Genomic DNA, 144,179 nt, shown 5'->3' with positions numbered 1-144,179 from the left:
TCTATAAATAGAGTCCTTTTCATGATCATCAAACACAAACACACCATAACATAAAACAAAAAACAAGCAACTCAAAAAAAATAATGGAGATGAAGAGGGTTGTGAGTATGGTGGTTATGGTAGCCATTTTAATGGTTGCTACGAAACCACAACTCATCACGGGTGTTCGCCAATTCCCTGATCCTCTCGCAAGCATCTTGCTTCAAGATAATAATGCTCATCGCTTAACTTGTAGAAATAAGGGCCAATTATGCATCCCGTACCACGAACAGTACAGCTGTTGTGATCCCTATGACTGCTTTCCCGTTCAGTTTCGCCCTCTTATACTCAATTGTGTACAACTTCGTCATCTCGACTGAACTGTACTCGATCTTATATACCATATCAGTGATACTACGTATGTCGTCTATGTCCTCAATCGATATATATATATATACATATATATGTATGTATCCATGAAATAAATGAAAGCAGTCATCTCTAATCTTGACATTGTTTGTCGTAGCTAGGGATGGAGACTGCGAGTAGTAAGTACTACGATTATCTATGTGTTGTTGTACCACCTTTATTAATTACTCGTATGTTGTATGAGTCTTGCATGACTTTATCTCAATAGTTTTCCATGTCTTATTAATATAATTATGTTGTATCAGTGTTGTGTTGGGTTTATTTTTACTGCGTATATTATTATTATTTTTTTGAAACTAACTGTAGCTTATCAAATTTTATGTTCAGCGTTAAAAGGTAGCAAAAAAAATCGCCAAAAAGTAGAATAAAGTAAGTACTACATATGTTCGTTACAAATTTTATGAAATAAACAAGCGGAAATTTTTTTAGTAGCATTGTGAAATCGAGGTAGTACTTGCATATTTGGTGATCAATAGAGAAATTTTACCTCTACCTAGGTAATTATTTTAGCTGTAATTCTCTTGACAAGTTCAACAGCAGTTAAGTAAATAAAAGGCCATGCCTTCTTCATTTTTCATCCTTTGGGTACCTACTTTTTTTTTCCAACCTTTTGGGGCTCAATAAAAAAAAAACCGGCCAATTAATTCATGTCTAAGTATCTAACCCACCGTTAACCAAAGGCAAGTAAAAAAAAACTAAGCAAATAATAAATGTAAAATTAATAAATTTTACCAAATTCAATTAATTGATATCCAATATCATCTTATAATAATCCTTATACCCAGTATCATATTATAATGCAAACATATTCCATTAATTAGTACTATTAATTTAACTAACAGAAGAGATAATATAAGGTAATTAACAAATTAGGCTAAAAATTTAAACTCCATACGTCTTTTATTATCTCGTAATTTTTTTTTATTTTTTTTTCTAAATTAAAGAACCTTAAACAAGCTTTTAATTTTTTAGTTTTAAAAAAAAAAGGAAGAAAAAAAGCAATATGACAAGCAATTCCTTTTTTTTTTTTTTTTTTTTTTTTTTGACAAGCAATTCAATAAGCCATAAACAACAACAATTTTTATTTTTATTTTTAATTAAGTTGGAAAATTTCAAAGCCATTTACTAGTAGTATACGTATAGCGTAACCGGCCGATAATAAACAACTCTAATTTCATTGGGCTAAGTCTACAATATCTTATATCTTGGGCTGAAAAAAATTCAATTGGAAATTTGGAAGCATGAATTGAATTGTCTAGATGGACCAATATATTTTATTGGGCTAGTCTACAGACCTACTGGTACAGCCCATCATTATACAATCTAACTTTTAAATAAAACGGATGTTCTAAATTACTGACCATCCGTTATAAAGTGACAATAAAATGCGCAAAAGTTACACAAAAATGCACAAAAGTTATCTGACATATATAAGAGTTATTTATGCTTAATTGATAAATTTGACAAAAGTAACAATAAATTAGACAAAAGTGACTAAATTTGACAAAAGTGAACCCGTTGTTCAGTAAATTACTGAAAACCGGGTGTATACAAAAGTTTTCCTTATAAATTTGATGTCAAAATATATACTACTCCATAATGCAAAAAAATCTAGCTTTTACTCTATGATTACAATTTTATGAGTTAATGCACAAAATAAAAATGAAGTACTGTAATGTTTAATTTCTTACTAACTTTATTATTATGTAATTATTAAGGAGTTACAATCCAAGTTAAATTGTCATGCATATAAAGAGTTTATCAATTAAACTTAACATTAATACATGAAAGTTAATGCATAGAGTTTTTCAATAATTAATGCTGTGGTATGATTTGGCGACGACACATCATATGTCAAATGGCAAAATTGTTGGCACATGGCAAAACATCATGTCTTGCCATGAGTTTTAATATATATATATTGATTGATATTGATATTGATTACTATAATAAGTAAATGAATATACAAGTATAAACTTGTGGCATAGTCCCTAGAAAATCATGAAATAAGAGCTTGTAATTACACCTCTTAGCAAGACTGCAAGAATAATAACTTCAGATCCCCTAAATTTCATCATTATTATTCAAAGATGATGACTTCTAGTTTCCTGCATTTTCTGGAGAAACAACTGAAGTATATCTATTTGCAACCCTTAACACTTCTACCATTCATTCTGTTCCTGTTATTCCTATACAAATGGCTTCATTTAACAACTGTTTCTAGGAAAAACCTGCCACCTTCTCCGCCAAAGCTACCAATTCTAGGCAATATACATCAGCTTGGTACACAACCTCACCGTTCTCTCCGATCTATGTCTGAAAAATATGGAGGCATCATGATGATTCAACTCGGAAGTATGCCAACAATCGTCGTCTCCTCTGCAAGAGCAGCCAGAGAGATCATGGTCACCCATGATATCGCTTTTGCTAACAGACCGATGTCTAAGAAAGGAGAGCGCCTTCTGTACAATTACAAGGATCTTGTGGGAGCACCTTATGGCGATTACTGGAGACATCTGAAGAGTATATGTGTGGTTCACCTATTAAGCAACAAAAGGGTTCGGTCTTTTAGCAGTGTCAGAGAAGAAGAAACAGGACTTCTGATGGAAAAGATCAGACAAGCAGAGTCATTAACTGTGAATTTGAGTGAGATGTTTGTAGAGTTCGCGAATGATTTGATATGCAGAGTTGCATTTGGAAGGAAGTACATTGGGACAGAAGACGGTATCAACTTTAAGAAGGTCATGAAAGAGTTTAACAGGTTGCTAGCTGAATTCAATGTTGGGGATTATATTCCTTGGCTTGCTTGGATTGATAAACTAAATGGATGGGATGCAAAAGTCGATAAGATTGCCAAAGAGTTTGATCAATTCCTCGAAAAGGTGGTTAAAGAGCACCAAGATCATTTAGATGATTGCACAAAAAATGAAGAGGGTAACACTGATGAAAAAGTAAAGGATTTTGTGGATGTTCTGCTTGATGTTCAGAAGGATCAAACAGCTCAATTTTCTATAGACCGAGACAGTATAAAAGCTCTCATTTTGGTAAGTGCTTTTTTAAATTAATTTGCACAATACTAAGTTGCTAATATTCATTTTCATTTCACAAAACTTCATTAGCATTTTTCTGTAACATCTATATTGACTATATAAAACAGAACAGTAGAAATTATACACTAATTGTAAAGAGAGTAGATCTACAAATATAGGTTAATTTAGAGTATAGATTGAAATATGAATACATGATTGTCTTTAGTACCCTTACATTACTACCTTAACAACGATGTGATGTAAATGTGTAACACAGGATATGTTTATTGCTGGAACTGATACAACTTCCACCTTATTAGAATGGGCAATGACAGAACTATTGAGGCATCCTAAAGTTATGAAAAAACTGCAAGAAGAGGTGAAAGAAATTTCCTTAGATCGCGTAGATGTAAAAGAAGATGACTTAGAGCATATGAAGTACCTGGAAGCAGTAGTCAAGGAGACATTAAGGCTACATCTTTCAGCACCTTTGTTAATACCTCGACAATCAACCCAAGACATCGAAATATGTGGCTATAACATTCCTGCAAGAACAGGAGTTATAATAAACGGTTGGGCAATCCACAGAGATCCTGCTTCTTGGGATGAACCCGAAAAGTTCAATCCAGAAAGGTTCTTGAATTCATCAACAGACTTCAGAGGACATGACCTGCAGTTCATTCCATTCGGAGCTGGTAGAAGGATGTGCCCGGGAATATCATTTGCTATGGCAAGTACTCAGCTATTGTTAGCAAATCTAATGCTTACGTTCGACTGGAAGTTGCCTGGTGATGCAGAAGGTGAGAGCTTGGACATGAGTGAGAGCTTTGGGATCACTATGTGCAGGAATACTCCGCTTTTTGCTGTAGCAAAAGCTTGTACACCAGCTGCAGGAAACTGAAGGCTCTGAGTTTTTGACAGCAAATAGAAAAAAAAACATGAATTAATGCAAAATAGACATCAATCAATTACTATGTGTTTAATCCAAAGTTTAAATCCCAAAAGAGTGGAGATGACTGCATGAATGAATTCATATCCTATGTTTGTCAACAAATAATGTTCATTTTCATCATTGTAATATGCTCTTGCCAACTCATATTCGTTAAATTATACGACGAAGTAACTTTCTATCTAATTAAGTTATGTTTAGCCTAATAATAAGCTAAGCTAAGGCATTGTTCTTTTCGAATTTATATCCAACAAAAATCATTTTTTTGAGTAATAATCAGTCTAAATCATCATCAAATAACAATTTTAATATGTAAGTAGTAAGAATTTACAGGGTACTTAATCTTAAGAATAAGTTTTAATCAATAAATTCAATTTCAGTCCATAGATTGAGTCTTAGTTTATAAAAACTAATAAACTAATTATAAGTCAAAATAAATCTAATTCACTAGAAATCAAGCAATTAGGACTTAGCTTGTAAATGTTTGAATGGACCTTTAGGACAACTTATAATGCAGATTTATTTCCTTCTTTACGTGAGGCAGAGTTAGTAGTTTCTTACAAGTTAATCTTAAGTATAACTTTATACTCAATAAGTACTACATATGTAAGCAAGAGATGAAAAAAATGACCAAATGGGTTGTAAGTAGAGTTTTTTCTCATGTATATTACAATTAACATTATTTTGATGATACGGTACATGGACAATTGTTTAGTTGAACCATGAATGCATATGATACGAATTGCACGAGGCAGTCGAATGCATCGATGCATGGTATTAGCTATAAAAGGGGACTCCCGTCTCCTTCTTTTATCATCCATCAACAAACCAAATTAAAATTAAACAAACAAACACATACATTACACAAATTTACCTATACATATGGCAGTAGAGATGAAAATGATTGGTTTTCTAATGCTTATAATGAGCGTTGTACTAATGGGAGGCAGTGTTGCAGTTGCGGCTGAAATCGACGACGAGCAGCCACTTATTTCAAACATCATGTTAGCCCAAGCACCAGCACCAAGTTGCCGACCGATGGGGCGAAATTGTTTCTTTCCTAATCAGTGTTGCCCGGGCAGTGTTTGCGACATGCTCCGAAACCAATGTGTGACATGCCCGGGTGTTGGTGAGCGTTGCAGTGCTACTTTACGTTGTTGCCCTGGATCATTCTGCTTTCCTCCTATCACGGGTAGATGCTGGCAATTTGATTCATAAATGAAACTTAAGGAAGCCGTAATAATACTGCATTGCATAATTTTATCACTCCGTATTTAAAAATAAGTAATGCCCATTGTTAACGTAATTAAGCTAGCCACTATGATGGTGTAAAATAAAGCTCGACATCAAAGATGAGCATATATCGTATTGTGTTGTGTTATGTTGTTATTGGAGTTGCAATGCATAATATTTCGAAATAATAAAACATTGTTACGTTAAAGGAATTATTATGGAGCACCTTTTTTTTTTTTTTTTTTTTTTTTTTTTTGGGTAGTATGCTTTTTGCTACTTCTCTTGTTTTGTTAAAGGCATGCTTATAATACTATAATTCCCCTCGCATATTGACAAAAGCGAATATAACACATAGTTTTAAGAGAATTATATAGGATGCTGAAAATAGTACTTCGTATGATAGTATGGTTAATAAGTTAATAACCGAGAGAATTATAAAGTATGCTTATAATATTTCTTCGCATACATTTTTTTTTTTCTCAAGTATTTCATAGGTTTCACAAGGAGTCCAGGATTAGTGTGACAAGGTTCTGCCCAAATATATTATCAAGATTCAAGATGATGATAAAACGCACTTCATAATTTCATTTAGGTTTGTGCATAAATACAATCACACAAAATATGTTTAAAGATTGGAGCTAACAAGACAAAATAAAATTGTGAAGTTTCCAGTAATCATGTGTTGTTCTTTTGCACCACATACTTACATATTACCTCGTATTACATAAATGTCACTTGATAAACTCCTATGTTTATCTTGGTTATAACTTTTATTTGCTTAGACCCGACGAAACTATGATTAAAACCACCGTACATCACCAACCACTTGTAATACAAATGACAAATTTTTTTTTTTTAAAAAAAAAAAAATCATTCTCGTCTTCCTGCTAAAATTGATTGGTACTTTGGTAGATATATATACATATATTGATTATATTCCATTTTACTCCATAAGTAATGTTGGATGGAACGATTCTGCTATCGAGTTAGATATCAAATAAGTTATATCTCACTTGAAGTGTCTTCTACCATGAAATAATTTAAACTTGAGTAAAATCTTACTCATTTTTCTTGTTTAAAAAGTAAGTGTACATTTTTAGACCTAGCTTCGAGTTAGTGTGCGTTATTTATCAAGTTATTTCTTAGTTCGAGTTAGTTTAGAATGTTAAATTATACTAGTAATCCAATTAATTTCTAGTGGATTAATAATATATTGTGTTTATTTTTAGTATCTAGAACTAGAAAGGTACAAAGACAAGAGTGATGAGAATTGATTCTGAAATCACCTGAAACTAGAAGATGAGCTCTAATCACCTGAGCTATATCTTACTCTCGAGTATTATAATATGTAAACCAATGCATTTTTGATTCAAGTGAATCTTATAACATACAATTCGCGTGTAATATAATATAATTGTAAATTGAACATATGCATAGACTTATAATTATTACAAATTTTGCACTTATTTATCTTGATTTTATATTTTTCGGTTATGAGAATTTATTTACCATAAAATAATTTTATTTGATACAGTAACTTTTTTCAAAAAATATATGGAAGTAATTAGGTGAACAAAACAAAGCAAAAATCTCTCTTTTATTTATTTATTTATTTATTTATTTATTTTTGGTTTTGCACGTGTATATGGGGTTTGTAAGTTTGTTTCATAGGATTCCACAAATCCACAATGTATATCACTGCAAATGAATTTGGAATCTGGATTCTGTTATCACCTCGCAAACAATATTACCAAAAAAATCATCATCATCATTTTCCGTACAATTATGATCAGAATCATGTTGCATTACCGAGAATACAAGTGGCAGTTCCTAAAAAATGATGCATAATATAATACAAAGGCGGTAGAAAGTGGCAATATATGTAACATATTCCATTACGTAGTAATATACAAAGTGGCAATCTATGTAACATAATACATTACGTATTATACACTACAATCTTATAAAGCTAAGGATAAATATATTTGAACACACTAATATTATTAAACGTAAAATACATTATTATACACAAGCATATACGATTATACAGAGTATATATATATATATATATATATATATATATATATATATATATATATATATATATATATATATATAAAAGAGGTATAAGTTGTATAGCTCTTCGAAAAAATGAAAGATCAAACCAGCAGTACTAAGAGTATGACTTCTTCTTATTCCCTCGAAACTTTTAAAGACAGTAATATTATTACAAAAACGTCGTCCCTTGAAAACTTAAGGGGTCATCCTCATGATCATCATCAATCATTATTACTTGATGATATTGACCGATATCTTCCCCCACCACAACCCGAACCCGAACCCAAACCCAAACCCGAAACTGTATTACCAACACCCGAACATACACTCATCCATAAGATAGAATATGACTTTTTTCAAGAGGAGTGTGGTCCCACACTCATTCATACACTTCCTCATGAGGTTAGTCTGCATGCATGCTTAGCTAGGATCGTATGAAGATCGAGTACTAAATATTACGTACGTATAAACAGAAATTATATGTCTAATACCAATAATGATAATAATTGTAGTCTTTATAAATATTGATTAAATAACCTTTTTTTCTTTTTTTTATTGAAACAGAAATAACCCTTTTTTCTAGATTGGTATAAATTCAATACTGCATAATAATATTAATTAGGCGTCGATTAAGAAAGTACTTTCATCTGAAGGACAATTGGTAGTTTTCTAGACTTATTACCTCATTGTCCTCGTAGGCTCATACTATACTACATGAAAATTAACTAATACCTCAGCTCAAATTTTGTTAAAAAAGTTCTTAATACTATATTTTAAAAAGTATACTATGTATCAATATTTTTTTTTTTTTTAATTATCAGTATACTCTTTAATAATTGCAAGAATTGATGTTGTTCACGTCACAAACAAATCCTACAGATTGCCGCCAGCATACCAGTTATGTCTAGTTTCAAGTTTTGTCCTTCCTCAAACAAAAAAGTTTCAAGTTTTGTCCCAATTTTTAAAATATGGCGTAACATGATTTTATTTTTATTGACGAGCTTGATAGCTAATTACATTTTTCAATGTACTAATGACAATCCTAATTCAAAACCTCTATTAAGAGCACGTACAAGGAAATTGATTTTGGCCCACCCCTATGTGAAAAGAGCATATAAAATGTGCTCTCAAATATAAGTGTGCCAAAATCAATTAAGGGTGTGCCAAAATCATTTCTCAGAGCACAAGGGTATTGTCAAGATAATCACATGTTTCGTCCTTTCATGAAATACCGGATTTTTAGCAATGTACAAGGCTGACTGGCTATCACAAAATAATTTCATACCCTGCGGGTGTTGTACACCCAAAGCTCTAAGTAGTTGTTTCAACCACTTTAATTCACATGTTGCAGCCGCCATTGACCTGTATTCCGCATCTGCAGATGATGTAGCAACTGTGGGTTGTTTCTTGGTTCTCCAAGATATTGGGGAAAAACCAAGCAACACAAACCAACCTGTCAAAGACCTCCTAGACAAAGGGCAACTAGCCCAATCAGAGTCACACCAACCCTCAAGTTGCAATTCACTATCCGAGCGAAGAAGTATTCCTTGCCCTGGACGTTTCTTCAAATAACGCACCACTCTAAGTGCGGCCTCCCAATGTGCTTCCTTTGGGTTCTGCATAAACTGAGATAAGATATGAACAGAATATGCTATATCCGTCCTAGTCACACATAAATAAATTAGACGGCCAACAAGTCGTCTATATTTCTCCACATCCTCTAATACTTTGCCTTCCGCAAGAGCTAGTTTGTGATTTTGTTCCATCGGGAAATCTGCAGGCTTAGCTCCCAACAAACCAGTTTCAGAAATAATATCTAATGAATATTTTCGTTGACAAATATAAATTCCCTGTTTACTTCTCGCAACCTCAATTCCTAAGAAGTATTTCAATGCTCCCAAGTCCTTCATCTTAAAACAATCTCCTAAGTATGCCTTAAATTTTGATAAGGCTTCTTTATTGTTCCCTGCAACAATCAAGTCATCAACATATATCAACACATTCAACTGCAATTTTTCTTTGGTGAATGTGAACAAAGAATAATCTGAGTAGGATTGCTTAAATCCATATTTCTTCAATGCTGCAGTTAATTTTGCAAACCAACATCTGGGAGCCTGTTTCAGACCATACAATGATTTTTTCACCCTGCACACATAATCAGAATTATTTTTATTGAAACCTGGAGGAATTTTCATGTAAATTTCCTCCTCCAAGTCTCCATGTAAAAAGGCATTGTGTACATCCATCTGATGTACTTCCCAATTTTTCACTGCTGCTACTGCTAGAAAAGTTCTTACAGTAGTCATCTTTGCAACTGGTGCAAAAGTCTCATTGTAATCAAGCCCTTCAACTTCTTGATTTCCCAATATCACTAGCCGTGCTTTCAATCTCAACAAGTTCCCGTGCTCATCACGTTTCTCCGTATACACCCACTTACTTCCCAAGGCTTTCTTCCCTGGTGGAAGTTTCTGAAGAACCCAAGTCCCTTGCTCTTCTAGAGCTCTAATCTCTGCAGCCATTGCATCTCGCCAACCTGCATGTTTCATTGCCTCTTTGAAAGATCTAGGCTCATTCCCTGTTGTTATAGCTGCAATATACTTTTTATGTTTCTCAGAAAAACGTGAGCAATCAACAAAATGTGTGAGAGGAAAAGGAGTACCTGAGGAAGATGATATAGGTGTCGGTGTACTTGATGATGGATTGTATTTTCGTATTGTGTGAGTAACAAAATCTCGATATTTGCTGTTTGAAAACTTCGTCCGATGACCTTTCCCCAAGACCTCGACATTCCCCTCTTCCTCTCGCTGCTCTTCACGCACACGAGCAACACCATGCTGCTGCTCTTCACGTACACTGCAGCCAGCATCGTGCTGCTGCTCGTCTCCCCCACTGCTCCCCCCAGCGGCCGCTGGTAAACCCTCTGGCTGGGCAGAAGGTTGCTGGGGGTTTGTGGCGTCACCTGCACCCACTGGCTGGGCTGTGGGTGGCTGTTGTTCCTGCATTTGTGGCTCGGCACATGCTGCTAGCCACTCATCATCATCACCATAACACACACTGCCACCTGATCGCTCTTGCTTCTTCATATTTTCCCTCACTAAATCCTCATTAAATGGAAAAATATTCTCAAAGAAACGCACATCACGTGACACAATTATTTCTTCGGTTTCTAAATCAAAGACTCTCCAACCCTTTTTCCCAAAGGGATATCCCAAAAAGACACACCTTCTACTACGACTCGCAAATTTATCCCCCTTACTTCTTTGATTGTGAGCATAACACAGGCAACCAAACACCTTAATATATTCATATGATGGAGGTTTATTAAATAATATGTCGAAAGGTGTTTTGTTTTCAAGTAACGGAGTTGGAGTTCTATTTATTAAATGACATGCCGCTAAAACACACTCTCCCCAAAATTTTAACGGCAAATTCCCTTGAAACCTCAAAGCCCGTGCAACATTTAAAATATGTTGATGTTTTCTTTCTACCCTTCCATTTTGTTGAGGTGTTCCCACACACGATGTTTCAAAAATTATGCCATTAGTATTAAAATAATCTTTCAAGGAATTAAATTCCGTACCATTATCACTTCTAACAATTTTAATATCATGATTAAATTGTCGTTTCACCATAGCCACAAAATTTAAAAACATCAATTCAACATCGGTTTTATTTTGCAATAAATAAACCCAAACACCTCTAGAAAAATCATCAACTATTGTTAAAAAATAACGAGCACCACATGAAGAAGGTATTCGATATGGACCCCACAAATCTATATGCACAAGTTCAAATATACGACTTGCTTTATTCTCACTAATAGGAAAACTAGACCTAGATTGTTTTGCACGAGGACAAACATCACAAACTTTAATATTTCTTCTAGAATTACTACTCACAACTGGAATTAATCTCAAAACTGAGTCTGAGGGATGCCCCAACCGTTGATGCCACAAGTTGAACGAATCACCATCTACTGCTAGAATCTTCACTTGAGGGACTCCTCGGAAAAAATACAATCCATCCTCGCGTTCACCCACACCAATCACCTTCCTCGTCTGCGGATCCTGTATAACACATATTTTGTTAGTAAATTGCAAAATACAATTAGATTCATCACTTAACTGAGTGACAAAAATCAAATTGCAAGTCAACTGAGGTACATAAAGCACATTATCAAGTTGTAACCCTCCTGGCAATATCACTGTGCCTAATTGATCCGCATTAGCCGACTTTCCGTCTGGCAAACCTACGGGACAATTTTGTATTCTCTTCACATGTTTGAGCAATTTAAATTCACATGTAACATGGTTTGACGCTCCCGTATCTACAATCCAAGGAATTGTATTTGTCTTACCATGCAACTGTCTATTTTTGGGATTCAAAATCTCCAAAATCTGTTGAACTTGAGAAGCACTCACGCCTGCTAAGCTTGCTGCCGCATCTTCATTGGAAGTGGTGGCCTTTGATTGTGACTGTGCTGCACTAGCTACCTTATTAGCTCTCACAGCTTGTTGTTGAGATGAGGAGCTTGCCGAGGTACTGCCAGAATTACGAGCTCCTCCACGGCCAGCTCCACGTCCTCCTCCGCGACCTCGTCCTCGTCCACCACGACCACGTTCCCCCCACCACTCGGGGTAACCAATGATCTGAAAACACCCACTTTCGTCATGCCCCACTCGATTACAATGATTGCAAAACTTGTCACTATTGTCTTCATATTTCTGTTTTGCCCGTGAATCCACCTTAAAAGCCACCGCATTCTCCACCTTCATACCACCTTCACGCAAACTTTCTGCCATGACTATATTTTGGTAAGCAACCTCCACACTAGGCAGAGGAATTTGAGCAAGTAATTGAGTCCTTATTGCAGCATAGTGAGCATCTAAGCCAATTAAAAAATAGTGTAAGTAGTCTTCTTCCCTAATGTGCTCCACCTGTGTAACGATGTTGCATTCACACTTCCCACACTTACACTTAGGAACTCTCGTATAATTGAGAAGTTCCTTCCAAATCTTCGATAGCCGACCAAAGTAATCAGCTATGGACTCCGTAGACACTTGATGACACGCACCCAACGCCGTCTTTAATTGGCACACACGCGTACCACTCACAACACAAAACCGATTCTTGAGATTTGTCCACAAAATACTCGCATCATCATAATCTCCAATCGTCGATCGTAATTTCTGATCAAGTGTATTAGATATCCACGAGACCAACATGGATTGGACAGCAATCCAATCTTCTAACTTCTTTTCATCCGTCGGCATCTTAATCGATCCATCTACGAAGCCAAATTTTCGTTTGGCCATTAATGAGCGTCGAATAGCTTGAGCCCATTCATCATAATTCTCACCACGTAATTGTATAGGCGTGATTATGTTTCCTGGAGCATCACTGGAACCGAGATAATACGTCAAGTCTACAGGTGTTTTGTCACCCATCTCCAACCAATTTATGATCTTCGTGTTTCTTGATTTGTGCTTGTTATGTTTATAGCAGGTTAATTTTCATGGCAAAGAAAAATTTGATTCCTGGCTCATGATACCATGTCAAGATAATCACAAAGTGTTGCCTCCTTCATTCATCATCAGTAAAATATTTATACACATATCTTAGAAACCTAATCAACGTAGGAATCTAAATAATCTACCTTAGGAAATAATTAGGAAATCTTATCCTACCTAAAGATAACAAAATATAATCACAAATATATTCCCTAAGATATACTATCTTATCTTAACAGGTATACTTTAATTTGCTCATTATATGATTTTTATACTCACTTAAATCAGTGTAAGATCTTGAAGCGAGCAAGAATATTAAATCGGGTGCATTTTTAAGAATGTATTTTCTGATAAAACAACTCCCATATAGCAGGAAGCTGAAATAAAAAATGTGGATGATAAAGCAATAGAGAATTCTAGAGGAAAGCAGCCTATTCTGGTGGGACCTGAGCGAAGGGACGATCCTCATCATAAGCAAGATTTATTAAAAGTTAGTTTGTCGCAATCTTCAATCTTCACTTGCTTATTCATACATGGCAACATGCTGATACATTGATGTTATTGTGTTCTTATAATACTGACGTAAACTAATCTGTAAATTGATTAGTCCCATAATTCATTAGTTGTACATAACTATGGATCCGAGGTTATATACAGACGTAAAATTTCATTTGGATTTGATTCACACTTAGTTAGGGTGTCGATATAAGTTTGTCAAGGAAAACCTAAGTGCACGTAATTAACCTGATTTTCACTGATCTGAACTTATCTTAATTTATCTGAACTTACCTGAACTTATCTGAACTTATTAGACCTTATTAAAACTTATTTTAGATGTAATTTGTACTTGGTTAACCCTTATTAAAACTTATTAGACCTGATCTGAACTTAACTGAACTTATCTGAACTTATCTGAACTTATTACACCTGAAATAAGTGAAAATAAGGTGAACAGAACAGACCCTAAGCTAATTATGTAACATGCAATGTTTTGTATTTTTTTTTTGGGGTTAATTGGTAAGAAGAGCCCTAACGGACCAGATCCTCTCACAGGCACTCTAGCCCTGTATTAGTGGGCTAGCTTAGGAATTTTGAGAGTGGGGGGAGGGTAAAGGGAATCCCTATCCCCAAAGTACCTTTAGTAGGAGGTTTGATCCCACAACCTCAAGATTGTGAAATGTACACCTTACTACTAGAACAAGCTATGCTTGGTGTGTAACATGCAATGTTCAAACAAGAAAATGAAACATATATAGCCATTCACCATACGAATGAATGTACTTTTTTTTTTTAAATGCATCACTTTGACTTTTACACTATTCACATATTATGGTTGACTTAATTTTTCACCTCTTTAAAATGAATAAATGTTATTATATAATATATCATTAGATTAGTAATAATAATGTCTAGTTTTATAATATGCTTTTATTACAATTATTACTAATAGACAATTAAAGATATTAGTGATCAAAGTTGTATCTCAGCAAATGTACTGGTGAAATTGATATAGTTAAAAAAAAAAATAAAAAAAATGTAGTGCTTTATTTTTTTTAGGAGGAATGATATATATATATATATATATATATATATATATATATATATATATATATATATATATATATATATATATATATATATATATATATATATATATGTGAATTCTTACAATTATGTCAATTGTATGTGCATAGAAACGAAGCGGGGAGAGACGAAGAAGGGAGCGCGTCAATGTAAACATAAAAGCCATTCAGCAGTTAATTCCCCATTGCGGCAAGGTAATCAAGGTTCTTATAGACGTATGCATATCATGATGAATTCTTGACATAGATATTTGCTTTTGCTCGTATCATTGTTAGTGTGGTGGATCCAGGATTTCTAACTAGGGGTAGCGTTGAGTCATTGAATAATAAGAGAAAAAAAGGGTTATAATGAATTATTATATACAACCTTTATACTTTAAACATTTATTTTGGTATATAAATTTTTATCATATATATATATGAAATAATTTATATTCTAGTTATCAATATAATACAATGATCAAATTTTAAAGTACTCTATATGTTAAAAAAATTACCTTTCTATGTAATTCGTATATATCATTCACAAGTTTATAAACTAGTACTTGCATATGGTAATGTTATAAATTTTCTCTATTGCTTTTATGTACTAATATATATATAACTAAATACGAGTAGTACATACTTACATTTATGTATTGAAAATAAAAGTACGTGCAATTAAATGGGAAGAATTTTATTCGATAAAGGAGTTTGTAAAAATAAAAGTTACTTCTTAAAAAAAAAAAATATTTATGATTTATATCATTCAAGTATGAGTATATTTTTATTTTACAATTTAAAAATTATAAGATTTTTCATAAATAGTTAAATGAGAGACTTTTAAAAAAAAAAAAAAAAAAGTTGAATTCATGATTAATATAATTATGCACACATAAAGTAGAAGCAAAAGGGAATATTTATTAAAAAAAAAAGAGAGAGAGAGACCCTAAGAGACCTATTTTATACTATTTATAGACAACAGGTCCTAGTTACAGCATGAAAAAAAACAAGAGACTTGTTGTATACACAACATGCAATCAATTTACTATCATACTATGGATGTATCAAAGAGACAAAGAGACCGCCTATTTATAAAAACCTGCTCTTTGATCACCCATTTTTTTTTTCCCCTTATTATTATGCATATATTTATGAGTTTTGTGGCGTAATGTTGTAGGGGAATCATGCGATCATCCTCGAGCGTGCCATTGAGTACATAAAATCCTTGAAGCTCCACATTCATGTAAATAAATACTTACGTCTTAGTACTGTTTTATTCACTAATTTGTATTGGACTTATATATGGGATTGTCAACTAATTACGTCAACTACCTCGTATACAACTATAACTTATACGAAGTAAGATATAGTACATTATTGCATATAACTATATTAATTACATGTATGATGAGTTTATAACAATAATTGGACTTACAAAATGCAGGCGTTTTCAAGAATAAGAAGTGAACAAGGCCAATTTGAAGCTCCATATGCAACCCAAATGATGACGCGGCCATGGGCTCCTAGGATGTTCCATGGAATTGGATCCGGACCATGGCTTTGGGGGCCGGGGCCTCAAGTAACCAATCAAACCGGATATCCAATACTTGGACACGGCGGTTTTGGTGGTGGTGTTCAAATCCAACCGATGTCTCAAGGTCGCACCAATATTGTACCGTCTACCATTTAACACCACTCCTATCATGTCACCACCTACATCCGTTGTATTGCCCTTTACGCCTCCTCAATCGCAATCCAGCCCATCCTCTTCTTTTAATCAAGCGCCACACTTTTAGCCATCGGCAACTAGATGGCACATTTAGCCTGCTTAAACATACACCACATTGTACATAAGTTGTAGTTTGTAGTAGACTACTGGTAATACCACATGTATTAAAGTGAGTTTACTTCTCTCAAATATCTTATAAGTCATATGTATGTAAGTAAAAAATATTTTGTAGTTGTGCCTAGAAGCCTGTCATCATAGTAAGGTATTTAACTTGGTATCATTTTTGTAATGCAAGGGTTGTAATATATGATGTATTCTCTCAAAGAAAAAAATAATAATAAAATATACAAAGTATGTATAATGTATCTATTTATTTATTTTTATTTTTTTTTGACAAGACGATGTATAATGTATTTATGAAACCATGAGTTTATGTTCTTTTGGGCTTTATCTTGCTTACATAGGTCAACAAGTTACGCCGAATCTGTGGGCCAACCGGCCAATATTGGTTTAATTTTCGTTTAATTAACTTTAATAGATTTGGCTGTTAAATTTGATTATTTTAGAAGAATTTTTTTGAAATTCATATTAGTCCTTTAATAACTATTCCAAAGTTATAACCATTAAGGGAGGTTGTACATTCAAACAATATCTTGCATATGATGTACGAGTATCAATCAGTGCTTGGTTTTATGTCCAAAAAAAATTAAGCAAACAACTTTGCCAAAAAAGTTAGATATTACTCATTTTAGCAGATTTGTGAACTTTGTTTAATTTGCAGCTATATTCCACCTTTTAGAAGTATATTAGAACAATTTTGTTAGAAAACAGCTTTTAGAAAAATATTGATTGTCTTCAAACAATACAAGTGTGATTCTAAATTGCCCATCAATTATAATTGTAATAACTATATTTTTACCTTTGCCTTACTAAAAAAAATGATGAGATTAAGTATTCCATTTGCATTAGGGCTTCTAGTAGTATCTCAACATATTCTACTAATACTATCAATACTCCTTCCACTAATTTAGAAATTGCTTTACCAAACTTAGATGTTGAGCACATTGATGATAATCTTCAACTTATTTCTGATTTTAAGCAAAAAAGTATAATTAATGATGAAGACCATCAATTGTCCGATAATAATTATTTCCAAGGTTACTCAGAGCTTGAAAGTGATACATTGTTACCATCTCATAACGATCATCATCCTAAGCATGGGATGTATTTGCGAAATGAGGTAATTAATAGTTTTCTTATATTCATTTGCGAAAAGAGGTAATTGTTTTCTTATATTTTAAGCATGATGAAATGGATTTATGTCCATTCAAAGAAGAAAAAAAAGAAATAGGTCATTAGTGAAAAGTTAAGAGTTTAAAATTCAATCTTATGCAATAATATTAGATAAAGCAAACTATTTTGTGTAATTTTTATCAAACTATATAGATCAATTGATTAATGTTCAACATGCATTCTATTATAAAAAGTCAAATGTGAAGTACTCGATCGATCATAGTTCGTTGATAATTTTAATATCTTAATTTATTTCTTTAATATCATCAATTTTGGGTTGACACTTTTTGGTGTAGAGTGTAATATTAGAAAGGGTTGATGGTGACAAATCTAAGGGAAAAGAGCTTATGAAGCACAAACGAACATGTTCAACTAACGGAGATCATGGTGCTACAAGGAAGGTGTTTAAGGTGAGAGAACCTTGCAAAGTTAATCATTTTTGTTTTCTTAATTATATAAAAAAAAATCCAATTTAATTATATAGGTAAATTAAAAATTATTACGTGTTAGCCACTGTCCTAGCTCTAGATTTTCCTCAAAAATAAAATAATATAAAAGAAAGACACCGTCTTTAGATTTTGCTTGCATCTCTGATCTTTTTATTTAATTTGCTTGGCATAAATGAGGTACCGTTAAGAAAATTAATTATTTTAATTAAATATTAAAATTATAATCAATTTTGACATAAAAAATAAATAAAAAAATCAACCACTATACATGGCAATCATTTAAGGATGACTACCGTAGAATTTTCTTGTGATGATTCTATGGTAGTCATTTTTATAATGACTATTATTATACTAATTTTTCATTGACTTATTTAAAATTATTTGTAAATATTAAAATTAAATATGAATCATTTATCTAATTTTAAAAATTTATTTATTAATATTGAAATATTTTTGAATTTTTAAAAATAATTTTCTTAATTAATTTACGAAATACAGTTTTTTTTTTTTTGAAGGAACGAAATTCAGTTTTTTATATGAATAAAATAAAAAACAATTCATAAATTAACTACGAAAATATAAAAAGAAAAAAAATAAGAAAAACATTTATAAATAATTTTCACATAAAAATATCAACCAATAAAAAACTAGTATAATGGTAGTAATATTCTTATCAAGTCATGGATAATATGACTTTTGTTAAATATAGAAGAGAATTATAGAGAAATATAGAGAGATAGAGAAATATATTTTACGTTGTGTTTATTCTTCCATACTGTACGGGATATATATACATGAATAATATCTAGAGTTTCATCAACGGATAAGATCAAATACCCAACTCTAGAGTATTCTAGATGGTACATGGGATAATAGTCATCCATATTTTAATATTTTCATAACACTCCCCCTTGGATGACTATATATTACATAAAACAATAACTAACATAGCACATACAAAATAATACCACTATAATGCGCATAAGATGCTGCCTCGTTAAAAACCTTACCAGGAAAACCCAGTGGGAAAAACCATGGTTAAGGAAAAAAGAGTGCAGCGCGCATTAACTCCCCCTTATGACTACATCACTTGAGATCTCTAAGACGACGCAATCCAATGCCGTAAGCTAACCTTTTGAATGTGGCTGTTGGGAGCGCCTTAGTAAACAAATCTGCCAAGTTTTCACTCGAGCGGATCTTAAGGACTTTTATATCGCCATTTTTCTGGAGATCATGAGTGTAGAAGAATTTTGGTAAAATGTGCTTCGTTCTATCACCTTTGATATACCCTTCCTTAAGCTGCGCGATGCATGCTGCATTATCCTCATATAAAATTGTTGGAACTTCTTTCTCGGAGTTTATGCCACAATCTGTCTGAATGTGTTGAATTACAGACCTTAACCATACACATTCACGACTAGCCTCATGGATTGCCAAAATTTCTGCATGGTTAGAAGAAGTAGCTGCAATTGTTTGTTTCATAGAACGCCAAGAAATAGAAGTACCTCCACACATAAACACATATCCAGTTTGTGATCTAGCATTATGAGGATTAGACATGTACCCTGCATCTGCAAAACCAATCAAACTTTCTTTGGATAGATTAGAGAAAAACAAACCCATATCTTTCGTACCTTGAAGGTAACGAAATACATGCTTAACCCCATTCCAATGCCTTCGGGTGGGGCATGAACTAAATCTTGCTAACAAATTTACTGAAAATGATATGTCAGGTCGTGTATGACTAGCAAGATACATTAATGCCCCTACTGCACTTAAATATGGTACTTCAGGACCAAGAATTTTTTCGTCATTCTCCCGAGGTCGGAAGGGATCTTTTTCTACATCAAGTGTTCTAACAACCATAGGGCTACTCAATGGATATGATGTATCCATAGAAAATCTTTTAAGAATCTTTTCTATATATGTTGACTGATGCACAAGGATTCCATTCTTAAGGTGTTCAATTTGTAACCCTAGGCAAAACTTAGTTTTTCCAAGATCTTTCATTTCAAATTCTTTCTTTAAGCACTCTACTGTTATTGAAATCTCTTCAGGGGTTCCAATGATATTCAAATCATCAACATATACTGCAATTATGACATATCCTGATACAAATCTCTTTATAAAAATACATGGGCATATAGGGTCATTCTTATACCCTTCTTTCAACAAGTACTCACTTAGTCGATTATACCACATACGCCCTGATTGTTTCAATCCATATAGAGATCTATTCAATTTTATTGAGTATTGTTCTCGAGAACCTGAATTTGCTGCTTTTGGCAATTTAAATCCTTCTGGGAGTTTCATGTAAATGTCATTATCCAGTGGGCCATATAAATAAGCTGTGACTACATCCATCAAGCGTAAATCAATTCCTTCTCTTATTGCCAGACTGATTAGAAATCTAAAAGTAGTTGCATCCACCATAGGAGAGTATGTCTCCTCATAATCAATACTGGGTCTTTGTGAGAATCCTTGTGCAACTAATCGGGCCTTATATCTTACAATATCACCATTTTCATTTCTTTTTCGTACAAAGACCCATTTATATCCCACTGGTATTACACCTTCAGGTGTACGGACTACAGGTCCGAATACTCCTCTTTTTTCGAGAGATTTCAATTCAGTTTCAATTGCTTCTTTCCATTTTGGCCAATCGCTTCTGTGTCTACATTCATCAATGGATTTTGGCTCATGATCCTCATCATCATTCATGACATCTAATGCTACATTGCATGCAAAAACATCATCGACGTCGATTTGGTTTCGGTTCCATGTAATTCCAGACATGATAAAATTTGTTGAAATTTCTTCATTGTCAGGTACCTGAATATCGTTTTCCATCATGTCTAAGGTCTCTTCTGGAGATCCTTCAAAATTAATAGCTTCCTCGGTATGGCCATTGTCAATTGTTGCTCCTTTTCTTTTCCGAGGATTTTTATCTTTGGAACCGATGGGTCTACCACGCTTCAGGCGTGCTTTAGAATCATTTGCAACTTGGGCTTGTCCTTCTGGGACATCAATTTTAATAGGAGCATTTTCAGCTGGTATATGTGACTTTGTCACTTTCTTTGGGTCAGTAAATGAGTCTGGCAATTTATTTGCTAAGTTCTGTAAATGAATTATCTTTTGGACTTCCAACTCACATTGTTTAGTACGAGGATCTAGATGAGATAATGATAATTCATTCCAACTAATTTCCTTTTCCAGCTGTTTGTTTTCTCCCCCTAATGTTGGAAAAATTGATTCATCAAAATGGCAATCTGCATAGCGAGCCGTAAATAAATCTCCTGTAGTTGGCTCTAAGTACTTAATTATCGATGGAGATTCAAATCCAACATATATCCCTAGTCTTCTTTGAGGGCCCATTTTAGTGCGTTGTGGTGGAGCAATTGGAACATATACTGCACATCCAAATATTCTCAAATGGGATACATTTGGTTCCTGACCAAAAACCAATTGTGATGGGGAGAACTTATGATGACTTGTCGGCCTGATGCGAATTAGTGCTGCTGCATGTAATATAGCATGCCCCCAAGCAGAAATTGGGAGCTTAGATTTCATAAGTAATGGTCTAGCTATTAACTGCAAACGTTTAATTAATGATTCCGCAAGACCATTTTGTGTGTGAACATGTGCTACAGGATGTTCAACACTGATCCCAATTGACATGCAATATTCATCAAAGGCCTGGGATGTGAATTCACCAGCGTTATCAAGACGAATAGCCTTAATAGGAAAATCTGGAAAATGTGCTCGTAATCTGATCAACTGAGCAAGTAGTCTCGCAAACGCCAGGTTGCGAGTTGATAATAATGATACGTGTGACCATCTGGTTGATGCATCTATTAAAACCATGAAATATCTAAATGGCCCACACGGGGGATGAATTGGTCCACATATATCCCCTTGTATACGTTCTAGAAAAGTAATTGATTCGAAATTTATTTTAGCTGGTGATGGTCGAAGTATTAACTTGCCTATTGAGCAAGCAGCACATGAAAAACTATTATGAAGAATCTGCTGGCTCTTCAATGAGTGTCCACATGAATTTTCAAGTATTTTTCGCATCATTATTGAACCGGGATGGCCTAACCGGTCATGCCAAACCTTAAAGTCATCAGTAAACTTCTGGTTTACTATAGCATATGATTCAATTGTATTGATTTTTGTATAGTACAAACCAGTGGAGAATGTAGGTAATTTCTCCATAATAAGTTTATTGCCTTGAGCTATACTCGTGATTTGAAGGAATTCATCATTTCCTTCACTAATTGTCTCAATATGGTATCCATTTTTTCGAATATCTTTAAAACTTAGTAAATTTCTTTGAGACTTAGGGGAGTATAATGCATCAATAATTTCCAATTTTGTTCCCCTTGGCAATAAAACACTTGCTCTTCCGGAGCCTTCTATAATTTTTGTACTACCTGATATAGTACTCACATTAATTTCTTTCATCATCAATTGCGAAAAATATTTCTTATTCTTAAGTATGGTGTGAGTGGTAGCACTATCAACTAGACATAAATCTTCACCACTGGTTGATGATTGAGCTCCAAAAGAATTCATATTCTAATAGAATTAAAGGAACTAAAATAAGATTCACAATATTAAATAACTTAAATTAATAAATGATAATAATGAAATATCCGAAAACATAAAAATGTCCAAAAACATAAAATTGTCCAAAACAAATATCCCATAAAGCATAAAGTCATAGTACTATGATAAAATTATAAAATAAATGCAAGCTAATTAACAGAGTTTATTCGTCAGTGGATCATAATTTATTCAATTGTTTTCTTCAAGATTAGGTAAGAAATCAGCCGCTTCTAGGTGAATTGTATCACCGCAATCAAAATCACCTTCGCCATCTTCATACACCAAATTTGTTTCCACTTTCTTTCCTTTCTGTTTGATTGATTGTTGATAAAGGTCTACTAGATGTTTTGGTGTACGACACACACGAGACCAATGGTCTTTTCCTCCACAACGATAGCATATATTTTCATTTTTATCCTTCTCATTCTTATTTCCATCTTTGTTGTCCCACTTCTGGTGGGAGTATGAGTTCCTAAAACGACCACCTCGACCACGACCATATCCACGTCCGCGGCCGCGACCACGACCTTGACCACGGCCTCGACCACGACTGCTGGCGTGATCTCTAGCCTTTTGCTCTTTCCCACTATGGGATGTCGCATTCGCTTCAGGGAATGGAGTAGAGCCAGTTGGCCGTGATTCATGATTTTTCATTAATAATTCATTATTTTGCTCAGCCACAAGGAGACAAGATATCAATTCAGAATATTTTTTTAAAGCCTTTTTCACGGTATTGTGTCTGCAGGACAACATTGTTTGCATGAAAAGTAGAGTATGTTTTTTCTAACTATATATTCTATCTAGAGGGAATTAATGTTCATGAAACCACAACTAATTTAAGTTAGTTATCATAACAAACATGAAATCTCAACTAATATAATATACGAAGCATTATCTTTCTGATGGTTACCTAACTTATCATTCTAGTTGCCTAACTTATCATAATAGAACATAGCATCGTAAACATTCGACTCTAAAACTCAATACAGTAATATTGCAGGACCTATATTTCATCGTCAAACTTCAATACGAAACGAAAATTCCATGGGTATTTATTCAATAATGTTAGCTCATTAAAGTTTTTGGCTTAAAAAGAATTGACGTGTGATGGTCATTCAAGGTATAATAATTTACTCTGTATTAAACAATATGGAGAAAATGCATACTCTTTAATAATAGAATTATGGATTATAAACTTATAGCCTGAGAAAGAGTTCAATTCAAGAAGGGTCTGACTAATTTGTTAATTCATTAAAACACCAAATCCATAACTAATGGGTAATTGATATCATACAAAACATTGATCAAACATTATTAAGGAAATAAATTATATGTAAATTAAAAGATTTAATTAGTAATATTATCGAGCCATCGGTGTAAATAATTGGTGACGCAAAAATATAATTGATATTGATTAAATAAAATTAAATCACAAAAGATAATTAAGAGGTGATCGATAAAAGGTATGTGATCAAATAAACAAACAGAGAATTGCAAATACAAATATTGATATATGAAAACATATGACACGGGGTATATGATCACCAATATATAATCAAATTTATAGAATTGTAAAAGTATATACTATGATAGTCAAGAATGATCAAAACAAATAATCCTATGACAGCAAAATATAAGGCCAATAATTATGTCATTAATTTGATCAATCACAAAAGTAAGCGACATTATCCAAAACTATTGATTTAATGAGTTCAATTACCCAAATAAATAATAGTATTATGCAAAGAACTTGTAAAGAATAGTGACTCTATTAATGCAAACTATAACACTAAAAAATCAATATAAGTTAGGCACGTTGAATCCTTGTGCATCAAAATTTACCAAACAAATTATCGGTTGTTATGAAGTATAACTTATTCAATCCAACTTGCATACATATTTATATATCTACACCGATCTGGGGAAATCAATTAATAATTATGCATAATTTGGAGTATATGCGTACCTTTGTTTATCCTTGATATATGACTATAATCAAATGCGTGTATTCGTATTGTATGCTCAATAGGCTAGAGTGGTGCTGATAACGTGTTAAATATAGAAGAGAATTATAGAGAAATATAGAGAGATAGAGAAATATATTTTACGTTGTGTTTATTCTTCCATACTGTACGGGATATATATACATGAATAATATCTAGAGTTTCATCAACGGATAAGATCAAATACCCAACTCTAGAGTATTCTAGATGGTACATGGGATAATAGTCATCCATATTTTAATATTTTCATAACAACTTTGTCTTTTTTTTTTTTTTCCTTTTTTTTTTGAAGAATGTCTTTTGTTTATAATTTCCAGAATCGTATTAAAAGACAGAGGCGAATTGGTGACATATTACAAGATCTGCAGAATCTAATTCCTCATTCTCATAAGGTAAATTCTTATAAATTCGATCTTGTTATTGTAACTTGTAAGTTAGTCTCATACTAAAAGCCTCTTAAATCTTGATCAACCGGTTATACTTTTACTACATTATCCAATTTTTATGTTACCTACATTTGACCCTTCGCTCTTGTGAATGTATATTGTTTGTATAATAAATTTTTAATGTACCCCATAAGATAAAATTTAATATTTCTCAACCATCTCAAAAAGTTGCAAATTTTGATTTTTCAAGATTTATTAATTTTAATGTTATTAATAAAAAAAAAAAAACATACTAGGGAAATACTTGTTATATGAGATTTTTTTTTGTGGGTATATATGTAAATGAAGAGAGCACTAGAGTTAAAGGATGTAGACGAGACATATATGATCCCAAATCTTGTGTCATCCCAAAATTGATATTAATCCCCTCGTTTACATCCAGATTTAAATAAATCATCAACTTTGAATAATATCTATCTAATATTTTAATGCAACTAAAATAATTAACCCCCTCATTTCTTAATATAAAATAAAGATAATGATTAAGAATCGAGGGGGTTAATTAATTTAGTTGCATTAAAATATTAGATAGATACGGAGTAGAATCTAATCTCTCACGTTTTTTTTTTTTTTTTTTTTTTTTTTTTTTTGACAAGCTAATCTCTCACGTTGTACTACAATAGTTTAAAAAGAAATTTACTCATGTGTTGTCAATCACACTAATTACAGTGTCAGCTTTTTATACATATATTTATTCTCAAAAAGTTATTATTTTGATGTATAAGTACTACATAACATTACTCCAAGATGTATTAATTTTAATGATGAAAATCAAGGTTAATTAAATAAATAACGTTGCTAATTGCTACATACAATGTTGCAGAAACACCACGTATCCATCCTTGATGATGCAATTGAGTACATCAAATCCTTAAAACTCCAAAATGATCAGGTAATTCATAGTCCGTGGCCTGGTAGATAGCTTGTAAAGATAACATTATTCATGTGTCATGGGCAACGCAACTTTGTTTTCAAGAATAAAGTTTGATAGGTATTAAGGACCAGCTGTTCGCTTCAGCTTATTTTCAGTTCAGTTCAGTTCAGCTCCAATAAGTTCAGTTCAATTCAGCTCAGCTCCAATAAATTCAGTTCATAATTTTCTTCAATTCTTTCATAAAATATTTAGTTTAGTTCTTAAAGATATTATCATATAACCACATTACTCTTTGTTCATACGGGGTAACAACCCTATAATGAGATATCTTCCATATATCTTATTTACTGTACATTGTTTCATTTTTAACCATTGTTTTTAAATTTGCACACACTACTATTAATAGAACCTAATAGGTTTTTTTTTATAGTGCACACACACGCATTGCGTGTGTTTCTTACCTTGTATACAATAAACTCATTACTCCTCGTGCCCCTAAAATTCTCATTAGCCTTTTCTGCATTTTTCTAAGAATGTGTGCTGCTTTTACATAAATTGGTTTTGGTACACCACTAATTGATTTTGGCATACCCTTATGTGAGAAGACTATAGAGAAGAGTATAAAAAATTGTGCTCTCATATAGAGTTATGGTACGTAAAATCAATTTTGATGTGCTAAAATCATTTCCCTACTACTCTTACTTATAATTGTCACGAGGTGATAATGTCGTTCAATTATGTTAAGGCTAGTTAGCTAATAAGTATTATTTTGACACAGATGATGTTGGAATGGAATGAAAAGAGGAGGCTCCATCAGATTCAATATGCTTCAACATATATGCCAGTTATGATGTCGCCTGCAATGTACAAGTATACAGATCGGTGCCATAAATTTTGATACAACAAACTGATGTGGATTTTAATGGAATATAATCGTCAATCGTAATTGAAATGTTTGGAATCGATCTTTTGTCTCGATCAAGAAACACTAAGCTACACGAGCTTTAAACCTTAACATGCTAAGGCTAAGAATACACAAATACTAAGCTAGCTAAGCTATACCTACATACGGATGTAATGTTATACTTATACCGTACCACAACAGTAACATGGGGTGCAATTTGTTGCACATCATTGTCAATATTTTTGCTTTTGTTTTATATGCATGTGTGTAGTAATTAATTGTAAAATAGTACTGTATTATTTTATGCTATGTAAGCTTTACTTCTTTTTTTTTTTTTTTTTTTTTTGGACGGATGTAAGCTTTACTGATTCATAAGTGTTTTGTAATATTAAGAATAGTATTACAGTGGATATATATATTAAGCATTTATATATGTGTATGGTGTATCTGTTTGATTGAATTACTTGTAATATATTAAATATTAATAGACCTGAAAATATAAAGGGAAATTCTTAATGGTAACCCCCAACCTCTATAACACTGAAATGATAAGCCACATTTTTTTTTTTACAAAATAACCTTAATTAAAAATTTATTCCAATAAATAACCTTATTTTATAAATAGCTAGTTAGTTTTAACAAACTATTATTAATAAACACGACCACCGTGTGCCCAAAACCCCCTGAAATTGACAACCGCGCGCCCTGAACCCTACGACCCCGAACCCCAAACCTCGACCTTTTCTTCTCTGACCTTTCCTTCTCCGACCACCACAACTCAGAGGGAACCCTAGCGTGGGTTAAAGGAGAGAGAAATTAAAAGGGAGGGTGGTGGGTCAAAGAAGAGAGAGAGAGGGAAGGTCGTGGGTCTGGTGGGGGTGTCGGATTGAGGTGAGTGGCTAGTGGTGGCGGCTGGGTGAGGGTGAAGGTGAAGGCGGAGGAAATGAACCAAATGTTGTTCATTTTTTTCCTAGTTGGCTGTAGTGATGAGCTAGGAAAGCTTAAAAAAAAAATAAAAAAAAAAAAAAAAAACTAATTTTTGTGGGGAATAGAGAGACAGATACTTTCATTGTCATCCACCGCCAATTACAAATTCATTGATAGCATGACTTCACAAGCGATTCACATGAAAATTGTCATTCTCGTCTTCCCCCGCTAAACTTGATTGGTCCAGATATATATCAAACAAGATGTCTCTCACTTAAAGGTGACAGGTTATTATATACATTCAGGTATACCGTGCACTTATGATATACACTCAGGTATACCGTGCACTTATGAGTATTTTGTCCTCATTTTGATGATTGTTTTTCATTTAATTATCAAATGAAGAGTCAAAACTAACTTTAGGTTAGTTGAGTGTATGGTAACAATTCTACTTGAAAGTGTCTTCTACCATGCAATAATTTAATTAATTAAACTTGAGAAAATCTTATTCTCATCATTCAATTCTTGTCTAAGGTGGTGTACATTTGTTAGACCAAGCTTCCAATCGGTTTGTATGTAGGTTAAGTTATTTATTAGTTTAAGGGCCTGTTAATGAACTGAACTGATTGGAGTTAAATTAAACTGAATTGAATATTTTATAAGAGAAGGAAATTAGGAACTGAACTGAACTGATTACAACTGAGCTGAACTGAACTGATTACAACTGAGCTGAACTGAACTGAATTGAAAGTAAGCTGAAGAGACCAGGCCCTAAGTCAGGATAGGTGTTAAATACGGAGTAATATTAATAACATGTCCACATTAAGATAATTATTACAGAATGAATTAATACTATAATATGTAAGCCATAACGCATTTTTGGTTCAAGTGATCTTTTAACATACAATACTATAATATAGTTTAAGGATGCATTCAATTCACATAATTTTTAATTATATAAACTTACATAAACACATAAATTGATCAAAATTTATTTTAGTAAATCATAATTAAATTGAATATATGGACAAGCTTATCAAACCCTATTTTGCACTTATTTTTGTTAAATTTATATTACTTGGGCAAAAAAATTAATTTACCATATTCTTATATTATATGATAGCTTTTTCTAGAAAATTTATGGAAGTAATTATTAGGGGAACAAATTAAAAAAGAAGTCGAATCATTTTTTTTTCCTCGCGTATGCGGGCGTAGGGGTTTGTTTTTATAGGATTCCACAATGTTTACAAAAAATTTTAATGTGGTTAACCACTTTGTGTGGTCTCGGGATTACTTATTTTGGGGCTAAGTACTTATTTAGCGTTTATTCGATCGGTCAGAGGTTACTTGATCGGTTAGGGGTTACTTATTCAAGGGTTACTTGGTCCATCCGGGGTTACTTAATTGGTTGGTTAGGACTTAGGAGTTACTCGATGAGTTAGGGGTTCCTCTCACACAGAAAACGCGTCAATCGACTAAATAACCCTTGATCGACTGAGTAACCCCTAAATAAGTAACCCCAGCAAAAACGTGCTAACCGACTAAGGCACTGTTCTCTTCACCTTACAAAAATAATATTAAGTAAAATAATTTCAGCTCTGTAAAAATAAGTTCAGTTCAGTAAAATTTAGTTTTCTTAAAGAAGAATTATAATAGAAAATCAGTAAAAATAACTTTTGTTGTTAGAGATATCGGAAAATATATGTGTGATATATTTTCCGTATATATCATTTAAGAGAATAATATATTTAGGATATTTATGTTAAGATATTATTTTGAGAATATATCATTAGGATATATGGTATATCTTTTAGGAATATTGTTTCCTATCTTATGAGGTTAGGTTTTGTATAAATACTCACCCTATTGATGAATAATATACAAGCAATACAAAAACCATTCTATTATCTCTTCTCCCTTATTTGTCATGGTATCAAGAGCAGGTTAAATCTTGGGACCGTTCATAAAAAATTTCCCCCCTACCGGTGGGTTAGAAATTAAACACACCGGTGGGATGATCCTTTAGCAAAAATTACCATTTTTTTTTAAGTTTATTCCGCTGTGCAAGTTAGTGTTAGTGCAGAGTTTGAGTTGTTGACTTGATGTATACATTACATCATGCGTGGTTTTTCTAAGCATTGAGATCAAAATAAAGTTGTTGGTGTGTCTTTGACTCTCAAAGATGAAAAAAAAAAACGGCTCTCTTGTGTCGTGAGACAAGATATATTTGGTTCTCCTTGTGCCGTGAGACGAGGTTTGTGAGTTGATTCGAGCATAATTTTGCTTCTTTGGATTTGAGTGTGGTTTACTCTGAAAGACCAATAAGAAATTTGAGTGTGGTTTACTCTGAAAGGCCAATAAGAAATTTGAGTGTGGTTTACTCTGACAAACCAATATTTGATTGGAGCTCGGTTTTGCTCTGGAAAAACCAAAAATTGTTATATTTGCAGGTTCGGAAAGAATGACGTTCCTGTTTGATTGATGACTAATGAGTTCGAAAAGATGAACGTTCTCATCGTTGAAAAGCAGAGACAAAAATTGAAGGCGACATCACAAGATCGAGTGTGCATCTCGGCTTCAACAAAGTGAAGAATTTTCAATCGCAACGTTCTTGTTACTGCCGTTACGATTGCGGGAGGGTGTTAGAGATATCGGAAAATATATGTGTGATATATTTTTCGTATATATCATTTAAGAGAATAATATATTTAGGATATTTATGTTAAGATATTATTTTGAGAATATATCATTAGGATATATGATATATCTTTTAGGAATATTGTTTCCTATCTTATGAGGTTAGGTTTTGTATAAATACTCAACCTATTGATGAATAATATACAAGCAATACAAAAACCATTCTATTATCTCTTCTCCCTTATTTGTCATTTGTTCAGCAAAAATAATTTCAGTTTAGTAAAATTAATTGAGGTCCAGTAAAAATAATTTAAGTTCAGTAAATATAATTTTGTTTCAGTAAAAATAATTTCAGTTTAGCAAAAATAAGATGAAGAGAACGGAGCCTAAGTAATATCCAAAAATAAATATAATCCTCGACCAACTGAATACCTCTTAAATAAGTAATCTTATTAGTAACTCGGCCACACGGTCACCGCAATGTATATCACTGCAATTGGATTTGGAATCCTAGATTCGGTCATCACCTCGCAAACAATCTTACCAAAAAAATTATCATCATCATTTTCCGAACAATTATTATCATAGTCATGTTGCATTACCGAGAATATAAGTGACAATTCCTCAAAAATGATGCATAATATAATACAAAGGCGGTAGAAAGTGGCAATATATGTAACATATTCCATTACGTAGTAATACACAAAGTGGCAATCTATGTAACATAATACATTACGTATTATACACTACGGTCGGTCTTAAAAGCTAAGGATCAATATATTTGAACATACTAAAATATAGTACTTATATACAAGCAATACTATATAAAATTAACTTAGGATTGTGCATGAACTAGGAATCTGAGCCACTGGATTGTGTATATAAGGCAATGTATAACTCTTCGAAGAAATGAAAGATCAAACCAGCAGTACTAAGTATGACTCCTTCTTATTCCTTCGAAACTTTCAAAGATAATAATATTATTACTACGACGTCCCTTGAAAACTTAGGGGGTCATTTTCATGATCATCATCAATCATTATTATTTGATGATATTGACCAATATCTTTCTGAAATTACCCTGCCACAACCCGAACCCGAGTATCATCACTTGGATGGTCCATATACGATAGAATATGATTTGTTTCAAGAAGGGTGTGATCCCACACCCATTCATTCACTTCCTCATGAGGTTAGTCTGCATGTAGAGTATGTACTAAATATTAATTACTTATAGGTTGTGTTTGGATATACACAATTCATTTCAAATGAAAGATTTCAATTTCAGAATTTGAATTCTTATAATTTAATTCCAAAATATATGTTTGGGAAATAGTAGGATTTCAAATTCTGAATTTCAAAATATCGTCAATTTCTTCAAAAAAAAAATAAAAAATAAAAAAAAATTATGCTATTTAATGTTAATAACAGCGTTCTATTTTTATTATTATGAAATTATAGTTTGACTGTTTTATGTGAATCCATAATCAAAGCTTTTACTTAAGATTGTAAACCCTAATTTTTTCCTTAATTTGATTATTAGAATGAAAATCATGAATTTAACTTCCAAATTAATGAAAACGTAGCTTACTTTAGATGAAACTACAGCTTTATAAAACCTGAATCTTGCTTCAATCGAGCAAAATAATCTTGTAAACAACAAGATTTGTTCAAATAATGATGTGTTTTAGGGGTCGATTGTGGCAACGGCGGCGGCGGCGGCTGATGGATAGTCAGAAATAGAAAAGGAGAGAGAAAAATACAACAACCAAAAGTGAGGAGAGAGAAACCATGGATGTGGAGGAGAGAGAAACCATGGATGTGGAGGTTGTCGAAGAGAGAGATGTGTGGAAGGTTAGATTAGAATTTGAAATGACAAGGTTTGAGGTGTCATTTTGAAATTCTGATTTTGGTCTTATTTTTAAATGGGTTGGAATTTGGCCCAAATGCAGAATTAAAACCCTTGATTTGCCAAACATGTTATTTGGGCCAAATCCAGATTTTCAAATGAAATCTGTGTTCCCAAACAAGCCAATAAAGAAATTATAAATGTCTAATACAAATTAATAATGTTTATAAATGTAACCTAATTTATAAATTAAATATTAATTAAATAACCTATTTTCTAAAATGCTGCATTATAATATAAGGCGTTAATATTAAAAACGAAAGTACTTTTATCTCCATACAAGTAGTCTTAAAGACAAAATACTTTAATTTGTAGATATATCTTTTATAAAGTAAATATTGCACAAAGTGTTAGGTTGTTTATTAGACTTATTACCTCATTTTCCTCATACATTTTTTAAGTATACGCTCAAAATTTAATTTTTTTTAACAATATACTCTTTACAAGAATTGATGTTGATAACGTTACAAACAAATCCTACAGATTGCCGCCAGGATGCCTAATATATCTAGTTTCAAGTTTTGTCCGAATTTCCTGAAGTTTTCATCAGTACATGATATTATTTTTAACCAGCTTACTAGTTAGTGATCACATTGTTCCATGTACTAAAAACGATCCTAATTCAAAACCTCTATTAAGAGCACAAGGCTATACTTTAATTTGCTCATTATATAGTTTTTTCACTCATTTAATTTTAGAAGCGAGCAAAAAAATCAAATGACGGAAAATATGTAAATGGAGTGCATCGGCACCTGGGTGCATTTTTAAGTGTATATTTTCTGATAAAACATCTGACATTAAAATCAGCAGGGAGCAGAAATTAAAAATGTGGATGATCAAGCAATAGAGGATTCTAAAGGAAAGCAGCCTATTCCGGCGAAACCTGGGCGAAGGGACGGTCCTCATCATCTGCAAGATTCATTAAAAGTGAGTTTATGGCAATAATCTTCGCTTGCTTATTCATACATGGCAACATGCTGATGATAGTATGATACATTGGTGTTATTTTGTGTTCGACGTAAAACTTATCTATAGCCCCATGATTCAAGTCATACGTTGTACATTTTTTTTAATTTTTTTTTTGAGAAAATACGTTGTACATAACTAACTATGGATCCAAGTTTATAATACAGACGTATAATCTCAATTGGTTTCGATTCACGCTTAGTTAGGGTGTCAATATAAGTTTGTCAAGAAAAACCTAATAGTGCATGTAAGTGATCACGTAACATGCAATGTTAGAAAGAAGATCAATAAAACGATGACTATATATAGTCACTATACGAATGTACTTCAATTCATTAATATTTATAGTTACAATAATATTCTCATACTTATTAAGCATAATTTTAAGGATATTTTTATTTTTACCATCTCAAAAAAACGACTTATTGACTTTATCAACTGCTAGTACATTAAAAACAAAAGTTCTATTTTACCACCAACAAAATTTTCAAAAATTGGATTTTACTACCAACTAACGGATTCCGTTCACGAATCCGTTAGTAGGGCCCACCTTTTTGACGTTTCTTCTTCATTTACACCGATCTTCCATGTCAAACAACCGGCAACGAAATCAACTTACCTTGGTTGGTAAAAATTTTGTGTGGGGCTAATAAGGAGGGCCCGGAATTTGGTGTGTGGGCTAGGGAGGTGGTCGGAGTTAGGTGGTGGCTAGAGTTTTATGAGTGCGAAATTTGGTGGTGGCGAGGGTTTTAAGAGTGGTCGGAATTAGGAAGGGGCTTTTATGGGTGATCGGGATTCGGTGGCTAGGGTTTTGAGGTCGGAAATTGGTGGAAAGGAGGTCAAATTCCGGTGGTGGTGGCTTGTGCATTGTACAGTGCGAGGGTCGTTGTGTGGCAAATAGGTGGTGGGTTGGTAATGGTTTGGTGGTGGGGCTGGTAGCCGATCCTAGCGGTGGCAACAACAACAGGTTAATGACTGGGGTTTTTTTATTTTTTTATTTTTGTTTTTTTAATTATTCTTTAAAAAATTACCCAATAATATGGTGACACGTGTGCAAAATAGGTCCCACTAACGGATTTATGGATGGAATCTGTTAGTTAGAGTTGATTGGTGGTAAAAGCCAACTTTTATTTTTTTTTATGCAATGGTAAAATAAAACTTTTTTTTTTTTTTTTTATGTATAGTAGGTGGTAAAATCAAATAAGTCGCTTTTTGAAAGTTGTAAAAATCAAAATTTCCAATTAATCATTAATATCTTCAATAGAAAGTATTTATTAAAAAAGATTAAATCATAAAAGTTAATATTTAGCATATATACTCCACATTAAGAAGCAATATCTGATGACAAATTAATAAAAATGTTGCAATCCTAAAAATCTATGTTATCGCAGTAATATTGCATGCCGACTCCTCATGATTATTTACGTCAACTGTAGTCTTGTTTTGTTATCTGATCTCATCAACATTATTAAGGAATTCTCATAATTGTTCATGCCCATTGTATGTACATAGAAACGTACACAGAAACGAAGTAGCGGGAACAAACGAAGAAGGGAGCGCATCAATGCAAACATAAAAGCCATTCAGCAGTTGATTCCCCATTGCGGCAAGGTAATCAAGGTTCTCATAGTCGTATGCATATCATCATGAATTCATGACATAGATATTTGCTTTTGCTCGTATTATAATGCATATATTTATGAGTTTTTGTGGCGTAATGTTGTAGGGGAATCATGCGTTCATCCTCGAGCGTGCCATTGAGTACATAAAATCCTTGAACCTCCACATTCATGTAAATAAATACTTATGTCTTAGTATTTTTTTATTCACTAATTTGTATTGGACTTATATACGTGATTGTCAACTAATTACGTCAACTACCTCGTATGTAAAGCTATAACTTATAAGATCTAGTACATTATTGCATATTACCTTGTATGTAAAGCTATAAGGCCTATAACTTATAAGATATTGGACTTATATATGTGATTGGCAACTAATTACGTCAACTACCTCGTATGTAAAGTAAAGCTATAACTTCTTGTCAAAAAAAAAAAAAAAAAAAAAAAAAAAAAAAAAAAAAAAAAAAAAAAGTAAAGCTATAACTTATAAGATATAGTACATTATTTCAATATTGCATATAACTGTGTCAAAAAATATTGTATGTAACTATATTACATGTATGATGAGTTTATAACAATTGGACTTACAAAATGCAGGCGTTTTCAAGATTAAGAAGTGAACAAGGCCAGTTTGAAGCTCCATATGCAACCCAAATGATGACGCAGCCATGGGCTCCTAGGATGTTCCATGGAATTGGATCCGGACCATGGCTTTGGGGGCCTCAACTAACCAATCAAACTGGATATCCAATACTTGGACAAGGCGGTTTTGGTGGTGGTGCTCAAATCCAACCGACGTCTCATGGTCAGGTTCCATTCGCACCAATATTGTGCCGTCTACCATGTTACACCACTCCTATCATATCACCACCTACACCCGTTGCATTGCCCCTTGTGCCTCCTCAATCGCAATCCGCGCCCACCCTCTTATTTTAATCAAGCGCCTCACTTTTAGTCATCGACAAATTGATGGCACATTTAGCCTGCTTAATTGAACACCACATTGTAGTTTGTAGTGGTAATACCACATGTATTATATTAGTTAAAGTGAGTTTATTTCTGTCAACGATGTATGTAAAAAAGAAAATACCAAGTATGTATAAATGTACTCATAATCATGAGTTTACGTTCTTTTGGGCTTTAACTTGCTTTCTTGGGCCAACAAAATATGCCAATTACTGGACCAATACGGGTTTATTTTCCTTTTCATTAACTTTGATAGATTTGCCAATAACTGCTGTTAAATTAGACTTGATTGTTTTCAAAGAATTTTCTTGAAATTCATACTAGTTCCTTAATAAAAATTCAATTTGATATGAAAATTCATTTTAAGGAATTGAGTTAAATTATTGAACTCTCTTTTGTTAATATCTTGTTTTTTTTTTTTTCTAATCTTTTGTACTCCGTGGTATTTGGGATTTCATTGAAATAATTTCAAATTTTGTCATTAAAATAATGAACAATCGGATTAAATGTTGTACTTGGAATAATGATACAAAATATAGTATGACGATTTAATCTAATGTCTTGAACACTATTCATCCACTTTATTATTTGATCTAATTAAATGAGCGGAGGTCCAATGCATTATTGTTTTCTAGCGTAACACAACATGCCAAAATACGTAGTAAGTTGGAAAGAAGGATACAATTTGGACGTGATGAAGATGAGATAATGGGGATGGGTTGACCACTTGACCGAAGAACACAGATAATGTCCTACTCAACAATCAAATCTTCATTTATACCTCTCTCAATGTGAAGTTATTGACTGATACAGGATATGTTTTCGGGTGGAACTGATACAACATACACAGTCCTAGAATGGGCAATAGCAGAGTTATTAAGGAATTCCTTAGTTTTGAGTAAACTGCAAACAGAAGTCAGAGGAATTACCGGAGATAAATCATATGTTAATGAAGATGATTTGGAGCAGATGAAATAATTAAAAGCAGTGATCAAAGAGACCCTTCGTCTAAATCCTCCAAGAAAAGCAATACACGACACCAAGATTAACAGGTATGATATTCCAGCAGGTATTACAGTTATAACTAATGCTTGGGCAATCCACAGAGATCACACTTCTTGGGATGAACCTGAAATGTTCAATCCAGAGAGATTAATAAATTCTACAGCAGATTTTAAAGGGCAAGACTTTGAATTGATTCTATTTGGATCAGGAAGACGGATTTTCCCAGGAATTACGTTTGCCATTGCTATTAATGAACTTGTATCAGCAAACCTCATGCATAAGTTCAACTGGATGCTGCCTGGAGGAGCATATGGTAGGTGAGACTTTAGATATGAGTGAATGTATTGGCCTAACCGCCCATCGGAAGCTCCCTCCACTTGCTACCGCAATACCAATGATTGAAGGTAACTGAAGGTCTTATTGATGCTTTACTTGCTGAAATAAAAGAACAATAACCAGCAACTAGAAGATGCTTTATGGCTCATGCACTTCTAACATGATCCTACTTACTCACAACAATCAGTGATCAACTATATGTTCCGAGAAGCTGGTCTGTTAAGTGGTGACCACTGACCAGATCATCCAAATAAATTTTATGGAGTAGTTTGTCATAACCGTAATGTCATGTCACACTTCGTATGCTATTTTTACAAAATAGAACAATAAACTAACTTATTTACCCAAGCGATAATCTGGGCCGGTATATACTCTTACTCATAAATTTCATGATTGAATCTCTTTATTATGTTATCTTTTAGTGTTCTATTTTGTAAAAACAACATACGAAATATAATACTCCGAATGACATGACTTATTGCATAGGATGTAATTAGGCTGAGATTATTCAAGTAGTGAATGTGGCATGACATTACTTAGATGCAACTCGTTGGATCAAAATCGTTAAATGGGCTAGTCGCTAGGCCCAATAATACAGCTTATTACTTCGTATACAATTGGTGAAAGGCAACACGCCAACACTTATACCCTTCGCAACTAATTTATCCTCTCGATTCCATTTCTCCGTTCTTATAAAGTTATACAGCTAGGACTTTATATGCTAACTTTATAAGAGGACTTTAGTTTTAACTTTATAAGAGGACTTTATCAGCTCGGACTTTAGTTCTAACTTTATAAGAGGACTTTATCAGCTCGGACTTTAGTTCTAATTTGAGGTTATGAGCCCGATGGCGAAAAGTCTTGAGATTGTAGGGGATATATCTTAGTGTCATATAATGACGTTTGAAACGATATATGACCATTATATGTTGTCAAAATCCGTAGTAGGCTTCCATTAACGAAATCGGTGCACGTTTCGAATAAGTAAATTGACCGTTTTAACGCATATTGGATAGTTCCACCCACCCAATTGGACTTCCAGAGAGAATTAGGTACCATGGGAAACATCTACACAATTTTTATTTTCGAACGAAAAAAGATCGAAAAATTCCAAACTTGAAGGCTATTATCCACGCTTTTTGAGAAGTTTTTTGTGTTACGGGGCCCGGTGGCGAAAAGTCTTGAGATTGTAGAGGATACATCTTAGGTTCATATAATGACGTTTGGAATCATATATGACCATTACATGTTGTCAAAAATGTCCGTGGTAGGCTTCAGTTCACGAAATCGGTGCAAGTTTCGAACAGGTAAATTGACCGTTTTAAGGCATATTGGATGGTAACACACATCCAATTGGTTTCCCGGAAGGTATTAGGCACCATGGGAAACATCTCGGCAATTTTTATTTCCGGGCGAAAAAAGGTCAAAAAATTTCAAAATTAAAGGCTATTATCCACGTTTTTTGAGTAATTTTTTATGTTACGGGGCCCGGTGGCGAAAATTCTTGAGATTGTAGGAGATATATCTTTGGGTCATATAATGACGTTTGGAACCATATATGACTATTATATGTTGTCAAAAATGTCCGTGGTAGGCTTCAGTTCACGAAATCGGTGCAAGTTTCGAACAAGTAAATTGACCGTTTTAAGGCATATTGGATAGTTCCACCCACCCAATTGGACTCCCGGAGGGTATTAGGGACCGTGGGAAACATCTTGCCAATTTTTATTTCCGGACGAAAAAAGGTCAAAAAATTCTAAAACTGAAGGCTATTATCCACGCTTTTTGAGGAATGTTTGATGTTACGGGGCCCGGTGGCAAAAAGTCTTGAGATTGTAGGGGATACATCTTAGGGTCATATAATGACGTTTGGAACCATATATGACCATTATATGTTGTCAAAAATGTCCATGGTAGGCTTCAGTTCACGAAATCGGTGCAAGTTTCGAACAGGTAAATTGAGTGTTTTAACTTATATTGGATGGTTCCATTCACCTTATTGGAATCCCATAGGGTATTAGGGACCATGGGAAACATCTCGATAATTTTTATTTTCAGGCGAAAAAAGGTCAAAAAATTCTATAATTGAAGGCTATTATCCACGATTTTTGAGGAATTTTTGATGTTACGGGGCCCGGTGGCGAAAAGTCTTGATATTGTAGGAGATACATCTTAGGGCCATATAATGACGTTTGGAACTATATATGACCATTATATGTTGTAAAAAATGTCCGTGGTAGGCTTCAGTTCACGAAATTGGTGCAAGTTTCGAAAAGGTAAATTGACCGATTTTAAGCATATTGGATGCTTCCACCCACCCAAATTGACCCCCCGAAGGGTATTAGGGACCATGGGAAACATCTCGGAAATTTTTATTTTCAGGCAAAAAAGGTCAAAAAATTCCAAAATTGAAGACTATTATCAACGCTTTTTGAGAAATTTTGATGTTACGGGGCCCGGTGGCAAAAAGTCTTGAGATTATAGGAGATACATGTTAGGGTCATATAATGACGTTTAGAACCATATATGGCCATTATATGTTGTCAAAAATATCCGTGGTAGGCTTTAGTTCACGAAATCAGTGCAAGTTTCGAACAGGTAAATTGACCGTTTTAAGGCATATAGGATGGTTCCACCCATCCAATTGGTTTCCCGGAGGGTATTAAGCACCATGGGAAACATCTCGGCAATTTTTATTTCCGGGCGAAAAAAGGTCAAAAAATTTCAAAATTAAAGGCTATTATCCACGCTTTTTGAGTAATTTTTAATGTTACGGGGTCCGGTGGCAAAAATTCATGAGATTGTAGGAGATATATCTTTGGGGTCATATAATGAAGTTTGGAACCATATATGACCATTATATGTTGTTAAAAATGTCCGTAGTAGGCTTCAGTTCACGAAATCGGTGCAAGTTTCGAACAAATAAATTGACCGTTTTAAGGCATATTGGATGGTTCCACCCACCCAATTGGACTCCCGGAGGGTATTAGGGACCATGGGAAACATCTTGGCAATTTTTATTTCCGGGCGAAAAAAGGTCAAAAAATTCCAAAATTGAAGGCTATTATCCACGTTTTTTGAGGAATGTTTGATGTTACGGGGTCCAGTGGCAAAAAGTCTTGAGATTGTAGGGGATACATCTTAGGATCATATAATGACGTTTGGAACCATATATGACCATTATATGTTGTCAAAATTGTCCGTGGTAGGCTTCAGTTCACGAAATAGGTGCAAGTTTCGAAAAGGTAAATTGTCCGTTTTAAGGCATATTGGATGGTTCCACCCACCCAATTGGACTCCTAGAGGGTATTAGGGACCACGGGAAACATCTCGGCAATTTTTATTTCCGGTTGAAAAAAGGTCAGAAAAATCGAAAACTGAAGACTATTATCCACGCGTTTTGAGGAATTTTTGAGGTTTCGAGGCCCGGTGGCGAAAAGTCTTGAAATTGTAGGAGATACATCTTAGGGCCATATAATGACGTTTTGAACCATATATGACTATTATATGTTGTAAAAAATGTTCGTGGTAGGCTTCAATTCACGAAATCGGTGCAAGTTTCGAACAGGTAAATTGACCGTTGTAAGGCATATTGGATGATTAATTCCACCCATTTAATTGGATTCCCGGAGGGTATTAAGGACCATGGGAAACATCTCGTCAATTTTTATTTTCGTGCGAAAAAAGGTTAAAAAATTCCACAATTGAAATTGAAGGCTATTTGAGGAATTTTAGGCTTCAGTTCTAACTTTATAAGAGGACTTTATCAGCTAAATTATCCTCTCTATTCTATTTCTCCATTCTTATAAAGTTATACAGATAAGAGGACTTTAGTTCTAACTTATCATACTTGTCCTTTAGAATTTTTGAACATTGGATCCGGAGGAATCAATTTAGGTAACTTGGTTGTGTTCATTTAAGGTGGGAGTTCATCAAATTTGAGTCATGCTAAATTATTATGTCTATAAGAATCAAAATCTAAAGCGGATTATTTGGATTGGGTCAGTTTTTGATACCTATAATTGAATTGGTGAGTGTAGTATACTAGTACCCATCTCAAAAGAAAAAAAAAAAAAAAGTTTTTTAAATTAAAACTGGGAAAGTAAATTGGAATACTCCAAATTAGAAAATTGGGTACCTAAAACAATAAATGGTTGTGTCTAACTAACTAAACAGATAAATAAATTAAATTGTGTCGCACACTCGTAGTCCCTACAATCATATCATGGGGTAATCTCTTGGTTCTTCTATCTTGGGCATCATATCCCCAAAATTCAACAATCATCAAAGACTACAGCAAAATCTTACAGATGAATTCCAGAATTCTGCAGTTGCTGAAAAATCAACTAAAGTACATCTACTTGCAACCTTTAACACTTGTATCATTCATCTTCTTCTTGTTATTTCTCTACAAATGGCTTCAATTAACAACTATTTCCAAGAAAAACCTGCCTCCATCTCCACCAAAGCTACCAATTCTAGGCAATATACATCAGCTAGGTACTCAACCTCACCGTTCTCTCCGATCGATGTCCGAGAAATATGGAGAGCTCATGATGATTCAACTAGGCAGTGTTCCTACCATTGTCATCTCCTCAGCAAGAGCAGCTCGTGAGATCATGGTAACCCATGATATTGTTTTTGCTAACAGACCAATGTCTAAGAAAGGAGAGAGGCTTCTGTATAACTACAAGGATCTTGTGGGAGCACCTTATGGAGAATATTGGAGGCAGATGAAGAGTATATGTGTGCTCCATCTCTTGAGTAACAGAAGGGTTCGGTCATTTCGCAGTATCAGAGAAGAAGAAACAGCTCTTCTGATTGAGAAAATAAGACAAGCAGGATCATCACCTGTGAATTTGAGCGAGATGTTTATTGAGTTTACGAATGATACAATATGCAGAGTTGCCTTTGGAAGGAAGTACATTGGAACGGAAGATGGTATCAACTTTAATAAGGTCATGAAAGAGTTTAACAAGTTGCTAGCTGAATTTAATGTTGGAGATATGATTCCTTGGCTTGCTTGGATTGATAAACTTAATGGATGGGATGCAAAAGTTGATAAAATTGCCAAAGAATTTGATCGATTTCTTGAAAAAGTAGTTCAAGAACACCAGAATCGTTTAGATGATTACAGGAAAAATGAAGAGGGTGACAGTGATGAAAAAGTGAAGGACATTGTCGATGTTTTGCTTGATGTTCAGAAGGATCAAACACCTCACTTTCCCATAGACCGAGACAGTATAAAAGCTCTCATATTGGTAAGTGTTTACTCAATAATTCGGAAACTACTAACTGCTAAAATTCATTTTCATTTCTGATATATATTTATCTGTAACGTCTAAATAAAACAGAACAGGAGAAATTTAAATGTACATTTTTGTAGGTATGTCACTAATTCATCCCACTACTTCACTAGTATAGTCACCCCAACAGCAAAATTTTCCCAGTGTAATGTACTCCGTTCTCACAACATTAAATTCCTTAGCTATTATCAGGGATCCAAGTATTAAATGAGCATAGTGCAGTCGGTTTTACCTTCATATATTCCATTTTTCAATCATCAACTCTTCGATACCTTAATATCTTACGATTTGTGCCTATCACTTACTCTTGGTTAAAGGCTAGTTTCAACTCTTTAGTCTTGACAATGGTGTAGACATAACAACAAAAGACACCAAATAGTCACCTATGACAAAAATTAAAACTACAGGACAAACAGAATCAGATTACAAATTGGACTCTACCAACAGTCAAATGAATATTCTATTTGTATTAATTATTTCTAGTTCAAGATTGTGGCTGTAGAACGTGTGCACTGATTGTGAAGATAGTACATATCCCATTGTTAATGTCGGCCATTATAGAGTATAGAGTGATAAACAAACAAAGATTGTCTTTAGTACCCTTATATACTCTCTTTAGTACTTTACCACCTTACCTAACTATATAAAGTAACTGTCTAACAGGATATGTTTTCTGCTGGAACTGATACAACTTCCACCCTATTAGAATGGACAATGACAGAACTATTGAGGCATCCTAGAATTATGAAAAAACTACAAGAAGAAGTGAAAGCAATTACCAGAGAAGTAGTAGATGTACAAGAAGAGGACTTGGAGCATATGAAGTACCTGAAAGCAGTGGTCAAGGAGACTTTAAGGCTACATCTTCCAGTTCCTTTGTTAATACCCAGACAATCAACCCAAGATACCAAAATATTTGGCTACAACATTCCTGCAAGGACAGGAGTAATTATAAACGGTTGGGCAATCCACAGAGATCCTACTTCTTGGGATGAACCCGAGAAGTTCAATCCAGAAAGGTTCTTGAATTCCTCAACGGATTTCAGAGGGAATGACCTGCAGTTCATTCCATTTGGAGCAGGTAGAAGGATGTGCCCTGGAATATCATTTGCCATGGCAAGCAGTCAGCTTTTATTGGCAAATCTCATGCGCAAGTTTGATTGGATGTTGCCTGATGAAGCAGATATTGAAACCTTGGACATGACTGAGAGCTTTGGGATCAATATGCACAAAAATACTCCACTTCTTGCTGTAGCAAAATCTTGTATTGCATCTGCAGGACACTGAAGGCTCTGCACCCCTGCATATGATTACCCTGAGTTGTAGGCAGAAAATAGATGGGCAACAAACAATACAAACATGTATTTATGCAAGGAACTGAGGAAGAGATCTTACAATTCTTACATGCTTTACGTTGTCAGATTCTCATATTCCTAATCCTTGTTCTTGCTTTTCCTTGTCACTTCGATTTCTCTGTTTTAAAATAATAAGCCATGTTAGACTTCGATAGCTAAACATCATAAACTGACATTATTTCATCAAAGCATGTATATAGTAATAGTATAGAATTGGTGCCTTACAATGAATGTATGCTATGTATCCTTGCTAGATTACCCCTAGAATATACTTCGTATGATTAAATTTGGTAAGGTTTGACCAAAAAAATTAACATCTGTGTATAGTATTATTGGGGGAATATGTTCTTAAATTTTAATTGCTAGGATGATGACAAAATGCAAACCAAATAATTTTTTTAAGCATGGAACAAATTGCTGCCATGGTCCCATGTGCACAAATTTAATCTAATAAATAAACATATTAAGCAGACATTTTAATTGGTCAGTCAAATGAATACAATTAAAATAATATTCTAACAAAGAACATCCCTTCATTTCCTAAGCCACAATTCAGAAAGAAAAGTAATCACAGTCTGCACACAGAAGGATGCTGCCCAGCATAGAACAGTTGAAGGTAATCTGGCTGCAGTCCTTCACAATTCTTCCACTCATCCTATGCTTATTCTTCCTATACAAATGGCTTCTCCCAAAATCTTCTCCTGGAAAAAGCCTACCTCCTTCTCCATCAAAGCTTCCAATTATAGGGAACCTTCATCAGCTAGGAACTTACCCCTATCGCTCTCTCAAATCACTATCTGAAAGATATGGGGAGCTCATGGTGATTAATCTGGGGAAAGCCCCAGTCCTTATTGTCTCCTCTGCCAAAGCAGCTCGCGAAATCATGAAAACCCAAGATTCAACATTTTGCAATAGGCCAATATCAAAGCTTGGTAACAAGCTTCTCTACAATGGCAAGGACGTGGCAGCGGCTCAGTATGGTGAGTATTGGAGGCAGATGAAGAGTATATGTGTGCTACAGCTCTTAAGTAACACAAGGGTGCGATCTTTTCGACGTGTTAGGGAAGAAGAGATGGCTCTTCTAATGGAAAAGATTGAGAACTCATCATCTTCAGTTGTGAATTTGAGTGAAATGTTCATGACTTTAACAAATGATGTGATATGCAGGGTAGCCTTTGGAAGGAAATATAGTGGTATTAAAGGACAAGATATTAACTTCAAGAAGCTCTTAAGGGAGTTTCTAGAGTTGCTAGGTAGTTTTAGAGTAGGAGATTTTATTCCATATTTGGCTTGGACTAATTGGCTTGGTGGGTCGGATGCAAAGGTGGACAAAGTTGTCAAAGAGTTTGATAACTTTCTTGAGCAGGTTGTTAGAGAGCACCAGGATGGTCAAGGACACGGCAAAAAGGGTGAAGAGAACAAAAATGATGAGATGGCTAAGGACTTTGTAGATGTTTTACTTGATGTTCAGAAAGAAAAGACAGCTGGGTTTGCCATTGACAGAGATAGCATCAAAGCTCTCATACTGGTAAGGGTAACAATCTTGTTATAATCTATTCATTTTACTATTTTCATCTTTTAGGCTTTAATTCTTTCATCTTCCTGTTCTGTTTTCCCTGGATCATGTCCCTAGATCAAAATTGTACTCCCATTAATGATCACCAAGTCAACATAAACTACCCTGCTGCAGGTAAGGCAGGATAGCAATGTTCTAGTTCTAGGATCCCTAAAGATCAAGTAGGCACAAAATATGCGTGTTGGTCGTGAATCGATCCGTAATTTCCTTTTCAAGTTTTCTACAAGTATCAAGGTTTTAGAATCTCCTATTTTAGTTTTTCACATATGAGAATGACCATATAACATGCTGCCAATGGAAATAAAGAGCTAAGCTTCTTTTAAAAGGCTTGAGTTTCTGAGGTACACAATCTACAAGGTAGCCAATAACACCCACATATGACTAAAAACAAAACCAATTATTTGACTTTTTGCAGTATGCAGATACAGGCAAAACAAAATTATTTCAACCCCCCCCCCCCCCCCCCCCCCAAAAAAAAAAAAAAAAAAAAAAAGAAAAGAAAACCCTTCTGCCAATATAAAAATATGAAAGGAAACCATACAAACTACCATACACTATGATGCAGCATCCTTGATGGATGACAAGCACTCAAAATACATACATACATACATGGTACATATTTGTACCACCTTTGAAATCAAATTTTGATTATAGAACGAGATGCATTGAGTATTAAAGTGTTGAGATTATTATACAAGAACATACATAAAATTTCATCATTTGGCACAATATACCAATAGTGAGTATTTTGTGAATTCAATTAATGTGAAGTTATTGACTGATGCAGGATATATTTTCTGGTGGTACTGACACAACATACTCGGTCCTAGAATGGGCAATGACAGAGCTATTAAGACATCCCTTAAAAATGAGTAAACTACAAAGAGAAGTCAGAGTAATTACCGGAGAGAAATTATATGTGAATGAAGATGACTTGGAGCAGATGAAGTACTTGAAAGCAGTGATCAAGGAGACCCTTCGGCTACATCCTCCGATTCCCTTGCTGGTTCCAAGACAATCAATACAAGACACCAAGATTAACGGGTATGATATTCCAGCAGGTATCGTAGTTATAACCAATGCTTGGGCAATCCACAGAGATCCCGCTTCTTGGGATGAACCTGAAAGGTTCAATCCTGAGAAGTTCATAAATTCTACTACAGACTTCAAAGGGCAAGACTTCGAGTTAATTCCATTCGGATCAGGAAGAAGGATCTGCCCAGGAATTACATTTGCCATTGCTAATAATGAGCTTGTATTAGCAAACCTCATGCACAAGTTCGACTGGATGCTGCCCGGTGGAGCAGATGGTGAGACGTTAGATATGACTGAATGCATCGGCCAAACCGCCCATCGGGAGATTCCTCTACTTGCAACAGCAACACCCGCAACTGCTGGTAACTGAAGGTCGTATTGGTGCTTTACTTGAAAAAAAAAACAGCAATAACTAGCAACTCGAAAATGCTTCATGGGTTATGCACTACTATCATTATCCTATGCTCAATTTTTGCACCTCTTTCATCATCTTTTCATTGCAATGTTTAATACGAATCAACCCATAAATAAAATAAATTTAACTAAGTTGTCACATATTCACAAACCAAAGTTATAGCACAATGCACATCAAATTTATTCACTCACTGGTTCACAAAAGTCAGTGTGATCAACAATGTTTCGAGAAACCGGTCCGATAAGAGGTAACCAGATCATACAAATGTGAGTATGTACAAATATATATCTGCCTTCATTTATCTAGTTACTCACACAGAATATGTATAATCTAAATTAATTTAGAAGAGTATACCTTCAGAAACCAAACCAACTTCACTGAGGCATTTTATCAAACAGTTGGTATACACAAAAACTGAAAAACAAACCTCGTAATACCATGAATCTTCCAGGGTGCGCGCAATTGAGCACAAAGAAGAGAGAGAATGCATAGAATTGTAGATGAGCAACCTTCATCCCACTAACCTCCATGGCAGCAAATTGTCACCATGTAAGTATTATGCATAATTCAGTTCAATTTTGCTAATTGAATCTTTCTAGACCAATTACTTTTTTTGTTGAACAAAACCTGCGCTTTCTTTTTCGGCATTGACTAACACTTTCAGGCGTTGACTCACTTCTTTTCCTACTTGCAGCCCACAGCTATGTTTTTTCCCTCCTTTTATTGTTTGGCTCCCTTATTTCCTCCCTTTAAATATTCTAGGGCAAGCCTCCCCAAGTCACTCCATAAAAAATTAGACCAAATTTTCACCTAAAGCAGATCAAAGAAAAGGTAAATTAGGGTTGTTTTCAAAAAAAAAAAAAAAAAAGGTAAATTAGGGTTCTTCTTCCATTTCTTCAATAAATGAAGTGATGAATTCACCATTGCAAGGGTTCATTGTTCATCTCTCTTCTGTAATCCATATGTGGTTATTATGTTTATTTTATGTATAATTCAAGTGTTAATGTGTAATTATATTTTAAATAACAAAATTAGTACGACGGTACGTGTACAAGTTTAACTTTATATGTCGAAATGTAAAATGTATAGACCAAAGTAATAACCATTTGTTTAATTATGTGATAGTCTATGAATAATATGGACAATTTAAGAAGTTACGAGCGCTTATGCATTATCCTTTTTTATGTATATGTGTTGTGTACAATATTTTGTGCATTCCACCTTATTAGTTTTGTACTTTTGTGATAAAACTATCAATATACACTTCGGACAATTGAACTTGTCAAGTTTTGGACCTTTTTTTTTTTACACGGGCGAATATACTAAGGAGTTTAATAAAAGTGGGTATTAGGTAGTGGTAATGTTAGTTCATGGATATTGACACAATTATTTGACTTAGGCCCTTCAACTGCTACTGTAATGATTTTTTTTTTTTTTTTATGCAAATGAGGAATACACCAAAAAAAACAAAAATAAACTAAACAACCAAATAACCTATCAAGGAGGAACAAGGCGAGGGAAAGCCACTCCTTGTACGTCCTCACTAATAATCCTACGAAGCTCCAAAGGAGCACTACCTAGAATAAGAAGATTATCCGATTGAGCCACTCCACGATTAGCTAGCCAATCAGCGGCACGATTTCCCTCGCGGAAAACATGGACCACCGTGACCTCCCAATCGTCCTTATTAATCAAATTGTGGCAGTGATTAATCAAGTGAGCACACTCACCGCTTCCTTGTGTATCCTTTGTTAATGCTTGAACACAGGCTAGATTGTCCAATTGAACTTGAAGTTTGCAAATTTGTAGATTCCTTGCTAGCTCCAGGCCACGTACTAAGGCCATAACTTCAGCTCTAAATGCCATACATCTGCCATAATTTGCAGAAAAACCAGAGATGAACCTGCCTTCGTGATTTCGAATGATAGCACCACCACCTGCTGCTCCAGGAGCTCCTTTGGCAGCCCCGTCTGTATTGAGTGCGTACCAGCCATAGTTGGGTCTAAGCCAAGTGACAAAATGCTCCCTTCTTACACTCGAATTGGTCTGGTTTCTGCTTGAGGGGTCATCATAGAGGCTTCGCCATGTTTCTTCAAATCTGATCTTGAGGAAAGCACCAAAATCTACAGGAATATCTTTACCATTAGCAAAAATTCGACTATTCCTCCATCTCCATAACCACCAAATAGTTACACCAAAATAACTTGACCATTCTTCATGATCATCAGCATCACTCTGCTCCAGGTTAGAAGTTAACCAATCCTTTAAAGCACCTTGAAAGAAAGAAGATGAATTGCTTCGTCCACCAACTTTGCGCCATACACTTCTTGCAGCAGGACAGTCTCTCAATACGTGTAGAGTATCCTCATTAGCTCCACCACAGGTAAAGCATAAAGGAGAGGGACTGAGATTACGCTTGAATCGATTGACATTACCCATTAGTCTGTCATGGCAAGCAAGCCACATAAAAGCTCGAATACGTTGCTGCACTGGAGCTCGCCAAATCAGATCCCAAATTTCATCATCGAGGCTAGAATTCTGTTTTCGGATAATATGAAGAGCAGACTTGATGGTAAATCTTCCTTTTGGTGAATTGTTCCAGTACAGCAGATCTTCCACCTCAGGATTCTCATTGACCTCGTGTGCTTGAATTAATTTAAGGACACCTTCTTCCAATAGATGACCAAAGACATCCCATTTCCATCCAATCCCACTCTCCCACATTTCCTCGACTGTTGCCCCTAAAATTTCAGGTGGAACAGGTTGTATAGCCAAGTCAATTAAAGGTGTGGATGATACCCAACGATGGTCCCAAAATAGAGTCTTAGTACCATTGCCTACTGCGACACGAATACCCTCACATAGATGCTTTGTATTTTCAGAAATCCCTTTCCATACATTTGACATTCCTTGACGTGGTTCAAACATGTCTGAGTCACACCTTCCCTTACAATATTTGGCGCGCAAGACACGAGACCATAAGGCATCTGGATTGGTAAGAAGCCTCCAACCCAATTTTGCTAAGAACGCAGCATTGGCATGATGAGTAGAATTAATGCCGAGGCCTCCCTGAGCACGAGGATTTTGAAGGGTTTCCCAGGCCACAAGGTGAATCTTTTTGCCTTCATCACTTCCACCCCAAATAAATCGTCGAGTCTTTTTGTCAATCTCTTCACAAACCGACTTCGGAATTTTTGCAGTCTGCATTGAATAATAAGCTAAGGATGAGATGGTGGACTTAGCTAAGGTGATTCTTCCTGCCAAAGACAAATATTTTGTCTTCCACCTCGACAACCTTCTATCAATTTTCTCACACAAGAAAAAAATGTTTCCCTTGTTACTCTGCTTGAAATAGTTGGCATGCCTAAGTACATGCCAAGATCAGATGTGACTTCCATGCCCAAAGCCGAGAATATTTCATGCTGACTGTCCATGCTCATATTTTGGGAGAAATAAACTCGAGATTTAGCAAGACTTATTTTTTGACCTGAAGCTTTGAAAAACCTTGCAAGACAATCATTGATGACCGAGGCTTGATCAACAGTAGCTTCAGCAAAGAGTATTATATCATCTGCAAAAAAACAGATTTGATAGAAGGGGACCATTCCGACTAGCCCGAATTGGTTTCCATCTATTGGCAATGATAGCTTCTTCAATGGTTTGGTACAATCTCTCCATGCACATGACAAAAAGGTAAGGCGATAAAGGGTCACCTTGCCTAATACCACGACTAGGGATGAAGCTAGAAGAGGGTTCTCCATTCCACAAAACTTTCATTGAAGCAGAAGAAACACACTCCATTATAACCTCCACCAATAAATAGGGAAGGTTCATTTGAAGAAGGGTGTCATGAATAAAGCTCCAACGTAGTCTATCGTAAGCCTTCTCGAAGTCAATTTTAATTGCCATAAGACCTTTCCCACTTTGTTTCTTCCTCATGGTGTGAACCACCTCTTGAACAATGACGATATTGTCCGTTATCTGCCTTCCCGGGACAAAACTACCTTGAGTGTTCGAAATCAGTTTAGGTAAAATAGGCTTGATACGGTTCACAAGAACTTTGGTCACCATCTTATAAGTCACATTGCAAAGCCCGATTGGTCTAAATTGTGAGGGATTCTCCGGAGTGTCTACTTTTGGGAGAAGAACAATATGGGTGTCATTTAAGTGGTCTGGCAAGCCACGACCCTCAAGGACATCTAGCACTGTCTTATACACTTTGTTCTTTACAGTATCCCAGTTTTTCTGAAAAAACAGGACCTGAAACCCATCTGGCCCAGGTGCTTTAAGAGACCACATGTGTTTTATGACCTCATCAATTTCCAAAGGTGAGAACACTCGAGATAGGGAAGCCCAATCTTTGTCAGGGAGAGGAGGGAAGACATCATTTGGAATATCGAATGGCCCCTGCTCACCATCATCAGTAAAAAGATTGGAGAAGTAATTGACAATACTTCCCTTAATAACATTCGAATCATGTGTCCAATTACCCTCATCATCCTTTAGAGCAACAATTTTATTTTTCCATCGACGAATTACAGTGCTCAGGTGGAAGAACGTTGTGTTACGATCTCCATTTTTAATCCACTCCACACGAGCCTTTTGATACCAATAAAGCTCTTCTTCATCCAACACTTCATCAAGCTCGCATCTTAAAGAAGCTTCCAATTTAATCAATCCACGGTGAGGATTTAAGGACATGGACCTTTGAATTCCAGCAATACGGCCTAGAAGGGATCTCTTCTTCCTAAAGATGTTATGATAAACATCTTTGTTCCATTTCTGCAACTCATCCGCCAGTTTAGCCAAGGCTGGAACTAAAGGTTCAGGATTTTCCCACTGTTCCTGTAAGAAATCTTGGAATAATTCATGTGACAGCCAAGTAGCCTGGAAACGAAAAGGTTTATTTATATGTTGCAAGGGGGCAAAACCATTGGGGCTAATGAAAAGAGGGCAATGGTCCGAAGCAATTGCGGGGAGATGTTTAACACTAGCAGCATCAAATGTTAAACCCCACTCAGCGTTACAAAGTGCTCTGTCTAATCTGGCAGATTGCCAAGTTTCAGGGGTTAAGCCTCTAGCCCATGTATGTGAGGCACCAGCAAACTCAATCTCAAGAAGTTCCATCTCATTAATCCAATCATTAAATCTGGCTGAGCGTCTATTAGTTTCAGAACATGAACGATTTCTTTCACTTGGGAACCGAGTGTCATTGAAATCTCCAGCAATCATCCAAGGTTTATTATGAGTCGAAGCAAAAAATTTTAACTCATTCCACTAATCTTGCCTTTTAACAGGGTCGGGGCTAGCATATACAGCAGAAAAATACCATGGCTGACCTCCTATGCGTTTGATATCCATGGTGATATGTTGTTCATGTTTGTAAATAGGTTCCACCGAAACTAGTTCCGGTTTCCAAAAAATCCATATCCCTCCACTAAAGCCTTGAGCATCGACTCGGGTGTGACCACTGTAATTCAAGATTTTTGAAATTTTCAGAGCTTGATCGCCCCCCATGTGCGTTTCCACCAAAGCAATCACATTAGGTTGGTTAACTCTGACTATTTCTTTGAGAGAAGAGATGAATGAACGGCTTCCCGCTCCTTGAACATTCCACACCATACAGCTGATTGGTGAAGAGTTTGTAGCCAAAAAATTGAGATTGTCTTCCATAAAAGAAACAGAATTTGGGTGTTCTGACACGAATGCTTGATGAATAAGTCTTAAAAGACGAGTGATCTCATTGGGGAGTAACAATGTTATCACTAATTCCGGTGGCTCCGGAATCGGCTCGATGTGAGTATCCATTCTGACTTCCAGGATGTGAGTCAGGGGGGTCGCTGTGACCATGTATGGACCGTCCATCGGCCTCCCCATACATAAGGTCTTGTCTGTTGGGACACTCAGAGTTATCACCTCGGGGGTCAAGGTTTGTTGCATCTCTGTCTCGAGGTTGGACAAGTTCATCATTGGTGAAGGGATGCTGCTTAGAGAGTGGCGTTTCTGAGACAAAAGTGTTGGCTTGTGAAGCGTCCTCAATGTTTTCTTTTCCTTGCTTAGGGTTAGCTTGTGGAGAAAACACAGTATCCTTGCTAATATTTGTGTTGACTTCTTTCAAAACGTGTGCTGACTTTTGGGACTTGCCAGAAACTGAGGTATTGGTTTTTTTGCCAAAAGACTTAGTGGTCGAATTTTTTGGATTCTGTTTACCAAGTTGGAAAGATTTGTGCATATCTTCAGTTACACGAGGTAATTGTGAATTATCTCCAAGATTTACCATTTCAGAATTTGGTAAATTAATATCCTCAAGGATATTCTCCACAAAATTATCTTCCTGATTATTTGCCTCACCTTCTTGATCAAGAATAGAAAATCTAGATCCTATCCCCTTAATTGCGCTTGAGGGTTGACCAGATTTCAAATTTTTTCCCGCTTTGAAAGTGGCATTTTAACCATCAGGAATCGCACCACCAGCTATGGTGGTGTTGCTATTGACTGGTGGTGCTTTGTCCTGTCTCACTGGTTTTTTCCTTACTGGCTTTTTCACTAACATCCATGATCCAAAATTTTCTAACTCCTCTGGCTTCTCCTTGATAGCATGATCAGGTACTTGTTGAGCCTGATGTATTTCATCAGATTCCATAACATCCTCACCCCCATTCAATTGTACAGTTGTACATGCATCTGCAGAATGTCCCATTCTCCCACATTTATAACACATCATACGAATTCCTTCGTATTGAATCCTCCAGACTTTACCTTTCAACCAAAATTTTGACAGCAGAGGTTGAGAGAGGTCAATCTCTACACTAAGTCTGGTGAATTGCCCCCTTTCAGCATTAGCAGTAGTTTTATCAATGCGGAGAACTTTTCCAATTTTTGACCCAACTTTCTGTAAAAATTCAGCATCAAAGTATTCCACCGAAAGATTGGGAATACGCACCCAAGCTGTTAGAACTTTGATAGAAGATTCATCAGGAATAAAGTTTGGAATCCATTTCCTTATCGTGAGATAATTATCATCAATCATCCATGGACCCTGAGTGAGAACAAAGTTATAGTCCGAGGCATTTGAAAACCTGGCAATGAAAAATTTGCAGCCAATATCAGTCAAGACTAAATCTCCTTTGAGATTCCATTTCTTCTTCAATTTGCGCATGAGTCCCATGTAACCCACATTCCCACTGAACATCTTAATTATCAGTGAAAGTTTCCAAGGTTTGCGCATCCTGCGCTTTTCTTCCTTAGTGAGGAGTATAGCAGGACATCTCTCATCTTGGAGGATTTCCTCAGGAGCAACATCATCATCAGAGACATCATCTTCATCATCGCTTAACAGGACTGCATCATTTTGCTGGGATGCGTATTGGTTCCTCATCAAATCTCTAAAAGAAATTTGTGGTACTGGCAAAGACTTTCCTGGAGCAGCAATTTCCTCATTTCTCATCAAAGTATCTTGATCATTGTTATTGTCATGGTTGTTATTACCAAAGATTATATGATTAATCTTTCGTTTATATTTCTTGTTGGATCGATTGAGTAAATCCTGTTCCTCAGCAGAGGTAGCAGGGGAGGGAATAGGGTTTTCTTTGTTTGAGAGCATTTCGAGAGATTTTTTGATAGATCTTATATATAGTACATTGGTTGTTGACTAACCATACAAAAAATTATGATTCATTGCTACTGTAATGATTAATTAAACGCTAATATAACAATTACACTTGCAACGGAAGGCAAATCCTTAGGACAACAAAGAGAATAAGTATCTACTAATCAAATTCAATTTTATGCAAGCAAGTGGGAGTATATAATTTGATAGACATTAAACATTTCATGATCGCTACCAACCCGGTTCGAAAGGCGATTTTAGATACATTCATATAGAGATAGAGACCCTGCAGTAGTGGCTCTATGATCCAATGGATCTTGTAAGAAAAATCAAAAGAAACTAGCAACTCAGGAAAAATGGTGACAGATAATAATAATTTAACTAAGACCAAATCTGAGTCTGACCATTATCCTAGGATTATCACTCTATTATATTGTGCAAATACGTATCTTCGAAGCTTATGAATAAAAAATAACAGGTACGGCAAGGAAATGATACACAACTTGGTTTTCATTAAGAGTACAGTAGATAATTTATAGCAATTTGAAGGAAAAAAAATGTCACTACAATATGCTGTACTTTTAATTCAAAAGGCGGTGTGTAATGGCACGATGTCAAAGCTAATCACCTGTGGACTAACTCTATAAAACATGGGATACAAAGAAAGAAGAAGCAAGCAAATAAATCTTACCAAAAGTGGAACAAACAATGTCTACCATTGTTGGAAAGTTTGAGGCACATGTTTCAAACCTGTAGTGAAACTATGCATGCCATGCAGGACAACAGGAAATCAGAGTTTAGCAGAAGTTTCATATACTTCAGCTAACTAAGTTCTGCAATATCCCTACATTTCATTCTTCATCAACCTCAAAATTAAAGTCTTCTCCTCCCTCTACCTTCATATTGCTTTGGCATAATACTGCGAGTCTGCGAGTGATAGATAGCTCCTACTTCAGTCTTCTAGAGGTACATTGAAGACGAGCTCAATCAGTTAACATGTTTTGATTTCCAATGAATGTCAGCATGATAAAGGAACAAATGGGCTTGCTATTTTTTCACCCATTATTAATCCTTCTCTTCTTCACATCTTTATTCTTCCTCTATAAATGGCTTGGTTTCAATGCATCCATGAGAAGAAACTTACCCCCGTCTCCCCCAAAGCTGCCAATACTGGGGAACCTTCACCAACTCGGCATGTACCCTCACTGTACACTTCAATTACTGTCTCGGCAATATGGCGAGCTTATGTTGCTTCACCTTGGAAACAAGCCAACTCTTGTTGTATCATCTGCAAAGGCTGCTCGAGAAATCATAAAAATAAATGACATCAAATTCTCTAACAGACCTCAGTCAATAATCAGCAAAAGGCTAATATATAACAGACAAAATGTGGCAGGAGCTCCTTATGGAGAATACTGGAGACAGATGAAAAGTATATGCGTGCTCCGGCTTTTGAGTAACAAAAGAGTTCGATCCTTCCAGAATGTGAGAGCAGAAGAAGTTGCCCTAACAATAGAAAAGATCAAAAAGTCGACATCAGCTGTGAATTTGAGTGAAATATTTATGACATTTACAAATGACGTGATATGCAGGGTGGCCTTCGGGAGAAAATACAGTGGAGAGGAAGATGGTGCGAAGTTCAAGGAATTGTTGAAAGAGTTTGTGAAGCTTCTAGGTACATTTACGGTGAGTAATTTTATACCCTGGCTGGCTTGGATTGATCAACTGAATGGGTTGCACAGTAAGGTGAACAAACTTGCCATAGAGTTCGATGAGTTTCTTGAGGTAATAGTTGAAGAGCATATGGAACGACAAGACAAGGAAAGAAATGGTGCAGCAAGTGAGAAAGAAAGGGTTAAGGATTTTGTGGACGTCCTACTCCAGGTTCAAATGGACAACACAGCTGGTTTTCCTATCAATAAAGACAGCATCAAAGCCCTCATATTGGTATGTCTTCCTTGTCCCTAACTACTGAATCTGTCTACTGAATACTGATATCCAAATTTGCTTCGGTGAGCTTTCAGATAAATATGAAACATTACCTACTTTTAGATTATAGCAACATATCAAATAGCACAACACAATGCTTGCATTAATTTAGAAAACAACCAGACAATTTTGGCCATGCACAGAATAATCATGTACACAAAATATAAAGAAACAAACAAATCCTCAAAATTTACTAATTTCATCATCTGCAATTCATTAAACTAATTTTAGTTAACCATGGAAACTTAAACATATACACAGCTCCATGGTAATAAAGAATTTCGTCCTTAATCTTATCGTCCAGGCAGTTCATAGTAGACTTCGAATAGAATTTCTAGATGGAAAGAGTCAACATGTTTTCAATCCAAAGGTTACACAGCTTTGATAGCTAAGTCAAACCTCACAATAGACCTAGTTTCTTGCCGTGTCTCATGTTATGGTTCAATGATCAAGATTCAGCACATAAAATCAAGTTTTGCAGTCCACCAACTTCCACTTAAATATTTTTAATAAAATTTGAAAGCATCAACACTTCCTACAGCTGGAAGGTTTTGACAAACTGTCATATCAAATCCAGAAAACGCCAAGTGAATTGGCTGTACATAACCATCAATCATATGAATAGACATCCTTAGACTGGAGTACTGTATATTTATTCTACTTAATGCAGGACATGTTTGCTGGTGGAACTGATACAACATATACTGTCTTAGAATGGGCAATGACAGAGCTTCTGAGGCATCCTATAGTTATGAAAAAACTGCAAGAAGAAGTGAGAGAAAATACCAGGGAACAAGCAGATGTATCTGAAGATGATCTAGAAAAAATGCGGTACTTGAAGGCAGTGATCAAGGAGACACTTCGACTACATCCACCAATTCCATTACTGGTGCCTCGTGAATCAACTCAAGATGTCAAAATTAATGGCTATGACATTGCTGCTGGGACACGAGTCATAACCAATGCTTGGGCAATTCATCGCGATCCAGCAACATGGAAAGATCCTGAGGAGTTCCATCCAGAAAGGTTCTTGAATTCTTCAATAGATTTCAAAGGGCAAGACTATGAACTAATTCCATTTGGGTCCGGCAGGAGAGGCTGTCCAGGGATCTTATATGCCATTGCCAACATTGAGCTCATTCTAGCAAGTCTCTTAAGTAAGTTCAACTGGGCTTTGCCTAGGGAAGAAAACATTGAGACTTTGAATATGAGACAACGTACTGGACTCACAATCCACAGGGAAGTTCCTCTTTTTGCTGTTGCAACTTCTCATACTTGGCAATCTGAGAAATTAGGATAACAAATTGGTGGAAAAGCAAATAGATTCATTTGACGCGGTTTAAATAATAATAGAAGACATCTCACATCAGCACATGTCTTGTTACTCTTGTTAAATGAAATAATAAACTAATAACTATAAAAGAATGAGCTATGCTGCCTATTAGACACCAGTGTGTGATGGGAAGGCTCACAGTAGTCATTTCTGTGTAAAACTAAAGACTAATATTGAACCTTGTGAAGATATTAAATTTTCAAAAACAAATTAGAAAAGAGAGGAAAAAAAAAAAAAAAAAAGGCTGCTAGCACAAGGGAAAAGCAGTCGACTGTTGACTGATAATGACAAGGGACAGACAATCATTTCCCAGCAAACTCTAGGCTGTTAATTAATTGGTGCTGAATACCATTTACCCCCTTAAGTTCACACAGTCTATACATACTCCCTCTTATCATCGAGTCCTTAGCTGATTATGTTACGTTAGTTATTAGTCCGTTAGTCATCTCGCCTAGTCTATTTTAGTTATTAGCATAACCCCCAAATCCAAAGTTTCTCCAAGCTAATTTACTATTGGATTTGTGTCTTTCAACCTTTACTAGCCCCTATACTTGCCATTTGGTTAGGTTAAGTAATTGATAAAGGAGCTTGCTAATGACCATACTTCTTGTCACTAAATGATGTTGAAATGCGTTGTTGAAGACAGAGAAAGTCCCTTGGTTTATAATGCAATATAAAGATTAGACATAAACAAACACATAAGTAGTATTATTCAACAGCAACATTTTGTGAAATTCATGAGATGGAATCAAACATAAAAAAAAAGTTAGACAGAAAATGACCCTTTTGACACAGAAAGACCAAATTTCACAAGTTAGTAATGAGTGAAATGGATGACAACTACAGATGAATTGGTGAGAGAGTGATAGACTAAGCACCTCAACCGAACCACTTCAGGAAATACTTGTCACTCTAAAGTTTTAACAAACAGCATTCAAGTGCTCCGTAATATCTTGCCTTTCTAATAACATCAACGTATAATACTTAATTATTATTTACTTGTCACTTCAGGATACCATCAGTCACTTTAAAATTACAAGTACATATTGTTCCATAGTACTTGCCATTTTTAACGCAATAATACTCTACATGGTTCCTTCATCCATGTACACTAACCTCAAATTACAAGTATCTAAGAATAGATGGAGTTACCCAATCAGATCTTCCATCAATTTCTATCTCTTTTTTTTTTTCTCTATCTCACACCACACCAATAACAAGCCTAGTTAAGGAATAGCCTTTAAATACAGGGCACCACCTTAATGCATAAAGCAAACCCTACTGACTGAAAAAACCAACAACAGATATAAATCCACCAATGAGGGAAGGGTTTAAAATGTACAATCATATCCCTAAATCCCCCATTAGTTGAGGTTGATTGAAAATAGTGCAAAAGGTCCCTAGTAAACAAACTTCCAAAAGGGGTAACTAGGGATGTTGTAACAGTAATACTAATGATGCATGGCAGCCAAACATTTTCAAAACTTCAAAAGGGCGTTTATTGGACAACAATTGAACAGCCATTAGTATGTAGGTCAGAATAAAATAAGGAGCATTCAAACTTCAAAAGGGAGTTTATTTAAAAAATCTTATTTATTTATTTATTCTTTTTTTTTTTTTTTTTTCTGATTAGTATGATCAAGTGTTTCCTGAATATTGTTGCAAAAACCCACAAGTTCCCTACTTCCATGAACAATATACTTATGCTTACGCCTGAAGGAAATTCAAATTGTTAGCCTACATCAGGATGACAACAAAACCAAAACCTTATTCCAAATTGGATGGGGTTGGCTAATTTCAACCCAAAACAAACTATCTCTTGTCAACCCAATTGAACAACCGTATATTCTCTTCCTCCATTTGCTTCTATCTATTGCTACTTGCATTTGCAAACCAAATTTTCCAAATCACTGTTAACTTCCTCCATCTAAACTATCTAGGGTATCTCTCGGCGTCATGTGAAAATTCCATCACCCCAACCCTCCACCACACATACATGATGCATTTTCAAGCCAATGCCTCACATTTTGATACCAACGTAGTCGATTTTCCCTTATCTTATTTCCAGTATCCTCAACACCTACTTTCCTCCGTATCTATACATTCCTAATTCTATCTAGAGGTGTCAAAAGCACACCCGACCCGATCTGAAACCGACCCGAAAAATATCCGATTCAGATTTAGACTCACGTGGACATAATAATTTAGTATAATTCAACTTTAAAAATTTACCCGACCCAACTATATCAGACCAGAGCCGATTATCCAAATTGACACCCCTAATTCTATCCCTCAAGGTGTTCCTAGACATTCATCTCAACATTTTGCTGCACTCATCTTCTTTAAAGAAAAGTGGAAAACAATGATATTAGAGTAAATAGCCAAAGAGTGTTATCAAACACCCAACATCCAAAAGCCAATAATACATCTAAGCGATCCAATTGACGAGACCCAACAATTCCAAATTTAAAAGACGGAGAAACCCCACTTGTAATTAGGCATCAAAGATACCAAATTATGACAAAATGCACCAAAATAAACAGAATATCAATAAAATTCAACAGTATACAAAATACCCAATAATCAAAATACAATAAAATGCACAGCAATTGAAATCCCATACCGAAAAATTCAGATTTTAGTCTGAAAACTAGGATAAGAACAAACCTTGATATTGAGCAAAAATTGGAGCAAGATGAAGAGGTAAGTGAGCGCTCAAGAAAAGAAATGAAAATAACTGCAATTTGATTAACACCCTTGAAATGCAACGTTTTTGGTGAATTGTCTGAATTAGCATCCGTTCAATTTGAAGTTGAAGATTATGAAAAACACCAACCTCCCCTAAAATGCTCTTGATTTCCTTCTCTGCTTATTTGTTTTCCTTTTGTTCTTCACTTTGGGTAGTTTTTCTTGGAATTGTTTTTGTGTTTAACGTTTTACAGGTTCTTTGAGCTTTTGCTTTGTAAAAGCTGTTGAGTGGGGTTTTACGCTTTTGGTGCGGTTTTTTTTTTTGGTATTTCTGCTCTTAATTTGTTTTTGGGGTTGTAGACTTGTAGGGTGGGTTTTGTTCACCTTTTTTTCATTTAATAAATTAATAAGTTCAATTACATTCAAATAAGTAGAGTTTAGGAAAAATAAATTTAGATAAATTCAATTTATGAAAAATAAATTTGGAAAAGGGTGGCCTAAATGTAAATTACAACTAAAAATAAGTTTTAATAAGTATAGATAAGTCAAGATAAATGACAATCAAGTGAATAGAAGTATTGAATACACCTTTATTATGGAACTAGATGGAAGCCTGTGCGATGCACGGTTCTAGTAATCATTTTATTTAATTTAAAATTGTGTATATTGAGAAAGATCATTCATTAAATATAAGGATAAAATTCCTAATATCATAAGATAATTTTTTAATTTTAACACTAAAGTTATCTTTTGTTGTTTTATTTATTTTATGTGACGCTTGAATTTAAAATCCCAAAACTTATTCACTAATTTTTCTTAAGTGACAATTTAAATTTTTAAATTAAAAAAGAAATGACAAATCTCGTTTTTTTTTATTGATCAAAATAAGTCTTTTGCTATGCGTTTATTTAATGTACTCGTTTGGTTTAAAATGTTAGTCTCATTTATAATTGTTTTACTATAAAAAATTATGGGAAATTAGTCATATGAGATTTTGTTTTATTCGTCTCGATGAGTACATTATTAAAATCAAACTTTTACAATATTTTCTAGGGAGAGATTAAAGATATTAGCGATTAAAAATTTGCATCCATATATGTAATAAAGATAATTATTACTTATTTTTTTTTATTTTTTTTTAGAGAAGATAATAATTGGTTTTTAAAAGTAATTTAAATTTTAATTATTCTCTATTCGTTGTTTTTACCTATATGTCAAAATTCTTAAATCTTATTCGTCACTTTTGCTTAGGTGGCGAGTGAATTTTTTAATTCTAAAACAAATTATTAATCTAAAATTTCATTCGTCAAAATAACACCTTTTCTTATGTGGCGCGCCGAATGTTCTTCAAAAATGCCTACTTTATTTATATATATTAGATTATTTTGTCTTTCATTCTTTTCATCTTTGGGATGATTTTAATGATGATAGTATTTTTCGCCTTCATGCTTGTATAAAAACTTAAGCCCAAGCCTTTTTACACAAACTCAATATATTACCTACTATTCAAAGCTAATTTAATGTTATTTATTGCATTAAAGTTGTATTCAACAAATAAAATTGCAATTTTATCTAGATAAAATCATTTTTTTAAAAAAAAAAATCAATTTTTGGTGGGCCGATACCACCCAAGTTCCTTAATAATCCACTCCTATAAGGAAATATGAGGAAATTTGTAAAGGAACGACCCCACCATCAGTTTTTGCCTCATGCACCTTTCTAAACAACGAGTTTTGGGGGTTTATATTATTGCCCACACTTCAATCGTTGCTTTGAAGGTGTGCCGAGCAAAAATAATAATTATACAAAGAGGCGCATTAGCAAGCCTAATTAGGCGCTGACACACGTCCCTATCAGAACTGTGACCAATAATTAAATAGCATTGTTTTTGCAACGGCTAATTGTTTTAAACCCGATTTTTGTGCTTTTATTTTTTTTTTAGGTCATAATTTTTATTTCTTTATAAATAGACATCCCTTTTGATATACTTTGGTATACTCCTTAGCCGACCAGATGAACTTAACTTGCAAATTCTCATAGCATGTCCTGTTAAATGTGTGCTTTGGGTTGCGAGACTTCACTCTGAATGACTTATGTGTAGCTCACTGGCTCATCCAAAAAACCATAAAACTTCCATGAGCAACAAAACTTGCACCGTGCCTCCATTTTATTCGATCTAGTCTAATCCACCTAATACCATATCCAGCATAAATTGCGTATTTATTCGCCATCTCTTTGAACATTTCTGGAGAAGGAAATTTAAGTCATTCCAGCTAGATAACTTCTTGAAGTTGTAATTCACGTCAACTAATGACATTTCTGCCTAAGGGTTGAGTTGTAGATTTTTTTTTTTTTTTTTGGAGCAAATAGTTTGGGAGGAAGAAGGGAGGAAACTTAAAATAAGTTTTTCAAATTCTACAACATTTTTCACTTTTTCATGGATTGTTCTTGTGGGTTTGTCCGGAAAGGATGTCATTTTAAGCTATGGGATCATTTTGGGTGGTGGGGTGACTGGGGTCACAAGTATTATGAACCGAACCTGCAAGTTAATAAATGACTTTATTAGGTTCATCTACACCATGAACTAAATACGACTCAGCCATACAATAATTAATTCCATTATCTGAACCTACTTAACTTCTTTATCCTTAAATACCATTACGTGGTCACTCTTCAAGTCCATCCAGGCAAAAGATAGTAAAAAGACTAAAAACTACATAGACTGAACTGAATTGAATATTTTATAAGAGAAGGAAATTAGAAGCTGAACTGAAATGAACTGAACTGAAAATAATCGTATCGGAACAGAACCAAAGTATTATAGAAGTACTAGTTAATTTTATTTTATTTTTGTTTGAACTAATTAATCTCCCTCCTCTCCTCACAAGTCACAACCCTCTCACTCTCCCCACCATTGCTATCAACTCCTCCATTGTCATCTCACATTCTCACGCATCAACAACAGCAACAATGTCACCACCTAAATAATCGGCCAAATTATCTCATTGAAGAAATTGTGCGGCTATAATTAAACAATTGATCAAATTCTAGAAATAACAACTAAGTACAAAAGTTGCAGCTCAGGGTGAAGTTCGAGTGCTTCATGTGTCTTCTCGACATCAGATAGCATACATTTTTACTAAGGGCCTTCCACAAGTTTTATTTGACGATTTTAGGGACAGTATTAATGTCCGTAAACCTCCCGCTTCGACTGTGGGGGTGTGTTAAATTGCAAATATTCATTAAAGGCGGATTTACACTAATTTAGTGAAAATTGGAAGAAAGAGGTCCAGTTTAGGTGGCCCAATTTTGGCTCACCGTGTCTGTAAAAGAAAAAAACTTCTTATTTTCTCTCTCCTCTCTATTCAACAGCTTCTCTTTCTTCTTCTCATCTTCTTTTGTTTTTTCTCTCTCCTCTTTTGGAGATTTTTATTTTCTCAGTTTGCTAGTTGAATTTCTTTCTTTGCGATCTTTAATTCACGACTTTGAAGTTGATTGTTTACTCAATTTATTTTTTTTCAATTTTGTTAATTTTTGGTGTTTTGATTTTTAGGATTTTTCATCATTTTGAATTTTTTGTAGTTTCTGCAATAGTGAAGAAGAATAGTTTGGCTTCTGGTGATGATGATGTTGATGTTTCTACTCTAGGTTAGTGTTTGTACTATTTTTTTGTAAATTTTTCGTCACTTAGCTCGGTGAGATGGTCGGAAATGGTAAAATAGGCAATGGTTTTAGTGCTATCGGCGTTAGCTAGCGGTGGTTCCGACATCGACTTTTGATTTGTTTGAGTGATTGTACTTTTTTTCATGACTATTGTTAATGTTGTGTTTATTTTTGTCGTATTTTGCAAAATATATTCTAGTTCTTGGCTTACTTCTGCAACATTCACATCTTAAATAAATAAAATCAATACTCAATTGTTCCAAAACAACAAAATTTAATCAAAACAAAAGAATTAGGGTGGACAACAAATCAAGAAACCAAAACACGAAATAAAAAAAAATCACAAAATTCAAATTCAAGAGCCACGGAAAAATGTCGAGGGAGTGTGTGGTGTGCGTTCATGTTGTGAGATGGTGGTTGTGATGGGGTGGAGGATAAGGTGGTTACGTTATGACGGGAGGAGAAACAAGAGGGAACATTTTTGTTCGATTTAGGTTTTTTTAAAAAAAATAAAAATTAAGGAGCCTTAAGACTCTTAACCAATTGGAAAAAAAAAAAAAACACATGTCAAAACGAGTTACTTTTAGATTATGTAAAGGTGGTATTATTTTAAGCGGATAGTTGAAATAAAGTGCGATTATTAGTTTTGAATTTTTCATATCTTTAATTAATAAGCAATGAGTATAGATTAAAAAAAAATTATATTCAGAAATTGATATATATTAAGACGAATCTAACATTTACAAAATCCCATTCAACCATGTTAAATTTGATGTTTCCTTCAAAAAAAAAAAAAAAAAAAAAAAAAAAAAAAAAAAAAAAGTGAAATTTGATGTATTATTGATTAAATTGATATACATGAATATTCCAAAAGTCTATATGTGTACATAAAGGAAAATGAAATGTTATGGAAAAGACTTGGTTTTGTGGTTCTTGTGGATTTGTGAATCCCATTTACATCATATTTACACTATTTTTTTTTTATTAAACACGCATCATTACTAGGCAGGCATCATTGTAATTTTAAAACATACATTATGTTTAAAGATCTTTATATTTGTAAGATTTGTGAATTGTGACCTTGGCCATTATTAAAATCTAATGTTGGCCATTATTAAAATCTAATACTTGCATATAAAGTGAAGAGGGTTTTGTGTAATTAAAAATTAACTCTTCTTAACATTTTTTTTTTATTTTTTATCTTTGTTTTTTATTTTTTCTGCAAAATACAACTACCATCCTATCTTTTTCACTTTCCAATACTAGAGTGCACCCGTGGGGGCAAACAAAAAAACAAAGCCCCTAGTTTAAGTGTGATAGATATTATGTTTAGGATAATATTTGTCACATATTAGGATATATTTATTGTATATTTTGTATTCGTATCGTATTAGGTTTCCTAACGTGATTAGGCCTAGCGTTGTAATATCTATATATTGAATCAATAATACACACTCCCGATTGAGGAGTTTTCCCGAAATCTAACAAAGTGATTTCTGTCCAGCTAACCACCTAATTCCCGGCTAAAAGCTTACGCTATTATTGGTACGGAGAGAATGGACTTGATCCCTGATTAATTAGGCCTTAGAGTAGTCCGACGTGGACGAGATTTCGAACCCTGCGGTTTAAAAGCACGAAATATATTAATCGTATAAATCAATGTAATTATGGAAGTTATTGAATTTTTTTAGTGGAAGTTATAGAATAAGAAGTTATCATAGAAATTCATAGTTAAAAATAAAAAAGATAAAGTTAATAGAAATTGAGGATTAAGAATTTGGAGTGATGTGGTTATGTGTTGCAAAAACGGCTTTTAAATTATGTATAAGATTACCTCTTATTATAATTATAATAATAATAATAATAATAATTATTATTATTATTATTATTACTATTCAATAAATAAATAAATAAAAACTTCATGATTTTTCTTCCAAAACAAAAAAAAAAAAAAAAAAAAAAAAAAATCATGACTTCATCAATTAATTTTTTTTAATGACATTTTTTTTTGTTTCTTATATTGCCCACATACGCATTGTTTGTAATTTTAAGCTTTTAGCTTGTATTATAAAATGTCCAACTGCTAGTAACAACAAATCAACAATTAAGTTTATTGTATCACCATACCGATAGGTTTTTTTTTTTTTTTTAATTATTATTGGTAAGAACCATACCACATGTTCCTTTAAACAAAGATATTTATTGTGAGATTAGTGACTTTTCAATAATTAAAAACGACAATTGAAAAATTCGCCAAGGTGGATTGGTGGGGAAATAAATTCTCTGTCCCAATTTTCATGTCGTATTTATGATCCACCCATCTTGATTGGTTATCCTAAGATTTTCTTTATGTCTTATATACCACCAACAGTTCTTCAAAACATCAAAAACTATCACCTATTTTCCTATACCCTTTAAAGTGACGTCATAGTTGACCCCACTAACAATTTTTCCAAATTGAATGCCAAATGATACATTCATCACTATTCTCTCTCTCCCCAAATCCTTGCAAACAAAAAAAATATAATAAATAAATTGCAACCTTTTTTTTTCTGAGGGAAAATAAATTGCAACCTTACTTAGCAGTATAGCGCGAAAATAAGAACTAATTTTGCCACTAACTAACCCTAGAATAAATTCTTCCCCCAAACACATGTCTGATTCTCGCGTAGATTGAGTTTTTTAGATATTCATTTTAACTCAATAATTCTACTTTTAGTTATCTTATCCAATACCCTTAATCGTTCACTAGTTTTTGAAACATCAAGTTTTAATATATTATTGAAACATCAACTCTTTATCAAATATCACAAAGTATTCTATATTATATATATAAAAAAATGATGGTTGAAGTTGAGAAGAAAAAAAAAAACTTAAGTACTTCCTTCGTGTTTTGTGTTTTTTTAAGTGTTACAGGTTCCGTCACATAATTTTAGGCAATTTAATTGACTTAAATAAAATAAGAGGTAAGTGGGGTAGTTAGAGACTTGGAGTATTAAAAAATTGTAAAAGAAAGATTGTTGGGTTAATAGTTTATTGAAAAGTAATGAAGGTAAGAGGCGAGATATAATAAAAAAAAAAGTAGTAGTGGGTTTAGGTGAGACCACGAGAGAAGAGAGATATAATATTTTAATGTAGCTTTTTGCCAAAAAAAAAAGTGTAACACTCATTAAAACACGGCCGAATTTGATAAGTGTAACACTTAAAAAAAAACACGGAGGGTGTATCCACTTTACTCGTGGGTCGTATTAAGCACCTCATGTCTTCCTCTATAAAAGGGTCCTCCTCCTCATCCCTTAGTTCATCATCAAAAACACATTATATCCAAAAAGTAAAGAAGAATGGTTTCGAAAAAAGTGATAAGTTTGTTAGTTTTAGTAGCCATTACGATGGTTGCTACAATGCCTGAACCCATCTTGGGTGTCCGTCAAAACCCTAACTCATTAGAAATGATAATCAAAGAATTTGTTGACGATAATAATATTAAGAATCCTCTCCATGAATGCAAGAAGCGAGGGCAAGTTTGCGGTGGCTACTTCGGCCAGTGTTGCAGCGACGCTGGTGGCTGCACCCCGTTGTTGGGTCCCACCATTGGAGTGTGCGGTTATGTTGCTCCTGATGATACTATCAACAATCCTCTCCATTGCATTCCAATTGGGGATCTTTGTGACAGCTATTTAGGCACCAACTGTTGCGGCGGCGGTGCCTGCTTGTCCCAGCGTGGAGATTCTGGAATATGCATTGGTTAATGCTCAACCATCTATGATCTATATATCTGTTGTGTGAGACTCGGATAGATGTATATATCTCCAAGTTGTTATATATGCATTATCAATACAATGCATGCTACTATATATGCTTGTAATGCAATATAATATAATGGGAGTTCTGGTTTTATTAGCTTCTTCATTTATCTATGAGAAGCTTTATTATTCCCATATCAATGAATAAAAATCAAGTCTACTCTTTGTTTCTTACGGAGTATTTTAAAAGGCTATTGTCATTTCTATCTTTCTCCCTATCAAATACGTACTTTCCAAGTCTCAATTAATAAAATAATTTATTATTGCGGCTTCAAATAATATTAGGAAAGGGATTAGTAAGAATATAAGTAAATTCAAGGATAGAAGGGTTTTAAGAGAAAAAAAGGGTAAATTAAACTTTGCCTAGAGTGGAGAATATATAAGTTTAATTACGAAAATTATTATAGAGATTGATAGAGTAGTGAATATAGGGTGAAAGCTTATTCATTAATAAATAAGAGAGCGCAAAAACTGTAAATTAAAGAGTAAGATATATCGAGCAAAAGGTATATATATTGTGGAGTAATAAGAGTAAAGTAGTAAAAGAAGGTGGATAAATGAAATAAGTAACAGTGTTAACAAAATTATAGTGTTAGAGCATCACTAATAGTTGTAGTTAATTAGAGATTTGCTAGCAATTTGAAAATTCCCTAAGTACTAGTTTGATCATTGGAGTTAAAAATATAATTCGTTTGGTCATGAAAATTAGCTTGCTTGAGAAAAAACTTGTCAAAAAAATAAAATAAAAAGGATTAATATTAATAAAAAGATCACATCTTTGGAATAAATTCCAAGTAGAAAAGAAAATCAATTACAGATAAGCTGCCCATGAGCATCATGGCATAGAACAAAAATTTTAAAAGCTTTGCAATCACACACCTTTTCCCGGAAAATACCCATTGACTTGGTTTTCAGGGGTTGACTCGACCATGAGACGCCCTAAAACCGCTAACCCTCCCCTTACCCCAGCCACCCACTTCCAGTGGCCGGCGACCACCTCCCTCCTTCGTCGCCGACGACCTCATCCCCTCCCTTTCCCAATTCCCGTCCTTAAACCCAACCCTCAAGCCCTAAACCCAATTCTCGTACCTTCGTGAAGTGGGTGGTTGGGGAAAAGGGAGGATTAGCGGTTTTAGGGCGTCTCATGGTCGAGTCAACCCCGGAATACAAGGTCAATGGGTATTTTTCGGGAAAAGGTGTGTGATTGCAAAAAATTTTACGATTAAGGTGTGTTTTTGCGAAAAAAATTTTATAAGGTGGTTTCCTGCAATTAAAGGGTTATAAAAGGTGGTTTAATGCAAAATTTCCTAAATCTTATGTATAGTATAACAAGCTAATCTGCTTACTATTGAAATTGCTCGAGAATCATTTGGGGATAAACTATCTACAAAAGGGTTTATCACCAATTCAATTGATGATTTGGATTAATTATTTGATTGTTGTTAATTGTTGTTGTTGGATGACGACGTTGGTGGTGACAATTTGAATAGGTAAGTTTAATTTTAGTTCGAAGCGAGAATCAAGAAGGGATTGGATGGTGAGACAACAATGGATGTTGATTGGAAATGTGGGGTGTAAATGCCGCTCTTTTTCTTGATTAATTTCCCATTACTTTTGTAAAACTAAGTAAAGATTGTTAAATAAGTTGACAATTAATTAAAATTTTAGAATTTATGAACATGAATAACTCATTTAAATGCAACTTTATTACAAAGTATCATAAGATGTGTCATTGATGTGCCACATGATTTGTCAAACCATAGTGACACCTGACACGTGGCGAGATTGACAATACAGGGCAAGAGTACAATCCTTGCTATTGAGTTTTAATATTTTGATATTGATATTGATATTGATTTTACTTTCCAAAATTACCTCTACTTATTTTATATTATTTACAAAAACTACCATGCATCCTTTTTTTTAACATAACTAGGTTAGATCCCGTGCCATGCACGGTTTTTCAATTTTCGTTACGGAGTATCAATTAAAACTATATTTAAATATAAAAAAAATTTGGTCCATAGTCTATTTCTTATTTTATCCCAAATCTAGCAACTTAAAATACTACTATTATTTTTTTATTTTTTATGACTACATATTATATTTTTAATTCAAACTTTCTTTTTTACATTTTTTTATTTCACATTTTAAAAAATTTTCATTCACTAATTATGTTAGGTTTAAAGATTATATTCATGATTTTTTTTACTATAAATAATAATTATATACATTAAAAAGCAATTACTTATATAGAAATAGAAAGATATGATTAGATAGCTAATTTGGTAAATATATCATTTTACGATTAAATTTTGGAAGAAAACATTTTACGTATATTCTCTATCATTTTTTTCAAAAGTTTTTTTTAACATATAAAAAAGATATACTAAGGACACACCAGAAGATGACACGTGTCATTGCTGGTGTGTCTTTTAGTATATAGTTATTGATTGATTGATTGATGATACAAGAAGTACTCTATAAACCTTTTTTTTTAATTATTCAATAAATTATAAATCCATGACTTCACCAATTATTTTTTCTAATAACAATTTTTTTGGTTTCTATATATTGCACACCTACACATTGCGTATAATTTTTTTAGCTTTTACTCGTAGCTTATATTTATGAAATATCTTAGGGCATGTTCACATTTACTGTACTGAGCTGAATTGAACTGCTTGGAGCTGAAGTGAACTGAACTGAACTGATTGGAGCTGAATTGAACTGAACCAAATTGAATAGAGATGAACTGAATATTTTTATGAGAGAGGGAAATTAGGAGCTGAACTGAACTGAAATTAAGTAAACGTGAACAGACCCTAACTGTTAGTAATAACAAATCAACAATAAAGTTTTTTGTATCACCATACCGACATGCTTTTTTTTTTTTTTCTTTTTTCTCAAATAAGAACCATACCACTTGTTTACTTTGGACAAAGATCTTTATTGTGAGATTTGTGACCTTGGCCATAATTAAAAAACGACAATTGAAAAATTCGCCAAGGTGGATGGGTGTGATACTTGAATGAGTTAACAACCTCAAACTACCACTAATTTATTGGACAACATATTCCTTTTTTTCAACTCTCCCAACTTGATTGTCATAGTTGTCAATTTTTAACTAAACAAGCGGTAATATCTCTAATTAACTAATAATGAGTATAGATTATACAAAAATTTATATTCAAAAATCAATATTTTAAGACGAATATGCCATTTACGGATTACCCAATCTACTATGTTAAATTTTACATATAGCCATAAACATTGGTCAAATGGATGTATATAAATATTGCAAAAGTCTATATGAGACGCTTAAAAGAAATGAATGAAATATTATTGAAAAGAGACTCTTGTTTTGTGGTCCTTGTGAAGTTGTGGATCACATTTACAACATATGTATTCTACGGAGTAATTTTTTATGAAAGAGGCAGAGGCTCATCCTTGGTTCATCATCAAAAAGACAAAAAACACATTTTACCAATAAAAAAGTAAATAATGATAATAATAATAATAATAATAATAATAATAATAATAATAATAATAATAATAATAATAATAATAATAATAATAATAATAATAATAATTGACTCTGTAGGTTTTGATTGTATCTCGGCTCCCCACCAATTTCTTGTAAATTGATTGACTCTGTAGGTTTTGATTTTTGTTATAATAATAATAATAATAATAATAATAATAATAATAATAATAATAATAATAATAATAATAATAATTTTCTATTGGCTGTATAACTTTGTATGTTTTCTCCTTTGACACAGTCAGGGGTATCTGACTTCATTCCTGGGCGGGTTGTGGCTGATGCAGCACATCAGAAGCGGTTTAAGTATGAAGCTCGATGTCAGGCGATTGGATATGGTTTCATTCCCTTCTCCTTTTCTTCGCTTGGGGAATTAGAGAAAGAGGTTGTTGCGTTACTGAAGCGGATTCAGAGGTTCTCGATGACGCAAGACATTGGGGCTCGTGCTGCAGCTCATATCTTCACTAGGGTAGGATTTGCAATAGCTAGAGGAGTGGGGGCCCATATTGTATCTCGGCTTCCCACTAATTTATTGTAGGTTGTATGACTTTTGTTTTTGAGATATAATAATAATAATAATAATAATAATAATAATAATAATAATAATAATAATAATAATAATAATAATTTTCTTCAAAAAAAAAATAATAATAAATTTTTTTTTTTTGGTGACAAGTTTTTAAAATTTTGGTAGCAATTATGATGGTTGCTACAAAGGCTAAAGCCATGCAAAATCCTCTCCATTGCAGGAACAAAGGGGATGTCTGTGGTAATTCTTCTTTTGGCCCCTGTTGCGCCGGCAGTACCTGCATCTCCCCTGTTGGAAATGCAATAACTTATTTTTACTTAATTAAAATTATTTTTGATGAACTATATATACTTATAAGATATCATTACACAGTTGTAGCGTATGTTTTTGTGACTTACTGAATTTAGCAAAAACTAGTAAATGGGATAGAGTTATAGGATATTTGGCCCTGTTCTTTTCACCTTATAAAAATAATATTAAGTAAAAACAATTTCAGTTCAGTAAAAATAAGTTCATTTCAGTAAAATTAATTTCAGTTCAGTAAAATAATTTCAGTTCAGTAAAAATAAGTTCAGTTCAGTAAAATTCAGTTTTCTTAAAGAAGAATTATAATAGAAAATCAGTAAAAATAATTTCAGTTCAATAAAATTAATTTAATTTCAGTAAAAATAATTTCAATTCAGTAAAAATTAGTTCAGTTCAGTAAAAATAATTTCAATTCAGCAAAATTAAGGTGAATCAAACAGGGCTTTATCAAAAGTTACAGTACTAATTAATAGCCAATTGTTAAATGATGTGAATTCAACAACCATAATACTGTAGCCAATAGTTTGAGATGTCCATATTTGGCATTATTGACAATATTTTCGTTCGAGATTTTAGCGTTCCAAAACATCTTTTCCTCCTCTACTATTAATCTTGTACAAAATGAAAAATGAATAAATAAAAATGAAGATAATTAAAATTTTCAAGTATACCTTCAGGTGGTGGACCTTTTCGAACTGAAATTCAGGCATTTGGGCTCTAAGATCGGACTCAAATATCCAACGATATTCAAACATCTCATTACCCCAAAGGTCAAATATATAAATGTATAGTCATTTTCAATAATGTCTATTCATTGTTTGATGGTCATGTTTTATTTGTTTGTGCATGCCATTTTATTTGAAATTAATGTAGTCATGTAGATGATTTTTGTTATATGTCTTCAACATTTTTGGATTATTTGTACATGAATTTGTTTGACCATTGTATTTAATTTCAGAATTATTTGTACATGAATTTGTTTGACCATTGTATTTCAGAATTATTTGTACATGAATTTGTTTGACCGTTGTACGATATTTTGTGTGCCACCTTTCTAATCTACACTTCGGACAAAACTTGTCAAGTTTTGGAACGTTTTTTTACACGGGCGAATAATTTTACAATGGATGAAATTTAACAAGGGTTTAGTGAAAATTAGCAGAAGTTAAATCACTATATAAACTTCCCTTCAAAAAAAAAATAAATAAATAAAATCCTCTATACAAACTGTCACCTCTTCTCAACATGGCTCATTTGAAAAGAAGACAATATAATAAGGAATACTAATTAAGGGCCTGTTCTCATACGTTAAAATTCAGTTCAGTTCAGCTCAGTTCAATTCAGTTCAGCTCAGTTCAGCTCAGTTCAGCTCCTAATTTCCTTCTCTTATAAAATATTCATTTCAATTCAGTTCAGTTTAGTTTAGTTCAGCTCAGGTCAGTTCATTTTAGCTAAGTTTAGTCAATAAGAATAGGCCCTAACTACTTGTAAAAATATGTGATTGAAATATCAAGTTTTGATTTAATTTACATCAAGCAAGATTAATCTATGCATCTTTCCGACCCTTTAATGTGGCATTTAGGGGTTGGAAATTCTGAGACCCTCAAAGTTTTGTTTTGTTTTACAACTAACTTCCCTAATTTCTTACCTATTATAACTAGAGTGAAAAGAACATATTTTTTTTTTTTTTTTTTTTTTTTTTTGAAACAGAACATATTGTTAATTAAATAATTTTCTATCATGTTCTTTAATTGTCAGTATAATATACTTTTATTTGTGATGTAATGTTCATTCATTGTTTATTTTGAAGTGTTTTTTGAATTTTGTCTTTAGGTTATGGTTGTTGAATAAAAAAAAATGTTCATTACATTATCTTATCATGCTCTTTATTAATATTTTACGGATGTTCTTTAGATTTACAAAACGAAAATAAAGTTGGATGTTATTTTTATAATAGTTACGTTCTTTTCAAAACAGCGAGCTATATATTCATTACAAACAACTATATGTTGATTCTGCCTTTGAAAAAAAATTTAAAAATATGTATGCACCGCCTCCATGAAGAAAATTTCAAAGCACACGAGTGATTCATTTGTATCTTTTTAAATTTTAGTTTGGCTTCATTTGATAAAATACTTCATCCTCTAGCCATAATCTATCAGAACTTAGCAAATGACAATTACTAAATTATTATACGCCTACCTATTCTAACTTTCTAAGCAAAGTATATTTTCATGTACATACTCATCATAACTATCTTTTTAATTTTAAATTAGCTTCATTCCTTAGCCATAATATATTAGAACTTAGCAAATCTTTCATAATAATTAAAAAATTACAACATATGCCCACCTATTCCAAGTAAATTAAAGTACATTAAAAGAAGATTTATATCTTTAGAGAGAAAAGAAAAGATAGTAAGAACTCAAAAAATAAAAAATAAAAAATATTCTATTTTAATGGATCCAAGTTCTTGTCTTAATAAAAGTCAGGACAAGTGAACAGGAGTAGCCGAGTAGGAAGGAGTCATTTAGATTGATTATCCCTAATAGTTGAGGCCATTGGCTCCTGCAAAAGTTGGCTACTTGACCAAATTAGTAAATAGAAAAGACCCTTAGTGACAATTTGGTAAAAAAATTGACTCGGGCGACAATTTGGTAAAAAAAAGTTAATCCTAAGCGACATTATGGTAAATAATATTATCTCATGCGACATTTAACCCAAAAAATACAAAAATTTCTTACAAATTACTCGCAAATACTTAAACTAGTTTGTTTTCGTGGTTTTTTTAACCAAGCCTTTTAATGGAAATAATAATTTTAAGAAAAAAAACTTGTTAAGTACTTCTAATTTTCACTTAAGTTTCATACACTTTATTAATGAAATGTTTTTAAAAAGGGGTTGGAATTAAATTTGGTATCGAAATTTAGCAAAATAAAAAGGAGATGACACATAGTTTAAAATTTATAAAGGAAAAATAAATTTAAAACACAAAAATAAATTAAATTAGGATTTTTAAAGAGTTTGTTGGAAAAAAAAAAAAGGTTTTTTGGTCTAAATGTCGTCGGAGCATATTATTTTTACCAAATTGTCGTATATTGTAAGCTTGTTTAATTTTACCAAATTGTCGCCGGAGTAAGTTTTTTTTACCAAATTATCACTATGGGTCTTTTTTAATTTACCAATTTGGTCAATTGGCCTACAAAAGTTCAGTAAACAAGCCATAGCAAATCTTCATTCTTCTTAGAAACAACTCAATATTTATAACTTGTCAATTTGTCATAACTTTAAACGAATGTGTAAGAAATGTGTGAGTTCTTTTCCCCAAGTATTTATACTTTGACAGAACTTGATTTAATTTAATAAAGCCCTTGCTATCGTTCCCTAAAAAAAAATAATAATAATGTAAGAAATGTTTATATAACTAATTATATTTTTCCTCAAAAAAAAAAAAAATATAACTAATTATATGGGCTGATTTGGATGTGTAATCTTTTTATGTATGGACTTTTGTTCTCCTTTTTAGCCCATTTGATGTCTTCCACATTATGACCTAAAAAGGACCAACAACTGGGCTATTGACTTGTTGAGATCGGTTAAAGTTATGTCAAAAAGGTTCCAAGTGGAACAAGTTTCCAATATTAAATTTAATTTGTAATGATAAATAAGTATGAAAGTTTAGGACTTTAGGGCACCTTAATATTCTCCCTGTTTTTTTTTTTTTTTGGTGTCTCAATTGTCTTTTTGCACATATTTCAATGCAGTTGACGGAAGGACTCGAAGGAGTATGAGAAAAATCAATTTAACAAGATCTCATATGCAATCATCAAGATTCATGGTTTAAATTTGTCTCGCCAAAAAGAAGATTTCAAAAAAGAACAAAATGACTCCAAGAGTTCAAATGGCCAGGAACGATACATCTTGGGTGTTTCCCCAACAATATTCAGGGAAAACAAACATTAATAAAGACTAAGGGTCTATTCACTTCAGCTTAATTTCAGTTCAATTCAATTCAGTTCAGCTCTTAATTTCATTCTCTCATACAATATTCATTTCATCTCTTATAAATTCAGTTCAGTTCAGTAAATGTGACCAGGCCCTAAAGCACCACCAAAACTCAAAAAATGCCAACTTTGTAATCAAAATCCTTATTCGAAAGCCAAACGATACCTTGGGAAAACAGAAATGATACAAAGTGTGTCATCAGAAATAACATTCAGAAGTCTAAATTAGTCTAACAACCAATAAGACCTTACGGAGAAACCCAAGTTCTAATAAGACATTAACATCCCAAGAATATAACAAAATGCACCAAAACCAACATAATACAACAAAAATGAATCACGGTCAATAGCATGCAAAAGCTTACCTAGTAATCAAAATTAACTGAAATCAACAAAATACAACAAAAAGTCATAAGATCAATAGAAATTGCATAAAATCAGTACACCCAGAAATCAAAATGCCAAGAAAAAAACATTACAGAGTAGAATGCAACAAAATGTTGCTTACCTGTGATTCATTGTGTTCTACAATTTGACATTTGGCATGTATTTTACAGTGATTAGTACATATTTCTATGCCTTCATGATTTATGTAACGTTTGATTCAGATTTCAGTCTTGCTAAAATATTAAATTATACTCGTATTAAATTGTGTTTTGTACCTCGATTATATGGATGCTATATGTATATATACTCCATAATACACTTACAATATTAACTTTTATTGATTCGTTTTAAAAAAAAAACATAGGGAGTACAAAACACGACATTAGCCAAAATAGTGGAACACAACACGACATTAGCCAGCATTAATTTCTTGTACCATGCCTTCAAGGGATAATTTTACATGCTCAATCTAAAATTTTGCTTCACGATTAATTGTTACATCTTTGATTCCGTATAGAAGATAGACATTAATCTGACATAGATAGGATACAAGTTCTGATGTTGAAAGAATTGAAGTAAGCATGTTAAGACATTTGCAAAGGCCAACTTCAGACGACAAACTGTCCATCCCCACACTGAATGAGAGTAACAACAACGTTTGATATATAGTCTGTCCAATCTTCATGGACTTTGAAAAAATCAACAAAACGATGTGAGCCATGAAAACCCCGCTGCATAAAGATAAGCATATGTCACGCCCTTTAACAGGATAATACATTCATATGTAGCTGAGGCGATTATTTTGAACAGACTTTAAACAACTAACATGAATGATATCTCCGTAGTAAGATAACAAAATTAAATGAAGTAATTGTCGTATACTACAAAGATATTTTCATAGACAAGGGTTAAAGGATTTTACTACTTTTACAAGAATCACCGTTCATACAATATAGCTAACCAGTCGCATCTTGCCATTACATGTTTTTGCTGTATGCAAGAGTTTCCAGGATATATGTTATCGTTCTGGAATTATATTTTTGTGCAAATTAGTTTCAGGATTGAAGAGTTCAACCAGCCAACCCGAAGCAATAATCACAAGATGGAAGGCATCCTGTTTAGCTTGGTCTGTACTTTTGTTTTCATAATTCTGCCACTCAAATATCTACTTAAAGATTATCAAACAAGAAGAAAATTCAATCTCCCACCATGTCCTACAAAACTGCCTGTAATTGGGAACCTTCATCAGCTAGGCAAAATGCCCCCTTTAACACTCAGAAAACTTGCACAGGATTTAGGACCTATATTCTTCCTGCAGCTTGGTGAGGTTCCAACAGTCGTAGTTTCATCTGCTGCTATGGCCAAGGAAGTGATGAAGACGCATGATTTAGCATTTTGCAGCCGGCCTCAGCTGTATTCTGCCAAATGGCTCTTTTATAACTGCACTAACATTGTTTTTTCTCCTTACGGCGCTTACTGGAGGCATGTAAGAAAGATCTGCATACTAGAGCTACTAAGCAGCAAAAGGGTTCAGTCTTATGACTTTGTAAGACAGGAAGAAGTGTCTCGCCTAATTCATAGAATTACAGATTCTTGTCATCAGGAAATCAGTCTGACAAAGGTACTTGGCTTGTACGCGAATGATGTCCTCTGTAGAGTTGTTCTTGGGCGGAGCTTCTCTGAGGGAGGCGAGTATGATTTACATGGTTTCCAAAGTATGCTTGATGAGTACCAAGAGTTGCTTGGGGGTTTTAGCATAGGAGATTTTTTCCCTTCTAAAGAATTTGTGCACACACTAACAGGCCATAAATCAAGGCTAAAGAAGACATTCAAACGGTTTGATAGCTTTTTCAACAAGGTGATTCAAGAACATCTGAGTCCACAGAGAAAAACTGAGGGAGCGAAGGATCTTCTAGATGTTTTACTCGACATACAAAAAGACCAAACAAGTGAAATGCCTTTAACTATGGACAACATCAAGGCTATTCTACTGGTAAGATGTTCAATTTATAATTTTTGCTAATCAAATCAGCAAATACAGAGTTTTACTTTCAAGTAAAGGTTATGTACTAAAAATATAATTATCGTGTGCAGGACATGTTTGCAGCAGGTACTGATACAAGCTTCATAACACTAGATTGGGGAATGACAGAAATGATTATGAACCCGGAAGTGATGAAGAAAGCACAAGCAGAAGTACGAAGTGTTTTAAGAGAAAGAAAAACCGTCTTAGAAAGCGATTTACCTCAACTGCACTACCTTAAAGCTGTTATAAAAGAGATCTTCCGCCTGCATCCCCCTGTACCTGTACTTGTACCAAGAGAGTCCATCACAGATGTTACTATTGAAGGCTACGATATCCCTGCAAAAACCCGGGTTTTCATCAATGTCTGGGCTATAGGGAGGGACCCTGAATCGTGGAAAGATCCAGAAACATTCAATCCTGACAGATTCCTAAACAGTGCAATTGATTTCAAGGGGCAGGATTTCAAGCTGTTACCGTTTGGTGCAGGAAGAAGAGGATGTCCAGGCATCATGTTTGGAACTGTGACTATAGAGCTCGCTCTTGCTCAACTTCTTCATAGCTTTGACTGGGACCTGCCTCCAGGAGTAGAAGCCAAAGATTTGGATCTTTCAGAAGCTTTCGGTATATCCATGCATAAGACATCTCATCTTATTGTAGTTGCTAAACCACAATTATCCTGAAGACACTACTTGTATAAAGTTCAGGGAAAAAAAAAGGGTGGAAGTTAGCCTGTGCTCTATGTCATGTATTGTAATTTTTGGACAAGTTTGTATAAAACAATATACTCCGTAAAATACAGGCATATCAGCAAAAGAGTCCAACATAATAACAAAGTACATGAAATTACTACATCTAAAATGCTACTCCATATTGCACACAGCATACATTCAGCCTCTATCTTTTATGTACACAAAGTCGAGTTTTGAATTATCACTACAAATCCAAACTAGAGAACATTATTCATCATATTTATGAGTAAAATGCTCTGTTATTTGATTGCATGAAAACTAAGAAAACATGACTATTGGAACTAGGCAAATAGTTGGATTCAGAACTAAACATTAGTTCATCAGGGATTTAATTGTTCTATTTTCTGGCTTTAGACTTTAATAACATGAATTAGTAATTACTTATATCAGTTGTATGTTAATTACGTAGGTTGAAAGAAGTAAATTAATTCATGACTTTGTTTTGGGCCCTTTTAATCATGTGGCAAGGCAATACAGACATGGAAAAAGCAAAAGAGAAAATTAACAAACCACATGGGATAACACGTCAATTATTCTTTTAATTTCCCCTAAAAACTCGGAAAGGTAACAATAAAGAGCAAGAATTAAGACAAATTATAAAGAGCGCAAAAAAGAGAGTAAATGTGCGAAAAACGTAAATAATAGAGTAAGATATATCGAGTCAAAAGGTTTATATGTTGTAGAGTAATAGAAGTAAAGTGATAATATGAGGTGGATAAAAAATGATATAAAGTAAAATTGTTGAGAACATTTTAGTGTTAGAACATCTCTAATGATTGTAATTAGGGACTTGCTTGCAATCTGAAAAATTTTCTAACTACTAGATTGACCATTAGAACTACATAAAATTAGCTTGGTCAAGCAAATATAATTTGCTCGAGAAAAAACTTGCCGAAAAAAGGGGTTGATATTAATAAATTAAATTTAAAAAGCTAATTAAAAAACTAAGACTCATATAAACCACAAGCTAGTAGCTAATCAATGGGGTGCAAACTATCTATAAAAGATATTAGTTTAAAATCTTATGTGGCATAACAAGCTAATTGCTAATTAGCTTCCATTAGAATTACTTAAGAACATTATGAAACAAAGGTAATATTAATAAATTAAATGACAAATTTGGAAGGAGATCAGAAATATATCACTAAATAGAAGAAACATTTGATATAAATCAATTGAGATCAACATAAATGGGAAGAAATCACAAAATACTTAAAGCTATGATAATGTATCTCTTGTGATTTTATGTAATTTTTTATTTTTATTTTTTTTTAAAAAAAAAAGAAAAGAGTTTTGAAGGGTAAAAAACAAATTAATCCTATGGCCATCCCTAAGGTTTGTACTTATCATATATATAGCCCCATTAGCCCTTGATAAAAAATGGATTTTAGTACACAAGCTCTCCCAAATTCTAGAAAATTGAAGGAGAAAATAGCTCTATCACAATTCACAAGTGAAGAAAAAACATAGAGAAAATGTCTAATATCAAGCAATTGCTAGAGAGTCAAATAAACTTGTTCTTTTTGCACCCTTTCACGGCCTTACCATTCTTGTTCTTCTTTTTCTTCTCCCTTTACAAACTCCTCTTTAACCACAAAACTCGAAATCACCTACCGCCTTCTCCATCAAAACTTCCAATCGTTGGAAACCTGCATCAAATTGACAAGAAACTACCACACCGATCATTGCATAGTTTAGCCAAACAACATGGGGATCTCATGTTACTCTACTTTGGCCGAAACCCAGTCCTTGTAGTCTCATCCGCAGAGGCAGCAAGCAAGATTATGAAATCACATGACACCATATTCGCAAACAGGCCAATTCTAAGCATGTTCAAAAGGCTTCTTTACAACTGTAGAGATGTCGCAACAGCACCTTACGGTGACTATTGGAGACGTATGAGAAGCATATGTGTCAACCAACTCCTAAGCTACAACCGAGTCCAGGCATTCCATAATGTCAGAGAAGAGGAAATAGCACAAATCGTCGAAGAGATAAGGTCATCACCGTCAAAAGCAGTAAACTTAAGTAAGATGCTTTCCAATTTTTCGACTGATGTTATATGCAGGGCAGCCTTTGGGATGAAGTTCAATGGACAAAGGGATGGGATCGATTTCAAGGAGTTGCATGAAAAGCACGAAGAACTCGTAGGCAGCATTAATATAGGTGATTTTATCCCTTGGCTAGGGTGGATTAATCATGTGAATGGTGTGGAGAAGGATGTTAAGAGAGTTTCAAGAAATATGGATAGCTTTCTTGAAAGTTTAGTCCAAGAGCATAGATTAAAGGGTATAAATGAAGGGGAAAAATCTGAAAACAAACAAGATTTTGTGGATGTTTTACTTGAATTGCAACAAGATTATTCAGCCGAAATGAGCCTTGACAATGATAGCATGAAAGGCATTATATTGGTATGTTCAATTATTTCATACACCTTTCCTATGTTATTAATCTCCTTAATTAAACCTTTTAATGTTCGATACATAAATTTTAAGCATAATTTTTCATGATTATTAAAGTTGATTTCACTATTGCATGTTAAAGTACAACCAATTAAGCCACATTTTTTTTTTTTTGGAAAAAAAAAATAATCCACACATCTAATCCCAGGAGAACAAAGTAATGGGAAAGTCAGCACTTGTATTTAAAAAAGAAAATTTATTATATACCCGTTTGTTATTAAGTACATAATCGCATACTTTTTTCTTTTTTTTTTTTTTTTAAATTTTTTTTAATGAAAGCCTTTATTTTCCAAGTTATCCAATAATACATACTAGTATACTACTATATCTGAGTAATAATATTTTTTTATATGTATTAGAAAGTTGATATTTTGAGCAATAACATATCAAATTTTTATCTATCAAATTTTTATCTTTTTGATTTGTGAGAATAAAACATAAGTATATAACTAATAACAGGATACCACATGATACTATTATTTACTTTGGACTGTATATATATATTAGTATTACGGTCAAAGTTCATTAAGTTTGACTACAGAAATAAAACTCTCGCATTTATTAAAAGGCAGAGGGAGTACCAAACAAATTATTCTTAACGTAATGTTGTTTACTCCGTAAATGTATTATCGGGACTAGTCACATGGACACCAATGTCATCTTTGACCATTAATATTCAATTTCAGATGAGAAAATATATTGTACGAGTAGAAATTTGATAGTTTGAAAATGTACATCAAAACGAATCTAATAAAATCTCACTTAATAAAGTTTTGAAAATATATGTTAACCAATCTAAGTTTTCAAACTTTTGCCACAATCATATATGGAGTACTTTGTATTAAGTAAAGCACCTTTCAATCTGTTAGGAATTGAATCTCCTTTAAGGACAACTATGAGGAAGGGATCCCCTTACCCTTCTCCCTGCCCAAGTGCCTATCTAGCCCACTAACCAGAGATGGTTCAACACGTGATGGGTTCCAGCCTAATAGGACCCAGGATTCTAAATCCTAGATTTGATCACTAATCCAATGTTTGATGCAGGACATGTTTGTAGCTGGGTCTACAACAACATATGCAACACTAGAATGGGTCATGTCTGAACTTTTAAGAAATCCAACAATCATGGAATCTCTACAGAAAGAAGTGAGGGAAATAACCAGAGATGAAGCAAACATAACAGAGAATGATCTTGAGAAAATGGAGTACCTGAAAGCAGTAATCAAGGAGACATTTAGGCTACATCCTCCAGTTCCCTTGTTATTGCCTCGCATTTCGTCTCGAGAAACACAGCTCAATGGCTATGACATACCTGGTAAAACACAAGTCATCATCAATGCATGGGCAATCCATAGAGACCCGAGTTTTTGGAAAGAACCTGAACAATTCAATCCCGAGAGGTTTCTGAATTCTTCCATAGACTTTAAGGGGCAGCACTTCAACTTGATTCCATTTGGATCAGGAAGGAGGGGGTGCCCGGGGATATATTTTGGCACCGCAAACATAGAGCTTGTTTTAGCGAACTTTATGCAGAAGTTCGATTGGGCATTGCCAGAAGGAGCTCAAGGAAAGAATTTGGACATGGAGGAACACCCTGGACTTACAATTCACAGGGAGACTCCTCTTCGCGCCATTGCAACTCCCCGTTTTACCTGGTGAACAATCAAAGCATCAACAAATACCAACAACTCTTATCTGCATCAATCCTAGTCTCCCCCTGAATAATGCTTTAATTTCTTTGTTTAGATTAAAATTGTAAGCCAACCTGCAGTAACATCATAGCCACCAGTCCACCAGTTTGTTTCTTATTTTTGATCCTTTTTGGCTTATTAATTTTGGTGCATTAACTTTAAAAATACAAGTATTTTTAGCTCAGGGATGACAAATTATTTTATATACACCTAGGTGGAAAAAACATCCAAAAGGGTTAATTCTGCTCATTTTATATTTTTGCTCATTTTAAATTCTAAAAATGAGAAACAAAATATCAATTGAGTAAAAAATCACCCTTGGGTGCACCAACCTTTTATGGCAGCCGAGAAATGTCTTAGGAAGTTATTTGCCTCACCTGCACCCTGCGCCTAAACACTTTTCATGAAATGGATTTTCTGATTACACCCCCTGTACTGTACTCATACTAAGAAAATCCAAAAAAGACATTACTTTTGAAGTTGACATCCCTGTAAAAACACATATTTTCATCAAAAAATCTGATCCATAAGACATTTGATCCTGACATAACTCATAGAAGCACAACTATTTCGAAAGGCATGTAGTCTCTTGCACTCCACCTTATCTCCAAATGTGCAATCCAAACATACACAAGCTTATACTGGAGTAAGCCAATATCTCAGCCCCAACACTTTAAAACTTCTCAAGCAATATTCTGAAGACATGCAAAGTGATCATTGATTGAACTTCAAAAAATCTACATCGTTTTATATTCACAATGACAAGCCACTTTGGACAATCTTATCTCTATACACACAAGCAAGTCCTAACATGAAAGTTTAATTACGATGTCGGCCTGACTTTGTACGCCTCTTCGGATTGGCAGGAGCAGATTGCATTTCAGGCACAGGCAGCAATGTTCCTCCTTTTAAGCCATCTGAATCTGTTATGCTGCCAATTTTCCTTTGTGCTTCCACATAGATTTTAAGATCTCGAATCTGTTATGTGAAAATAATTAAAATTATGTTTACACGCCTTTCATCCATGGATGAAGTTATGAAATGTGGAGGCTTAAATTGGAAGTTTATGCATTCAAGATGAAAGAGAGAGGGGGGAGGGGGAGGTTACTAGAGATCGGAACATTATAAAAAAAAATTCACCTGCTCCTCAAGATCAATGATCTGCTCATCCCTTGATCTTAGAGACTTCATCTCCCTGACCAACAATAGAAATGAAGATTTGAAATTAAGCTAAAACACGCAGAACATTCTCACAATCAATATTAAAAAGAAGAAGAATCAAGTCATCAACCACTCCTTTCTTCCCTATATAATAACTCAAATCATATTTGGTCATTTTAAGAGAATCGAGTTTTAATATCATATCTAATACAATTTAATTATTCACATCTCCTTCGTACAAGTGTAACCTTTTCTTTAAAATTCATAGCTAAAAGTATTATTAAGGGTATTATTGAAATATTTAAAGTTTAGCGCGCTAACCTTTCCTCAAGTTCCTTCATCTTTTTCTTGTACTCTTCCTGCCCCCTCATTAGAATATGATTCTTCTGAAATAAGAAGAAAGAGGTAGGGATGTTAAGGAACGAACACATATTCTGTAAAGAATCAAATAGATAAGCAAAGACAATGTAGAAAAGTCTTTTTATAAGAACAAGTAGATTTCTCAAGATGTTTACTCACATCCATTACTGCCTTTTTTTCTTCTTCGTATTTTTCCAGTCTGCACTGCAGGTCTTGCATCTTTGTTGTTACAGCCTTCTCAACAGCAACGGCAATACTATTATCCTTTTTACTTCTGGCCTCAACAAGCAGAGATTCATAATACTGACCAAAGAAGGGAGAGAAAATTGAAGCTAATCGATCATCTTCACCACTCATTAGATAAGAATATACTTAACAAAAGTTCTTAAATCATTTCACTTAGACCTCAATCAAGCACTTCATCAAAACAACTAACACTATTTCAACAGTTTAAACAAAAACTGAAATCATTATCAAAGCAGAAGTATAGAAAACATAAGGACCTGTCTATGGTTCTCCAGCTGAGTTGCAAGAAGATGATTGTACTCATCTGTAATCTGTGCCCAAAAAGTAAGAATGCAAGCAATTAGTTCATCTTTGAAGATAATTTGCTCTAGCATTGAAACAATCACAAAACAAAACATGGAGTTCATAAATATCTGGGTGCAGCTATTTATAATTACACTTTCCAGCTCAAATTAAAACTTAAAGAAAAGACATGACTCTGGTTCAAAGGTTGAGTAATTTATAATTCTGTTTCAAAAGAGGAGTAGTTTAACTTCAAACATGACTCATATAATAATACAATCACCATATGTATTACTACAAGTAAATCATTAAAGGACATACTGCTTCAACTTTGCTGCCGTAGAGAACACCAGTCATTTCAGAATCCTCATCGTGGCCGCAATTACCACAATCTCCATCATAGGACATGCAATGTGAGTCAACCGCCTCTGACTTTTCACCAGCTTTGGAATGATTTAATCGATGAACATAACCGTCACCTTCATAATCCCAAACCCTCTGTGTCTCTAAATTGAGTGAATAGCAATGCTGTGTATCTTTCCAATGCCTAAAAGTGTGTCCTTCTTTATACCTAAAAGCAACAACCAAAAGCTTGAGACATCTAATGCCAGAAATGTGAATGATTTGAGATACTTACTCAAAGCAAAATGATGGCCATTTTACCTTCCACATCCAACAAAGCCACATATGATGCAAACCCAGAGGTTCTCTGATGTATCACAAACAGAACAGTTAGGTCTATCATCCGTCTGCTGGCATAATCGACAAACCTGATGACATGCATAGCAAAATTAATTTATACTGCATTATTGATCAATGCTTGTATAGCCAAGACCACAAAACTTCATAAGCTTCCAAATTGTAGCCCAGCACATAGTAATGGCTACTTTCACTCTTCAGGATCTAGAATACTGTAAGCAGAGGATAAATTTTTTCATATAAGCCACTCCTTTAGCAGGTGGCAAGGTTCCAGATATAGCCATAGGGGGGGGGGGGTGTATAGGCATGAATATGTACATATTTACAAATTGAATTAAGTTTGTGGGAATTAAACCTTTTCATTTCAACCACCTGAACCCATCGTACTCCTACTCAAACCAACAAACACATGTATATGGGAATATGGTATAACCACCTTCATTTCCACTTATACTGTGTTTTAGCATCACAAGTCAAACCATATTTCTTCCAATTACGCAAAAGAAAGTTTTTCCAGTAAACATAAGTCACAATCAAATACTAAGCGTCTAACATGATCACCATCTTCAAACAAACTAGCATTAAACAATTGATATCAAAAAATTTTATCAAATATTTACATTTCCAGAAAATTGCAAGCTACATAAAGGACTGATTAGTAAATACTGACCTGGCAAGACAAATAGGTCCATTTAGAAATGCAAGAACAATCAAACGAATGATCACAAAGTGTACTCTGAATTCCACTAGTATCTTGGTCCAGTCTCTCTACAAGCGAAAACAACTCGTTAAGAAACTAAATCAACACACATAATCAATCAACAATTACAGATAATACTCCAGAAGTCAATACAGAATCAACCTAGACAAATGGGGCAAGTAGGCAGCTCAACATAATCAGAAGGCGAAGTGCTGGCGATTTCTCCCAATTCAGTAAACTCCATTGAAAGAACAAATAAAATGTGGCATATCTCAACCTAATCACAAAACACAACTTCATCAGTACATGATCATACACATACCAATTCACAACTCTCTCAATCAAAAGAGCAATTGCTAACCTCAGGAGGCGAAAATCGCTTTCCATTGAAACTACGATAGAACGCATCAGCTGTAACCTGATTCCAAGTTCGAATCAACACACTGTACCTATCCTCCATACCATCATTTCTACCACCCAAAAAAAAAAATCAAATATCAAAATCAACCAAATACAAAATTGCTCAAAACCCACAAAAATTAAACTCGAAATGAACAAAACCCAGAAAAAGATTCACCTAATGATGATAAATTCAGATATATCGGCAACATGGGACCCAAAAAATCGAAGCAGATCATCAGAGGAGAAATAATTGGGAACAGCTACAATAAAGAGGAGAGTAGATCGGGCAGTTGATGCAGATGAATCGGAAGTTGAAGGATGGCGGATTAGGCTTCGGAAGAGATGAATTATGCCTCTGCGCTCGACGAATTTAGGGTTAGGGTTAAGATTATGGCTAGGGTTTGAGTTTGAAGGAAGAGAGATAAAAAGGGGGTGTTCTGTGTCTACTGAATGAATTCGAATTGCGAACATTTTTAGGGTTTTTCACCGGAGTTTGATCGGAAAATATGGTGAGAAAGTTAGATGAATTGCTGAGTTTGTTGGGTCTTTGCTCTCGCGGGAAAATGGCGGTTATGAGCTGAATTCTAACACCTTCCAAAATTTAAATAATACTATATACTACGTATATTATTATTTTTTTTGAGGGAAATTAAGTTTTACAAATTCAAGTTTTTATTTTTATTGTACAAAAAACTATCAAACCTCTTGGTAAGTTGTATGTTCGGGTAAGGAAATCCTCACACTCAAAGTAATTTTACATAAAATGTAATCGTACTCCATATTCGTAAAAATTAACACCGGTGACAGTAGGTACAACTTTCACCTCAGAGGTGCAAGATTCCAACTCGGTTAGCAAAAAGTCGAGTCATAAACATCAAACCTCAAAACCTTGACAATTTCATTAATAATGTTTTACATTGGAGAATTTTGTTATTTTTCAATAATTCAATATTCTCCTCGAAGTAGGAAGTATGCCAACACTTTGTATAAAATTATAAATTCTCAATTTTTGCTGATTCTGCATTGTTCTGTATTTCAGTCTTTCAAACATTTCAGTGCCTGTTGGCTGTTGCCCAATAATTCTTAGGACTATGAATAACAGGATCCAAAAGTAAAAAGAAGGCATGTTAACTTTGAAATATAATATACATACATAGAATTTCATACAACATTCACGAGGATCTTCATCAAAATTCATAAAAGTTGCCCTCAAGCTACAAAATTTTGGTGAGCAAATGAAACTTGTTTACACTAAGAGATGATGGATTTGGCAAGTTCATACATATATACAAACCAAAACATGTTCCTACATGCAAATAGTGAATGACTTCAGATTTGCAATGGCAGAAAACATTTACTACGAGCGTATTTCTTGTAGATAACGACCCACTTGCTGAGCAGCAATGTACAATGCATCTGCAGCAAGAAACAGTCCGACCTACAAAATAATTCAGAGTCCATAAGCTATACATCCAAAAGAAACATACACATATTGATCAGCAGTTGCTGCCTGCAATCATACCATACGCGCAGAAAAAACTAATCGATATTGCCATCCTTCTTTAGCTGCAGCAGCTCTTTGCTGATCCGTCCAACTAAAAGGGACATCCAGGAAGATGTTGGAGTAAGAAACGATATTTTAAAGAACCATGAGTTGGGTTAGCCAGATTCACATAACCAGGTGACAATAATTCTATTGAGCAAACTACTAACCCGAGAAACTCAGAAAGGCCTCCAATTCCAGCAAATTTAAAAGGCTGTGAACCTTCCCTCTGAAGATCCTGTACAGGTACAGCACAGCATTAAGCCTTAAGTTCCCTCCATTAAAAGAACACAAAAAAATTGAACATTTGGAAAAAAAAAATATATATATATTGAATTAAATACCTCTTCTTCTGCCGCTTCTAGGCCTCCTTGAACCCAGAAGACATTTTGGTAGCCAGCATTACAAAGAAGCTCACAAGCAGCTAAAGATCTGCCAGCCAAATGTGCTCAGGGTGTTAGCATATACTTCGTACAAAATGAAAAATACACATTTGGACATGATTCTACATCCCCACCAAAGTTTTCAAAGGATTGTCTTTCATTAGCTAATGTGCATTTCAGGATGATAGGACAGCTTATTAAATGCGTTAAGGAGGAACAACACAAACTAGTCATTCCAAAAAATGGCCTCTTACAATTTTCTCACATGTATTTTGCAAATAATCTACTACGTGTCTACGTATAATGCTCTATACAGTTGCTCTTCCACTTCTGTTGCCTATCACATATTATATCATTCTTTTTCCACTTCCAATGGATCACATGGATAAATGTGCAAAAAATATCATTAACCACAGAATTCATGCAGTCCAACTATTTCAGAGGCTCAGAACAATCCTACTTTTCCTAAAATATTGAACCCTCCAAGTGCCCTAAAACATAAAACACAGTTCTTTTGGAGTTAGTCAAGAGGAATCGCAAAAAGTCGTAGATGATGCAGATAACTAACTGTAATGGTGAATATGATGATGAAACTGAGACAACAGTAATGATGATGATATCATACTACTAATAGAGGGGAGGCAATCCATATTTCAACAGTAATTGTGAATTATCTCATCCAGAGGATTGCACATATACTATTAGTATCATAGAACTAGAAACAGTCGTAGCCAAAAAGAAATTTCACACGACAAATTTGTTGGCTTGTTTATTCTTTGATTTAGAAGAATTTGATGCTAAGAAAATCACCTTAGTCCCTTCTGGCACGCAACAATAAGATCTGTATCTTTTGGGAATTTCTCCTGAACTTTGGATAAGAACTGGCTGCAAGAAAAATATGATAAGGGAGATTTTCTCTTCATATAAGAAAGAGTAATTACATTTTAGGTTGAGATTTATGATGGTTAGGCAGGTTAGCAACATTGCCAACATACCTATTAAAGGAAAGTGTAGGCACACCGCTCCACCATCCTCCTACATAAATTCAAAAAAGATTATAAGATATAAAGGAGCTTATCAAGATCCTTAAGATGAGTAATTTCTCTCATTCAATCTAATAGTGCACAGAAAGGTCTTGCTAATCTTATTCTGAGAAACACTTGGATGGATTATGCAATTGCCTATTTCAAGTTTATAGCAGGAAAGGAAAGTATGATAGGCATCAAGAAGTACCCATCATGAAATTTGTTGCCTGTTTTGAGAGTGTCCCGACATCAAACTTGTCATCAACGTCAAATATGGGTATCCAGGCTGAACCCTTGACCCATGCCTGCAACACCGAAAAACAAATTCAATTATTGGATTGAAGGCTAGAAGATGATGTAGGATCATTACTGACGTCAAATAAAAAAAATTAAAAAAAAAAGAAAAATAAAATAAAAAAGAAAAAAATTGCTGCCTTTGTCAGGAGATAAATAAGGCTCATAAACAAGGAATGGACTTGATAGAGAAACAGGCACAACAAAAAGTGATCAAGAAGTGTCAAGCACAAAGTTTGATAACCTGTAACAACAATTATAAAGAGCAGAAAATTTATGTAGCCACATCCCATATGTTTTGTTCTTTGAAACCATAGCTTAATGCACAAGGTCTACACAAACAAGAACAGATAATGCAATTACCATTGAGAACTAAAAACTCAAATTCGGATAATCCAAAAGCATAGTTAATGAAGCCATGTTCTATGATGACGTAACTCCAATAACAGCAAAAAAGTAGGAAAAGCATACATGTATTCTCAAGCAAAGCAGACGGGTGTACAACGCTAGATCAAATATTCACCTTGTTGCGCTCTGATGCTGGGCGAACATCAAGTAGAGTCTTGCCGCTGAGTTGGATTGCATACCCAGCCTCCCTTGGTGTCAAAGGTTTGACTTTTCCCTCCCTCACCTATGCAAAAGAGTTTGAAAGCCTGAGGCACAAAATATGAAATTCTCACTCACAACGAGAATTTTTGCCCACATCCATGACAAGAAATTGTGTGCTTACAGTAACAATTACCACAAGTTAAAACACAATGTGGCCTCCAAATCAACATAACTATGAGGTAGTCTCAATTCAACCATACACAATCTACCAGATTACCACAAAACTACAACTAAAAATCCCTAAAATACAGTTAAAATTGCATTCTGTAGCCATAAAGCCTAGTCACTACTAGAAATTATAAATACACTTCACCACCTTTAACCTATAATATCAAAATCCTATAAAAATGAGTAACCATTTCCTTTGTTCTTCCTTATTTGAAGTTTACAACAGTATGATGGCAACAATTACCCGGTTCGGTCACATCTAGATGTAACAAAAGTCCAAATCAATCATATCATTTACAACATAATTTGATATTGTCCTACCATTTCCAAATCCACAATTTCAATATAAAGAATAGATTTCTACAAGAATTTAGTAATATTCTAATCTTCCATTACAAGACCCTAATTTAATCATGGCTGTCCTATTTAGAACAAGTTGTACCCTAAATTACATACAATTAAGCAAAGAGCTCAAATTCTAAACAGAAAATGGAATAAAATAGCAGTAATTTACAATAATAAAAGAGAATTATACCAAAGCTTCCCATCTTTTTCTTGCAGCAGCCATATCCTTCATCTGCCTCAATTCATACTCTTCCTCCACTACTTGCATTCTGGTTACTTTCCAATTCTATCAAAAATGAAAAAAAATCAAACACCCATTTCAGAAATTTTACACAAATCGAAATAAAAATGAAAACCCATGAATTTAAATAGAATTTGATTGGAAATTTACAAGCTTTATACATACAATAGTTTTGTGAACTGGGATGAGTTGCCCAAAACTAGGGCCACTGAACCTGAAAGTTTGTGCAGTTCTAGAAAACTTTGTGCTGCATTTTTTGTCAAAAATTGAGGGTGAGATTTTGGGAGTGCAAAGAGGAAGAACTCCAAGAGCTTCCATTGTTAATTGAATTATCTTGTAGAGCAATTTGCAATTACCAGAATTAGGAGCTAATTTTAGAAGGGATCATCTAGATGGTTGGGGAGGGTCAAAAGAGGCAGGCTTTTCGAGCTAGTGTTGATTATTGAAGGCTAAAAAGCCCAAGCCTTATCAGGCAGGATCGGCTAGAAAGTTTGTGTCCATAATGGCTTGCGCTCCATTACTAGGGGTGATCGGGTATTCGGGTGAATACTGAATAATACTTTCCCGTTTCACAAATATAAAAATACTTAGTATTTTTCTATCCGTACTGCCGTACATGTTTTACTCCTTTGCTCTCAATACATGGGTCGTTATCTTTATTCCTCACTATCCCTCTCCTTCTCTTAAATTCTGTCTCCCTCACCCATGTTGCAATATTAGGGGAACGGGAGAAGTATGAGATACTAAGTTAAAATTTTAGGAATCGAAATTAGAAGATTTAGAACTTATGGTTAATTAAAATGAGAACTGAAGCTTGTTGTAAGAAGTGTTTGGAGATAAGGAACGGATCAATTTTGATGATAAAGGGATAAAAGTGTAAAGCATTAAAGCCATATAAGATACAACACACGAAGTATTACCCATACTAAAGTTAAAGGGTTGGTTATTGTATATAAAAACTAAACTAGTTATTGGCCCGGGCGATGCCCCGGGTTATTATAAATTTATTACTTTAATCGATCTATATATATTTTGGCTTGTTTGTCATTGAGAGATTAAGTGGTGGTTTTTTTTTTTTTTTTTTTTTTTTTAATATGATAGCTTAAGTAGTTTGTTGCTTGTATGAGTTGGTTTGATTATAAGAATAATTTTTTTTCATTAAAATAATCATAAAAATATGATAAATCAAATCTTTATAAATTTGATGTCAAAATATATACGACTCCATAATGCACAAAAATCTTTTACTCTATGATTACAATTTTATGAGTTAATGCACAAAATAAAAATGGAGTAATGTTTAATTTCTTACAAACTTTATTATTATGTAATTATTAAGAAGTTATAGTCCAATTCAAGGGAAATTGTCATGCCATGCATATGAAGAGTTTATCAATTAAGGGCCTGTTCATATTTACTGAATTGAGCTGACTGAACTGAACTAAACTGATTGGAACTGAACTGAACTGAATTGAACTGATTGGAACTGAACTGAACTGAACTGAACTGAACTGAATTGAGCTGAAATGAATATTTTATGTGAGAGAGAAATTAAGAGCTGAACTGAACTGAACTGAACTGAACTGATTGGAACTGAACTGAACTGAACTGAACTGATTGGAGCTGAACTGAACTGAACTGAACTGAAATTGAGTAAATGTGAACAGACCCTAAATTTAATATTAATACATGAAAGTTAATGCATAGAGTTTTTCAATAATTAATGCTATGGTATGATTTGGCGACGACACATCATATGCCAAATGGCAAAATTGTTGACACATGGCAAAACATCATGTCTTGCCATGAGTTTTAATATATATTGATTGATTGATTGATATTGATGTTAGGCCATATCGACCCATTATTAAAAACTTCAATAATAACAATAAGTTTCAATCAGTTCTTATAAGTTTAATTAGGTGTAATAAGTTTCAATAATAATAAGTTTAATCAGGTTTAATAAGTTCAACTAGTGTGTGGCCCAGACGATGCTCTGGGTTTTTTTTTTTTTTTTTTGAACACTTGTAATTGAATAGATAGGTTCATTGTTTATTATTTATTTATTTATTTATTATTTGTTTAAAATTCATAAAAGTTTTTCATTAAACATTTGAATAAATTATTTATTTATGGAACAACTATTGATAAATTATACAAACGTGTTCCTGTAAAAAAATTATATAAACATGTCCTTTGTTTATAATTTATAATATAATGAAAATAAAGACATAATTATTATCAAAATAATTAAATAACCAAACTTAATTTATAACAATACTTAATTTTTCTTGCTTGTATGTATTACCTCGATTAGCATAATTATCAAATAATAGGATCGTTTTTTTTTTAAAGAATTGCAGTTAATAAATGTTCAAATCTCCATCCAATCCATATAGTTATATATTTATGAGTCGAGTATAAAAGCATGATTAATATATAGATGGGATGGTAAGACACCTAATGCACATTTTTGTGGTTATGAGTTCGAATCTCGTGATAGGCATATAAAAGTATAGATTTGCTCTAATAAGTTCCAATCTAATTAAATAAGTTCGGATAAGTTTAGGTCCAATTAGGTGAAGTGAACACACTCTTTGTTGACTTTCAAATATAAAATTAAGTTTGTCTTCAATTGTTATTTGTTAGTCAAATGTACAAAAATAAAAAAAATATATGGAGAAAATATATATACTCAACTAAATCACATGTTCATTCCACTTGAAATATCCCAAGTAATGTATTTATTTTGGTATTCCGCTATTCCATGTAATACAAATATATATTTTTAAAATTCCTCACGATTTCAATTTATACAAATATACTTATTTATTTTGGTTTGAAACTTTGAATAGATAAACTATCACCTTCAAAAAATAAATTGCCAAAATTGGTGGCATACTTGCATGGTTCATGGTTGCATGTTCAATACTTCCAAAGTTGGTTTACGATTTTCGACACGATAATGATTTTATTTTTTTATGACACGTAGGATGCATGGCTGAAAACGGAGTAAATAAAAATACAAAGTATGGAGTAATGAATACGAGTACAAATACAGAGCTCAAACCAAAATAAAGGCAGCGGAAATTTCCAATAACTTCAAGCTTCAACGTTTTTTTGCGGTTTTTCTTTCCTGCTCACAAGTTATCTTTGACTTTACATTCCATTATTTCCATATGGGCCAACTTCAAGTTGTCAACCTGTCAAGTTGTCTTCGAAAATACATTGTATTAGCCATTAGGTGAAAAGCGATGACACTATTCTGCCAGGCTATCAGCATACCACGCATCTTATTAACCTCACAAGTCAAGACTAGATAGATCATATATTATTTTTTTCAAATGTTAATTTATTTATTTTATTTAATTTTAAAGGTCCCTACATACCGAATAATATGGAGTGTCTATAATTGACATCATGATATGTACGTAAATTTCATGTTAAATAAAAAATAATTTTAGAGTAAATGATAGATTATAAATTGGTTGATTGAATTACCACCACCACAAATTTATAACTATACTCATCACATATTCAATTTCAAGTTTATTTTGCTAGCTACACCATACCATACTAACATGCATGTACAAAATAAAGTAATATACAGACGTACACGTATTCAATTTTGTTAATTCCTCTCGGCCCATTAGATACAATTTTATATACATACATCACTAGAAATTTCCACATGCTTATATATAGATCTACCTTAGCTTTCAAGGGTTATATTTATCCATCTACAATTATTGCTAACATTGATAGAAAACATGGATTTTAGGCTACTGTTTTGGTATGCACTCATATTTAGCATGCCCATAATATTGTTAATATCATTGTTCAAACCCCAAAAAAGAATGCACCAACAAAAAAAGATCCCTCCAAGTCCAAGAAAGCTACCAATTTTAGGGAACCTTCACCAATTATTTGGTGATTTACCTCATTCTTCTCTTCTCAATCTTGCCAAAGAACATGGCCCTCTTATGCTCCTACAATTAGGCTCAATCCCAACTCTAGTAATTTCCTCCGCAAATGTAGCTAGAGAAATCTTCAAGCCACATGATCTAATTTTCTCCGGTAGGCCAGAGCTATACACCGCGAAAAGACTAAGTTACGAATTTAATGACATCTCATTTGCTCCGTATGGTGAGTATTGGAGAGAAGTTCGGAAGATAGCCATCTTAGAGCTACTTAGTGCTAAACGGGTGAACTCGTTTAGTACCATAAGAAATGAGGAGGTTAACATAGTGATTGATACAATTACTCGATCCTATTCGAGTAATATGGTTATTAATCTTAGCGAGTTGATGCTATCGCTTGCGAATAATGTCATATGTCGCGTTGCATATGGTAAGAAATTCGATGGTGAGGCTAAAAATTATGAGATATTGAAGGAAACACAAACATTATTAGGAGAGCTTAATGTAGCGGATTTTTATCCTTGGTTTGGTTGGTTACTAAATAAAGTAAATGGGGTTGATACTAGACTAGATAAGAATTTTAAGGAGTTAGATGAGTTTTATGATGAAGTTATCCAAGAACATATTGGTAGTAAAACGACGCGTAGAGAAGGTGAACATCATGAAGATTTTGTTGATGTACTTCTTCAACTTCAAAAAGATCCAAATCAAACAGTCAAACTCAGTGATATTCAAATCAAGGGTGTTATTACGGTACGTTACTACGTTACTTAGCTAGTTATATATTCTTCTTACACATTTTTATTGGTTTTATATTATGAGCTTTTTTCAAATTTTTAAGTATTATAGAAACTTGGCTTACTACTTTAATTATGGCCTTAATGCATGGTATATATTTTTAGTTCATTTAAAAATTCATCATACTACATACCTCCGTTACAGGACATAAAAATTTTAAAGTTATAACTAATATATAACAGTCTGTTTAACAGAGGTAATAGAAGATTTAATATTTAAACCAATTAGTTAATAGAGTGTGGATAAAGGGTTGTCCAAGCATTGTGCATGATGTAATTGCTTCCGATCTCTGTTTGAGCTTTATTTAATGGTAATTAGACATTGCTTTGCCTTGCCTTAAAATAAATTTGTGACTTTAAGAAAATAATCAATTAGTGAAAACAGAAGTCACATGTGAATTAGTGGTATTTTTTTTTCCCTTTTTATTAAAAAAAAATAATCTAATGTGAAATTCACATGTAGCTATGAATTAATACACTCTAAAATTCAAAAATTGTTTAGTAAAAAATGAACAAATAAAAAAAAATTCAAAAATTGTAATTTGGCTAATCCATTGCTAGTTTGGTCTCGCCGCCTGACATGAAAATAAAAGCTAGCTGCTAGGCCCGCCACACATTTCTAAGATGATGATGTTTGACTGATAATGGAGTGATTGTCAAATAGCTGAATTGCGTTTAGTAAACGTCTTCTCACTAACATTATTTACGTAATTATGCCCAAAATTGTCAAATTATGCAGTTGATTACTTGATTTAACCAAACATGTTTACATTCAGTTTATCACAAAGTCTTCAAATTATGCAGTTGATTACTTGATTTAACCAAACATGTTTACATTCAGTTTATCACAAAGTCTTATATATGGTTAGCCACACCGTGTGACATGGGTTATTTCGTTAGTTTAATAGGGGTTACTTGGTCAGTATTATGATCAGTGACTTTGTTATTTAACTAGTGGCCACACGGTGTGGTTTGCCACACACAAGACGAGCTGTTAATAGGAGTAATTCATCTACCTTATAAAGAAAAATCATCTTTCCTCTTTCTCTAGTACTAACAAATGGGTTTACAATGAGTTTCAACAATATATTATCAGGTAATTCAACAACCATTCATATATAGTACGCTAAGTTTTCTATATGATCACCAAACTTCTAAGAGCTTGCCCAGGTTACTCATCATGAGTAACTTCAAATGTTACTCAAATGGCATAAGCGTAAATAATGGCATTAGTTTGCAATAAAATCTGTTATTTTAATGAGGCTAGGTGAGTTGGCAAGTGGGAGCTTAGAGTTATATGTTTAACGTCGTTAACTTGAGGTTTTGAAGGGTAAAGTCACAAAAACAGGGGGAACAAAAAGGGGGGCTCGACGACAGCCATAGATCTGGTGTCTCTATTAGGTCGACGATCGGCGAATATCCTGTGCTGTAAGTGTCGGCGTTGTTGCTAGCTGCTTGATTGCTTTGCTTTATTGTTGTTATGGTTTTCATTATATTGCTGTAAGGGTCGGTTAGTTATGGTTTTCATTTTATTGTTGTTTGATTGCTTTGCTTTAAGGTGCGTAATTGCTGATATTGTGTTGCTAGCTGCAAAATTGTTAGTGTTTATTGTTATTTAAATTTTGTCAGACATATTTGCGTGTACTTGTTGGATTGAAGTTTGAAATTGCTGATTTTGGGGTTGTTTGGTTGATTAATCGGTGTAATTAATTGTGATTTCGGCTGGTAGTTTGGTTTGGTTTGGGTTGGTTTGTTTTTGGTTGGTGTATGCTTTAGTTTTGTAATAATTTTTGTGTAGCTACAAGATTTTCCAAAACACAGCATTGTCTTGTACTCTTGTGTATAGTGACTTTCAGTCATATGAGTTTCTTGTTTGCAATTAGGAAGTATTATTTTGCTTGAAGATGGATACTCATTTTCAGCAGTTTTGAGATGCTTGTGGACATTGTAAGTGTATGGAAAGAGATAAGCATGAAATTTCAATTGCACTCTCACAACAACTGCAGCTTCTGAAATGTTTAAGTTCAATCTAGCATCAGTTTCTGGCTATCAGGTCAATCCAATTGCCTTATTTCAGGAATGGCTCTTACTGTAGAACATTTAATTGGTGTGTCATGTCTTTGATTGCTTTGCTTGCATTGAAATTTTGTTTCATGATGCCTTCGTTTTTGTCCTGCACTCCTTTGCAATTGCACAATGAATTGGTGTATAAAGGAGTTGAGTTTGCATTGAATTTTTGTTTTATGTCATTTTAGTGTGGTTGTGTTTAAGTTTGAGTGGATGCAATTGTTGTTTGGTCTGTAGTGTGGATTTCATTTTATTTTTCAGGGTTAGTTATGGTTTTCAATCTGTGATTGTAGGATTAAATGGATGCAATTGATGGGGAACTTAGTGATTCTATTGCGTTTATGCAAACTGAGTTGTGTAGCAGTCCTAGTACATCCCCATTGGTTCCGATTGATGAAAATAAATGCATTACTCCCCAGAGTGGAACTTCACTGATTCCAGATTCTGTAGAAACTTGTACTGCTGTCATGTCATCACCCATTGGTACTACTCATACAATTGACACCATACATTCAAGTAATAGGGGTGTCCTTGTGTTAGAGCCTCCAAAGGTAGGTATGATTTTCAAAAACTGGGAAGATGTTGAAAGGTATTACAAAGAGTATGCTGAACAAGTAGGTTTTGGGGTGACTAGGTGTCATTGGTCTTCATCTAAGAAAGATAAGAATGTAAAGCTTCAATGTACATGGAGGTGTGAGTGTTGGGGTCCACCTAACCTCAGGGCCAGAAGGGAAGCAAACAAACGGGCGAAGGCCATGAGTGAGGGTGGTACTGGAGGTGTTGTGAATGGTGTAATTGGTGAGGATGAGCTTGCCCGTGGGAAAAGGAAGTCCAAGAAATGCTTTTGCCTTGCAATGTTATATGCTGGTGTTACTGTAGAAGGTTCTTGGGAGGTTAGAAAGGTAGAATTGAATCATGTGCATGAGGTGAACCCTAATTTGTCTAAATTAGTCAAAGAATACCGTATGAAGAAGTACACCGCTACAGTGAAGAGGAGGTTAGCCAATTATTTTGGGGAAGGGGTTCCTGTTAGAAAGATCCATGGTTGCTTAGCTGTGGATAAAGGGGGTGCTGAAAACATGCCAAGTGTTAAGGACCTCCAACATGAGGTGTACAAGGAGAGGAGGCTTAAAATGCAAGGTGGAGATGCTGCCGCCATGATGAGGTATTTTATACATGCAACGAGACAACCAAAATTTTTATCATGCTAGTCGGTTAGATGAAGAGGGCCGATTGAAAGACGTTATGTGGGTTGATGCTCGTAGTCGTGTTGCATACGAGGATTTTGGCGATGCGGTGTGTTTTGATGCAACTTATTTGACTAACGAGTACGAGTTGCCATTTGCTAATTTTGTGGGGGTCAACCATCATGGCCAATCCATCCTCCTTGGATGTGCTCTTGTCTCTCATGAAACCACAGAGACTTATATATGGGTTTTTGAGCAATGGTTGCTGGCCATGAACAACAAAGCTCCTCAGGCAATACTCACTGATCAAGCACCTGCAATGCGTAGAGCATTAGCTGAAGTTATGCCCGGTTGTAGGCATAGATGGTGCATTTGGCATATTATGAAGAAACTGCCAGAGAAACTTGGGAAGCTAGAGCTGTAAGTTGTTCAGCAATACGTGTTTGTCTATGTTTTAATGTCTATTAGTTTAGTTCTAAATTGCTTATTCCTACAGGTAGTTGCATGTATTGTCTCTTGTCTCTTGTGAGAGTTGTTGTCTTTGTTAACAGAAATGAACCAGAAAGTAGAAGAAATGTTTTTATTTTGTTACAATTGAAATTTGACGGAGTAGACTACATTTCTAACTACATATTTATTTTGCTACAATTGAAATTTGACGGAATTTAGTTAAGTACATTTTTTTTAATTAGATTTATTTAACATGCCTTTGAAATTTAAAAATGGAAAAGAAATAAACATAGAGCATAGATACAACGACTTGATAAATCCCTTGTTGTATTCCAATGATGTTATGGTTTTAGTAATATTTGTAATGTTTGAGCAGATACAACGACTTCAAAAATCCGTTGAAGGCCGTCATTTACGAGAGCTTTACGGCGGAAGAGTTTGAAAGTAGTTGGTGTGCTTTAATGAAAGAGTATGACCTCGAGGGAAATGATTGGTTGGAGGGTTTGTACGATGAGAGACACATGTGGGTGCCAGCCTTCATGAAAGAGTATTTTTGGGCAGGTATGAAGACTACCCAACGGGTGGAAAGCATTAATAGTTTTTTTGATGGTTTTGTTACAAGGAAAACCAAACTATTTGAATTTCCACAACAGTATTGCAAAGCTTTGGAGAAGCGTGTTGAAGATGAAACAACTGCAGATGACAAGGGGATGAAGTATGTGAGGAGGCTAGTAAGTGGTTTTAGGGTTGAAAAGTTATTCCAAAAACTATATACCGATGCAAAATTTCAAGAAGTGCAACAAGAGTGTGCACGAATGTTGTACGTTGTTCATCACTTTCATCGACAATTAGATGAAACTAATTGGGAGTATGTGATGGAAGACAGGGTCTGGATTGTTCCAGAAGGGAGTAGCGAGGAAAAACTGACAGAGATGAGGAGGATGTACTCTGTGAAATTTAATTGTGTCACAAAAGAAGTAAAATGTGACTGTTGCAAGTTTGAAACATTTGGCATTCTTTGCAAGCACTCTATTCGGGTACTTGATCAAAATTATGTGAATGATTTACCAAAGAAGTACATCCTTGATCGGTGGAGGAAATACGTACTAAGGAAACATGTCCGGGTCGTAGTGCCATATCATGACCCCACCAAAAGCATTGAAGTGAAGAGGTTCAACTTGATGTTGTCTGAGTATGAGGCCGTCTTTGATGAAGCAGCTACGGCCGATGATGCAACTGTTGAAATTGTTATGAACAATTTAGCCAAGTTAAAAAACGATGTCAAGGAAAGCATGGAGAAGTTTAGGAACAGACAATTAATTGATTGTTCGGAATTACCTCCACCTTCTGAAATTGGATCTAATAGTCAACAGAGACAACATGGTTGTACTCCTACATCAGCTTTCGTGATAGAGCATGAGGTTGCGGGATCAGATATCCCTTCGGAGATGGAGGTATGTTTTCAGCCCCACAAAACAACCACCGTGAAGGATCCAAAGATTTTGAAGAGGCCACGGGGTCGGCCTAAGGGCAGTAGGAACAAGTCGTTGGCAGAGACAGGTTTCAAATTGCCTAAAAGTAAACAGGGTGTTAACAAGAAAATGTTCCACGTGGACAAGTTCCCAATGTGCTTCCCAAGAATCAAGTAAGTTTTTTTGTTAATTTTTTTTTAATTATGTTTATTTTAGCGGATCTTATTTTTGAGTTTCTGTTATGTTTGTGTATTTTTGAGTTTCTTATTTTGGGTTTTATGGTTTTGTTGTCTTATATTTTGGGGTATATGCTTCAGAACAAAAAAAGTAGGGAGGCTGCAACATTCATTAATGGCAGTAATGGAAAAAAGAAGCGCGCAACAAAGGATGGAGATACCGTCGTGAAAAGAAAACGATATAAACGTGTGGTTGATGTGTCGTCTCCAACCCATTCATTTGAGTTTTAATCTGATGGGCATAATGAATTTTCAACATTTGTTTAAACATGGGCTGTATTTGTGTTTCAATTTACAAGCATTTCTGCAAATATGGCATTTTTTTAAGTTGGCCCAAGTCTTTTAATGGCCCACTGCTTTATGCAGTTGGTATATAAAAAAAAGAAATATCAAATTAGATATTTAGCCCACTAAAATACTTAGCCCATTACTTAACCCACAAAGAAACTCAACCCAGCACAAAACCTAATTTAGGCCGGTCCTATGCCAAGTCTTTAATGGGCCACTGCTTTAAGACGATTAAGGTTTGTGTTATAAAAAAAAAAAATTGATTAAATACACCTCTAATAAAAAAAACTTAATTATATATATACCCCTCTAATTAAAAAATTGATAATAAAAAAAATGATTATATATATATATATAACTTCAATCAAATAGGAAGTACTTAATTCGAAAAGCTTTTTATACTACTAATATAATTTAAGAAAATTGTTTATAATCAAAATGGTAGATTTTTAAAGTGACTCACGCAAACAGAAATTGGAGAAAGGGGGGTACATAGGAAGGAATATAAAGCCTCATAAGAAGAAAAATGAAAGTATGAAACTTAAAGACATAGGATTCTACCTTTTTTTTTTTTTTTTTTTGAGGGAACATAGGATTCCACTTAGATATAATTACATCCACATATATAGCTCTTCATATCCTATAGCCATGTGCACTTTTAAATAAAGCCACAAAAAATGAAAAAAAATATATATTATACAATACTAGTATAAATATAGAACTTATGCTTTTATCACAACTTCCATATATAAATCTTACGCATATCCTGTAAAAAAAAAAAATTCTCTTATGCATAAATCTTATGTATAAAGTCACAAAATGCTTCGAAAAATAATACAAAATCATATTAGCTTTCAACTTCCTCTCATCAACCAAAAAAAAAATTCCAGCTTACCTCAAAATACCATTCCATATAACAAACTACCAAAAGTCAACACCAAAGTTAATGGTAAATAAGGGAATCAACTCCAAAGTTAATGGTAATGTATTCCCTAATAATAATCTTCAATACAACTACGTTATCTTCAGTTGAATTCACTACGTGGGTGACGTAATTGTATTAGAATTCGTTAATAGCTATTTAGGTAATTTGTCAATAAAAAATTTCATATAAATATTGACAATTACATACCTAAATAGCACCCAAGATTTGTGTTGAAGCCAACGAGAATCTCCTACAAATAACTTGGGATAAATGTGCCAATTTGGTATGATTTCAAGACTTAGATGCTCTCGCAAATTAGCCGACATTACTTTCTGTGTATTTTAAAATTTATGTAATTTAAATATTGTTAGAAACAACAATCTATGTATTAATTCCGGTTTTATCTTAAATGATGCAATACTATACTTTTCTAACTGCGTGTCTTTAAAAAAACTATAACTTCATAATGGTTGTGTTTATTACTAATGCAGACTGAAATTTTGAACAAAGGGAGTATTATCAATTCGGAAAATACAAGTTACTCATGCTTATCATGTTTCCATTCATCTTAAGATTTCAGAAGTTTTTAGTCCCACATCCCCACATGCTAATTCTATATCTGTATATTGTTTTTTTAATACCTTGAGGTGATTTGATTAGAAATGGAATCCTCTAGTCAACTTCCTCTTCATTTCCTTTTCATTTTTTTTTGTAAAAAGAAAATAAATGAGTTGGCATACACAAAACTTGTGCATTGCGTTCCTACAATCCTATGATACAAGATAAGACATTCCATTAATCCATTTAGTGGATGAGAAGTGCCTAGCTCATCATCTAAACTAATAGTTTGATATTGTCTCAAAGTATATATTATTGGATTTATTTAGCAATTTGCTAATTAAACATCTTTGGCAACAAACGATTACATTATTTAGCTTAATTATAAGGATAAAAGAACAGGACCTAAATATGATAACTTTTTTATGTATTTTACGTGTATATTAATTCATCATCTTCTAGACGGTGATCGAGTATAATTAAAAACATGGACATATTGTATAACATATATAGATAGGCACCACAAAATAATGTTTCTTGCCAACCTAGTACTACAAATGTACAAAATCCTAATAGAGTACTGCACCAACCTAGTAAACCAAGTTAAAGCAAATTACCCCAAAATACTGCACCACAACATATCAGATCAATACTCCTTACATCAAGAGTTTATATTACATGACCAAAAGTAAGACTTAGGAGATGAAAAGTGGTGCAACCCTACAGTTTGTAACAAGCCTAGAAATAGTTAACATAGTTTTGAAAATCTAATAAAACAAAAGTCAAAGAACACATAGATGATTAACATAAGTTTTTGAAACCCAAAATACTGCGAATGCTACCCACATATGAGAAACATCAAAGATCAACTGAAGAACATGACCATGTAGATGGGATCCATAGCTGCCAACTCAACCACAGCTTTCTCACCTTCTTCAATCTTCACAGCGTCAGCAACTTTACGCATCCCATGCTTGATCTCGCATTTGGTGATGATTTTGTTGTTGTAGCGGTTTCTGGTGCTGCTGCTAGCCCCGCTGTTGTTCTTGCTGCTGTTTTTGCATGTCTTGTACACAATCCTCATTTTCACGTCCCAAGTTTTACCTTCCAATAACAGGACAACTGGACTCTGGTCCTTAACTCCATGAAAATACTCTCGAGCAAAGTCCAAAGGAATGTTCTGCATATAAAACACAATTCCAAACACAATTCTAAATTAATGAAATGAAATCAAAGTAGTGACAAATGAAAACTAATGAATTGAAATCAAAGTAGTCACAAATGAAACTCAATCAAATTGAAATCAAAGTACTCTCAAATGAAAATCAATCAAATTGAAATCAAAGTAGTCTCATATGAAAATCAATCAAATGAAATAATTACATAAAACAATACGTACTGACATATAGCCCAGCCCAATTCATGGGCCTGTTGTGGACCAATTTTATTTTTAAAAAAAAAACAATAAGAAAAATTTGTTGGTGATTAAAGCCTGTTTTTATTAATATAGTTAGTTTACTCAATCATAATGGCCTATAGTAACAATCAAGTTATGTCAAAACACCATTCCACTTGGCCATTATACTAATTCTGTCACAATAATATAGAATAAAATTCTAGTTCTGTTGTGGACCATCCCAATTAACATATATAATGATGATGAGGCCCAATTGGCCCAAATACAATTGATGATGAGGCCCAATTGGCACAACATTTTGCTATACTTTAGAATTTATATGCTTTATTTGGATTTTGCTTTTCACTTCAAAGTCTAAAAAGATTGTAGCCCAACATAGTAAATTGATTACCATGGCTAAATTATATCTCCTTTATTTTCCTTTGTTAATTTCATTTCATTATTGGGCTGACAAATAAAAATGTAATCAAGTTACACTATTGGGCTGACAAATAGACAACAATTCACATAATATGGGTTTTGATGTTACTTATCACACTATTGGGCTAACAAATAGACAACAATTCACATAATATGGGTTTTGATGTTACTTATCACACTATTGGGCTGACAAACTCTCTACTCAATAATTACTGAAGAGACGTCATTTCGGACATTGTTAAATGGATGTCACAAATAATGCCCCTTGATGCACTTTGATGTATGTAACCACATCCTTTAACAAAATTACAATTAATGGAGGTGGTATATTAAAAAAAGAAATATCAAATTAGATATGTAGCCCACTAAAATACTTGGCCCATTACTTAACCCACAAACTCAACCGTGACAACTCCATCTTCTTCAACCCAGCACAAAACCCAATTTAGGCCGGTCCTATGCCACCCTATTCAACCCATAACCAAACTTAATCTCCAAACTTAATCTTATTAGGTGTTACAAGTTTAAAGTGTACTATCTGACTTTATTATGTGTTACTCACTTACTCGTACGGCTCTTCAGTAATTACTTCAGTAAATATATTTTGAAAAATAATGGATGATTTAGGTTACCTAGGTCCAAGAGTTTAACACACATAAGTAGATTAAAGCCACCAAAATGCCTTAGCTCTTAAAATCATAAACAAACTTAACAACCATAAACAAGCTTAACAAACAAACACCCAAAATGGCAAAGTTGGTGACAAATTAAAAACACAAACTACTTTAAATGACATAATTGAGGGTACATTGAAAATAAATATAGAATCGAATCACAATAATAGAGATTAAAAGTGAAAACATACGATTGTGGGTTTGTCAACGTAGCCTTTGGTGAAAATGCAATGGAAGAACGGATCTTGCTGACGCATCTCAACGGGGTTGAGCGTATAATAACTGGAATCGGCGCCAACAGTTGTTATTTCTTCATCATCACGCCAAATGCGAACCCGGTACAAGAGAACATCTACCACCTGTAGCGACAATCGTAGTCGGTCTCCAAGTTGCAAGTTGTTTGAGCTAGCAAACTTGCTCCACCCGTCACAAAGAGCAGTTTCAAGTTCACCGGTGCTCCTCGTCCGTTCCTTCACACTAACAGCGAATTTTCTGTCCTCTATACCCCGTTGGAAGTACAAAACTCCCGGTTGAACCCCCGGTTGAACCCTGCTATGTCTAGTCCATAACTGCTTCACCCCCCTGGCCATACGCTTAGGAAGCGGCTGCCAACAAAAAAACAAATCCATTATTAACTTATCAAGGAATTCTAATCAACCAAAAGAGAGCAAGACAGACTGAACACTCAACAACAACTTACAACTTTTCTTAGGAGACGGTTACTGTCGATGATGAATTCATAGCGCCAACACGACATTGTTCACCTTGTTCACTTCAAAATAATATTTACGAACCATATTATATTTGGGTGGACTAGGTAGTAATAAATCATACAAGAAATAAATAATAGATGCATTAGGACTTTTACTTACATATATATCAAGAAAAGGCAAAAATATATCATGAGACACACTCTAACATATATACAAACTCACTGGGAAAAAACAATAACAAAAATTACTAAGTAATAATAATAATATTAGGTTATAACCACATGAAATGATGTAAATCTTAAAATTTAACTTTAACCCTCACAAAAAATTTCTTTCAAGGACCAATGGACTAAGTATTATATTGACAAACATGGGTGCAGAGTATATTGAACATGATGGATTGATGGCTTTCAAGTTTCAACTTTTCACAAAATGGTGCACTGCTTATATTTGCCAACTTTTCACAACATCATCAACACTCATTTGAGTTCAACCAACTACCAAACTAAAATGGAGCTTAATTCAACCTAAACTCCTTCCTACGGGGTCTGTTTTAATTACTCCAAATTAACCTAAATAAATTAAATTAACCTCTATAATCACAAAGGTAGATTTATTTTTTTAAAAAAAAACAAACCTCATAAAACAGAGACAACAACAATTCATATCAATTAACAAATCTCAAAAGTCAATTATTCTCAAAACTAAATGAGTACACAAATCTCTCCCAACAACCACCATTATCAATTAACAACCAAAACATGCATCCTCAAATTACTATCCATCTTAAAGTATAACAAATGATTCAAACATATACATGATAATTCAAACATAATATCTACATTTTTAAAATGAATTTAGTTAAAATAACCCTTACTTAATTAATTCCTATTTTATTTCTAAATTTTGTTGAAATAATTGAAATTATACATGCATTACGTTTTACAACCAACAAACAAGCAAAAATCGAAATTCAACAGCCAACAATTGAAGCAAAAATATAAATTTTATAAAAACAAAAAAATCTGAAATCATGTAATTAAAAGGATTATAATTAGAGTATTTAAAAAAAAAAGGATAAAAATTAGAGAAGCTTACCTTAGATCGAAAATGGCGTGAGAATAGCTAGAAGATGGAGAGGTTGGAGTGAGAAAAAGTGAACATTGAATTAAATATAGTGTAGGGTAAGTGAGAACATGTGGGGCCTATTTGTTTTACTAGTACATAGTATACCGTAAATTAAATTCTTATGTTAGGGTTTAATTTTGTTCTTATTTCTAATATTTTTTAATAAAGAATCTAATGTAATAATCATCTCACATGCGTTTTTTATCTTGATTTTTATTGAATTTAATTTATTTTTTGGTTGAAGTATCTTATTTATTTAATAAATACATGTTAAAAAAAATTAATTAATTGCAATTAATTATGTCCCCTTAAAAATAATGTTTAAAAAAATTAAAACTATGCACATTCATTCCATTTTTGAATCAACGTACATACGTATGTTAAACCTCTATTATTGTTAATACCCGCTATTATTGTTAATAATTTAAAATTTGTTAAACCTCTATTATTGTTAGTACCCGCTATGGTAACTCGTATTGTGTATTTCGTTGAAAACCGATACATAAAATGCTAAAGTAAGGATTTTTATTTTTTTATTTACCAAAATAATTGTTAATTATAAACAAATTAAAAAGGTTTTTTCAATTAAGTCCTATTGAAATCCTATTTGTCATAGTTTGACTAATGTAATCAAAGAGCGTGTCCCCTCAACTTTGACTCGGTCAAAAATTGAATCGAATGAAGTTGACTCGGTTGAATTGAATTGAATTGAAATGTTACCGAGTCAATACTCGAGTTGGAATATGTCAAAACTCGGTCAATACCTGACTCGAGAAAGCTTGAATCGAACTCAAAATCGAGATCGACTCAAACATTAACGACTCGAGTCGAGTTGATCATTACTCCACCCAAAAGCTACTAACAAGCTTGAAGTCTTTCATATATTATTATATTTTTACCAAAATAATTATTAATTTTTGATGTAATCTTACATAACAAAATTAAGGAGTAGGGGTGCTTATGAAGCGAGTCGAACACGAAAACATATTACTTTAACTCTACTCGAGCAATTTTTTTCCCCAGGGCCAAGTTATTATCCTATTAATTTAATTGAAAAGATTAGTCAATGAATTCATTGACCCAGTTTAATTCGTTACAAAAATGAAAAGAATAAAGATAGTCTCCATTATTTGATTTAATTTCATACTTTTTCATTAATTAAAACAAAGATATATGGAAACAAATGATTTGAGTTAAAAATGGAAAATTATCGTTCGTTTTTATTTTAATTTTTTAGTCATTTGATAACCTTTTTTTTCTTTTGTTTTAATACTTTGAGCTACCCTTTTATACTTTGAGATACCACTACCCTTTTATTTTTAAACCCGTCATTCTTATAAATACCAGTACTACCTTATTATAGTCGCTAACAACAAATTTCATTATTTCACAAAAACGCACACTTTTTAATATTAGCATTTTTAAACTTGGCGTTTCGACAAACCGTTCTTAAGCTGTGTTTGTCTTAAATTATTTCCAATTTAGACTAGGTATGGTTGCAGATTAGACTACGAGGACAAGCTGTAGACTAATACTTAAAGTTTGGACTTGATAGTAGCAAAGGTGTTGATTTGACAACACAATGCCACTTTTGGCATTACCAACACATGACAAGACAATACCAAGACTTATTTTACCACAATTTTTGCATGCTTAGTTTAAAAAAAAAAAAACTTAAAAAAATCTAAATTAATGCTACTAATTTACTACACCGTTACTCAATATCTGTCGAAGAAAAAATTACTACTACTCAAATACTCAATAGTCAAAACTACTAGTTAAATATACCCCTAATTTATGTACAGTTTTTAACTTCTACATAAGTGTATCATCATATTTATGTTAATTTTTATTTTTTGAAGGAAACATTATCTTTTTTAAACCTTTTTGTTGTTACATTTTTATAAATCTTATTTAAAGTTCAAATTGTAGAGCATAAATTTTACTGATTGCTGATTGTTTTAGAGTTATTGTTTTACAGCTATTAGACAATGTCACAGCGATTGGTGAAATATTGAGAAAATTTAATCGAAAATTCAGATGGTAGAACATAACCACTCAAATTGAATAGATTTACATAAATATAAGCATTTTATATTTGATTTAGTCTTTCACAAAAAATTTAATATATTTATAGAAATTTAAGCATTTTTAAAAAGTGCCAAATTTATGTTGTATAATTAAAGTTACTGTTAATACGAAATAATTACTACAAGTTACTTAGTGAATAGATTAAAGTAGACTAGGTTTGATTGCATATTAGATGACGAGGACAGGTTGTGGACTAGATGTTGGACTTGATAGTAGCTTAGCAAAGGTGTTGATTTGACAACACAATGCCACTTTTTGCATTACCAACACATGACAAGGCAAGACAATATTAAGGCAAGCTTCAATACCAAGACACCACAATGCCACGGATTTGTGGGTCCTTTTTTAACAAAAATTTACATACAAAATTAAAAAAAAAATTAAAGAAATTATCAAATAATTATAATAAAAATATATATTTTTAGAAGTGTTAAAATAATTAAAGTATATCCTTTAAAAATCATATTACATTTAAAATTTATTGGTAAATCTAAATTGTAAATTAAAACAACAACTCTATGCAATCCAGTTTACCATGATATAGATAATTATTTTGTTGCCAATTTACCACGGTCAAAGACTGTCCCAATGGCACAATTAACCACAATCAAAACTCTTTCTACCACCCAAACATCAAGGGTTCGAAACCCCACATCTATTTTTTTTTTAATGCTTTTTTGTTTAGTTTACATTATTCTTCAAAGTACACTTTGTAGATTAACTTTTTATCAAGGGATCTATATATGATCCTGATATGTTAAAGCATGCTTAATCAAGGGGTTGTATTGTGGGTTGGGGTTGGGGTTAATCTGCATAAAGGTGAAGTGGAGAAGGTTGTATTGTGGGTGATATAGGGTTTTAAAAGTAAGAATTCAATTGGGGCTAATGACTTACTGTAGGGTGAGTAATGGGATTTAATGATATCATTGTTTTTGTTACAACATGTGATGCGTAACAGTTGATGCATTTAGAACTTGTTACACTCGAAATGCTCAAAGTAATTACTTATTGATTATTGTTTTGGTTTTTTGTTTTTTTTATTTGTTTTTATATATTTTTTTTTTTGTTTGTAAAATAAGTTTTTTAATTACTAGCCTTAAATTGAGAGAAGTGGTGTCAAATGTTAAACCGAGACCGTGTAACTGTCCGAAAACGAATCTACCCAAATGGAAACTGGATCGCTTAAAAACGAATCGGCTACAAACTGCGACTATAATGATAATATGAAAATCAAGGAATGAAAACTAGTTATTGGCTCGGGCGATGACCCGGGTCATTTTAAATATATTACTTTAATCTAACTATATATATTATGTCTTATTTGTATTGATAGATTAAGTGGTGGTCTTGTTTAATATTACTTTAATATTATGGTAGCTTATTAGTTTGTTGATTGGGTTGGTTTGAGTATAAGGAAAAAAATTTATACATTAAAATCATAAAAATATAATAAATCAATTCTTTATAAATTTGATCAAATATATACAACTCCATAATGCACACAAAATCTTTTACTCTATGATTACAATGTTATGAGTTAATGCACAAAATAAAAATGGAGTAATTTTTAATTTCTTACAAACTTTATTATTATGTAATTATTAAGGATTTATAGTCCAATTAATGCTATGGTATGATTTGGCCACGACATCATTAATAATTAATGCTATTAATACTATGATATGCCAAAGGCAAAATTGTTGACACATGGCAAAACATCTTGTCTTCCCATGAGTTTTAATATATGTATTGATTTATGTTGATATTGATATTGATTTAATTATGCACACATGTTTACTACCAATCGAGCACTAAAGCCGATCTAGTTATACATAGAGGTGTCAATTCGGATAACCGGATGGAGTCTGGGTCGAGTCTACTCGGGTCGGATTTATCCGGATCAAAATTATCCTTTTAACTCGGATCGAGTCAAATTTCGATTAGGGTCAAATTCGGGTCCTGGTTTATCGAGTTCGAGTAAGATATGGGTCGGGTCAACAAAGTTGGGTAGAGATACTATTGAATTTTTTCCTTATAATTGGTTATATAGATTATGAAGTATGAAGCACAAAGCTAAGTTAGCATTTTTCAAATTTCGAAAAGTTTTAGTGTTCTCATTTGATCAGGTTATGTATAACAAGGGGTGCTTATGGGACGAGAGCTACTTGATTTAGACTCGGTCAAAACCCGTTAAAGATTCCATTTGAGTGAATTCAACTCGATTTATAGTTGTTTTAGTCGAAATGTTCATGACTCAATTCGAGTTGCTTATAACTCAACTCGAAAGCTCGTAAGAATATTGAAATCCTTCCTATACTATAATTTTTACAAAGGAATAAAATTTTATTGTAAATAAATTTTATTATAGATTATTTATTAATAAATAAATATTATTTATGTACTATAGTCTAAATGTATATATACTTATCAAATGACATAATTAAAGAGAATGAAGAGATATACTTATCAAATGACATAATTAAGGAGAATGAAGAGATGGTTTACAAAATTAAGAATTTTAGTAAACAAAGTTGTAATTGCAAGGTACTCGAGATCGACTCGATTAAAGCTCGGTCAACACACGACACGGTCAAAACCCCGGAAATTCATTCATTCTAGCATTATCGACAACTATCAATGATAAAAAATAATATACTCATAAATAAAAATTTGTACTAATATTAATTGTCAAATAATTAAAACATTAAAAATGAGCATCAAACTTATAATACTTTTGTATATAATTAATTATTATACAAAGCCATACATAAGTGACAATTGTCACATTCCCATTGGACTTCAAATCTATAAAAGGTGCTATATATTTAACCCATTAAAGTTGCTCCACACTTCATAAAATTTTTTCACAATCGACTTCCACTCACCAAATATGGCTCTACCTGTATTAGGCGTCACCCCTCTAGGTAGCCCTGTTTTAATTTTCTGCACCGTCCCTCAAGGTGGTTTGAATGCCGAGTTTGACATGAATCAGATGGTTTACTACACCCAAACTAACCTAAAAACAACCCCCACTGAAATTAAGGACCTATGGAAGGCCGTGTACAACCCCTCAATCCGCTTCGACAATGAGCCTTCAAACTTGAAAATGGCTCCTAAAGCTGGTGGTCCACTCAGAGCAGCCCATCTCCCTTCTATCAACGATTGGATTGCAATGGACGAGAAGTTTAAAATTTTGCTCGACTGGTACTTCATTTCAGCACTAGAGAAGAAGGACACGCAAACCCTATTGCCCTCCTTCTTGATGCAATTGATAGACCCTGAGCCTGTTATTAACTTTGCGGCCCCTTCATTTATCATGCATGATGATGATTTGCGCCTCCGGATGGCTTCATTCTGTGATGCTTTTCAGGTACAAACAAAAATTTCAACATCCTTCATACTTTTAAGTAGCTTGGTATTTCCCTAATTTTATGTATAGCTATACTTGTAGAATGTTAATTATATAGTAGTATTTATCTTAAGATGGGACTTGTATAATGTTGATGAAGTCTCATTTATTTTTTGTTTTTGTATTGTTAAACGGGGAATTGCAAAATTATTTGGTTACATATTAATTTTGGTTACAGAAGTTTAATTTATTCAATTATGCAAATTGTAGCTTATGAGAATGCATTTCTTGACATAAGTACTTTAGTGAATATGTTAGCAGTTTAATTAATGCCTTGGTAAAATCTCCAGCCTACAAATTTCAGAATTATATGATTAATTACACCATGAGTGATCAGAAAAAAAATACATCAATTTTGTGTTGAAATAATATTTTATAATCCAAATAATTAAAGCATATTTTATAATCCTACCTTCAACTTTAAGCATATTTTATAATGCATTAAATAAACTCTCCTCATTATTATATATGTTTGTTTTGTTAAACCATCTTTGCACATTAATTTATAAAAAGACATTTTTAGTTAAACTACTTATGAAACTTTAGAATTTACTAATATAGTTAGATTTTTTAAGTTAGATTTTTCCTTTAAAGTAAGACTTTTATTTTTAAGGTAAAAATAAAAAATAAGAACACTTACTAGTAAGGCCACGTAGTTATGAAAATGTAGAATTTAATAATATAGTCTTAGTAGAGTAAAAACAATCATATATATCATGTTTTAAGTTATATTTAGCCTTTAAAGTAATATTTTTATTTTTACGGTAAAAATAAAAAATAAGAACACTTACTAGTAAGGCCACGTAGTTATGAAAATGTAGAATTTAATAATATAGTCTTAGTAGAGTAAAAACAATCATATATATCATGTTTAAGTTATATTTAGCCTTTAAAGTAATATTTTTATTTTTAAGGTACAAATAAAAAATAAGAACACTTACTAGTAAGGCCACGTACTTATGAAAATTTAGAATTTAATAATATAGTCTTAATAGAGTAAAAACAATCATATATATCATGTTTTAAGTTATATTTTGCCTTTAAAGTTAGACTTTTATTATTAAGGTAAACATTAAAAATAAGATCACTTACTAGTAAGGCCAAGTAATTATGAAAATTTAGAATATAATAATATAGTCTTAATAGAGTAAAAACAATCATATATATCATTTTTTAAGTTATATTTTGCCTTTAAAGTTAGACTTATATTTTTAAGGTAAACATTAAAAATAACAACACTTACTAGTAAGGCCACGTAATTATGAAAATTTAGAATATAATAATATAGTCTTAATAGAGTAAAAACAATCATACATATCATGTTTTAAGTTATATTTTGCCTTTAAAGTTAGACTTTTATTTTTAAGGTAAACATTCAAAATAAGATCACTTACTAAAAAGGCCAAGTAATTATGAAAATTTAGAATATAATAATATAGTCTTAATAGAGTAAAAACAATCATATATATCATTTTTTAAGTTATATTTTGCCTTTAAAGTTAGACTTTTATTTTTAAGGTAAACATTCAAAATAACAACACTTACTAGTAAGGCCACGTAATTATGAGAATTTAGAATATAATAATATAGTCTTAATAGAGTAAAATCAATCATATATATCATTTTTTAAGTTATATTTTGCCTTTAAAGTTAGACTTTTATTTTTAAGGTAAACATTCAAAATAACAACACTTAGTAAGGCCACGTATTAATTTATACAATCAAACTTGTCACATGCACATGTAAATTCACTAGTTTATTCTTACATTCTTACATATACAATTCTTCATTGGCTTTTCAGGTAGTGTACCTCCCCGCTGCACCACGCTATCTACATCTCTATCTCATTGAGTCTCTTCCTCTCGAAGTGCCAAGCTATACTTGTGCAGTCCTTCAACCTATACGGTGCACTCGAAGAAATGCCATGCATCCAATGCCTGCTTCGTCTAAGCTTATTTGCTGGAATATGCGTGGGGTGGCTCGACCTTCCTTTGTTCGGAATTTCAACTTCATGTTTTCAATTCATCATCCTGATATTGTCATACTCTTAGAAATTAGAAACAGTGTTGGTAATCTTGTTGAAACGATTGCAAGGCTGTCTGGTAATTACAGCTACTCTCACTCCGTGCTTAACTCCTTCGAAGGAGGGGCAGCCCTGCTGTGGCGGTCTGAAACAGTTCAGACTCACACCAACTACCATGGTCCGGGGCATCTTTGCATTTTAGAAGCCTTTGTTCAGGTGATAGTTAAAGCAATTTGATTTATTTTTTCAACAGTTATTTCATTTTAGATAATTTAGTTTACTTTATATTATTTTATTGTAGTTTATTTTAACTAAGAATTTATGTTTTAATATAGGGCTATCCCCCAGCAGCAAGGTGAATGAGCTAGAATGGTGTTGAGCTAGAATGGTGTCCAATGGCGTGCAACTAAGTGGAGCTATGGAGTACTTTTGGGTTGATGATGATGTTTTTTGGTTGTATTTTGAGGAAGCCATTGGGTGTTGTATTAAGCTAAGCTTGGATCCTTGCATTGTTATCCTATTATTATTAGACATTATTAGAACTTTGTTAAGTTGTGGTATTATTAGAACTATGTTAGTTTAGGGGCTTAATTTGGATAGCTTGTTTGCCCCTTTTATATGTTTTAAAAATGCTTTTATGTTATTTAGTATGTTTGTGTAATATCGGATGAGTTACAAAGTAATTATTTATTAGTAAGTACTTGTGCTTATGGTTAATTATAATTAGTTCAATTGCTAAGAATATATTGCTAAAATGTAGGAAATATAGTAGGTGATATATAAGGTACATATTTGACCAATTGGCATACATTAAAAATTAGTTGACCAATACACTTACATTGGAACTTAAATTAGAAAGGAAATTGTTAATTATAAAAGGTACTTATTTGGATGTGACTTGTCATTGATGACATAGGCAACACCTCTATTGAAGTATATTGGATTTCAACTACATTAGATTTCAATTTGGGAATGGTTAAGTGCATTTTAAATTATTTATGGGGCAAAGTATAATGTTTAAAATAGTAGGTTGTGTTAATTTGAAATTAATAACTTAGCGCGATTTTGTAGTGGTATAGAAGATTTTACAAATTAAGGTGTTCTTATACGCTCTTTTGAAGAGTTTGCACACCTTAGTATTCGGAAACCGACAAATTTTATTTTCGTACTTTTTAGTTGAAGCAACACCACATAATTATTATTCGCAAGAATCTTTTATTGATGGGTCTCGTCGTCACTTACCTTTCTAGCCTATAAAAGGGGGATGAACAAATCTCAAACTTGAAGCATTACGGTATTATCAACAAATTACCAAAGGCTACAAATCTTTAAAGTTTAATAATAGTGGTAGCAATAAGTTTGATATGGTAATCTTTTGATTCCATAATCTCGTCTCTAAATCTTCCGTAAGATGTGTTAGGTATTACATCTTTAACATCCAATTTTTAACATCTCATTTCAAAATATTTGTAGGCGACATGGAATTACCCAAATTTTGAAGTGGAGGTGAACGAAAGAAGGCTTGCTGGCGTTGTAAGTGTTTAAAGTATGTAGCATTTGTTTGTTATTACAACTTTACTTTGTCTTTGTTTTAGATAGTATTTGTTTTTTGAACCCCTTGTAGCGTATTCCGGGTAATTTAATTGAAGAAATGCAAGGTTTGAATGGAAATGTTGAGGTATATAGGGGGTATGGTAACGCATCGTGGAATGTACTCCTGCGGATCGTGGATTTGGGATCCAAGTGGAAGTATTCTTTAGAAGACGGTTGGGAGAATTTTGTGTCTCAAAATGACATAAGACTAGGTGATGTCCTAAAAATTTATTTATGCCATAAACCATGTGTTCGTGTGAGGTTGTTCAGAGCCGGTGTAGAGGTTCCAGATCCAATAGACGTAGCCCAAAATGATAACCCAATCGTGGTTGAAGAAGAAAGACCGTGGTTTTTATCAACTTTTACGAGGTCATACATGCATCTAGGCATACTGGTAAAAAACTAATCTAAGTTTTAATGTGTTTGTCTTAAGCCGACTCATATTATTAAATTTTTGAAACATGGTTATGATTTTTACGTTAATTTGCAGAGTGTACCAATTGATTTCGCCCGGGAGCACTTCATTGATTTCCCCGATGACACCGCTGCTGTTTTGCGATTTGGAGAAAATCATTGGGATGCTAATTTGCAAATAGAACGTGATGGTTGGAATAAAATCATTACTTGTTTCATTAACAAGGGGATTACCGATCTAATGAAAGTAAAAAATATCCGGGGTAAGGAAGAAGTTGTTGTGGAATTTTACGACAACAACCCTCCCATTTTTCACATGTATTACCATTAGGCTTCAGTACTTAGTTGTTGTGTAGTTTGTCTCTTTTGCTAAAAATTGCAAATTCCATGTACTTCAATTTAGCTATTTGTCGATGAACATTGTGACAATCTATTGGACATGCTCTTTAATGTTTTGTTTTCAAAAAGTAACTATTAATTACTCTCCCATGATAGTGTTTATGCATTATAACTTTGTAACACTTGCATTGTCCAATCAATGTAAGAATTATGACTTGAAACAACTTGTAAGAGTGTTAAGTTGTCCAATCAGTACTTGCCTCTTAGTACAACTTAACTTTTAGTCAACACCTAGTTATTGTAGTCTAAAGATTTATAACTTGTATTTTCCGTTTTAATATTACAAAATGTGATATGGTCTAAATTTGTACAACTTAAATTTTTTAAACTTTGTAGGCAAGCTCGTATTATTAATGCTACTCTTTTATGTATATGGGAATATATGACATATTAATACTATATTTTATTTTCTTTTTTAATTCCAAATAAAAACTTGTTTCTGTCAGAAATATGCCAAATATATATTATGGGTTTGAAAATGAAACTGTAAATACCTTAGGCTTTGCAATATTATTTCGATTTTGCAAAATATACAAAGTATTGGCATTGTGTTGTCAAATCAACCCTTTAAGTAGTGTCATGTCAAAACTTTTAATATAGACAAGTACAACATCTAGTCCACACCATGTACTAGTAGTCTAATACAAACCCAATCCTAGTCTACTTTAAGAGGTACATATAAAATTACTCCATTTACGTTTAATAAGGTGTATGAAAAACATTTCATTTTAAAAAGCGACTATGTTAATTCTATTATCACTCCATTTGGGTAGTAAATTTAGTTGCACAACCCCCGTGTAAATGAATAATTTGAAATAATAGCTTTATTGTAGCAAAAATTTGTCCCCAATGACATTGGTGATTAGTTGTACAAAATGCAGTTGATTTTATTAATATTAATACCAATCTTGTAACCAATTTAAGTGAATACTTAGGGCCTGTTCTCTTCCGTTGAAATTCAGTTCAGTTCAGTTCAGTTCAGTTGATTTCAGTCAATCAGAACAGGCCCTTACTTGTTAAGATTGATAATTTGGGGAGAAGATTGAAATAAAGCATTGGTTTTTGGAAGAGTGTTGTCAAATCAACATCTTGAGATATGTTGTTAAAATCACAACCACTAAAAAGTCTTATGGTCATTTTCTAGTCTACACCTCTTTTTTCTTTTTTTAAAAGTATTTGGAATTGGAATTATAGTCTACATCACTACTTTTAAATTGAAAAGTACAATTTGTAGTGTGTACTTTTAACAAGTATGTAGTCTAAATAACAGAAAAGTAAATATTTTGGTTTTGTTTTTTTTATGTAATTATTTTTTTTTATAATTAATCATTTACACGTTTTTTTAATACACCCTATGAAGTGTACTACTTTTAAATGTAGTACTAATCACTTATTAAATTCAAGAGCATTGTATTGTCAAATCAAATAAAGATTTAATAGTACTAAATAATCCCTTTGGTTGGATATATGTTGTACTATACTTTTACTTAAATAGTAATGAGAATTGCTATTGTGGAGTGCTATTGTGGTCTATAGTCCTTTTTAGAAGTCTAATTGTTTATAATCTTGTCAAAAAGAAATCTAAGTATGACAATCGTTTGTTATTGTTTTTTTAACATAAATCATTTCAATCTTAACACTTAAGGTATGATTTACATATAAGGTATGAATTATTAACATATAAATAATAACTTTTCAACAAATAAGGTAAGTAATTTTTTTAAACGGAATGAAAGTATGACTAATCAGCAAAATTCAGTAATGACTTTCATCTTTTATAAAAGTTTCGAACTGTATGCAAAATTAGCAAAATTATTCAACAATGAAATCCATGAAATGTTCATTATGAAATGTTCACTATAACTAAATATCATAAGCAAAAAATAAAAATACAAAATATAGAAGTTTTTCTAAAATCATTACAAAATAAAAATTAACAAGCTTGTAAATTATTCGTAAAAAGGATGGTTTTTATGTAGAAAAGTAAAACCAAATATGTAAGTGTATTGATCATGAAGTGTTGATAAAGGAAGACATCATTGTTTAAAGGATTTTGTTGCAAGTTGAATTGACCTTGAAAAGATGCATGCATTGTGTTGTCACATCAAAACTCTTTTTAGTACTATATACTTAATCTTTATCAATTTTAATTTTAAGATTTCTGAAGTAATATGTACGTTTACATGTAAAATGTATCCAAATATGTGTTGTCAAATCAACCAAAAAATAAATTGAGAAGTGCAATATCTAGTCTAAAGTCCTTCCAAGTAGTCTAATTGCTAGGGTAGTACTTAAATAATTAAAAAACAAGATGTTCTTGACCTTTACCTCTAGTTATGATAAGAACCATTTAACAAAATAATTAGCCCATTCAAATTTATTATGTACTTTTAATAAAAAATGAGGTTATTAATATCAAATTAATACAAATTGCGGGTTATTAATCTAAACAAATATTTACAAATTCAAGGAATTACATTTTGCAAAAATATTTGAATTATTTTAAGAATTTATTATTTTGATGGTTGATTAAAAATTTATTTTAAAAATCTAGTAGAAGCTCTAGGTGGAGTTCTAGTCTAAACTCATGTGTTGAAGTCTAACTGTACAAATTGTCCTACTTTTCACATATCCAATCACAACTTTAAGTATGACATCTCCCTTTACAAGTGTCACACATCTAGTAAAGGACCTTTACAAGTGTCCAAATATTACCAACCATGAATCCATGATCCTTTTATAAATTGACGTTTTTACCAACAAATCTGCTATCCATTACAAACCTACACACAATAGCTCAGGTTTTTTTACATTTTTTTTTTAAACTCCAAACTAATGATGAGACCTAGGCAAGTAATTAATGCTCTTGCTTCCCCAGTGGTGTTGAACACACCTTTGTGTGCTTGTCACCCACCCAGATTCACTAATGTCCGAGTTTCAACAACAGTTACAAATCCGAGAAGGGCGTACTTTTGCTGTCCTGCTTGTGGGTATTTCAGATGGATCAGTCCTGCAGATGTCATTTTTAAAGGTGATGTTAACCTCATAAGTGGCGAACAATCTCAACCGACTAACCCGTAGCCAAATAACAAAGTCGGAGCAGGCTATATGAAGTGGGCGGCTATTATAATCGTATTACTTCTGTTGGTGGTTATTAAAGGTTGAACTTTGTGTTCAATTGTTCTTTTAATACTTTGTATTTTTTAAAAAAAATAAAATTAACTATTACATAAAAGTAACTCTTACTAACTTGTAAGCATTGTAATTTTTTAATTGATTTGACTATTGTGAAAGTAGTAAAGTACCCATTGAGGCAAAGGCGTATGTTGTGCACGCAGCTCCATAACTGACTAATATATTATTTTTATTTTTGAAGTGCAAGTGTCTAATATATTATACATATATATGAAGTGAATTGGATTTTTAATTTTTATTTTTTATTAGTATGTATCTAAAGTGACTTGACTTTTTTTTTAATTATTAATAAAAAAATAAAAAACAATAAAAATAAAACACAAGATCTAACTTGAATTAAAAATATATGACACACTTAATATTGCAAGTACCTTGTTACGCGAATTATCCAAAATTCCAATTTGTTGTTAAAACAAATATTTGCGTATTGATGGTTACAAATATTCAATCAAAATATAATTTCACATATGACAAACATTTCCATGTAATGATAATAATATTCGAATAAATTTAGAATATTAATTACAAACTAATAATATTAATATTTTATTTACCTATGAGTAGGAGAGTTAAAGTATAAGTCGAAACATTTTTTACAAAAAAAATAATGTGTAATGGTATAAATAATGCCTTTTGTTAAAAAAAAGTCAGTTTAGGTAATGGTGTAATGGTTTAAACATTGCCTTCAGGTATTAGGGTCTGTTCTCTTACGTTGAATTTCAGTTCAGCTCAATTCGGTTCAGTTCAGTTCAATTCAGCTCCTAATTTCCTTCTCATATAAAATATTCATTTTAGTTCAGTTCAGTTCAACTGAGTTCAATTCAATTCAGTTTAGTTCAGTTCAGTAATTTCCTTCTCCTATAAAATATTCATTTCATTTCAGTTCATTTCATTTCAGCTGAGTTCAGTTCACCTGAGTTCCAGTTCAGTTCAGTTCAATCAGTTACATATAAATTTTGGCTTTCAAATTTCTAAAAATTTCATTTGAAATAACATAATTAATGTCATTGCACTACAAACCTTTTTATGGTCTATAACATTTGCATGATTAAAACCATCTAAAGACTTCATTCGACTTGATTATACAAGAAATTGTTATAGCTATACGCATATTCCTAATTAAGGGTGCTAATTGAGTTGAGCAGCTCGCGAGCAACTCGTACTCGACTCGGTTAACGCTCGGTTAAAACTCGACTCGAGATATCTCGACTCGAATTCGACTCGACTCGAGATGTTAACGAGCACGAGTTGAGCAAGCTCTAACAAATTGACACTGCAAACAAAGTTACTATCTTTAAACAAATTTGACACTTATTAAGGCTTAATTTATATCATAATAGTAAAACCTATGGTTATCGCAAATTCGCTTGTCAAATGCTTCAAATTTCAATTGACTTGATAGATCATTATTAAATTTTCAGTGGTGATTAGTAAAATTATACTTTTAGATTCAACCATTTAGGGCCTGTTCATATTTACTAAACTGAGCTGAACTGAACTAAACTGAACCGAACTAAATTGAGCATAAATGAATATTTTATGTGAGACGGAAATGAAGAGCTAAAATGAATTGAACTGAACTGAACTATTTGGAACTGAACTAAACTGAACTGATTTGAGCTGAACTGAACTGAACTTAACTGAAATTAAGAAAATGTGAACAGGCCCTTAGAATAAAATTATTTTGGAGTGTATGATTAATTTTTATTTTTTTTACTACTATACAACTAATATACACACTTTATGATTAATCATTTGAACTCTTCATTTTATGTTTAATACATGAGAAATTACTAAAGGTGCCCATACTATGACAAGTGTCAAGTGGTAATTTGGTAACAACCCAAGGTATGTCATTCTTTACTTTGGATATATATACACCATTTCACCTTCTTCATAGTGCACATCATTCACTCATATAAAAATGGCACCCTCCAAAAAACGTTCCCGCCTTACTTTGCCTTCCATTACTTGCGAAGGTGAGTCTTCAGCTAGCCAGCCACAACCCCTCCCTCTAACACTACCTACACCTACGTCCCAAGCCCATCAAGAGTCTCCTATACCGCTTCCTATCCGGTCCCCTCGAAATAGGAGGAGGTGCAAAAGACGACGACCTCGTCGGACACCGATTGCTGCTGGATTACCGGCTATCCGACCAAGAATTAGGTTCGTCAGAAGGGAGGAATCTCTAAGGCTCCCACAAGCCTTGATGATACCTAGCTTTGCACAAACACTATCTCAAAGAGTAAATGCTGATACTACGGGTATCCCTCTTGAATCTGATATGCGGATCTACACTGGGAATGTTGATACTAGTGACTCTGATGATGAACCTAATATCAGAAAACCCGAGCCTGATATTGATATGGATCTTCTTGAGCATCCAAGCATAGAAGAAGAAGTTCCGCGACATTCAATATTGGTGAAGAGCGAAGAACCAGGTGATCTTGGAGTAATGTATGAGATTGCTGACAATGAAACCTTCATGGGAATCTACAGAGACTACTCATCCAAGATAGACGTTCAACCTTATCAAATCAACTTGTTTAAGCTTCAAAACCACATTGCGCGCCATGCTACACCAGCAACTACGGGTGTTCAGACGGGGGATGTGTTGTTGGTCCATGGACTGGTAATTTTAATTTTTTTTTTTAATTTTTTTTTTAAATTTTTTTTTCAATGTTCTACCACGATTGTTTTTTTTAAATTATTTATCAATAACTTGCAACTACCTACATTATGTCTTGTTATTTTATTATGACTATTTATTTTATTATGTGTTGGTTTGGTATTTCAATTAATTATCCCTAAATTGCATATGTAAGGTCTTGTTATTTTATTGTGACTTGTTGTTATTTTATTATGTCTTGGTTTTTAATTTTAAATTTGCATATTAGGTGTTGTTATATTATGTGTTGATTTTGTATTTAAGTTACTTATCCCTAAATTGAATATTAGGTCTTGTTATATTATTATGTCTTGTTATTTTATTATGTCTTGGTTATTTATTATGATAGTTTTTGATATTATGTTTTAAAAATTTCACAACGCACCCTTTTAATAAATTTTTTTATTAATTTAAAATATGTAACTAAATTTAAAATATCATGAATAGAATGGAGACTTTGTTTCATGTTTCACTTGAATTTTAAGAAATTTCTCAAATTCATATATCATATCATGTCATTAGTGAAAATATTTGGAATGGTCCAATAACAATGTTTCCAATTAACAATGTTAAGCTCAGCCCAATAACAATGTTTCCTATATCATATCATGTCATTATTGAAAATATTTGGCATTGGGCCTTACTTGATGGCCCAATAACAATGTTTCCAATTAACAATGTTAAGCTCAGCCCAATAACAATGTTTCCTATATCATATCATGTCATTATTGAAAATATTTGGCATTGGGCCTTACTTGATGGCCCAATAACAATGTTTCCAATTAACAATGTTATGCTCAGCCCAATAACAATGTTTCCTATATCATATCATGTCATTATTGAAAATATTTGGTATTGGGCCTTACTTGATGGCCCAATAACAATGTTTCCAATTAACATTGAATAACAGGTTTACCCCAAAAAATAACAGGTTTTTTTTTTCAATTAATAGAACAATGAATTTAGCTTCACAAATGCTTTATATGACCAGGTGGGGGTAGTCAACCTTGACACAAGAATCAAAAAGTTTTGGATTGTTGATATCTTGAGGGATCCTATTGAACAGAGGGTGAAAGGTCGTATCCATACTTCCATGAATCGCGTGTTCTTCGTGTGGGCAAATAGGATTGGGGCTGACATGTCAACCATCAGACTTATGCATGAGAGGAAGTACTTAAAGCCAAGCCAGACCGTGAGCGATGCCGGGATTCGTAACAATGACAAGGTGGTGGCTTTCAACACAGCTTATTAAGTTGGATGCGGACTAGGTCCACCCTTTTGGAACTGTAGAAGCAAATGATAACCTCATGGACTCCATTGACATCCACCTTCTTTTGATGTATTAAATGGTGGGTACTATCCCTTGTAGGTTAGAAGTTGATAAGATGATTTGTAGTTTGATCTTAGTGCACCCAACTTTTGATTAATTTGGATTTGAACTTCTATAATATATTATGATGTAGATGGGATGTTACTCTTGATGTTGTTAAATTTAATTTGCCTATGGTGTTTGGTATTATTTTGGTTTTGTTTCAATAATTAGTTTTTAAAATTATTAGTTTGTTAAATTTAAAGTGAAATTAGTTTTAAAATTTACAATTTTAAATGAAATTACAATGTTTTTGCTAACTATATATCATTTTTCATAAACGAAGTTTTGTTTTCATGAGGTAAAAGGGAGGTAATTGATCTCAAAATAATTGATGTTGTTAAGCATTACAAAAAGTTTATAGGAACGTCATATTAATTAATATTAATTAACCATATTCGTTAATAGGGTAAGTTTGAGTTCCATTTAATATGGTTAGTTTGAGTTAAGAATATTGGTTTTTTATTATTTTTGTTATTAAAATACTTAAATATGGTTCAAAATATTTTTGTAAATTGAGTTTTAATAAAAACTTATAAAAGTTGGGCCATTATGTGTTATGCTAAAAGCTATTAGGGCCATTACATTTGAAAACAAAACTTATAAAAGTTGGGCCATTATGATTATGTCATATGGCTCCACATTAGGGCCATTACATTATAAATGAGTTTAAATTAAAAATTTATAAAAGTTGGGCCAATTATGATTGGAGAGCTATTAGGTTGGGCCGGGCCTGTTATGATTATGTCATGGAAATCTATTAAAGCTATTGGGGCCCATTATATATGCCCCATTATCTTAAACCCACCACCCTTCTTCTAAATTAGACCCTTATGCTAAAATGGCCCATCTGGTAAATATGCCCCAATATCTTAAATCCACACTTCTTCTAAATTGGACCCTAAATGGCCCATATGCTAAATATGACCCATTACCTTAAATCCACCCTTCTTCTAAATTTGACCCTTATGCAAAAATGGCCCGTATGCTAAATATGCCCCATTACCTTTTATGCAAAAATTTGCACATCTAAAGGTAAAACAAACAAACATAAAAGAATAAGCCATACAAATTCATGCAAAACAAACAACATACTGAAAGCCCTCTAAAGGTAAGCCATAAAAATTCAGGTCTAATATTTTGGACCTAAGAACATAATATTCACAATTTCTAACAGTAGTCAAATAATGTTACTGTTACATAAAAGAATAAGGTTTCTCGTTAGTTGGCAAAAAGGTAAGCCTTGCAAACAACTTTTGTGGATTTCATCCTCCATTTGTCTCACGAGATGAATCTGCAGTAACAACAACATTTTAATACTCACAATTGCCAAAATCGTAACACCACTACTACTAAATATATACCTTACCGTCTTTGACTTCTGGAAGGAAGTTGCTGACACGGAATCCAACACTGTGAACAAATACTCAGAACACGGGACTGCTTTACAAACAACACAGATCCTGAACAATATGGGTGGCGAAATATTTTCACCAAATGCATCAGCACCAACATCTAGTTCCCGATGCAGCTGAACATACCACAAAAATAAACTTCAATCCACACTAAAAAATGCTCCATAACAAATGTTACATAACTAATACAAAAATATACCTCTGATACAACCACAAGGACCAGGGACCCTTTGTCCTCCATAAAACGCATAATGGATGACTGCGTCGCTGACACTGATTCACTCCCTCCGATGAAAGACACGACTTCTCGCTGGAAAAAGGACAACGACAAAAAAAACAATGAAATCTGTGGAGCTCCAATGTAAAACGGGAAAGTAAGTCAAACCTAACTGCTTCACCTGTACAAGTCCTGGAAGGAACTCTTTTTGGTGCCAATTACAAGAAGAACCAGTTGCCCATTTCGAAAGCTTACATATAGAGTCAAAGTGATCAATAAACACGATGCAACAAAATATTACAATTACTACATACACATGACAAGCAATATTACATGTATGCATACCATAGATGTTAGCAGGGACAAAGCATCTGTTGAGATCCACCTGTGAAAACAAGGGGTCATAAATAAAGAAGTCCAACAATTTCAACTTTTGCGTACAATTTTCGAAACCGAGAACAAACCTAGCAAACACATCCATTAGGGGACTAGGTTGTGTTCCACCGTTTTCATGATAATTGCCGTAATACTCAGGTGAATGAACCCCAGATGTATGAGCCTCTGTTGGTGTTGCTGAAATGTTGTCAGAGTTATTATCATTGTTTATTCTACTACTGCAACATTTCTTAACTACCCTAGTTTCAACCAAATCAGGTTCATCTCCATCCATGTTGGAAAAACTAGGTGTGGATTCCTTTTCAACTTTCTTCTTCTTGTTGTATCGACGTCGTGCTCTACGTTTCGGAGCATAAGGCACATACAGAGAAGAAGCATCCTTGATTCCTGGTCCACTACTATCTCTGGCATCTTTTGGATGAGTCTCACCATATGCAACATCCAACACCTATGCGACATGAACAAATGTCATTCTCAAGACTAATTACAATATCCAAACATTTTAAAAATTTAGCACATTCCCACATTAACATACATACATTTTCAAAAATTAAGCACTAACCAAACTATATTAATGGTAAGGACCACCCAAATTGAATATCACCTACCCCAATATGTCCAAAGTCTTCGGCCGTATTTGGACGATCTAGCTTGCTAGCAGCCCATATCTGTTTCATGTTCCACACCTTCAATCTAGGGAACACACCCCACCTAACCGGCTCCCTACGCAGCCTGTCAAGGTAGAAAACCTATTCAAGATGCAATTTCACTATCGTTAGTATCAATAAAAATTGTTCACATCAACCAAAAAATAAACTTGAAACACAAATTGCGGGAGTTACCACTATAAAAATTACACATCCACCACAACCACCAGCATAGCCTTCACGGTAAAACCGACGTGCAAATGACATGACACTAGCCATCAGCTTTTCTAGCACTAATTCACACCAATCATACTCAGCAGCTTGTACGGCACAACAAAGCGCAGGAACCAAATCAGAAGCCAACCGAGGAGACTGCGTTGGAGTTAATATCATCTCCAAAACAACTAACAGAAACAACGTCTTGAACTCTTCCTCCTCATGTACCTCCCACCCCCCTTCTAACCGCTCCAATACTTTTGAAGTCACCGGAATACCATTTAACGTGTACATCCTACCACCATGGTTTGATTTAGTGACCCATGTCTTCCCATACTGTTTCTGAATTTGCATCACCTTCTCCTTCATTTCTTTATTTAATGTTTTCCAAGTTGGTATTTCCTTGCCACCGTTGGGAATCCCCAAAACCCAATGAACTTGATTAGGAGACAACTTCAAACGCAATCCATCAGGAGCAATTAGTACCTTACCAAACGGATCAATTCGTGTCATTAGCCAGTATCCCAACTGCCTAGGAAGATACATCTCAACAAGATTTAATAGGCTGCCAAACCCCATTTCCCTAACCCATCCTTGTCGTTGCTCATCAAATGTTTGACATATCCGTCCAAAACTCTCAACCCGACAGTTGATATTGGGTGCCTGTTAATAAAACATCAACCTTAGGTTGCATCACAATAAACATTACAACATAAAAAAGGATCAAACAACTTTCTTACCCACCTCCCAGGCTTACTCAATTCCTTAAGAACTTTGCCTTTGCGTTTTACGACTCCACCAATTGTCGAATTATCATCCTGTAAATAACAATGCATGCTTTATTGACAAACGATCCCAAATGTATCACAAACAATCACCGTCATAACTTAGAATATTTAAGATACCTGAAACATTTCAGGGACCAATGGGTGTCGATCCTTCATCACCACAGCTTTCAACAACCTACCAAAAGGTATACAACAACTTATTACAAAAAATCAAAGAACACATAACAATCACCACTGACATCCATATTGCATCTTCATCGACAAACAATCCAATGGAGTCAATAACAACACAACCCTATACCAAAGATGTATATTCCACCTTCAATGGCAATGAGTTTCTTAGATAACATACGCATCAAAAATTCTGAAATGGAAATTGTGAAATTCAGGTAATGAAAGCTTACAGATTTCGATTTGCACTACAATTTACAAATATACCAAACAACAATATGGCATTCATAATATTCATAAATGTTAACAATAAAACCGATTCTAGCAGTGACTAGGAAGTGAGGTTACTCATCAAATCAACGTCATCGAATTAACTCATCCAATTAACTACAAACTTTAGGAATTGAAGTTACTCATCAAATTTGCTCATCAACTCAATTTCGATTTTCACTACAATTTACAAATATACCAAAACCAATTCATAAATGTTAACAACAAAACCAATTCTAGCAATGGCTACGAATTGAGGTTACTCATCAAATCAATGTCATCAAATTCACTCATCCAATTAACTTCACACTTTAGGAATTCAAGTAAATCAATTAACACCAACACAAGTACATCAACAACTGACCTTCAATAACCACGATTTGGAGCTCGCAAACCCGGAAATTGGCCAACACCGACGACTTGGAACTGACGCAGCTACCACCAAGCTCCCCCTGTGAATTCAGATTCTCGGCGACAGCACCTGAATTCCAAATCTCACCCACTATGTTACTTGCATTCACAATTTCGTTGTTGAATTCGAAAAAGGAAAAAAAAAAAAAAAAAAAAAAAAAACCCTAACTTACCTCACCTCAAAAATAACGTTAACGGCTGAAAACTCATCCATTAATGTCTACCTGAGCTTTTGACATTTTTACCCCTACCTTAAATGACCAGAATTACCATCGTGCCCCTTGAGTAACATTTTTTGTTACTCAGGATGAGTAACTTGTATTTTCCGAACTTCTAATAAAATTACTTGTATAATATTGACCAATTGGTTATACTACATTTCAAAATCGAAATGCAGGACATGTTCATAGCAGGATCAGATACATCTGCGGCAACACTTGTATGGATAATGACGGAGCTAATGAAGAATCCAACAACCATGAAAAAAGCACAAGATGAGGTAAAAGAAGTTGCCAAAGGCAAACAAAGAGTTGAAGAAAATGATCTACCTAAACTAAAATACTTAAAAATGGTCATAAAAGAGACATTAAGGTTACACCCTCCAGTACCACTACTTGTTCCTAGGGAAACAACAGCACCATGCACTATTATAGGAGGGTATGAAATACCAGCAAAAACAAGAGTATTTATCAATGCAAAGGCAATTGCAATGGATCCTAACGTGAGGCACACACCTAATCCGAATGTGTTTGAGCCAGAGAGGTTTTTGAATAGCTCTATTGACTATAAAGGCCAAGATTTCGAGTTGATCCCATTTGGTGTTGGTCGGAGGGGGTGCCATGGGCTTGGTTTCGCGGTTTTGTTGATTGAGCTTGCACTTGCTAATCTATTGTATTGTTTTGATTGGAGTTTGCCTAAGGAGATGACAAGGGATGATATTGACATTGTAGAAGCTGTTGGACTAACTACGCATAAGAAGATTCCTCTTTGTTTGTTTGCTACCCCTAAGTCCTTGTAACCACAATTTGTTGCTCGATCCATCAATTTTACAATTTTTTTTGTTATTTAATTTAGATGAAGTGATGATAAGGAGGGGAGGTGAATTGTGGTTAGAAACTACGCGGTATTTCCTCTATTTATTAGGGGAGGTGAATTGTGGTTAGAAACTACGTGGTATTTCCTCTATTTATTTATGTTTTTAATAGCTTAAATTAAATCTATTTACCTTTAATCATTAAAAAAAAATCTTATTTTATTTTTATTTAAACCAAACTCCACTATCTTGTTTGTTTTATAATCATCTATAGTCAACCAAAACCTTCACATCTAATCAATCAAACACCATTATCATCTTACCAATTCAAAATTTTAGAAATGAGTGTTACAAAAATAAATAAATAAAAAAATAAAAAATAAAAAAAATCAAACAAACAAACTTTAGACAAAGTTATTTAAAAAAAAAAAAAATTCATAGTTACAATTTATGAGTTTTAGTGAATGAAATGATATAATACAATGACAAGGATGAAATGAGAAATGTTACAATTGAAAAAAGAAATATTTTTTTTAGATGATTAGAGAGCCCCAAGGACGGTGATATGAGGAGAATCGATCCAAAATTATATTGAATCGACATAAATGAGAGCTCTAACCAATTTACTAAATTGAGCTATCCCTCTAATAATGTAGCTATGGAAAAATGTATTTGTACCTTTGATTTTAGATGTTCTTTCCTATATATATAATGTGAATGCATTATGAGATAGTTAAGGACCATTTGGTTGGGGGGATATTCATCAAAGGGAATGGAATCAACTACCCTCATTACCTTTGTGCTATTTTTCCCATTCCCTTTACCCTCTTCATTCCCCCAAATCCCTCCAAGTTGAATCCCCACCCTGGTAGGTATTTCCATTCCCATTCCTGAGCCACCACCTCATCACCAATACCCTCTTACTTATCCTCACCACCGGAAAATCAGCAACCACACCGCCGCTCCTTCCCTGATAGTCGCCGCACCTCCTCCGCCGCCCTTCCCCTCTCCCCGCAAATCAGCCCCCTCCCCCGTAAAACTTCCCACAACCGCCGCACGCAAAACCCTAAAAACTCTTCTCCCTCCCCTTAAAACTGTCAGCCGCCTCTCCCACCACCCCCGAAACCCTGGGCACTAGGGTTTCGAGGGTGGCAGCCTGGGAGAGGTGACTGATGGTTTTATGAGGGAAGAGAGAAGTTTTTAGGATTTTACGGGGGTGGGGAAGTTTTATGAGGGAGGGGAGGGGTAGTGAAGGGTGAGGGTGTTACGGCGAACGGTGGCGAGTGGTGGAGGAGATGCGAAGAGCGGTGAATCGGCTTGGTGGTGGCTGAATAAAGGAGGGAATTGAAAGAAATGGGTGGTTGTGTGGTGGTGGGACTGGTGGCTATTTTTTTATTGTTTTTCAAAACAAACAACATGGCAAATTTAAGGGTTTTCCATTCCATTCTCTTTCTTTTCCTTTGTTCATTCCATTTCGATTACCCCTTGCAAACCAAACAGCCCCTTAGTGTAATAAAGTGAGTGAGTGTGAGAGAAAACGGTGAAAAATAAATAAAATATATACTAAGAGCGATTGCGTGATGTGTGCTAAGCTGTGTGGATTAAAGGTCATAAATTAGATTTACTAAAGCATTATGTATCATACGTTCATTGTTCAAGCCACAATCAATCGATCAAATAGGTCTACGAAGTTGAACTTGTATGTTTGAAATTATATCTATGTACGTATGTGTTTATTTTTCGGATTGTGTGTATTATAACGATTGTGTGATTCATATCTTTTATAATTTTAATTTACTTCATTGTGTTGTAAGTAAATTTAAACAGAGGAAGAATTCAACATATGAGCATTGCTACTATGTACGTCATATACTCCCTCCGTCCCCAAATAATAGTCCCTTATGGCCTATTTTTAGTCCCAAATTGATAGTCCCATTTGCTTTTTTTAAGTACCATTAATATTAATTTTTTATCAAAATTTCCTCCAATTACAACAATATTTGTGCAAATTTAACTTTCCCATGTAAATTTTGTTTTTCAATGTACTTTTATTACTTTCTCTCTCTACTATTTTACATACCCAATGTAAATTTATATTTTCAATGGAATTTTACTACTTTTATCTGAGTTTCTTATTTCCCGTGATTTTTGCCCAAAAGGGACTATCATTTGGGGACGGAGGTAGTATATATTAATATTATACTCCAAATCCAAGATAGTGTAGCAAAAACCAAAATTTACGCTGTCCCATTTTTTATGTTGTTCACTTGTATAGTTGTATATATATTTATGAAGTCACAAACTCACAATATAAATGCTACCAACTTTGTTTCACTTGTATGTGCAATAAAGATGTCATTCCTTGGTTATTTAATTACCAAATTTGTCACCCTTAATCGCTGGCACTCATAATTAATAAAGATATATAATGCATGCAATCGATCTTTTAGGAAAATACACATGAGCATGTGTTTTGCGTTGCAACATTTCAGCAATACTTCTTCCTCATTTAAAGAAGACAAGCCTAATCAATTGGCCCCTTTGCATGACCTCCTAAAATCTATGCATAGTTTTCTAAGTATATAAACATGCACTACCAACGACTTCAGTATACTTAACTTTCTACTCACACTTGAACACGTACTCAAGTCTGTTTGTCACTTACTCTTTCATTTCTCATGGCAAAAAATTTTATCACATTCTTAGCCATAATTTTAACTACATTTTTCCTTTCAATTCACCCATGTATTAGCATTAGAGTTACTAGTCCAATAGGAAAACAAGGAGAATGGCAACTTCTAAGGGACAATGCTGGGGTGGTGGCCATGCACATGGCATTAACCCATATGAACACCATCTTAATATTCGACCAAACCGGGACCGGACCCTCGGCGTACCTCCTTAACCACCGATCACACGGTGGAGAATGCCACCAAAACCATGCTAATGACTTAAGGGACTCAAAATGCTTTGCTCACTCAGTAGAGTATCACATAGATACCAACTCTTTAAGGCCATTGAAAATTGAGTCCGACCCGTTTTGCTCCTCGGGTTCATTCCTAAGCAACGGGACACTCCTTCAAACGGGTGGGTATGCAAACGGGTACAAGAAGATCCGACACTTTGAGCCTTGTGATGATGGTAGATGTGATTGGAGGCTATCAAAGGCGAAACTAGCGAAAAATCGATGGTATGCTTCTAATCAATTACTTCCTGGAGAAAAGGAAAGGGTTATAGTAGTAGGAGGTAAAAATGTTTTCTCCTATGAATTTGTTCCAAGAAGATCATCTGGAGTAGCTTCATATACTCTACCATTTTTACATAACACTTACAATAGATCGGAAGGTGGAAATAATCTTTACCCTTTCCTTCATCTTTCCTCGGATGGTCATCTTTTTATCTTTGCAAATCGAGACTCCATTTTATTCAACTACCGCCTTGATCGTGTGATTAAGACCTACCCGCGGATGCCTGGTGGAGGATCTCGGAGCTACCCTAGCTCCGGATCCTCGGTTATTCTACCACTAGACCACCGCGATGGGTTTTTAAAGGTCGAGGTTATGATATGTGGGGGTGCAGCCGAGGGAGCCTACACTGCAGCACGCGGAGGGCAGTACTTGGAAGGGTTAAAGAGTTGTGGAAGGATGGAGATAACGGGACATAAAAATGAGTGGATTATGGAGGATATGCCTCATCCTCGGCTTCTAATGGACATGGTGATCCTCCCTACAGGGCATGTATTATTGATCAATGGCGCGCAAGCTGGGGCTGGAGGGTGGAACAATGCAGACCGCCCTGCACACAACCCGTTCCTCTATAGGCCTAAGAAGCCATTAGGCAAGAGGTTTTTGGTTCTTCAACAAACAGATGTAGCGCGAATGTATCATTCTTCGGCCATACTTTTGCCTGATGGGAGGGTACTAATTGGAGGAAGTAACCCTAATGAGAGGTATGTGTACCACAATGTACGGTACCCTACGGAGCTTAAGTTACAAGCATTTGCTCCACAATATACCGACCATAGGTTTCACTCAATAAGGCCTAGTAACATATCTATTGCGAGTAGAAATCGGTTTCATCGTAGTAAAAACAATTTCATGGAGAGTAAGAGTGATAAAAATCAACATTTAAGGCCTAGTAACACTTCTAAAAAACATAGCAACATTGGAGGACACATTATACATACGCGGCCTAGGAGCATTTCTAGAGAGAAAGGCCACGAGATCCACCCTAAAAAGTCTCGTTCGAGTTCCATAAATAATTATGTTGATAATGGTAATGAGACTATTAACATTAGGTACGGGGAGGAGTTTCAAGTAACGTTTTGGCTAGGGAGAAAATTGAACGATGAAGTGGAGTTTAACGCGTATGCACCTCCTTTTACCACACATTCAGTTTCAATGAACCAAAGGTTGTTAAAGTTGAGAAGCTCAAAAATTGTGGAAGATGATGGCGGGTGGGTTAATGCCGTGGTGGAAGCACCTCCTTCTTCGAATGTTGCACCATCAGGGTATTATATGCTCTTTCTTGTCAATGGTGGGATTCCTAGCACAGCTCAATGGATTAGGTTTGTACATGCTTGATAGTATTATAGTTAAGCAATATAAATAAGAGAATGTAATGAACATTTATAAATTAGTTGTAGTATGTATTGTATTGCTTTTTCTTAGAATAAAAAATTCTAACACAATGGACTGCTTATCTCTTTTGTACTTAATAAGCAAATCATAATACATAAATGATTTTGTAACTCATGGAAGGAAAATCAAACCCTATAAAATTCCAATGATAAGAATATTACAAGCAACACAACAAAATAGTTCAATGATATTGTCTTAAAATGGCTGTTTTGAAAAACATAAAGGACAAATTAAATAAAAATCACACGGCTTACTTCGTATTCTTCCGGTCTTCTTCCAATTGAAAAAGAAATGTACACTGGTACGTACCTTGTGCACGCACGTGACACAAGCACCCCGTGTAATACTCCACGACTCCACGGAAAGGCAATAATTTGCTACTAGCCATAGCCGGAGAGGGTGCAGGACCAGCTACTAGAGCAAAGCGGACTACTACATATTTTTGTGGTACTACGTGTATATTTTATGTAGTTTAATTTTATCATTGATCGGCAAAAAAATGGTAGCTTCTAACATTATGAATTATTAATCTAAATGAAGCTATTGTAGTAGCCATTGCAACTAATGTAAATATGAAAATGATAGTCCAATGCCATGCTTTTTGTCCAATCCTAGCCGATTTTCCCTTAACCTGTACCATTGATTTAGAATCAACATTTCTTGAATTGAAATAAAAAAAAAAAAAAATAATAATGTATTAACATTATGAACATAATTTATGTTAAAATTAAAAGGGGCTTATTATCAAATTTACCTTAATGAAGATCATACTCGGAAAAATAAACGTTAATGTAACAAGTGTGAATGATCCCAAGAGGCTTATGAAATATCCCATAAAAGGTAATGCTGCTGCCACCACAGTAGTTCCGGTGAAGAGAAGTGCTCGTAGGAGGCACCGCCTTTTCAAATTGTCTCTGGAGTACACACCCTCCTCTGATTTCAAGAATTTGGTATCTAAGGCCTCATGAACTGGTTGGAAAAACATCTGAAAATGTATGTATGCATTATTAAAAATTTAGTTAAAATTAAAAAAATTAAAATAAAATGAATTCTTGTAGATGAAATAACATATAAATGGTACATACATGTTGTGAGATGACATTAGTAAGAAATACAGCAGAGTTGATCAGGATTTTCGCCCATTTAGGCCCGCTTAGCGCCTTAGGGAGATAATCCGGTACATCCGAACCGTAAGCCCAATATCCAACTAGAGTAACACCATAATATACCATGATACCAAGAGTAAATTGTGCATACAAGGCTTTTCTCATGTTTTTGACAACCGGCTTCCGTAGGGTAGACTGCACCATATATAAACAAACACAAGTATGATCATTATTGTAGCTATATTATATAACGTTTTCGTCGTCTTAGACTTCATTTGATTTGTATGATTAGGAAATATTGTGATTGTCATTATAAAGATTATAAGGAGAGATTTTGACCTGTATTTCGGGTAACAAGCCCGAATTGCTGCTTAATACGATGGCTGATATCGCAGCTAAGGCATTGAACACCTTATCCATTGTGCTTCCCGTAACTTTGTAGTCTCTATGTTTATTAGATTTTCCTATATGAACGTATATATACATTAATAACTTGTCTTGAAATAACCATTTAGGTAGTAAATTCTAATTAGTCACACGTGTGCGTGTGCACAAACACATTCCTTGCTAACACGTACAAGTGACAAGTAAGACTTAAACCGCGCTTCTTTTTGGTATATATGTTTATGTTATGCACATAAAGTTGTGACAATTTTTACGTTGCAAATTTATTTTTCTAAGGACACTGATAAACTTGACAGCGTACCATCAATGACTGCTGCGACGAGAATGACTCCGATGTAAGTGAAGGTGAGGATTGCTGCCGCTCCTAACCAAATTCTCAGGGCAGAGAGGTTTGGTACGGTAAAAGAAAAGAGGAAGTAAACTATTGCTGTGATTATGATGAAATACTGGAGCCTTATTGTTGTGTCACTGAACACCAAATTTATTTCCTGTTGAAAACCATAGTAATAAAAAAGAAAAATTAATAAAATTGTTAGAATTGAATAATAAAAAATTATTAAAAAAAGAAAAAGTAAAAAAAGAAAGAGTGCATCATGATTAAACATATGGTATTGGTAATTGATGGTAACTTGTAATCTTGCATCAACAAAATAGAAATTAAAGATACATCGTGATATTTGATTGAATAAAAGTGAACATCCTCGGGGCGTTAGATAAAGCATATAAAATGTTTCTCAGAGTATTATTAATTTAGGAATGTCACATGCCAAATTCATCCGTCAATTGGTGTAAGTATTGTTTATTTTAATTTAATACTTCAACTTTTAGTTGTCTTATATAATATCCCTGGGGCATTTGTTAGCTTTGATTAATCCAGTGCCGACCTAGCCTGAGGGTAGGCAGAGAATGCAATGGCCTAGGGCCGATGACCGGAAGGGGGCCAAAAGAAAACGTGATCTAGTTTTCAGTTGAGTAAAAAATTAATTCATATCGTTTTCACTGGAATTATTGCGTAGCTTTTTAAATTTTTGCTCTCCAACAATCGCTCATTTCCCAGGGTACAACAACTCATACAAGCATTAATCAAGCTGCCAATGACATATACTTACACAAAGAGCCAATGAATGAACCAATACAAGCTTTAAGAATTCACAAACTTTTTAAAAAACCCGGTGTACACTATATTTTGTGTATGGCGCGGCGCCGCGGCACTAACAAATAGAAATAAATTTGTTACTCCACCAAATTCATTCACATTCACAGTACACGAGCTTCCAGTTGGCAAAGAATTTGTTACAAAGATTTTTTTCTCTCTCTTCCTCATATTCTACTTTAATTTCTCTCTCTTCTTCATATGGTACTTTCTCTCTCTTGTTCATACTTTACTTTCTTTCTCTTCTTCATATGCTTCCATTTTTATCTTATTTTCCCTCAATTCTTCAATTCAGATTCCTTCTCTTCTACACAATTGTAGAAGTTTTTGGATGAATTTTTTGAGCAAGGAGTGGAGAGAGAAGATTTGAAGTCGAAAGAAGGTAAAGTGAGCTCTAACTCAAAGAAAGAGTCGTCATCATCGTTGTCTCTTTGCTCGGTGAGATGGTCATAAATGGTGGAATCGGCGATGGATTTAGCGCTATCGGCGTCGCTAGTGGTGGTTCCGGCGGCGACTTTTAATTTGTTTGAGTGATTGTACTGTTTTTTCATGACTATTGTTAATTTTGTGTATATTTTTGTTGATTTTGATACTCTGTTCTGCATATGTAGCTTAATTCTGTTGTGAAAAAGGGTCACTTTTGTGAAAAAAAAGGTCACTTTTGTGAACAAAAAGGGTTACTTTTGTGGAAAAAAAAGTCACTTTTGTGAAAAAAGGGTCATTTTTATGGAAAAAAAGGTTACTTTTGTGAGAAAAAAGGGTCCCTTTTGTGAAAAAAAAGGGTCAATTTTGTGTAAAAAAAGGGTCACTTTTGTGTAAAAAAGGGTCACTTTTGTAAAAAAAAAGGTCACTTTTGTGAAAATAGGGGTCACTTTTGTAAAGAAAAAGGGTCACTTTTACAAAGAAAAAGGGTCACTTTTCGCAAAAATGTTCGATGTACAATAAAATTATTGTAAACCGGGGGCATGCAAAAGGAATCCTTAAGAATTAGATACCCAATATTATTTTCCACCAAATAAGACTATTTTTGGTGTTCAACAATAACTACGAATATCTACTACTTGTCTACTTGTGGGTTTAAAAAATTATAATCACATTGATAAGGACTAGGGAGAGCACTATCTTTGCTAATGTAATGATGAGCAATTGAAAATTTTGTTGTTAAACCATAAAATAAATGTTTTCCAAAAATGATTCTCATGAAATAATTTTGATTAATAATCAACTGAAAATTTATTTTGCAAAAAGAAAATATACCATGCATTAACCTTTTTTTTATAAAAATCTTAAGGTCGGTCCCAAATTCCTATGGCTTATATAATCTTAACGTGGGTGTTGATTGATTAAAAGTGTATAAAAAAGGATACAAAAGATTGATTGATTAAAAGTAAATATTTATTTTTTAAAAAAAGATTTTGCGTGACACTAAGATTTATATTTAGGGATGAATAGAGTATGTAGATAATCATAAGTCGCCCAAAAGTGTATGACAACCAAAGAGGAGTAATTCTTCATAAATCCAGCGGGGTAAATGGTGGTTAGTTTATATATGGCTTGTACAAGATTTGAATCCAGTCACAACCTTAAGTTTTACAAAAATAAAGTTAGCCACTAAGTTATTACCATAGTATATATGTCATTTTATTTGAATTAAAAATAAATAAGAATTTTAATCATAAAATTAATATATGCAGTAATTCGAGACATCGCCCAAACCTAAAAATTAGTGTATGATTAATTAGGGTTCGTTTGGCATCACTGTGGTTTTCTGTTTTTTGGTTTTTTGTTTTTCAAAATCATATGATATATGTCACATAATGAATCAAAAATTAGTCAAACTTATTAAAACCATGATAATTATGAAAACTGACAACAGAAAAGTGGAAACACCTTTTTCTTGTTTCCTGTTTTTGGTTTTTTGTTTTCAAAAAAACTGGAAACTGAAAACAAAAAACAATGCCAAACAAGCCCTTAGTTAGTTGATTTTAATTAAGTTACTTTATAAGCATATGCAAAGCATGTGTTTACTAAATTAATTGTAGTGGGCCATGACCCCATGTTCTCCACTCACACACTATTCCTAAATCTTAATTGTAAGGTGACCTGATAAATATATACTTCCTCCGTTTTCTTTTAGATGCAACACACTCTTTATCGCGGTAATTAAGAAAGGTGGGCTTTACATGATATAATAAACTTTAAAATAGGATGAGTGGTTGTTAGGAGTGTAATTTAGTGGTCATGTGCTTTAAAAAAGGGATATAATATAGTATTTCCCTAAAGTAACTTTCCTTTTATAGTGTGTTGCAAGTATTGTGACATTTCCTTTTTAGGAAAGTGTTGCAAGTAAAAGAAAACGGAGGAAGTATATACTACCACAGTTTCTTATTATTTGCCAAAAAAAAAATCGTCTCAAAAATAATACCTCTTTGTTGCAAATAATAAATAATGAAGGTAGTAGCTTAATAATATATTTATAAATTTTTTTTTTTTTTTTGGTGAAAATATATTTATAAATTTAAAGTAACACAAAGATATGCATTAAGCGACAAATCATATAAGGATCTTATCTACGCATTAATTCGCTAACTTTTAGTTAGAGCCGCCAACTATATACTTTGGTCTATCAATAATTAATAATCCATATTTATGAATAATGCTTCATATTTTAGAACACAAACTTTTTAAAAAACCCGGTGTACACTATATTTTGTGTATGGCGCGGCGCCGCGGCACTAACAAATAGAAATAAATTTGTTACTCCACCAAATTCATTCACATTCACAGTACACGAGCTTCCAGTTGGCAAAGAATTTGTTACAAAGATTTTTTTCTCTCTCTTCCTCATATTCTACTTTAATTTCTCTCTCTTCTTCATATGGTACTTTCTCTCTCTTGTTCATACTTTACTTTCTTTCTCTTCTTCATATGCTTCCATTTTTATCTTATTTTCCCTCAATTCTTCAATTCAGATTCCTTCTCTTCTACACAATTGTAGAAGTTTTTGGATGAATTTTTTGAGCAAGGAGTGGAGAGAGAAGATTTGAAGTCGAAAGAAGGTAAAGTGAGCTCTAACTCAAAGAAAGAGTCGTCATCATCGTTGTCTCTTTGCTCGGTGAGATGGTCAGAAATGGTGGAATCGGCGATGGATTTAGCGCTATCGGCGTCGCTAGTGGTGGTTCCGGCGGCGACTTTTAATTTGTTTGAGTGATTGTACTGTTTTTTCATGACTATTGTTAATTTTGTGTATATTTTTGTTAATTTTGATACTCTGTTCTGCATATGTAGCTTAATTCTGTTGTGAAAAAGGGTCACTTTTGTGAAAAAAAAGGTCACTTTTGTGAACAAAAAGGGTTACTTTTGTGGAAAAAAAAGTCACTTTTGTGAAAAAAGGGTCATTTTTATGGAAAAAAGGGTTACTTTTGTGAGAAAAAGGGTCCCTTTTGTGAAAAAAAAGGGTCACTTTTGTGTAAAAAAAGGGTCACTTTTGTGTAAAAAAAGGGTAACTTTTGTAAAAAAAAAAAAGGTCACTTTTGTAAAAAAAAGGTCACTTTTGTGAAAATAGGGGTCACTTTTGTAAAGAAAAAGGGTCACTTTTATAAAGAAAAAGGGTCACTTTTCGCAAAAATGTTCGATGTACAATAAAATTATTGTAAACCGGGGGCATGCAAAAGGATCCCATTTTAGAATGTCCGGAATTAATTGTTCATAACGTAAGTGATAAAATCATACCTTAAGTGATCTGCCTCCAAGCAGGATGAAACCCATATTTGCCAAAACTAAGGTTGAAAATTGGAGAAAACATGTAACATAATACATATGTTTCCCTGCACAACTAAGAATTTGCTTCAATATCTACTTTTGAAACACTTCAATAATATAGTTGAAACTTGTGGTTTTTTTAGCAAACTAACCAAATAGATTCCCCATGATGTCTCTGTATCTAATGAATCTTTGGCCTTCTATGAAATGAAACCCTGCCAATAGCCAGTTCGCGTAGGCACTGGCTAACCCGATCAGAACTAACACGACGATACCCCATGTCCATCCTAGGGGTACCATCATAAGATTTGAATAGGATAGTATCCATCCACAGTTGAACCCCGTCACAAGTAACACACTGACTTGTTGCCATGAATCTGCATTTTTTTCGCATACAAAATTGTCTTAGAAAAAAAACCAAGAGAATTTGCACGACGAGTATAAGAAATATTTATTTTATTCGTCGTGCAAATTCTCTCTTAGATATGGTATGGCAGACAACGAACATAAAAAACTAAAATTCGAGTTTATAAGGTTTTTTTTTTTTCACAAATTTCCCTTCGCTTATATTTGAAGCTACAATTTTGTATGGACTAACATAGAGCTTAAATAAAAGTAGAGCAATGATTTACCTTAGACAAGTACCAAAATCTTACCTCCCAATTACCATAACCACCTGAGATATACTTTCTCCGTTTCTATTTAGTTGACACGTTTGATTTAGGCACATATATTAAGGATAGGAGAGAGAGTGATAGAGAATGAAAAAGCAAGTGGGGTAGCTTGTAAATGTAAGGTAAAAATTTACCCAAAAAGGAAACGTGTCAACTAAAAAGAAACTTCCTAAAAAGAAATACGTGTCAACTAAAAAGAAACGGAGGTAGTATACAATACGACGACAACTACAAGGTCCAAAAATCATGTCTTGTGGTTGTGCCACCATAAACAACATGTATTACCATAACCACCCAAGAAGCCACTATAATATTTAATACTCGTACTTGTACAATTTATAAAAATACCACGTTCATCATCCTTAGTTATTACGTATATTATTAACCATGCATGTAATAATACATATAGTCTATGATATAAGTTGATAAAAATATAGAAGTAAGGTGAGTAAAACTTACCATTGCCAATAACATGAGCTGAAGTTGGAGCTTCTTTCAAGATTTGTTCATCTTTAATGGAGTTTGTTTTTATATTTAAACCTTGTGGATAATTAACTCTGTCTTCTGTTATAATTGTGGTCTCCATGTATCTTTGTTTGTTTGCAAAGCAAATGCTACTACTCTACTAAGTTCTTGCTTTTTATAATATAAGAATATACTAGTATTTTTTTTTTTTGATATAATATTATTATTTATAAGAACGTTATCTATAGTTCAATTGCTTCTTTGAGCATTTTTCAACAATATAATTATTATTAATGGTTATAAGGACAGCAAGTAGAGAATTAGTGGTCATGCGCATTAGTTTTATATATCATGAAATTTTATAATATTTAATTGGTCCTAGCTAGTTGGTAACATCGAGATGCATTCGAAATCCTTCTCTCTAGAAGGACCAAATCATCAATTAAAAGATGAAGCTAATAATTAGTCACATGATTGATTATCATTTAATATCCCTCAGAATTGATTAAAAGAAACTTTATATACTACTTATGATGACAAGATGCATCTTTCTTTTAAAAAGCTCATATACTAAGATACTTCTTAGTTAAGCATGCTTGGTCATCAAGAGTAGTCTTAGGATAGGTAACTTCCTGGAAAG

At 33.7% G+C, this 144,179-nt stretch overlaps 8 protein-coding genes, 1 long non-coding RNA gene and 3 pseudogenes across 12 annotated transcripts; 9 read left to right on the top strand and 3 right to left on the bottom strand.

Moving 5' to 3' along the window:
- Positions 1–2,498: 2,498 nt before the first annotated feature.
- Positions 2,499–4,443, top strand: LOC145618574 (cytochrome P450 736A117-like). The gene is made up of 2 exons (XM_081673347.1): positions 2,499–3,452; positions 3,715–4,443. The coding sequence occupies exons 1-2, from the start codon at positions 2,499–2,501 to the stop codon at positions 4,336–4,338; spliced, it is 1,578 nt and encodes a 525-aa protein (XP_081529473.1). The 3' UTR covers positions 4,339–4,443.
- Positions 4,444–41,739: 37,296 nt separating this feature from the next.
- On the top strand, positions 41,740–44,357 carry LOC145616745 (cytochrome P450 736A117 pseudogene; annotated as a pseudogene). The gene is made up of 2 exons (XR_014107676.1): positions 41,740–42,690; positions 43,399–44,357. The product of XR_014107676.1 is annotated as a cytochrome P450 736A117 pseudogene (transcript).
- A 96-nt stretch (positions 44,358–44,453) lies between these two features.
- LOC145616520 (cytochrome P450 736A117-like) lies at positions 44,454–47,256 on the top strand. The gene is made up of 2 exons (XM_081671258.1): positions 44,454–45,618; positions 46,454–47,256. The coding sequence occupies exons 1-2, from the start codon at positions 44,680–44,682 to the stop codon at positions 47,069–47,071; spliced, it is 1,557 nt and encodes a 518-aa protein (XP_081527384.1). The 5' UTR covers positions 44,454–44,679; the 3' UTR covers positions 47,072–47,256.
- An 8,397-nt stretch (positions 47,257–55,653) lies between these two features.
- On the top strand, positions 55,654–58,014 carry LOC145616743 (cytochrome P450 736A117 pseudogene; annotated as a pseudogene).
- A 19,951-nt stretch (positions 58,015–77,965) lies between these two features.
- On the top strand, positions 77,966–79,839 carry LOC145618577 (cytochrome P450 71AP13-like). Its single transcript, XM_081673351.1, has 2 exons — positions 77,966–78,964; positions 79,066–79,839. The coding sequence occupies exons 1-2, from the start codon at positions 77,966–77,968 to the stop codon at positions 79,675–79,677; spliced, it is 1,611 nt and encodes a 536-aa protein (XP_081529477.1). The 3' UTR covers positions 79,678–79,839.
- A 1,326-nt stretch (positions 79,840–81,165) lies between these two features.
- Positions 81,166–84,058, top strand: LOC145618192 (cytochrome P450 736A117-like). The gene is made up of 2 exons (XM_081672977.1): positions 81,166–82,157; positions 83,253–84,058. The coding sequence occupies exons 1-2, from the start codon at positions 81,222–81,224 to the stop codon at positions 83,865–83,867; spliced, it is 1,551 nt and encodes a 516-aa protein (XP_081529103.1). The 5' UTR covers positions 81,166–81,221; the 3' UTR covers positions 83,868–84,058.
- Positions 84,059–84,541: 483 nt separating this feature from the next.
- LOC145617987 (BRAP2 RING ZnF UBP domain-containing protein 1-like) lies at positions 84,542–88,316 on the bottom strand. 2 transcript variants are annotated; one of them, XM_081672760.1, is made up of 11 exons: positions 87,925–88,316; positions 87,709–87,817; positions 87,510–87,624; positions 87,318–87,415; positions 86,612–86,718; positions 86,270–86,519; positions 85,924–85,977; positions 85,580–85,723; positions 85,382–85,446; positions 85,040–85,094; positions 84,542–84,877 (listed from the first exon to the last, which is right to left on the bottom strand). In XM_081672760.1, the coding sequence occupies exons 1-11, from the start codon at positions 88,218–88,220 to the stop codon at positions 84,719–84,721; spliced, it is 1,452 nt and encodes a 483-aa protein (XP_081528886.1). In that variant the 5' UTR covers positions 88,221–88,316; the 3' UTR covers positions 84,542–84,718. The 2 variants fall into 2 exon arrangements, with proteins under 2 accessions (XP_081528886.1, XP_081528887.1); XM_081672761.1 differs by having other exon boundaries at positions 85,382–85,443.
- A 537-nt stretch (positions 88,317–88,853) lies between these two features.
- LOC145617847 (rhodanese-like domain-containing protein 11, chloroplastic) lies at positions 88,854–92,797 on the bottom strand. The gene is made up of 10 exons (XM_081672601.1): positions 92,523–92,797; positions 92,307–92,402; positions 91,518–91,625; positions 90,909–91,005; positions 90,671–90,710; positions 90,486–90,560; positions 89,637–89,724; positions 89,463–89,530; positions 89,272–89,344; positions 88,854–89,187 (listed from the first exon to the last, which is right to left on the bottom strand). Exons 1-10 carry the CDS (start codon positions 92,673–92,675, stop codon positions 89,107–89,109), a joined length of 879 nt encoding a protein of 292 aa, XP_081528727.1. The 5' UTR covers positions 92,676–92,797; the 3' UTR covers positions 88,854–89,106.
- Positions 92,798–96,110: 3,313 nt separating this feature from the next.
- Positions 96,111–131,319, top strand: LOC145617238 (cytochrome P450 71A9-like). The gene is made up of 2 exons (XM_081671930.1): positions 96,111–97,030; positions 130,699–131,319. Exons 1-2 carry the CDS (start codon positions 96,128–96,130, stop codon positions 131,317–131,319), a joined length of 1,524 nt encoding a protein of 507 aa, XP_081528056.1. The 5' UTR covers positions 96,111–96,127.
- Positions 131,320–134,012: 2,693 nt separating this feature from the next.
- Positions 134,013–135,917, top strand: LOC145616742 (aldehyde oxidase GLOX pseudogene; annotated as a pseudogene).
- On the bottom strand, positions 135,742–143,663 carry LOC145618309 (proline transporter 2-like). 2 transcript variants are annotated; one of them, XR_014107894.1, is made up of 9 exons: positions 143,534–143,663; positions 142,553–142,777; positions 142,371–142,465; positions 137,787–137,973; positions 137,420–137,544; positions 137,060–137,275; positions 136,729–136,959; positions 136,229–136,605; positions 135,742–135,879 (listed from the first exon to the last, which is right to left on the bottom strand). XR_014107894.1 is itself a non-coding variant. In XM_081673084.1 (8 exons), exons 1-8 carry the CDS (start codon positions 143,658–143,660, stop codon positions 136,456–136,458), a joined length of 1,356 nt encoding a protein of 451 aa, XP_081529210.1. In that variant the 5' UTR covers positions 143,661–143,663; the 3' UTR covers positions 136,184–136,455. The 2 variants fall into 2 exon arrangements, 1 of the variants encoding a protein (XP_081529210.1); XM_081673084.1 differs by lacking the exon at positions 135,742–135,879 and having other exon boundaries at positions 136,184–136,605.
- LOC145618578 (uncharacterized) lies at positions 140,870–141,907 on the top strand. The gene is made up of 2 exons (XR_014107949.1): positions 140,870–141,519; positions 141,611–141,907. It is a non-coding gene; the product is annotated as an uncharacterized LOC145618578 (long non-coding RNA).
- Positions 143,664–144,179: the final 516 nt, after the last annotated feature.

Source organism: Chenopodium album, chromosome 26 (assembly GCF_948465745.1).
Source record: "Chenopodium album chromosome 26, dcCheAlbu1.1, whole genome shotgun sequence".
Classification (NCBI taxonomy): domain Eukaryota; kingdom Viridiplantae; phylum Streptophyta; class Magnoliopsida; order Caryophyllales; family Amaranthaceae; genus Chenopodium; species Chenopodium album.
Note: the sequence above shows the minus strand (reverse complement) of the source record. Positions and strands in the feature narration are given on the sequence as shown.

Bases quoted from the DNA above. Each gene is read 5' to 3' on its own strand.
- LOC145618574 (XM_081673347.1), top strand. From the start codon at position 2,499: ATGATGACTTCTAGTTTCCTGCATTTTCTGGAGAAACAACTGAAGTAT. The intron at 3,453-3,714 runs GTAAGTGCTTTT...TGTGTAACACAG, and splicing joins GTATAAAAGCTCTCATTTTG to GATATGTTTATTGCTGGAAC.
- LOC145616520 (XM_081671258.1), top strand. From the start codon at position 44,680: ATGCTGCCCAGCATAGAACAGTTGAAGGTAATCTGGCTGCAGTCCTTC. The intron at 45,619-46,453 runs GTAAGGGTAACA...TGACTGATGCAG, and splicing joins GCATCAAAGCTCTCATACTG to GATATATTTTCTGGTGGTAC.
- LOC145618577 (XM_081673351.1), top strand. From the start codon at position 77,966: ATGCAAGAGTTTCCAGGATATATGTTATCGTTCTGGAATTATATTTTT. The intron at 78,965-79,065 runs GTAAGATGTTCA...TATCGTGTGCAG, and splicing joins ACATCAAGGCTATTCTACTG to GACATGTTTGCAGCAGGTAC.
- LOC145618192 (XM_081672977.1), top strand. From the start codon at position 81,222: ATGTCTAATATCAAGCAATTGCTAGAGAGTCAAATAAACTTGTTCTTT. The intron at 82,158-83,252 runs GTATGTTCAATT...TGTTTGATGCAG, and splicing joins GCATGAAAGGCATTATATTG to GACATGTTTGTAGCTGGGTC.
- LOC145617987 (XM_081672760.1), bottom strand. From the start codon at position 88,220: ATGTTCGCAATTCGAATTCATTCAGTAGACACAGAACACCCCCTTTTT. The intron at 86,719-87,317 runs GTCAGTATTTAC...GCATGTCATCAG, and splicing joins GGACCTATTTGTCTTGCCAG to GTTTGTCGATTATGCCAGCA. The intron at 85,447-85,579 runs GTGAGTAAACAT...TTCTTATTTCAG, and splicing joins AAAAAAAGGCAGTAATGGAT to AAGAATCATATTCTAATGAG.
- LOC145617847 (XM_081672601.1), bottom strand. From the start codon at position 92,675: ATGGAAGCTCTTGGAGTTCTTCCTCTTTGCACTCCCAAAATCTCACCC. The intron at 89,725-90,485 runs GTGATTTTCTTA...TTTGGCTGGCAG, and splicing joins GCGTGCCAGAAGGGACTAAG to ATCTTTAGCTGCTTGTGAGC. The intron at 89,188-89,271 runs GTATGATTGCAG...ATTATTTTGTAG, and splicing joins TAGTTTTTTCTGCGCGTATG to GTCGGACTGTTTCTTGCTGC.
- LOC145617238 (XM_081671930.1), top strand. From the start codon at position 96,128: ATGGATTTTAGGCTACTGTTTTGGTATGCACTCATATTTAGCATGCCC. The intron at 97,031-130,698 runs GTACGTTACTAC...ATCGAAATGCAG, and splicing joins AAATCAAGGGTGTTATTACG to GACATGTTCATAGCAGGATC.
- LOC145618309 (XM_081673084.1), bottom strand. From the start codon at position 143,660: ATGGAGACCACAATTATAACAGAAGACAGAGTTAATTATCCACAAGGT. The intron at 142,778-143,533 runs GTAAGTTTTACT...AAAAAAATGCAG, and splicing joins AGCTCATGTTATTGGCAATG to ATTCATGGCAACAAGTCAGT. The intron at 137,276-137,419 runs GTCAAAATCTCT...TATATGGTGCAG, and splicing joins GCTTGTTACCCGAAATACAG to TCTACCCTACGGAAGCCGGT.